This window comes from Patella vulgata, chromosome 2 (genome assembly GCF_932274485.2).
Source record: "Patella vulgata chromosome 2, xgPatVulg1.2, whole genome shotgun sequence".
Taxonomy (NCBI): domain Eukaryota; kingdom Metazoa; phylum Mollusca; class Gastropoda; family Patellidae; genus Patella; species Patella vulgata.
The window spans coordinates 28,788,117-28,894,201 of NC_065880.2; the positions used below are offsets into that span (position 1 = coordinate 28,788,117).

The 106,085-nt window shown below is 36.6% G+C and overlaps 4 protein-coding genes across 5 annotated transcripts; 3 read left to right on the forward strand and 1 right to left on the reverse strand.

Annotated features, from left to right (window-relative positions):
• Window positions 1-8,575: 8,575 nt before the first annotated feature.
• Window positions 8,576-16,588, forward strand: LOC130010896 (adhesion G protein-coupled receptor E1-like). The gene is made up of 4 exons (XM_056099066.1): window positions 8,576-8,642; window positions 9,418-9,528; window positions 13,686-13,787; window positions 16,452-16,588. The coding sequence occupies exons 1-4, from the start codon at window positions 8,576-8,578 to the stop codon at window positions 16,586-16,588; spliced, it is 417 nt and encodes a 138-aa protein (XP_055955041.1).
• A 3,759-nt stretch (window positions 16,589-20,347) lies between these two features.
• Window positions 20,348-44,335, forward strand: LOC126812016 (polycystic kidney disease protein 1-like 2). 2 transcript variants are annotated; one of them, XM_050538165.2, is made up of 24 exons: window positions 20,348-22,304; window positions 22,725-22,900; window positions 25,302-25,472; window positions 25,922-26,190; window positions 26,782-26,940; window positions 27,095-27,259; window positions 27,558-27,683; window positions 28,216-28,318; window positions 29,184-29,347; window positions 30,187-30,429; window positions 30,788-31,283; window positions 31,744-31,764; window positions 32,828-32,988; window positions 33,259-33,492; window positions 33,901-34,074; window positions 35,234-35,394; window positions 36,030-36,972; window positions 37,641-37,767; window positions 39,318-39,547; window positions 39,899-40,076; window positions 40,678-41,361; window positions 41,776-42,109; window positions 42,599-42,825; window positions 43,886-44,335. In XM_050538165.2, exons 1-24 carry the CDS (start codon window positions 20,893-20,895, stop codon window positions 44,233-44,235), a joined length of 7,308 nt encoding a protein of 2,435 aa, XP_050394122.2. In that variant the 5' UTR covers window positions 20,348-20,892; the 3' UTR covers window positions 44,236-44,335. The 2 variants fall into 2 exon arrangements, with proteins under 2 accessions (XP_050394122.2, XP_050394123.2); XM_050538166.2 differs by lacking the exon at window positions 31,744-31,764.
• A 674-nt stretch (window positions 44,336-45,009) lies between these two features.
• On the reverse strand, window positions 45,010-68,571 carry LOC126809611 (uncharacterized). The gene is made up of 23 exons (XM_056099067.1): window positions 68,442-68,571; window positions 67,031-67,639; window positions 61,718-64,011; window positions 61,193-61,228; window positions 60,837-60,968; window positions 60,074-60,164; window positions 59,409-59,902; window positions 58,459-58,621; window positions 58,138-58,235; window positions 57,743-57,887; window positions 56,849-57,196; window positions 56,184-56,302; window positions 55,224-55,454; window positions 54,866-55,036; window positions 54,334-54,494; window positions 52,986-53,677; window positions 52,449-52,588; window positions 51,944-52,079; window positions 50,675-50,913; window positions 49,901-50,078; window positions 48,580-49,010; window positions 47,174-47,432; window positions 45,010-46,870 (listed from the first exon to the last, which is right to left on the reverse strand). Exons 1-23 carry the CDS (start codon window positions 68,491-68,493, stop codon window positions 46,350-46,352), a joined length of 7,740 nt encoding a protein of 2,579 aa, XP_055955042.1. The 5' UTR covers window positions 68,494-68,571; the 3' UTR covers window positions 45,010-46,349.
• Window positions 68,572-74,112: 5,541 nt separating this feature from the next.
• Window positions 74,113-96,371, forward strand: LOC126811430 (bone morphogenetic protein 2). Its single transcript, XM_050537032.2, has 5 exons — window positions 74,113-75,479; window positions 90,532-90,674; window positions 91,769-91,928; window positions 92,904-93,068; window positions 93,585-96,371. The coding sequence occupies exons 1-5, from the start codon at window positions 75,167-75,169 to the stop codon at window positions 94,133-94,135; spliced, it is 1,332 nt and encodes a 443-aa protein (XP_050392989.2). The 5' UTR covers window positions 74,113-75,166; the 3' UTR covers window positions 94,136-96,371.
• The last annotated feature ends 9,714 nt before the right edge of the window (window positions 96,372-106,085 follow it).

The following is a 106,085-nucleotide window of genomic DNA, read 5'->3' on the forward strand; positions in this document are numbered from 1 at the left end:
TTTTCACTTCAGCATCCTTAGTAAATGATAAGGTCAACATTTCAAGTGTGGCAGCCGAGACACAAACTTCAACAATTTTTAAAGATGAAGTCACTAGTCTTATAAGTGCCCAGACAGAGTCTTCCAATTTGGCAAATGGAAACACCGCGGTAAGCTTTACTACGGACCACAGATCAAATACACAAACGAAACAGATAGAGAATGACTTTGAAACGTCTGCAGTTTCCGCTAGAACATATATAACTACTTCCTTGGTTGCTAATGAGCTTTATACTACAAAAATGCAAACCGTTCCTTTCGAGGGCGACGCCATGACAGACATCTATTTTACACCCAACAGCGTCATGGGTATCGGTAGTTCTTTAGATTCAACAACTGTCCAAGCAACAATATCAAGTACAATGAGTTCAGCACCGATTAACAACGTGTTTGAAACGTCGGGTTTGTTACCAGGAGCATCAAATGATAATGTAGGCGAGTCTTCTGATGCTACCGAAATGCCAACTCCAAGCAGCAACATCCAATTTGGATCATCAACAGATACGAAGAGTTCAACTTTTATAGAAAACGACATTGAATCTACCAGTGTGAAAGACGAGATTAGTACCCCCTATATTCCAATGGAAGCAACGGAACATGAAAGCGAGGCGAGCTCTAGCGTTAGCCCGGGTGGAACTTCTCTGGATTATGATTTAACCAGCATTGATGTAGAAATATCTAGAAGATACGAGACATCAATGGCTACTGCATCATCCAGTATTATCAGTTTTATAGAAAATTCCGTATCTCTCTCAATTAAATCTGTCAGTTGGAAGGCAGAGAGTTTAGTACACATTGTTAGTGACACGTTATCCTTAAGTTCATTTGGACTAAAGGAGGAGATATCATCGACATTGGATAGTACAAGTCAGAGTATCTTGGAGGCTTCCTCTTACCTTTTAACATCTTCAAAGACCACACCCGATTTATCTACTTGGGAGTTATCAAGTTCTGTAGATGGAGGATTCAGTTCCGTTGGACACAAAGAGGTGAATACCATCTTCATCACCCAATAACCCGACTCCTCTTTACCCGACCACAATATCCTGATAACACTACACTTGGAAAAATATGTAATTCATCACCACAAGGGTTGCTCTTCACTCAACGCTAGGAAATATATGCACTCTGCTCTTGTTCAGTCCACGTTAATTTATTAAATATTGCTTGAAATGAATTAAACATTATCTGAAAAATAGTTAAATAAATAAACACAGAAGATTTTTGGTATGTAACTAAATGTAGTCTAAAGCTAGATTTCACGAATTCAAATCAAATGCTTCACTTTGCAATTAATACTTGAAATGCGTAATGTGTATTTTTATTAAAGTATATCTTGTTACGTTTTTTTTCAGGTTGCATCTGATTCCGATGCTTTTCTTAGTTCCAGTGAAACGATCAGCATTCTTATGGTTACATCCGATCATACAGCTGGTGGTTCATCCTTTTCCACCTTTAGTTACAACGGCCTGCAACCGACTTCACCCTTAGAAACGGAGATACCATCCAGTGCAGCAGAAGATGAAATAGGATATACGTCAAGTTTTGGTATACAAAGCCCTGCGTATGCATCTACAGGGGTAAGTACGACACCAATTCTAAATTAAGACAGAAATGAATCATCGAAAATATAACCGAAAACTAGTCTTAACGATGGTGTATTTTTTATACGTCCAGATTTTCATGTGGACGTATATTGTCGTCGCCCCTGTCCGCCCGGATGTCCACAATTTCTTTGTGGACACTCTACAGGTCACAATTTTTATCCTATTTTGACGAAACTTGAAATATAGGTCTATCTCCAAAGGATCCCGGATCCTTCCAATATTTTCATGTATCGGACCATAACTTCATGGATTATGGCCCCTGATTGTACGAAAAATGACGTTTTTAGCTTGTAGACACTCTAGAGGTCTCAGTGTTTATCCGATTCTAAAAATCGGTTAAATATTTCATAGTTACGCTCTGATGATGGTTGAGTCTGAATGTCGTAAAAATCGGACCAAAAGTGCCCGACAAAATGGTCACTGCTTAAAGGCAAATAGTGTAAAAGTATGTAATACCAAGGTTGTGGACCCTCTAGAGGTCACAATTTTTAACCGATTTTGATGAAAATAAAATTTATGTTTATATCCCAAAGATCTCGGTTTCTTTCGATATTCGCGCATATCAGACATAACTTCTTGGATTATGGCCCCTGAAATGTACAAAAATCACATATTTAGCCTGTGGACCCACTAGAGATCACAATTTAAATATATCCCCGTTAGACCCTGATGATGGTTGAGGTCGAATTTCGGGAATGTCGGACCGAAACTGTCCGACAAAATGTCCGCTGCTTGAACGCAAATAGTGTAAAAGTATGTAAAAATCGCGGTTTATTTTTAGCTTGTTCTCTATCCAGCTCTTTTAAAATGTGGGAGTATCTTGCCTGGCAACCGCTGGTTTTATAATTTTTAATAACGTAACGTCGATATAGCAATTCCATTTGTGTACATCATCTGATATATTAGATTGTACGTGCGGTTTCTCCTCGTTTTTGTTTAGATTACCTCTTATAAAATTATAACACGTGAAATTTATGTTTTGCTGAGATACTCCTCTACAAATAGATTGATTAAGTTTGGGCGATCCGTGCATCTCATGATTATAACGTTACCATGGTGTCAGAGGCTGCTACCATTGTCAAGTCCAGGTCATGCCCTGCTAAAGTCTATACCAACTGATCCCGAGAACCCCATGTCTCTTTTTAACTATGTAATATCATCTGTCACTTAGTACCTTTGCTTAACCCGATCTGTATAGTCGTCGCCGTTGTAGAAGGACTTGTATTTCGATTAAAGTGGAATTCCACGCCAAATCACCACATGTATGAAAAAGAAATCCATATTGTGGGATCACTTGCCAGGTACCCATCAACAGACTACCCAACTTAGTTTATGCAAGTTTCAGATAAGAATTGGCCTAGCACCGACATTATATGGCTAGCTAGCTAGAATCGCCAGGTTTCACAGTAAGTTCTTGGATTGAGTCTCAGTTCCGTACGAGCCCCAGCTTCTTTCTTAGCTCTTATCTCAACCATGGGTTCCGTAGACTTCTTTCTTCTCTTTTCAGGCATCAGACGCTCCATCATCGACTCCAATAATAGTTGGATTAAGTTCATCAGCGGGTTTGTCGTTTTCTACAATTGAAACACCAGTCACTTCATGGTCGTCTCCAATAATTGCGGAATTTAGTTCTTCATCAGAGGGTATATCTTCGACAACCCGGGAAATAATGATGTCATCGTCTACTGCTGATATACCGGATGCTTCATCGCCGACTTCAATAATAAGTGGATTAAGTTCAACAGAGGGTATGATACCTTCGACAACCGATGAAATAATGTTGTCATCATCTACTGCTGATACACCAGATGCTTCATCGCCGACTTCAATAATAAGTGGATTAAGTTCAACAGAGGGTATGATACCTTCGACTACCGGGGAAATAGTGTTGTCATCATCTATCGCTGAAACAGCAGCCACTTCATCGTCGACCCCAATAATAGATGGATTAAGTTCATCAGGGGATTTGATATCGTCGACAACCGTAGGAACACCATTTTCATCATCTATCGCTGAATCAGTCGATGCTTCATCGTCGACTCAAATACTAGCTGGATTAAGTTCACCAGAGGGTATATCTTCGACAACCCTAGGTATAATGTTGTCATCTTATACCACTGAAACAGCTGACGCTTCATCGTCGATTCCAATTATAGCCGGATTAAGTTCATCAGAGGGTATATCTTCGACAACAAGGGAAATAATGTTACCGTCGTCTACCGCTGATATAGCCGACGCCTCATTGTCTACTGCAATAATAATTGGTTTAAGTTCATCAGAAGGCATGTTATCTTCGATTACCAGAGGAATACTGTTGTCATCTTCTATAACTGGAGTCCAAGACACGTCATGGGCGTCTCCAATAATTGCGGGATTTAGTTCATCAGAGGGTATGTCTTCGCCAACCGGGAAAATAATGTTGTCGTCTACTGCTGATATACCAATTACTTCATCGCCGACTTCAATAATAAGTGGATTAAGTTCAACAGATGGTAGGATACCTTCGACTACCGAGGAAATAATGTTGTCATCATCTATCGCTGAAACAGCAACCATTTCATCGTCGACCCCAATAATAGGTGGATTAAGTTCAACAGGGTTTTTGATATCGTCGACAACCGTAGGAAAAACATTTTCATCATCTATCGCTGAATCAGTTGATGCTTCATCGTCGACTCAAATACTAGCTGAATTAAGTTCACGAGAGGGTATATCTTCGACAACCGTAGGAATAATGTTGTCATCTTATGCCACTGAAACAGCGGAGGCTTCATCGTCGATTCCAATTATAGTCGAATTAAGTTCATCAGAGCGTATTTCTTCGACAACAAGGGAAATAATGTTATCATCGTCTACCGCTGCTATAGCCGGCGGTTCATCGTCTACTGTAATACTAGTTGGGTTAAGCTCATCAGAGGGTATGTTATCTTCGATTACCGGAGAAATACTGTTGTCAACTTCTATAACTGAAACATCCGACACTTCATGGTCGTCTCCAATTATTGCGGGATTTAGTTCATCAGAGGGTATGTCTTCGACAACCGGGGAAATAATGTTGTCATCGTCTACTGCTGATATACCAGATGCTTCATCGCCGACTTCAATAATAAGTGGATTAAGTTCAACAGAGGGTATGATACCTTCGACAACCGGTGAAATAATGTTGTCATCATCTACTGCTGATACACCAGATGCTTCATCGCCGACTTCAATAATAAGTGGATTAAGTTCAACAGAGGGTATGATACCTTCGACTACCGGTGAAATAATGTTGTCATCATCTATCGCTGAAATAGCAGCCACGTCATCGCCGACCTCAATAATAGGTGGATTAAGCTCATCAGAGGGTTTGATATCGTCGACAACCGTAGGAACAACATTTTCATCATCTATGGCTGAATCAGCCGATGCCACATCGTCGACTCAAATACTAGCTGGATTAAGTTCACCAGGGAGCATATCTTCGACATCCGGGGGAATAATGTTGTCATCTTATGCCGCTGAAACATCGTCGATTTCAATTCAAGGCGAATTAACTACATCAGAGCGTATATCTTCGACAACAAGGGAAATAATGTTGGCATCGTCTACCGCTGAAACAGCAGATATTACATCGTCGACTGCAGACATAATTGGATTAAGTTCACCAGAGGGTATGCAATTGTCAACAACCATAGGAATAATGTTGTCATCTTCAACAACATTTACTGATAATAGAGAGACATTATCTGAACTACCATCTCAAAGCACATGGGAGATGTCCTCGGTTGCTTTGTTAGATCAAAGCTCTGCATTGCGTGAGGGATATTCGTCTTTAATTCAATCGAGTAGTGGAGCCCTTGTCTTTGAAACGTCCACAGTAATAGCGAGTAAACTTATTTCGTCGGCTAATACGTTTGTAAGTTCATCTGCTATTCCACCTCAGCAGTTTTCATCTGCTGTAATAGAGCTCACCACAGTCCAGTCGCCAGGCACAACACCTGCCACGACTACTAGAAGTACAACTACTACAGCTACAACTACCACCAGTACCACTTTAGCCCCGACGCCTACTCCATCCAAAGAATCATATTCTGGAGCAGTCAAAATTCAGACGACTTGGGATCCGGCTTTGGAAGACAAATCAACACCCGAGTATCAAAGTATGGAACAACAAATCTTAGCATTCGTAAGTTAACAATTATTGATAATACGTTTCAAACATATATCTAATCTACTTTTGTCTTTGAACAAATGGCCTGTTGACTATCCCAAAATCCAAAACTAATGAATTGTCCTTCTTAGTTAATCTTTCTAGAACATGTGATTCTTTGATATTATATTTGAGCATTAACACAGCTAACACCTTTAGGTTTTACTGTTATATTTCGGCAATTGTCGATTCTTACACCGAGGTTACAAGTGTCTTGTACGCGACAGGATATTCTCTGAGGTCCCTTCTACGAGTACTTACAACTATTGTTCGACTTTTCTGTGTTTTTAGATGTGTTTCCAAGTGTTTCTAAAAAATAAATACGATAAAAATGAACAACTGTTATTTGCTTTTTTCAGCTAAGTGAAGTACTGGCGAACACTGGACTTACAATTGATGACATCGAAATTCACGGTTTCAGGTAATTGTTGTCTACTTTTTTCAAACACGGAATAATGCGTAAACTGTAATTGTCTAAGTAAAAAAAAAAACCAAATAATTGGGAATCAAAGGAAATAAATATACATTTTTTTTTGTCCTTTATGTTCAGACAAGGCAGTATTATAGTTGACTTCGGTGTTACTTTTGTGGATTTGCAAATTCCCGTCGAAAATATAGCTATAGAATTTAATGAAGGGTACAGTGAGATAACAGACCCCGATTATCAACTTGAAGAAGTATATACATGTGAGTATAAGCATATATATTAGATATAGAGTGGAAACTAAAAAAACATATGTTGTGAGCGACCTGTATCAGCTGTCTATATTGTAAACCAATATATTGTAAACCCGCCTTTGCTTAATATATACACACAAAACTGAATTTTGTCAGTTGGCTGATAAAACAATCATATATTGTTTTATAATTTTTTAGCGTTTACGGGCCATTTAAATGACTCGGTTATGCCTGTTCCTAAACCATCATCCCAACCTGCATCCGAGCCAACATCTGAACAAGCAGCTCATCCACCATCCCAGCCTGTAGCTCAACCAGATTCTCAGTCAGTAAACTCATTAACAAATGGTAAGTTTTTAAGCTTTGTCAAACTTATTACTTTTGCATATACATGTAGTTTATTTTTTATCTATCATAAAACACCCGAAACTACACGATCTACTTACTTTTCAGAACGTTCCAGTGTTACAATAAATGGTGTCATTAGTTCATTCGCTTTAGTCACGCCAAGTAACTACGCCAGTCCTGAATCAACGTCTGTCGCTTATGTTTCTTCGCCGTCATTTGCAGTATGGTCATCTGGCGTAGTCAGCAGCTCTCCCGACTTGAGTGTAGATGTATCAGATATTGTTGATACGACAAGCAGTCAAGGGGTACAAGATTCGCCAACCATTATTACGACGCATGCCGGAGATCTGACAGCCTATCCTGTATCGCATTCTCTGTTATCAACAGTGATTTCATCGAACAGTCTACCTCAGTTAAGCTCATATGATTCAAATTTACAACATTCTATTCAGCTTTCGTCTGATACCACAAGTGAGCTTACAGAAAGCAGTGTCATGACTACATCATATGCCATGGAATCAAATTCAACTGTAGTGACCTCTGCTGAGTATTTACCAGAAATTTCACAAACGACTCTTGGTGAATTATCCAACTTGTACGAAAATACGCATACAAATTCACTCACCGCATCTGTATCTAACACCGCAATAACTGCAACTTCTGCCACATTCGTGGCAGACCATACACACACTTTGATGTCCAGTTTCTCAGAGGGAGAGAGTATTGGACAATCTTTGCCGCCTGCTGATTCATCGGCATTACGAATTTACAGTCCATCGGCGACATTTTTGTTAGATTCCATGACTATGAACGAAACATCACTTGTAGCTGTTTCATCAAATGTCGTTGCCCTTATGTCACAGAGTACAGGTAAATGTTCCTGTTATTTCAAATATATTAAATATATCGTTTGCTTTAGCTTAATATCTGGATAAATGTGTTGATAATAATCTGTACACTAAGATAAACCCAATTTAGACCTAAATACTTGTTTATACTTCTGAAGGTACCGAAGTTCTTGGCATGGATAAAACAGAGTCAACGACCGTTATGTCGGGAAATTCCGAGATTGCACCATCGAGTATGTTTCAAGTGAACGAATCAGAAATATGTGGGCTGGGATGTAGTAGCTTTATTATTGAAAGCTCTCTGTTCCTGCAGACGACAGCTGAATACAGTTCACAGGTTTTCGAATCATCTAGCTCAGTGATTATGAGTAGTGTACTTGCCTTCAGTAAGTTTTTATTTTTATCCCGGGGTTTTACTATTTTCATAATGTTTATTACATCAATTGATTGATGCACCATTCTTTGATAACCGGGTTGCTATTTGTTGGTGTTTTAGGTATGTCAGCTAAGCATAGGTCAGTTAAATCCCAAGACAGTGTGTGAAAAAGTCGGATTGCGTAACTATGTTAATCCCGAAATGGCCTGGTAGTTTTTGCGTTTAACCTAAATATTTGGTTAACTTTTGTTTACGCTATTTTATCTGTGGATGACTGTAACAACAGCCGCACCCCATTCCTATCCTATCCTATCCCAAGACTGTACGAGAAAAATGCGGATCGCTTAACAATGGTCATCCGGTATTGACCCAGTAATGTTGATTTTCAACCTAAATATATTTGGTTAACCTTTATGATGGCGTTAACATTATTTCAGCTGTAGATGAATGTGATAGCAACCCGTGTCCTGTCCACTCTACATGTAGTATGAATGGAACATCATTTATTTGTATATGTAATGAAGGTTTTAAAGCCAACACATCGAGATGCTCAGGTAAGTGTGAATTTCTCCAAATGAATAATCGAAAATCATTCCTTCAAAACCACAACACCTTTGCTATGAGTGGACGGCTTGATAATGTTTAGGAATATAGTGTTGAGACAATACTGTCTTATTCTTACCGTTTATCGCTTTAATATATTCATCATTTTCACTAGATATTGATGAATGTGAAAGTAGTTCCTGTACAGTCAACAGTCACTGTAGTAATACATATGGTAGTTATCAATGTCCATGCAATACCGGTTACAGCAAAGATGGTCAAGTATGCACAGGTAATGTTTAGATTTTGTTTTCTATTATAAACAAACAGCCTACACCAATTACCAGAAATAAAATATGTGGTTTACTTTGGGGTCTTACCTGTTGGCACCAACCGATCTAATGCAGAGTGCAATGAGGGTAAACTATGCTACGGCCTACTCTTATTTCGCCGTCCAAATATTAGGGAATCTTTAGCATGTATGTGTTGTATATTCGGAACCTTCGGCTTTTGGTCAAGTCACAACGACGAGGCGCCTTTCCTTGCCAGCCCCCCCCCCCCCAACCACCACCACCACCAACAACAACAACAAGTGCTACACAACTGACAAGAGGAAACTAGACTGGAAAATCTCGAGGAACTTTTTCCGCTAACACCAGAATTGAACCCGGGACTGCCTGGTTAGTTACCCAACGCCACACTCACGAAGGCACCGTGGCCCTCCAAATAAAAAACACCAGCAATAGAATAATAATTTACGATATTATTTCATGCATAATTTTACAGATGTGGATGAATGTTTAAATGATCCCTGTCCATTACATTCTACCTGTAATAATACTGATGGTTCCTATACATGTACCTGTAATTCTGGTTTTGTTGCTGATGGACAAACCTGTAAAGGTAAGATAATTAGCTAAATTAGTTTATTTGTAACTACGGGTATTTCAAGTCAAAAATTTTAGCCGATTGCTCTGAGATAACTCAGACCATCGACCAAGTAGCTTTTTGCTTGTTAATTATCGATCCAGTGTCATGGTTTGGTAACTCTTTCTATAACACTTGACACATGTTGGACAAGTTAATGGGATTAGAAGATACTAGATACAGTTCTTTTCAGGAATAGTTTCCGAAATATTCATTTGTTATGTGATCATAGCAATTCTTTGGCAATTCTTCAATGTAATTATTATTCATATATTTACCATGAAAAATTTTGTTTAACAGATGTAGATGAATGTCCAAGTGAACCCTGTCCTGAATATGCAGCCTGTTCTAACTCCGCTGGTAGTTACTTCTGTTCCTGTACAGCTGGTTTTAAAGAAGTTAATGAGACGTGTGTTGGTAAGTTTTAGTTCTTATATTGTGGATGATAAAATGTAATAGTAGTTGGGTGTTCCAAAGCATTATTTCCTACATTTGTTCTAGTATCAATGGCGGTTGGATAACCTAAAGTGTTGCTCTACAGATAATTTACTGTTGTATTCGATTATTTAAGTTGCGAGGAGTAAGTAGTCTTCTTAACCCCCTTTCACATCGCCTGTGTGTAAGAAAGATATTAAAATCAAGAATTAACACAAAGTAGTCCCTTAATGTCCTAACTATTGTAAAGAATTTAAAACTAGACCGATATGTTGGACAAATAACACCTGAGAGGATTTCAGATACCGCACAAACTTTTTTTGTATCCTGATGCTTATCTGTTTCCTTTTGGGGGTCACGGTGGCTTAGTAGGTAAGACGCTGGCTCGCTAGCATGGAGGTCGGGTGATCGATCCCTGCATTGGCCGAGGAAGTTCACCCAGATTTTTCGGCGTGGTTCCCTTTTGTCAGTGATGCAGGACAGAGGGCCTGACATGTACAGCTGTCTGGTCATTCGGATGAGACGAAAAACCGAGGTCCCGTGTACACATTGGCGTGCACCTAAAAGATCCCTTGACAGATGGAATTCGATATAAGAGTAGTGCCGCTGTCCGGACAAAATTTCCCTCATAGCATACTGTATGGCGTATGCCCGTCTTCATTAGTCCAGTTCGGAGCAGAACATTAGGACGTTAAACCCCATTTCATTTTATTTCATTTTCAATATTAGCGCGTATTGGACCGTAATTGTCTAGATAGCTCCTCCGGATTGTACCCTCTAGATGTCACTCTTTTTTTCAAAACTTATCAAATATAATTATGAGTGATTCCGAATTTCCTGAAAATCCGACCGAAAATTCTCGTCAAATGGGCGATCCCCTTTACGCAAATTGTGAAATACCAACAAGGTAGTGGACCTTCTAGAGGTTACAATTTTCATCGATTTGGATGAAACTTAAAATGAGTGTCACTATGAATAAAGTTTGTGGACCTTCCTGAGACGATAATTTTTGTCCGATTCATAAGATGAAATTTAAACTATGTGTCAAGGATACAAAGTTCTTGAATCAGTTCGACTTCGGTACGCATCAGATCTTCCATTCTAAAGCTACAGCCAGTGCTTTTTTCGCAAAATGTGAAATATGTATGAAGTTTGTAGATCCTCCAGAGGGGCTACAACCCATTCATATAAAACGTAATAAATATGTCCAGGATCAATTAGAGTATGAGCCCTGTTGATTTTACCTCTTCCCCACCCATTGCTTCAAAATGTTGTCGTATCTTGCATGGAAACCGCTTGTTTTAACTGGCCATAAGCAGTGAATTATTTGGGTATGGAACGCACACAGAAAGAGTTGAGAAAAACTATATCCCGTTGTTTTTTAATTACCTAATCTACCATAGATACAACGGAAGTGAGATGGACTTGAAATAAAGATCGACTGTTTAGCTAACTAATCGCCTCTCTCGCAATTGGGGGCTCAGTATAGAGTATAGCAGGTTTTTATTTTTTTCTGAAAGTCTACATTCTAGAATTCTCATTTCTATGTTAAAATGAGGTTTTCCAGTTACGGACACTTGTCTAGTCGTTCGGATGGACGAAAAACCTAGGTCTCGTGTATACATTGGCATGCACGTAAAAGATCCCTTGGCAGATGGAATTCAATATAAGAGTAGGCCGTAGTGCCGCTGCCCGGTCAAAATTTCCCCCATACCACACTGTATAGCGTATGCCCGTCTTCATTAGCCCAGTTCGGAGCCCAGTTTTCTTTTGGCTACAATCCGTGGAAGGGCTCCATTTAGTCCGATTGTATTTAAGTCGGGACATTATCTACCGTTTATATTTTGGGTTTTTTTTCTCAAAGTTAAACATGCATTATGCAAGAGCAAAATCTGCTTATTACAAGTCTTTCTTTAGGCCTGAAATGTTATCTAAATTATCAATTAGACATTAATTAACTTATCCAGACCATAATAAACTCTCGATGTCAAGGCTAGCCTTCGATGTTGGCTGGATTAGATTCCTATATGCCGCTAACGGCTATTGATAATTAAATCAATAAAAGTGGATAATCGAGACTATGCTGTTTATATTAATGATTTTAGTAATGATGACCGAGACGATGCAAAAATTTCACCCGCTTCTTTCTCGGCTCATAGTGGATCAATTTGACTGAAATTTTCAGCAATTTACCTTTACACTATCTAGTTTTTAACTATTATAGCGAGAACTGCCATCTCGTTATCTTATCTCCCATAATGTATCTTTAAATAATCAATTTCATTAGGCCGTGGAAAAATGGATATTTTGGGGAAAATACTAATGACGACAGTTGAATGCATATTTATCTTTCAGATGTTAATGAATGCCTTGAAGATCAATGTCCAGCTCATTCCTGGTGTACTAATGTAATAGGAAGCTATCGTTGTAACTGTACTGAAGGTTTTGAAAAGATCAATGATTTATGTAATGGTAGGTACTGTGGTAACGAAAGATATAAATCAATTAACGAATCTGAACTTCCCCTTTTGAAATGTAGTATTACAAATATAATCATTTCTAAAATGGCCCACATCCGAAAGTTGTAAATATTATTGGATTGCCATCGTTTATTTGATGCATAAAGTTACGCGCCCTTAAATAGAGCTGTACGTTAGAATCATCGATCTACGCACTGTTTTTGAAACGGGAAAGACATCTAATCAGGTTACATTCAGACGATATTTCCCATTAAATTGTTTCATATTTCAAACATTAATTCCCATCTCATTGTTTCGTATTTCAGACATTAATTTTCAGTCCGTTGTTTCGTATTTCAGACATTAATTTTCAGCCCGTTGTTTTGTATTTCAGACATTAATTCTCATTCGAATGTTTCTTATTCCAGATGTCAATGAATGTGTTGATGATCCCTGTCCATATAGATCAACGTGTTTAAATACACAGGGTAGTTTTGCTTGCACGTGTGACACTGGCTTTCAGGATGATAATGGCGTCTGTATAGGTAAAATAAACATTAAATCAATTACCGATCAGTTAATCTTAAGTAAGGCGTACGTAGATACGAAGACCTGCTATATGCAATTCAAGTACATGACATGGGGTAGGGTCACGTGACTAAAACCTTTTGGGCTTCTAAGGCTACTCCGGGTACTCTGCTTTTCCCCACCTTCGATAGAATCTACGCAGAGTTACATAATTGAAATATACCATATGTGTTTCGAAATTACACCATTACTGTCACCAGTCTCTCATATTCAAAATTATTTTCATTTTGACCAAAGTGAATTTTGACTGTTATGACCACATCCCATTTAAGATTATAGAAAATATCATATATTTATCGAAGACTCTATTCACTAGTTGATATATTTACTCAAATGTTATATACAAACTAATATAGATATATGTCAAATTATCAAATCAAATACGACGAAAGCAAGTTGATTTAGCTCCAGTGATATATAATAAAAATATATATATATTGCAGATATGTTGCATATTATAGATATAATAAAGATATATATTGTATAAATGTCGTATATTGTACATGTGTTGTATATTGTCCATATGTTGTATATTATAGATATAATAAATTTATATATCATATATTATAGATATAATAAAGATATTATGTTGTATATATGTCGTATATTATAGATATAATAAAGATATAATTGTATATATTGTAGATATTGATGAGTGTATAGACTCACCATGTACAGTACATTCTGTGTGTATTAACAGTATAGGTAGTTATAGCTGTGCCTGTGATACTGGTTATTCTTCACATGGTGGGGTGTGTGTCGGTAAGTAGGCGGAAGTGCCAATGTACCAATCTTTTTACTTAGACCTTTTTTCAGTTTCTTGTGATAGTTGACCACCCATTTTTCATGACCACTAAAGCTTTGGTTGTTTCTGAGAATTCTCCCAAATATTCAGGGCTTGAAATACCTTTCCAATATTCAAGGTTGAATTAATCATCTCTCCAAAAAGGTATCGCCGATCTATCTCCGATGTATTTGTCCACAATATCGACATTTCTAAAAATTTTGGCAATTAATAGGTGGCCTTGTTTGGTATACAACTTCAAACGTGCTAATTGTTGAATAAATCTGGAATAGATATTTGGAGACGTAATTATTGAAGCTTTAGATAAATGTATAACGTAGGGCATGTCGAGCATGAATTATGTATGAGAAACCCAAACACTCGAAAAATCGAAAATTCAAGAGAGACATAAACCCACGGCTTTATGTCCCCTGTCCAGAAATCCCCCCAAAATAGCCATTTAAAAGTCACATTCAGTTAGCCCCATGTTTAACATGATAGTTGTTCGCCAGGTCATTATTCTAACACTGATAAATACGGGCTAATTGCATGTCCACAATGACAATATTTGCAGATTATAGTCAACAATAAAAGTATAATGATGTATATATTATATGATTTAGTAATTTTGTTTTCAGACAATGATGAATTGTATGATTTGGTAATATTGTCTATGGTATTTCAGATAACGATGAATGTCGATATGGAATATGTGTGATTTAGCAATAGTAGTGGTTTTTTTTTCAATTTCAGATAATGATGACTGCGGATGTAATATATAATACGACGTAGCAATTATGGTTATTTAATTTCAGATAGTTGTGAATATGGATCATGTATAAATATGATTTGATTTCCGATAATGATGAATGCAGGTGTAATATATATATTTGATTTAGTAATCTTGGGTGTTTATTTTAGATAATGAAGAATGTCGAGAAGTAAATGTATGATTTAGTAATGGTTATTATTTCAACAGATAATACTATTTGCAAACAAATAGGTGTATTCTTTAATATTGTAACGATAATGCTCTATACGCGAACTGAAAAGTTCTAAGTCTGAAAAGGATAGACCAGTTTGTTCAAACAAACTTTGCCACCAACAAGTACAATCACTGAATGAATCATAGACATAAGAACTACAACTGTGAACTTACTAATTGAAATCACCAGAAATGGACAAAACTGGCTATAGGGCACGCAGTCATCAAATACCTTCAGTTGACATGGTCTCCACTTTAGGCGATGATGCCCCTTCCGTTTCCACAATAAAGACGTGCGCTGGAGCATTTAAGCGTGGCAGAGAGAGCATTGGCGGTGACCCGTGTCCAGGAAGGAAATCAACAGCACCCATTCAAAATAACATTACCCGTGTGCATGACATTGTGATGGCTTATCGACGGTTGACCACATGACATATTCCCAGTGTTGTGGACATCTCTCATGAGAGGGTTAAGCACATTATCGCCAACGAATTGGCAAGACGGGTGCCAAATCTCTTGACTGCCTATTAGAAACGTGTCAGATTCCTGACGTTTCGTGAATCTTCGCCGTTTTGAAGTAGATCCTGATAATTGTTTGGCCAGATTTGTATGTTCAAGTAATTACGATATACAATGTTAAAAAAGATTAAAATATTTATCTTTAAGATAATGATGAATGTCAACAAGTGGATGTATGCTCTAGTAATGCTGATTGTATTAATATGGACGGTAGTTTTACATGCAAATGTAAACATGGTTTTTATAATACAACTAATGGATGTGAAGGTAATTATATCATTTATATACTGGACTCGTCTTTCACCCTTTGCTTCCATAATAGTGATATAGCAGATGTCTAGATAATTGTATAATATAAAGGAATTGAGTAAACACGTCAATGGAATGGAATATAATGATGTTTATTGTCTGATCAACATAATACTTCTATCAATATAAGCTAAACAAATGGTTTCTATTTATATGGTTATGTATTAAAAGCTAGATATTACTATTTGGTATGTGTGGTTTAAAGGACAATATTGGTGTATTTTATAAATATCCAAAGGATACTAATAATGTGGCATACACCCCCCGTTTATTTATTTCAATTCAAATTATGATGATATGTGTTGAAAATTATTTGTTAGGGCTAGATATTACTATTTTTATTTATAAGTGTCTACAGGTAACTAATAATGTGACATACACCTGGTTTTGTATTGTTGTTTTTAGATGTAGATGAATGTATTAATTCCGCCGGTAACTGCCCCAACAATACAAGCTGTATAAATAGTATTGGTAGTTATTCCTGTCCATGTCAGTCGGGTTTTAGTCAACTCTTGTCTGGATGTGAGGGTAAGATAATTTAAAATCTGTTATATGGAAAATATGGTGCTAATTAAGGAAGTTTCCGCTTGGTAGTGACGTGTTTAGCATGGAAAATTTGAAATACAATAATACAAAAGGGCCGATAAACAAAAAACTCTTTAGAGCAATCCTTTTTCAGATTTATGGGGCCAGGGCCCATAAAAGAGCAATCGACACGAATTACTAATGATATACACAAGGACGATATACAGTCTAATTGTGTCTCATTAATTGATTACTCGGCACAACAAATAATTATTTGATCTTTTTACAGATAATAATGAATGTCTAGATTCGCCGTGCCCTGAACATTCTGATTGTTTCAACAATCCGGGCAGCTTCAGTTGTAGTTGTCATTTAGGATTCTATAAGAAATCTCAGCTTGAATGTATAGGTAAGTTTGTCGTTTAAGCCCTTTAATTGCTGTAGACTTTTTAAAAGTGGATTTGAGTTTCGTAGCATAATTTAAACCAAATAGAAGAAATATATATACAGTTTTGAATAATATTATATAACCTTTAAGTTATAGATGGTAGCACAAATGAAATAACACATTTTCCATCGTGCTTCCACCCCTTTATCCACTGTGCAGGACAGGGGGGCTGGTAAGGGGCATCGACTAGTCGTTATGATGGTAAGAAAAAGTTCCCGTGCACGTATAATTTTAACACAGAGATCATTGCTACGAACAAAATAGAAAAGTCCGTGCATTACCATGTTTTTATTTAGTATAGAATGAATAAAAACATAGGGAATGTACGGGCTATTTCTACTTTTCTCATTTCTCTCAGTCTCGTATAACAATTTTGGGTCTTCGAGGGAATTATTAGTGAGCAGAAATTCGCCCGTGTATCTCTTATCGCTGGGTACTAAAGTCAGTTATATAGAAGGATAACTCGAGTTTTCCTTGGCAGTTGGGATTTGATGCAGAATAGGTGGAAATCCTATGCCAGTGCGAAATGCTTATTCTGACCTTTATTAGCCCCTTTGCAGAACAAAAAGTAAAACCCAATTCTATCCCCTTTCCAATCAAGATCAAGCCAATATAACAGATGGCTCACCCGGCCCATGGAGAACGTTTAACATGATCATCGTGTTTTTGACAATAATGATGTGATTATAGGCCTGCATGGGTTGATCATCCTATAGAATAACGGAAGTATTCACACTTCTAAACGGACTGTATTACTTCATGGCAATACATGTCATGAAGTGTTAATCATATCACTTGGGAAATCACTAGGTTGACTATGACGAATAAATCCGAAGTCAAACGTAGACTCCCGAGTTCAGATGTCAATCATCTAAGTAATGCTAGATGTCTAATGATTATTATAACCGAGTGTGAACATATTCATCTTCAGAAACACGTGTCTTCAATACATCACTGCGGATCGTAGAGTTGAACTCAGCACCATTGGTTTATACTGATGCCTATGAAAATCTGACGTCACCAGAAGCAACTACATTAGTTACCGCAGTAGAAAACACAGTAAGCCAACGTTTTAATTTATTTACCGTAACTCTCTGGCACAAATGTCTCTCAAGTTATGACCAGGGGTGTAATTCAAAGAGAAGAAGTGAGGAAACCCACTCTGAAATTGATACGCAGGTGGTGGAGTACCTACTAGCCTCATACTTGGGGTAGTCCAACATATATGCCGCCCCTAATCTAGACTCTTTGCTGCTAACCCTTGCTCCAATTGTTTTAAGTTTATGCTGAATGCCTGAAACCACGGAAAGTACTATATTCTGCCACAAGACACAAACCACAGCAACAGCGGTTACCGGCATTTGATCGTCCTTACCTACATAATTATCACAGTACGCCGTAGATTTCCCAATTGACATTAATTTTGATTCTCGTCTCTATAAACGACCCTGGAATGTCCAGTGATTTGAATAATGTTTCCACCACAGATGAAGTAACGTCTGGCAAACGTGACCATCTTGAGATGCGGATGTAACAATTTACCGCACATTTCAACGTAACTAACCTTTTAATTCTATTATCATTCCGCTTCCCAAAACCTTACACAAATCCTCATTTTGTTTGGTGTTATGGCAGGTGACACTTTGGATGCGAAATGAAACTGGTGGGGATTTCTATGGTATAGAGATCAAAGGTTGTTCACCAGGTAGTGTTATAACTGATGGTTATATTTATATGGATCCTGGTTATGTTGGTACTAGTCCAGAGTTAACATCGACTCTTGTGGATGGGGTAGCAGCTTATAATGATACCGGTGTTATCTTAGATGCTTCAGCTGTACTAGTTAATGGTAAGTTACTGTCTTTCATAGAGTTAGCGAGCAAATGTTTGTCGTACTTTTGTTTGTAAAGCAATGGTCCAGAGTCCCTGCTGGGAATTTCGTATTCTTTCTTTATTTGTCATGCACTTTTGTATACATTCAAATCTTCACTGGCGTGACGGCATGTCGGTTTAGATTATGTTTGTTGCTACGGTTCGGTTCAGGGCTTTAACTAGAACATCACTATGAAAATTTATGAATATAATGTTATCATTGTAAATCGTCCACGCACATTAACTGCATAGTTTAAGTTTCGTTTGTGTAAAATTAATAGTCCACGAAGCTTGGTATTAAAGAAGAGTTCTGCACATATTTTTATAATCAAACATTAATTTATTACTACAGATATTAATGAGTGCTCTATAAGTACCTGGAATGACTGTTCTACACATGCAACCTGCCAGAATAATCCTGGTGCCTATAACTGTACCTGTATTACTGGTTATTTAGATTACTCTACAGAACCTACTCGTCCTGGAAGAATTTGTTTAGGTAAATCATTCGGCAGGATATTTCCATACGGGAGCTGCGGTGGCTCAGTGAGCAAAAACTGTATCTAGTCGTTGGGATGGTGTGGAAACCCGAGGTCCTGTGGAACCTGAAATAAGAGTAGGCCGCAACGCCGCTGTCCGGGCACATATGCCCGTATTCATTAGCCAAGTCGGTCCAGAAAAGCAAGACGTTAAACCCCATTTTATTCTATTTCAATAATTCCACACTGATTAAAAAGATTTATATTCTACATTTATGGAATATTATTATTTACTAGATACTGTATCTCTTTTTAAATCGTGATTAAAAAAAGTCCATTTATTATTATCGAGTTTTTATGACTTTATCCATCAATAAATGTTATATTTATATTGTTTTTTGTTGTATATCTTGTTTTATATTTCTTTAAAAGTGATAATGCCACCTTAACTCTGGAAGGTGTTCTAACAAGTCTTTTTATCTTTTCTATTGACAGCTATTGATGAAAATAACCAAGATCCTATCAGTGGTGTGGAGGTCTTTGTCAAGGTTTTATATCACAAGGTTGACGGAACAGTTGATATTGAAGTCCGCACGAAGAGTGGATCTCACGTAACCTATTTTATAGATTATATGGACGGAACAACTGAGCTCCTTTCCGATCCAGAGATGCTGTCATTCCTCAACCCATTTCATTTTAAGCATAACTATACACAAGCTGGTGACTATACAATACATGTATCAGTATCCAATAACGAAAATAACCAGAATGATACAGCTGATGTTATCATTGAAGAAGAGATCAGGTCTTTGCATCTAAAGCACATCCTTCATCAAGGAGATGGTGTCCAAAGTCAGGTAACCTTCCTGATAGGTCCCGATGAACCTGGTCTTATATTGTCCAATTTGATCTGCTTGTTGGATTTTGACGATTCCCTTACACAAACTATAAGTGTGAATGGTATAAATAGTTCTTTTTCTGAACCAGTGGAACATTCGTATCCCCTGGGACGTTATAAAGCTACCGCAAATTGCTCGAATCATGTTGGACATATGGCTGTAACTGAGAATGTCATTGTTGAAGAACTGGTAAGCAGCCTGTCTATATCCGCGAGTCGTCCTTTCATGAGACCAGAAGAACAACTAACACTTACAATACAAAGTTTGAAAGGTTCTAATGTTACATACACAGTAGATCTAGGAGATAGTAGAAATTACACTTACCCCATGAAGAATATAGCCAAGGGAGTCACTCAGCTTGATGTCCCTATCCAATATTTTGATAGTGGCAAATATAACATTAGCGTGGTGGCTTTTAATCAACTCAGTCACCAGTTGACAAGCCTTGGCGATTCAATTGTGATACTTTACGAAGTACGAGATTTGACTATAACTGCTGCTACTCCAGTAGCCATACCTCCGGGACAGATTAGCATTCAGATAGATTATATTGGAGCCGCTAAAGCACCATACTTTGTAACTTGTCAGACGTATATACAAAATGAGCATGCCGCGGAGACTTATACCGAAGTTATCGATCAGACTCGTCCTCACATTATTTCACCAACATGGAATAAGAAATCTGATGTTGGACGCGTTAATATTTTAGTAAACTGTTTCAATCTGTTAGGTTTCCAGGTGTTAAGCAGTGAGATAGTCCTAGAGGCCGTCATTGAAGATGTGGCTGCTTACAGAGATTCAAAATATGTGGCTATTGGTGCGACGAGAACCTTTAATTTCTTTGTAAGTTTTGGCAGTCATGTGAATTATGTTTATGATTTTGGAGATGGTAGAAGTGTAACTGGAACCTTTTATAACGTTGTAACCCAAAATGAAACTCTTTCGGTTCTTCATGCATATAATACCCCAGGGACATACGATGTTAACTTTGTGGCCTTTAATCATGTTTCGGCTAGATCAAAATCAATTCAGATGGTTGCTTTAGAAGATGTTCATGGCCTGGACGTCAATACAACCTATAGGATGTCTGATATATCTGAGGCTTATAGTGTAGGACATGGTGACAATAAAAATATATTTCCATTGGAGAGAGAAGTTAGGTTTATGTCTGATTTAAGCTCAGGAAATGACGTAAAATACAACTGGGACTTTGGGGACGGAACTTTTGTGGAAACCACAGAAATTAGCCATGATCACCTATTCACTTCTCCTGGAGCCTACACGATTAAATTAAATGCCAGCAACGCTCTTTTCTTCGACTTGGTGATTTTTGAGCTGATAAGCCAACAAACTGTATTGGTTCACACCCTAACAAATAACGGACCGACGCAAACGTACATGGATGTTGCTTTTACTTTGACCCTCGGTAGACCGGGCACAGCATCATGCTACGTTTGGAATATGGGCGATGGCAATTTTCCAACGGTTTATGGAGGTCAAAATTGTGCCCAAAGGGAAGACTTGAGTCAGTCTTATTACGTTGAATGGGTTCCAGAGAAAGTCCTGATACACAAGTACATGTTTAGAGCGAACGAAACATTTACGGTGACGGTGACGGGTTTTAACGAGGTCTCTGAGGGCATTCTTGAGGATTTTGCTGTAATAACAGGGGTTGGTTGTAGCTACCCAAAGGTTCATATTATAGGAGGCGGACAGCAGATAGACAGACCCGTTGAACACACAAGATCGGACTGGATTTCCCTGGAGAGCAATGTTGATATCAGTTGTAAAGTCTCACAAGAAGCTGACTATAAATGGATTGTACAACGCCTGGAGCATGGGGCGTCGTTTCTTGACTTCATTTTAGTCCCTTATTCAGCTGAAGTTTTGTCAGCAGGACTGTTCAAAATTTTGTTTCCGCCAAGAGTCTTCATAGATGGACAATATAAGATTAGCTTAAATGTTTCCATGAGAGGAATCCCAGGGCTGTTTGCCATTCACTTTACATATCTGAAGATTCATCAAACTGATTTGATTGTAAAAATTCATGGTGGTAACGCAAGGGCGGTAGGTTTTGATACTAATTTTAGAGTCGATGCCCTAGAAGAGACTTATGATCCTGATGCTTTTGATCGAAACAATAAAAGCAGCTTTAGCTTTTCTTGGAGTTGTCGGAGAAGTAACGAATCGTTGCCAGCAGAGAGAATATATATTGAGATACCCGAAGAACTCGATGTTAACGATACTTTGACTGATGGTGGATGTTTTGGCACTGGTGTGGGGTGGTTAAATACTACAGAAGCAGTGTTAGAACTGGATTCAAGACTACTACAATTATACTCGGAAAACTATTTTGAAGTAGAAGCTACCAATAATGGACGGGTATCTCGTTTTTTGCAATCAGTTACCATTGTAGAAGGGGATCCACCAGAATTTATTTTGACGTAAGTTAAATTTTTAATGATATATTTTCACGGCATTCGCAATCCTAAATATATAGCCATTGAATTGGAAATATATACAAACCGTCGGGAAGATATATTTGTAACTTTGAGTTATTCAGGTGAAGCCCAGTTTCCAACCTACAGGGGTTTTCTTCCCACCCGAACGACGAGACGTTGTTCCTCTCTGGACTTTCTGTCCTACACCACTGACAAGAGGAAATTAAGCTCGAAAATCCCAGGGACTTTTTCCTTCAAAACCGGGAACAACCCCCAGACCCCCTGATTTGTAAGCCACGGCCTCTGTTCCAAAATTAAGACAATAGTAAGTAATTATATTTCTAAAGTTCCGGTGTCATTTTAGATATGAAAACGGGAAACGTAATCTTAGAAATATTTTTTTTCATATTTTAAAAACTCTAGATGTTTGGATAATTGCAAGTCTAAAATGAATCCATCGGGTGAATTTACCGTTACCAGCAGTTGTCCTGCATGTCACCCCCTCGATGTTATCAACCATAAATGGTCACTATTTGTACTCAAAAATGCGACGCAAGTATGGGAACCAGTTTCAAATATACTTGACATGTTACACACAGGTAAGCTAGTACGCTTAATGAGTAGTCATTTCTAATAACCTAAAACAACCGCCAATTGGACCCGGGGCCAATACGATAGTCCACGGGTATATGTAAATTTTATTGTCCATTCATATGAAGTTGTCTGCGATATCACCTCGGTGGAAGCGGACGCTAAATGAACCTATTTCACACACATTCATATGAACAGTATGCAGAACTTCTTTATTTTCTTCGTCTTTTATACCATCTACAATTCGAGAATGGAATCTACTAGATCTTTCTACTAGAAACTTACCAACTTTATCTTCTTTTAAATCTAAACTCGGCTACCTTGATCAAATTATACCTTCAACATACTACTCTGGCAGTAGGAAAAATCAAATTCACCATTCTCGCCTTCGACTCTCTTGCAGTGATTTAAACGGACATCGTTTTCTCAGGCATATTTCTGACAGCCCTACATGCGATTGTGGTCCCTTACGTTCAGATGCACAATCTGCGACAATATCAAAACTTCCAAAACTTTATCAAAATTCTCAAAATTTATTATTCGGAACTGAAGACAGAAACAATTCTGAAGAAATTTTTTCTGCAGTACATAACTTCCTCGACATCTCCCAAAGATTTTGGAAATTCCGTATCTAAATTTATGAAATGTTAACATTCTGATTGTGGTTTGTACATATCGTGTATACAGTGTATATAACATCTTATAATTTAATCGTTCCTCTACTTTACTTTACTTTACTTTTCATTATATATTTATGTTTGTACTTTTATGGAGAGGGGGTCTATAGGCTTCTGCCTCTTCTCCAATCCAGTTTCTGTGAATAAATATTGTTTAGAAAAAAAACCCCGGTATGCTTAACAGGAGAAGATTAAACTTACGTCACACTGCTTAAAGCTATACTTTTGACTAGCGACCCCCCACCCCACAGCTTTTACTATCAGAGGATTATGAGAAATGAAGCTACGTGATACGAAAAGCTAAAACACTATTATAATCCATGAAAACGCGTAGTTGCTTGAACCCGTTAGTACCTGAACCGTGCGTCACTCTTTCTATAAATCATCACTAATATTTATAGTGTGGGCATTTAAGTCGCCATGTAAAATTAAGCTCTATTTAAACATGTTCTATTTAAACAGAATTTGTCAACATTAACAGGCATATTTTCCTATAAATATTTAAAGATGATAAAAAACTGACTGTTTTTGCCATAAAAGTTCAAACATAGATAATGAAAAATAGATATATTGAAAATTTCATTCAAATTACTTTATTATGAATGTTTGAAGATGTAGCGTAGATTGTTATTTTCGTAGCAACGGTACTAGATAACCGAGTTAAGTCCGGATCATCCATTGTATCCTTATATTTTTTTACGTCAACATTATGCCGTCACCACTGCGTGTGTGTGGGTGTGTGTGTCTGTGGGTCGCCTACAGGGCGCAATTCTTAATGGATTGCCTTGTATACTTATTCCTTATACCCTAAGGATGATCCCTAACGTTTTTGGTGCATGTTCGACCCCCAGGGGCACAGCCACGCCCATTTTTATTAATTGTTTGTCATCTACAGGGTGCATTTCTTAACAAATCATCTTGAAACTTTGCATACGTATTCCTTATACCCCCAAGGACAGAGCCACGCCCATTTTCTCTTTGTGTATCTGTGTGTCGCCTACAGACCGCAATTCTTAATGGATCGTCTTGAAAACTGTTCATACTTATTCCTGATACCCTAAGCATGACCTCTATTATTTTTGGTGCATGCCCGACCCCCTGGAAGGCACTGTTCTTAACAGATCCTTTTGAAACGTTGCATACCTATTCCTTATGCATTAAGGATGGTCCCTATTGTTTTCACTGAATGCCCGACCCCCTGGGACAGAGCCACGCCTAATTTTGTGTGTCTATCGTCTACAGGCTGCAGTTCTGAATGGATCATCTAGGAACTTTGCATAAGTATTTCTTATACCGCAAAGAAAGCAACTATTTATTTAGGTGTATGCCTCGACCCTCTTGGGCGGTGTCACACCAACTTTTTTGTTAATATTTAGTCTGTAAATTAGACAAAACAAACTCCAGCGCCTAGCCTTCTTTGCCTCTTGTTGTACTGCAGTCATTACAGCCATTTCATATTTCATGCTCTTCATTTTAAAAAGTACCATATCAATCAAAGCAGGAATATGGACGTATATTGTACCGGTAGCAATGCTCTTGTTATTTCTCACGGGTGGTCTTATCCATTTAAAAATCGGCCATCCAATTGTCTAGAGAGTTGATTATATACTTGTCATGTGAACGAATGTTTAAATAATAGTTTATATAACATTTGAAACCAAAATAAAGACCTCTAATAAACAGCTTTAGCTTTTACATAATGCATCTTTAAATCGATGTAATTTTTGTACAGATGTCACTGGGGCTGGAATTTCATTCAAATCCCATCAATTGATTGGTGGGCTCACGTACAGATTACGTCTCGATGCCAAGGTTTATGGTTTTGTTGCCAGTTTTACAATGTATGAATTTAAAACCAATTTACCTCCATATGGCGGAACTTGTTCTATAAATCCTAAAATGGGTAAGTTCCTATATTTCGTATTTCGGTGTGGTTAAAATTATATGTTTTTCAACTTATGTATAAATTTAAAGCCAGTTTATCTCTATAAATTCTAAAATAGGTAACTTCCTTATTTAGTTCTTCAGTGTGGTTAAACTTAAATGTTACAGAACTCGGTTTTACTTACAATCTGACCAAATGTATCATTGTGTCGCCCTTTTTCGGCTTGCATCCTGTACACTCACGCCAAGATGCTAATATGTTTCTAGAATATTGTTCCCAACGCATCCGACGTCAGTCGTCCAGACAGCAGCTGAAACGCCGTTCTCCAAGGAAAATTGTCATCATAACATAATACATGGCATATGCCTCACCTTATAAAACCGACTGTTAAACCCCATATCATCCTATATCTGTGGTTTGTGTTGTGAGTTTATCTGTATTATCCAATACCGTTTTCTTAAATACAGGTTATGCTCTTCAAACTAAGTTTATAATAAGTTGTGAAGGCTGGTTAAATCCTGGTGAAGAAGAGACTGCTGGTGCAGGACTATTGTATAGATTCTGGTCATCTACAGCAGATGGTGGAGATGTACAATTATTATATTATGGGACCGATCCGTATACGCCAGAATCGCAGTTTCCATTAGGACCGGCAAAGGATAACTATATGTTTGATTTGTCTGTCCGTATTTCTAATCCTATTGGAGAATATGTGGAAAATAAACAACTTGTACAGGTAATCATATTACAGAGATTGCGGCAGGGGGACTTTTGTCCAGGAAAGAATTTAGTCAGGAGATTTATTCCAAACTGGGAAATAATATGATGTACTATGTGTATAAATTAAATGAAGTACACGTATTTAAGAAAATCTGCTGCTTCAGACTTAATCCTGCTTAGGACTATTCAATCATAAGGGTTTACCACTGTAAAAGTATAATGCGCTTGAAACAAAAAATGATTTCTTTACTGTCGTAGGGAATGGTGGATAGGGTATAAGGACCACCCTGGGCGACATAAACTATTACTCCACTGATCACTGCTATCCTTTATCAGGGAACTATCTACCGTTCATATTTTTGTTTTGGTTTTTTTTTTAAATGGTAAATAATCAGTTTACCAGGGAACATGCTGTGATATTGTCCAAACAATTTAAATGAGAATTACTGATTAAGTAAAACACTTTCTTATAATTTAAATTCTACTTACTTCCAATCCCAATATTTGAACGTACTAGTATTTAATTTTCACATTTCTAAAAGGATATTATTTTTATCACAATTTTATTTCATTTAAATTTACTTATGCATTTGATTATTTTTTTAAGGTGCTTGTTCCACCTACTAACAGAGATGTTGCTACTTATAAGAATATTACAACAGGTGAATCAAGTGAATTAACTAATCTGTTTTCATCTGGAAGAGAGCAAGAAGCTAAGCAGCTTATCGTGGCCGTAGCGTCCCTATTAAACGATCCTAGTGCTAAGGTAAACAGGCGGTGGCATTTCTATTATCTTATCCTTTGGTTGATCGGGTGTAGATACAGGTGAACTGAGAAGCATTTGAATAAATTACATGTAAGGATTCCATTATATGTTAACCTTAACCAACCGTACTCATATTTTACATGTTTTGTTAAAGCTTGGTGGCATACCATATGTGACAACTCAAGGGCCAACTTTTAGAACAACTGAATTCGGGGAGACTACCCCAGATGGGCAAACGACCATTTCTCCTTACCAAACAACAGAACTACCAGAAGAAATACGAAGAAAAATAGAAGAGAATCGAAAAAAGAGAGTTGAGGTACTTGCTGCCTTTTTGTTGTCATTTATCATAAACGTTTTTCCTTGTAACCTCCTTGTCGTAGACCACTGACAAGGGGAAACCAGAAGCTTTCTCCACCTACTTCGCGTTCGATCCCCTTGGATATCTGATTAGTTATCCAGTGTCATTGTCCCTGCGCCACTGCAAATTGAATGACACAGGAGAACCACATTTTAATGCACGAGTCTACTTTAGTTTTAACGTCTCGTGTTCCATTAAAATGTAAATTATTTTGAATAAGACAAGATATTATTTTATTATCCTAATTATGTTTCAGTTAAGAACAAACTTAGCTATAACCCTGTCCAGTACAGAATCTCTTACAATGGACTCTCTACAACAAACAGCGTTAGCATATAAAGTTATAACTCAGGAAACTGGTGAACTATCAGATGAATGTCAGGTATATACATGTGTATATTATATTGCGCTTTCAGCCACATCCATTTGATGTTCTGTTCTTCGGGAACATTCCCGTTTTTATTTCTTAAAGAAGTGGGCTTTTTTTTTTTAAAAAAAACCCCAAAAAACCCCCAAAAGTGCAAGTGCCTGATTGTGCTGTTCAAACTTGTTTAGTTCCCAAATTTTCACGATATTAAAATATCAAGACCTGGAACTAACTACAGAAAATGAAATTGGAGTGGCCTCATCTAATCTATGTCCAGAGGCGTATGCTAAGCTTGAGAATCCGACGGGTGCCAGGGGGTGGGGGTGCTTTAGGAAGCCAATTGTTATGAACACGTTATTTGCTAAATATATTGTGTATTTGTGTGAACAATCTTTTCGAAAAGTTAATGTGGAGGTGGTGGGGGGGGGGGCATGGCTAAATGAATAAATATAAAAATACATCATTCTCCAGTTGTCATTCCTTCTGAGGTGTCAGATAAATCAATATAATTAAGTGTAAGTATAGAAATTAGTTATTTTATTTTTAGGAAGTGACGGTGTCAGCTATGAACAACATGGCTGCAACATTTGAGTCAATAGTAAACGAGGAGAGAAGTGATTCGGCTGAACAAGAACTTATTGCAGCAGAAGGTAAAGTGTTGAATTTGTGCGTAAGTTGTTGGCGATCCCCATGTTAGCCGAGAACGTTACCCGGGCTTTTCAAGCGTGGTGTTCTCCATTGACAGTGATGCAGCACGGATGGCCTGATAGCGATAGTGTTTAGTCATTCGGATGGATGGAAAAAACATAATGGCATACACGAAAAATTACCCTAGATATAAGAGCGTAGTGCCGCTGTCAGGGCAAAATTTCCATCACAGCACCTTGCAGCAAAAGTAGTACGAAAACTCCATTTCATTTCATTCCCTGTAGTGTATTACCATGTATAAGTAGAACACCCGATTGTGTGGTATTATTAAGGAGAATTGGTTTGAGGAGGCGCTGAAATCGCACCGTCAAAATGCATTTTTACGAGACACAGCGCCTACCGTAGGATATTTTGGGATTAGTGCAACGTATACTCCCACCACCCCCAGGACTTGCTGTTCAATGCTAGTCATTTTATTTTTGTAGACCTAAGTAGAATTACGGATGTTTGATTTCAAATATCCACGTCAAAAATTGGAAAGATTTGGTTAGGACGTGGATGGTTGGCACACAGCTAAGATCGACACTGCGAGACACACCCGATTACCTACATAATAAAAAACATATAGGCTAATAAAGACCAACATGCATCATGCGTGATATAATGGAAATGCTTCCGGTCAGCGGCGTTTCCGCTTGCACTTTCTTAAATTTTTACTTCCAAGGATTCTTTTACTTTCACGCTAACGATTACGGGGTTGAAGTTCTTTTTTCCGTAACCATCCGTTTCCATAATCAAGTAAAAGCTGTTTCGGGAATATTTAACTCTAATTTTGTGATTACCTATTTACTAATTTGATATTTCCAGATATAGTAGCCAGTCTAGCTAATGTTATACTATCAGTGACAAATGTAGTAAATGGGGCGACGACTGGGGATTATAGTAGTAATAGTAACACCGGTACAACACAGTCTACTAATTATGGTACAACTACAGATTCTGGCAGATCTACCACTAAAGCTCAGGAGATTGTAGGTTTCGTTAATCACATTCACTTTGAATATAGGGCCATTGTGTTAATTTCCATTAATCTACAGTCCAACAGTAACGGGCGGGGGGGGGGGGGGACTTGGCGGGTGGATGCGAAATTTTAATAGAATATTTTACAGAAATTTACTATCGACGAAGATTTTGCATTTTTGCATTTGGCCTCTATAGAGTGTGGATATTTGAAATCAAACATCCGTAACTATACATGCTTTGGAAGACGATTGGACTTGTAGTAGGGGTGGGGTGGGGATTGTTCGTACGTACCTAACAAATATATGCTCGACTTTTGTTAAGTATAGTTAAAGAGCGTATGGCTCTATTTTTTGGAACCTTGAAATAGACAAAAATGGTTCTAAAAGCAAATATTAATGTGATATGAATTTTTGTAATGTGATTTAAATTCAATTTTTGAACAAAATACTGTAATTTCTAATCAATTATGTTCGGTGAAATACGTGAAAAGTTTAAATTGAACTGCAGTCGTTTACACCAGCTTAATGCATTCTACACGTTTTTTAAATCATTATTTTTGTCGTTTGTGAGTAAGTCTTTACTAATTACTTCTACATTGTGTTGTAGAATATGTATGAATATGTACTAATTACAAAATTATAGGGCACACGACTCGTGTACTCATTATAAAATGTTAATTGTGTCATAAACATTGGATATCGAGATCCCATAGTTTCACGGCAAGATAAAAACATCAATATTGATTGAAATTGATCAATGTTGAATTCTGAATCGTGTTTTTAATTTCGAATATTATAGAAAATATTGAGTTAGAGGCTTAGCACCAAAAAAACATTTATTCCTGCAGGCTAGACAGATAACTCGACAAGCTCTAGAACTAGCTGAGAACGTGGTTAAAACGGTGTTAAGAAAACGAGCCCCAGGAGGACCACCTCTGATACTGAAGAATCAAATGTTTACTATAGTAGCAGATAGACGTGAAGCAGCGGCATTAAATAATACAGTTATATCAGCTGATGGAGGTTCTTTCAGACTACCAGCAGTTGATGTACTACTAGATAACACCTCCAGTGCTTTCATAGATACAAAGGTAACCCTGCAACATTTAATGTTTAATTAAATTAGTCTTAGGCGTAAAAGCACACTGATTCAGCATCAATAAACATGCTCCATATTTCCTCCAGATATAATGTTTAGCTAATTAAACAAATGATCAGAAACTGCAAATGATTGACTGGATTTACACAGCACAAAACATACGTTCTGTCTCACTTGCCAGAAGGTCCTGGTTTCGTTTGGGCCTAGTCGTTCAGGAGGGACCAAAAACCGAACTCGACTCGTGTACTCATTGTGGTGTGCACGCAAAAGAACCCTTGGGGTAGAAAATTATTTTATTTTCAAATTTCGACACCGGTCGGTTAACTAAAATACCCGATTCTTTGTTTCAGTTCATTACTTCTATGTTAAATCCATTTGTATGGGACGTCAGCGCCGACAACATTAACTCCCCTGTGTTAACAATGAATCTATATGACGCTGACGGGGACGAAATTCCTGTTGCTAACCTTACTACAGCTATAGCTATTGATATCGATGTCAGTGGTAACGATTATAAAGGTGCCGAGATCTTCCCAGTCCTGTCTAAAGACGAGACTATGTATTACCATACACTGCTACTGAACGAATCCACCAATAAGGCGCTACAGGTTATACTGCGCCCACATGCTTCTAATGTTACGCTACAAGTTTATGTACGCAAGAATTACTACCCTACAGAATATGAGTATGATTTGGTTGAGTCTCTACCTAAAGACATCGACCTGGAATCCGATCCCGATATAGATGAGGATTTACTGGAGGAGATGCGATATACTATCTTCTTACCCTGGGAAGAACCAACAGAAAATGACACCCAAGTTACCTACATTGGTGTCAAAGACTTTTGTAAGCATAAAGATTTATTACAAATATTTGGGGGTTTTCATGGTGCCATGCTAATTTGATTGAAACCAGGGGTTTTGTAATCTATATTCTTTCGGTTTATATTCCGTATTTATCACCGGACACAGTTTTACTTAGTTTTTAAATAGTTTCGTACTGTTGGCGAACATCTATACATACGGTAGGTCTTTATTATTCTGGTCAAGGAGCCATAGTGGCTTAGTGAGTATGATGCTAGCTCGCTATCCAGGAGCTCCCGATTTCCATCCTCATGTTGCTTCAGAAAGTTGTTCGGGATTTCCCAGTATGGTTTCCTCTTGTCAGGGCCCGGCAAGCTAGGCTAATTAGACCTGGGATATATTTACAGATAATCGGCCTAGTATAGTTGATAACTTCAGTGGTTATATATTTACAGTTAATCAGTCTAGTACAGTTGATGACCATAGTTATTATATATTTACAGCTAACCAGTCAAGTGTAATTGGTGACTATAGTTATTATTATAATATACTTACAGCTAATCAGTCTAGTGTAGTTTACGACTGTAGTTAATAGATATTTACAGGCAATCAGTCTAGTGTAGTGGATGACTGCGGTTATTATAATATATTTACAGCCAATCAGTCTAGTGTAGTTGATGACTAGTTATTATTATATATTTACAGCTAATCAGTCTAATGTAGTTGGTGACTATAGGGATTATATATTTACGGCCAATCAGTCTAATGTAGTTGATGACTACAGTTGCTATTATATATTTACCGCTAATCAGTCTAGTATAGTTTATAGTGACGATATATGTACAGCTAATCAGTCTAATGTAGTTATTTTTATATATTTACATCAGTCCAGCGTAGTTGATGACTGTAGTTATTATTATATATTTACAGCTTATCAATCTAGTGTAGTTGATAACTGTAGTGATTATTATATATTACTGTAATTATTATTATATATTTACAGCCTAGTGTAGTTGATGACTGTAAATATTTACAGCCGATCAGTCTATTGTAGTGGATGACTATAGTTATTATTATATATTACTGTAGTTGATAATCAGTCTAGTGTAGTTGATAACTGCATTACAGTCAATCAGTCTAGTATAGTTGGTGAATAGTTATTATTATATATTATCAGTCTAGTGTATTTGAGGACTGTAGTGATGATATATTTACAGTCTATTGTAGTTGATGGATACAGTTATTATTATATATTTACAACCACCAATTTAATGTTGATGACTAGTTATATAGCCAAATAGTCTAGGGTAGTTGATGATTACAGTAATTAATATATATATATAAGTCAATCAGTCTAGTATAGTTGATGATAGTGATTATATATTTACACTAATGTGTCTAGTTTCGTTGATGACTACTTTTATTATATATATATATTTACAGCTAATCAGTCAAGTGTAGTTGATAACTTCGGTTATTATATATTTACAGCTAATCAGTTTAATATATTTGATGACTACAGTTATTATATATTTACAGCTAATTAGACAAGTATAGTTGATAACTTCGGTTATTATATATTTACAGCTAATCAGTCTAGTATAGTTGATGACTACAGTGACTATTATGATTATAATGGCGAAGAGGAAGATGTTATTATAATGTCCAACTACACTTTTAAAATAGTTACATCAGATTGTAGATACTGGAGTAAAGAAAACGAAGAATGGCTGACAGACGGATGTCAAGTAAGCTAATAACATTTGGGGTTCATTATTGTTAGTGCTTAAAGGGAAAATTCAGACCCATGTGGCAAATACTATGTCATGTATGCTTTCATTATAGTTTAGGTCAAATATTAAGTGAAGTGGCGTGTTTTCGATTACCAGCTTACACATGACAAGGTAAATGATCGCCTGTCGAGCCTCATGGGTATTCCCTTGGCAATAAATTCCATTTCTGTCTATCTATCGCTATAATTAATTATAGGTTCAAGTATGATATATGTTTTTTTTCAGGTAAGCCCTCTATCAAACGTCAATTTTACACGATGTATGTGCACTCATTTAACATCATTTGGATCTGGTATCTTTGTCCCACCCAATCAGATCAGTTTTAACACTGTCTTCAATAACCTCGGTGCCAAGCTAGCAGACAATAACGCAGTTCTGATAACACTGTGTGTAATTATATTCCTGTACTTTGTGGGAACTATCTGGGCACGACGTAAAGATCGACAAGATGTTGAGAAGGTAGGTGTCTTGTCTATCAGAATATCTCACAGGAATGTATGTTTATTGGATAATTCAATTTACATATTTAAAAAATAGATATGCCACGCTAAATTAGAAAGCATGTCCGCAGCATCACTTGCACCATCAGAATGAGCAATTTCTCCAGTGGAAGCAGTGGAAACACGACCAATAGTTAATAGCCACAGACAAAGTGTCTGCGCTATTTTCAGATAATGGGCGCCATGTGCTAATATTTGGTAGCAAATACCGTATGTATCCGTGTCGAGTTACAAATGTGCTAATATTTGGTAGCACTGATGACATTATAACGCATTCTTTAATTAAGAACATCGTTTGAACGCAAATACCATATGTAGCCGTGTCGTGTTACAAATGAAAAATTAAAATCGAAACATTTTGTTACAGTGGGGAGTGGCGCCGCTAGCTGATAATATCATAGGAGATAAATACTTCTATCAGATTACTGTACATACTGGAATGAGGGGCTCGGCTGGTACGAGGTCAAAGGTCAGTTTTGTTCTATCTGGAGATGATGGAGATACTGGTGTCCGGCAACTTATTGATGAAAAGGCTAAAAAGGTGAGTGGATGCCATCATATTTACAAAACAGGAGTTTTGTGTAAAGGCTTTCTAATGTGAAACAAGTAAATTTTCAGTGCCACAAGGTAGCATCAATGGTCTGATCTACTTTACCTGCTATATCCCAGTGCACTAGCATCGTGCATCCGACACGATCAAAAATTAGTTTGTTACGTCAATGATCGCAACTTTTAACGCCGGGGGTCCTGATGCAAAATCTCGTATTGCGTGTTAAATCCCTGGTAATGGATTTGCACGAAAATGTAAACCTTAAACATCATATTATCCAGAAAACTCGTTCTGCTGCGATGTTCAACTTACGTAAATTAAGACCGATTTTTTCGCGAGAATTATCTCTTCAAATTGACAGCTCTTTAGTTTTCAACAATATGGATTATGGAACTAATCTGCGTTGTGATCTTCCAGCAGCAACACCCCATAAATTCATAATTTTACTGTAAAATGAATACTTGGTGTTAGTTACGTATGACCATAGCTCTACTGTTGCTCTGAAAGAACTTCATATATTACCAATTGAAGTCCGATGCCGATTCAAGCTAATAGTACTGGTGTATAAGTGTCTCCACAACCTTGCCCCTGCCTATCTTTCTGAATTATTACTGTTACAAACTTTATCATACACTATATGATCGTCACCACAAAACATGTTATCAATACCCAAAACTAAATATAAAACATTTGCAGATAGATCTTTCAGTGTGTTAGGACCGCGACTCTGGAATACCCTTCCAGAAAGTGAAAAACAATGTTAGACTTATTATAACGGAATTTAAAAAGAAACCCAAAACATATTTTGTAATGTGTAATTTAGAGGCAGCTAAAGGAATGGATTTTACCGTTTCAACTCGACCAAACAATTCTTCGGATATTTTGAGACCAACATGGTTGTAGTTTTCATGGACACGTGTACAATGCTGGAGGGGGGGGGGTAATTTTTGAATACCGTATAGCAACAATTTAATCCTCATGTTTTCATGGCAGTATAGCAACAAGTTAATCTATATGTTTCCATGACAGTACAATAACAATTAAATTTTGCATGTTTTCATGACAAATTCAATGGAATTTTATAGGTTTCCGTGACAGTAAAAATTGAATGTTTACAGATTTTCATGGCAGTAACAATTGAATTTTACAGGTTTTCAATCGAGCAAGTGTTAATCAGTATATAATGGGAACATCGGAATGTTTAGGGCCACTATCATATTTACGAGTATGGCACGACAACTCAGGTAAAAATAAACATCAAGGATGGTATTTAAGTAAAATAATCGTTACAGATCTACAGACAAATCAAAGGTAATAAAATATTATTGAAACATAATTTAGCGTTTCCAAGGAATATCTCATAAACCGTTCAAATTGTGTTGACATATAAATCTATTGTGGTAATTGTGCCCTTTGTACAGTAACTAATTCCATTTACAGATACGTCATTTGTCCCTAGCTTTAAAAGAATTGTGTTCAACTGATTGAGATGGGAGGAACTGGCAAGCCAAAACGCCCAGTCGTTCAGATGGAACGGAACATCGAGGTGCTGGGACGCAGTGCCACAGTCAGTACAAACTGTCCCTCATAGCACTCTGCATGTCGTACGCTCGATTTCATTAGCCCTACCATTGGGTCAAGTGGCGTGGTTTCGATCCTTCATGTACGTGGCAAGGAGTAGGGTCGCTTGTCCAACCTCGTGGGTTTTCTCGGGATCCCCCGGTTTCCTCCCACTGCTTAAAGACCTCTATACGCAAGCGATTTATTGAGATGAAATAGAACCATATTATGTAAGCCCCGAAATGACCTCGTTTGTATCGAGTGAACATTAATAAACCCCAGAAACGGGCTTGAAATATCCCGATGTATTTTTAAGTGCATCGATATTTCGTATTTATCCATTTACTTTGTACTGGTGTAAGAATTATATCGATTAATCATTTCAGTTATTTCTTCCTATGCAATCGCTGGTTGGCTGTTGAAGAAGATGACGGTATGATTGACAGGATACTCCCAGTGGCGGGAAATAGTGACGTCACTAATTTTAATCACTTGTTTTTTTCCGAGACGAAGAAAAACTTCACTGATTCTCATCTATGGATTTCAATATTTGCCAGACCATCAAGAAGTCATTTCACACGAGTTCAGAGAGTAGCTTGTATTTTGTCTTTGGTTTTTACAACCATGATGGCGGACGCCATGTTTTACAAAGTGGACGAAAATATGGACAATAAATTATCATTCAAACTAGGACCGTTTGTGTTTTCGGCTCATGAGTTCTACATTAGTTTTATTTGTAGTTTTGTCGTCCTTCCCGCTAATATAATCATTGATCAATTGTTTCGTCGAAGTCGACCACGACACAAGAAAATAGATAACGCATTCATAAAACCCAGTCAAAAATCCTCAAACTTACCGAAAGTTATTCCACCATTGAATGAGGATAAAGATAAGCAAAAAAGTGAAGAACAGGTAGCCGAAATACGAGAATTGGACGACATCCTGAACTCAGAAGAACTTAGACCCACAACATCTGCAAGTATGGACGATTTCTGGGAACCCCGAGATGTTCAGAATAGACGAGGTCCTAGTCCAGTGTATCCAAGATGTGAAAGCAGAAGTAACTCGCGAGCTGAAACAAGGTGCGAAAGCAGAAGTGAGGATAATTCAGAGAAGAAGTCAAAAAGGAAAAAGAAACAAAAGCAGAAAAAGATGTTACCATTTTGGGGAGCTTATATTGCGTGGATACTCGTCTTTTTAACTTCTGGTGTTTCTGCGTTCATTACTTTTACGTACAGCATGGAATGGGGTAAAACTAAATCCATTGGTTGGTTGTCGTCTATGTTACTGTCAATAGGAGAGTCTGTGACATTAATTCAACCAATGAAGGTAAATATAAAAATACTTTACTAAAATAAGTGACTTAAATTGAAAAACAGATTGACGTGTGTTAAGGATGCGGGGCGTACATTATACTCTGCCTATACCCAAAATATCCCAAGGACGGCGCTAGCTCACTTATTTTTTAAGTCCACATTCATATGTATTCCTTATTGCCTAAGGATGGCAACTATTGATTTTGGTACATGCCTGACCCCCAGGGTCCGAGCCACGTTCATTTTTTTGTGTTTTTAGCATCTGAAGGCCACAATTCTGAATGAATTTTCTTGGAACTTGGTATGCTTATTCCGTATTGATTTTGGTGCATGATACGCCCCACTGCGGCGGTGCCACACCCATTTTTTGTTAATATTTTGTCTATAAATAATCTACAGGTTGCAATTATTAACACACTTGCATCATAGGGTTGTACCTATTTATATTGGTCCATGTCAAACACCCAGGGGCAAAGCCACGCCCAATTTTTGTGTTTTTGTCTATAAGCTGGAATTCTGAATGAATTATCTTGGAACTTTGCATATTTATTCCTTATACCGTAAAACAGCAATTATTTATTTTGGTGCATGCCCCTACCCCCAGGAATGTACACGTATATTGCAGCGGTGCCGATGCTCTTGTTAAATTTACTCATGTAAATTGTTCCCTTCCTTGTGTAGATATTGGTTCTTGCTGCTATCGTTGCCTGGTTGTTTAAGAAACCGGAATTAGATGATGTAATAGATGATAAAGATTTTATCAAACCACTTACAGATGAAGAAATTACAGAAAAGGCACCAACAGCGGGTAAATCTCTTCTCATAGCTTACACTTTAACCAAATTTGAAATGCTTCAATATTTTCTGTTTTAACTATATATTTGGGTTGCTGTGATACTTTCAACTCAATTATTAGCTTGTTATTAATTGTTAATGTTATTATTATTTATTATTGTTATGAGTTATTATGTTATTGCGTTATGTTATTATTTGTCGTTGTTATTATTTGTTAATGTTATTATTGGTTAATGTTATTATTTGTCAGTGTTATAAATGTCAATGTTCTGGTTTGTTATATTATTCGTTAATGTTATTACTTGTGTTATTAAAGTAGCTAAGTCTCTAACTCAATATCATCTAAAATCCTCGACATTGAAAACACGAATTATTTGTCAATTTAAATCAACGTTGATGTTGTGATCTTACCGGGAAAAGATGGGCTTCTGATATCCAATATTTAAGACAAAATAAACATTTTACCATTGGTACACGAATCATGTACCATAATATGATTCAGGCCTATTCTAACAAGGGACTCGAAGAAGGAGGCTAGACATTCAAAAAGTCATCTAAAAACGGTGACGGCATATTCATATCGGGAGAGTATGCGCAATAAATACAATGTAGACTAGAAATTTTCACCCTGCACGTTTCAAGTCAGTAGCTTGAAGCGTATATATGGTATTAGTGTCAGTGGCTTGTGGCACGAAGTAACAGTATATTGTCGCATACATAATATATTATGTCAACGCTTGGGCGACATAATATATTGTGTTGACGCTAGGGCAGGGTTAGGGTTAGGGTTAGGGTTAGGCTCGAGCTGTTCCTATCTGAAAGCTGAAAGAAAGTTTACACACGTATCCCAGAAATGGTTTATATAATTTTAATTTCACACGTGACGGTTGATTATAGGCCTACTATTTTCTAATATTAACAATATAATCTTTTACAATTGTTATCGGTGCCATCTTGTTTTTTGTTCATGCCTAGTCACCTCCATCCTAGTTCCAAGCGTTGACATAATATATTATATCGCCCAAGCGTTGACATAATATATTATGTATGCGACAATATACTGTTACTTCGTGCCACAGGCCACTGACACTAATACCATATATACGCTTCAAGCTACTGACTTGAAACGTATCGCCTGAAATTTTTATTCGATTGAGACTTCTGACATATTTCGCCGAACGTAACTGATTTGAAATTAGAGTAAAAATGGAAACGATTGAATGTAAATCAGTTTAGATATATTCCCATTGCATTATTCTATGCGTTACGACCCATTTGTGTCAATTTCTAGGTCCAAAATATTAGCGATTTAGCTTCTTTAAATAATGTTATTATTTATTATGTTATTATTAGTCAATGTTATTATTTGTTAATGTAATTATTTATTAATGTAATTATTTGTTAATATTATTTTAGTTAATGTCATTATTAGTTAATGTCATTATTAGTTAATATTATTATTTGTAATGTTATTATTTGTTAATGCTATTATTAGTTAATGTCATTATCTATAATGCTACGACCATAAGCAAACAAGTCGTGGATGACGTTTTCTTATTTTAGTTACCAGGCCGAGACTTCCAGCACCAATGTTAAATAGTGAGAGTCTGGTGCTAGCTAGAGAGAGACGTCTTAAAGAAATTAGAATGTTTGGTGTGATAAGAGAGATAGTATTCTACGTGTTTTATCTAATATTATTGGTCATGGTGTCTGTCCATAACAGAGACGTCAGGTCATATCAAGCTAAAGAAAGCGTTCTCTGGCAGATAAATTCTCGTGGAACAATATTTAAGGTGATTATGTTTAATTTCTTGTACACCAAATATTGATATCTGAATTTTATCAAATAACATAAATCATTGCCCTTTGAATAGTTTTGGCACTATTATTGCTGCGTTATTATATTAATCTATTTAACATAAGTTCAACTCAACCTCACCCATCCTACAAAGGATTAAAGTTCTACTTTTCAAACAAGTGGGTTTGCGCCAATAAATACAGCAGAAACTGGCATATGATATCAAATATTAGTCCGGAATGACTAGCAGTTATAAATGGGCGTCAATCGCTTAAAGGGCCAATCTCGATGATATCTTGGAAAATAAAACTGCTTAATAATTATATTCCTTATGTTTTACAATTAGGCAAGAACCATGACAGATTTTTGGAAATGGACACGAGCAGAACTAATACCAACTCTGTATATATCGAATACATTTAATGGTGACCCAATTACATTTTCTGGCGATAAGAGGATGATATCCAATATGGCTGCCTATAGGGTAGGACCTGTACGATTACGCCAACATAGAATTGAAAAACGTATGTATTTTATGTACAGTATTAATTTCAAAGACCTAACATTCCAGAATTAAAGTTAAATATAGTGTACACTATCAAAAGTACTTTTATCGATAGGAATTTTGGTCAGAACATTATCCCAATGGACAAATTCTAACCTCATTTAAGGCCATTACATTGGTTTCTATGAATAACAAATATATATGTCAATTATCTAGCGTGTTTTCTTTGTACAAGCTAAGCTATTCCTGATAAAGGTTTTATTAATATTGCCTTTTATGTTTATGTGACTTTAGTTTCCTCGGGCTGCAATCTTTGTATGTTATATGTGACTACTCCAACGGGAGCGTCTGTGGTCCAGTGAGTAAGACACTGGTTCGCTAACCAGAAGGTCACGGGTTCGCTCCAAGTGTGTTGGCTGGGAAAGTTCTTTGAGATTTTCTGGAGTGGTGTCCCTATGTCAGTCGTTCGGATGGTACGAAATAAGAGTAGACAGTAGTGTCGCTGTCTGGGCACAATTTCCCCCACAGCACATTGTATGCGTATGCCAGTCTTCATTAGCCCAGTCTGTGCTGAAAAGTAGAACGTTAAACCCATTTCATTTGAACAATTTTTATTTCAGGTAAATGTAAGCTACCATTTCAACTACGGAAAAGTAGAATCTTATGCAACGGGGAATGGGGCTGGTCCACACAAGATCTGAAAGCTTACAGAGAAGGTTGGAAAGCTGTAGGGGTCAACGAATCGGTAGATGGTTTAGTAAATTATCCCTGGAAATACCGGACGGACTCAGAAACAAAAGGAGCTCCTCATGCTGGAAAGATAGGTGTTTATCCCAGTGGTGGGTATATAGCAGACTTAATCGGGGACGCTAGGAGAGTTCATAAAATTGTAGACGGTTTAGAAAAAGACAATTGGTTGGATAAATATACCAGATCTGTTTTTGTTGAGTTTACTCTTTATAATCCAAACGTCAATCTCTTCACTATGGCAACTGTAGCGTTAGAGGTGCCACCTACCGGAACATTTGTTGGTGAGATTGTTGTGAAGACTTTTAGACTGTTCTCCTATCTGGGAGGTTATGGCGTCGTGGTTGCTGTTTGTGATGCACTGGCATTGGTTTTTATTTTATATTTTGCTGTTCGTCTGCTTAAACGAATCAGGAAAGAAAGGAGGAGCTTTTTTAAGGAGTTTTGGAATGGTATTGAATTTATAAATTTGTTGATGTCTATAACGTGTGTCGTGATGTATGTTGGTCGCCATCTTTTAACAACCAAGGCATCAGATACAGTCAAGAGATTAAGAGGTAAACGATTTTTATGAACATAAAACAGATGCGTTGCCATTTCGTCAACATTAAAGTATTCACGATGTTTAATGACATATTTCTAACTAAATTAGGATTGAAATGCCATCAATGACCAAAATTAGTTTGTGATATTCTTTTTTAATTGTTTCACAATTACACCAATTGAATTACTTGGACAACACAGAAGTCTCATTTAGCCGACGATGGGATATATTTAACACTATTTACTAATATTAATAGACGTCAAATGATTATATGATATATTTGTAAATGCTTATATGGGGTTCGGGGTAATTTGTCTTCTTTGGCATTTAAACAAGAATTCTGTATCTATATATGCGGGATGGGGGAGGGTATTTTTATGGAGTAAACTCAGTGCACTCTAATATATTTTATTTCTTCGTCTTTCAGATGCGTTTTACAATTTTCAACGTATGGCATTATGGGATGAATTGTTCAGTATCTTGGTAGCTTTTGTCATTTTTGCTTCTGTGATAAAATTACTACACATCTTCCGATTTAACCGCCGTATGTCCATGTTGGGCCTGACTATAATGGCGGCCGCTAAAGAACTGTCAGCCTTCTCATTTTGTTTTGCCATCTGGATCATAGCTTTCATGGCCTTCAGCTACTTGACCTTTGGTCCCAACATAGAGTCTTACAGATCAGTTTTAACAACATTTGAAAGCTTGCTGTCGTTTGCTTTAGGAAACTATGAATATGAAGCTTTGTCTTCTGTAAACAGGTTAGTAATCTGTATCCTTTACAACAATATTGGTCATATCGGGAGCCACGACGGTTCATTGAGTACTGCGCTGGTGTTTATGCAAGTTCTATGTTGGATTTTAACTTCACAAATAAACAAAAACTGTTGTTAGGTGTTTTAGAATACGCCGGCATACCACACCTCGTATACGACACCGCCATATTTTTGGAAACATTGTTGAGAGGTGTATTCATTTATAAAATGGTATAACGTCCTACCTCTCCGAATCAACCGATCTAATGGTTTTTTTATTAAAGTAATTATCGGTTATGTAAAAATTCTCTCGGTGGTCCTGCACACTGACCCTTGTTTTATGTAATTGGGGAATACATGAATACAAACATTATTGTACCAGTATGTTGCTTTATCATAAACCCTTCGATTTTGACTCATTTATTCGATAAATACAAGGACGACACACAAAACAATGAGGTTCTACACATCTACTGCTATATATTTATATTTCAGGATATTGGGGCCAATGTTTTTCTTTTCCTACGTTCTCTTCATCGTCTTCATTCTACTCAACATGTTTGTGACGATCATGAACGATTCATTCGCTGTAGTGAGATCTAAACTATCAGAACAGGCGAATCAATATGAATTGGTCTCGTTTATAACTACAAGATTTAAAACTTGGTTAATAATGGATGTTGCTAGGTTCTTTAAAAACGTCAGAAAGAAGTATTCATCAGGTAGGCCAGGTATTATTTATATCGTTAAAATGTAGCAATTAGGATTAATGTAAAACAAACTATTCCTTTTAAATATCATAAAGTCTGTCATTGAGTCAACTGGCGTGGTTTCGATTCCCCGGTTGTACGTGACACTGCTAAAGACCACTACGCGCAAGCGAGAGAGAGAGAGAAATGGGGTTTAACGTCCACTCGACACAAACTAGGTCATTTCGGGACTAACATATGGTTTAATTTTATTTCAATAATTCGCTTGCGCGTAGGGGTCTTTAGCAGTGGGAGGAAACCGGAGAACCCGGAGAAAACCCACGAGGTACGCGCAAGCGAATTATGGATATTAAAATTGAACCATATGTTAGTTAAGAAATGACCTCCAATACGATTTTTTTTTCTCCAAAATCTGTTTCACAGAGAATTACGAGTCTTCTAATATCTCTGTAAAAGATGACTGCCGTCACAGCACGTGGCGTCAATCATTGGCTGAATGGCGCGTGCATTGTTTACATAAGACGTTTTAATACCTATAAATAATTTTTACCTATAAATACGTCTTTATTTATTTTTCTAATACATCAATAAAAATGTTTTAGAATGTAATTTGTCGGTGGAAAAAGTTAATATTTGAGACTCATTAAGTCGCGTTGATGTCATCCTCATCAGTGATTGTAGCGGCTAGCGAATATTCACTGCTGATCAGTGTGTAGCAATGCTACAATGTGTTACTTCCGGTTTGGTTTGCAATATTCTATGTTTCATTTAATTTCTTGGGGAAAGTAGATAATTTAGTCTAGGATTTGGACACGGCAAACTAATCATGACTTTAATAAGGATTATGGTTTGTTTGTTATGACTATTTTACTAATAGTCTGTACTTCCATAACAATTTTGATATGTTGTCTCAATATAAATTGTGGCCTAGAATATTGACTGTATGGCGTACTTCCAGAAAGAATTTTTTATTCGGACAACCAGTCGGAGATTTAACCTTTATATGCTAAATCAACAATTTTAACTGGCTAGTTGTGTTATCTTGTTTCCGCTATTCTTTTTTCTTATCCAGGTTCTTATGCAACAGACGATGACGTACAAGATTCCAACGCATCTGACACTTTACGTAACCTCGATTTCAATATCAGAAATAGAAATATCGTGACACCATGGAATACTGGTGTTAACTATCCAGGACCAGATATCAAATTTGTGAATGGCTTTACTGATGCTCAAGAAGACGATATTGTCAACTTTTATTTCCCGGACTTTTCTCGATTACTTCCCCTGTTTTCAGAAGATCCAGGCATTAGGCTTCAGTCAAAAGAAGATGGTATGCGTGCAGCTAAAGACGCCTTGAAGGTGAATCCTAAGGCAGATGCCATAGCGAGAGCTAAGGGTGCTTTGAAAATAGACAATTAAACGCTGTTTCTATAAGAAATGTGTATGATGAGAAATCTGTTATTGTTATGGATAAATATTTATCAATGTTTAATATTATTTAATAAAATGATAAAATTTGCATCCAGATATTTCTAGAAATAAACAGTTGACAACTCTCACATGTGAGGGACGAAGCATAAAATTTAGTTGTTTATAATTGTAAAGTTTCGTGTTTATTACTTGCATCATATAGGCTAAACGCGATGCAGTGTAAGGCTTCGCCGTTTGAAGCGAGTGGGATGGGGTTTAACGACTCGTCAATAAATACCTCGTTCACTGTGGACTGTGAGACTAACATATATTTTAGTTTCATTTCCATGGATATGCGTGAAATGCGATGCAGGGAATGCGTGGACATCGACACTACCCCCAATGTTTAACGTTCACTCGACATTTCGGGACTAGCATAGCGTGTGCCAAGAGGTTTTTTAAGCTGAGGAAGGAAGTTCTGGGAGGGGGGCAGAGAAAACCCACCTGTGGGCTCTAAACCATGGCACATGACCTAATGACAGACCTTATGATCTCAGGTGCATGCTTTATATCATTAGATCACCCAGTCCCCCAAAATAAAACAACTCTCCTTAGTTAACATTCAATAGTCCTTTTCTCTGTTTGACAATTGCCGTGTCGGGTCGCTAACGTCCCATAGCTCAGGTTTAACACTTGCCATGTCGGGTCTCCATAGCTTCCCATAGCTTTGGATCTAATGTCATCTAAATCAGGCCCTGGATACGTACTCGTAATAAGAAGAAATTTATTGGCAGAATATTTATTACTTAACCACTCATTAGATAATATAAGTTATTATAACATAAATTCAACAGTCAGATAAAATACAGGTCCGGCTAAATTTCTCGGTTTTAAATATGTTTGACATTATCACAGTACAATCTAAATATTTTGAGTTTCGCAAAATATTTGAATATTGAAAACAAATTAACAAACTTGACAACAATATATTAAAAACGGGAAAAAAATATCCATATTATTACATGTAAATGAGACACTCGGGTAATTAAGTTAAAAATCTACAAAAAATATTGGACGGCGTAGAAAGGGCAAAGACAAACAAAATCTTGCTTGCATAAGCTTGTTTTAACTACTAGATCCGTGGCATACACATATTTTTAAAGGCCAACAGCGATCATTTGAATAGTTATAGTCCTTAGCCCTGTGTTTCTCCAGCTCCTAGAAATACTATTACCGAATTGGACGAGGGATTTTTTTATGTTTATAGTTCTGTATTTCTCGAGCTATAGAAATACTCTTGACGAATTGGACGTCATTTCTGGAATTTTACACAAATCAAAGACATTCGACGGATTTTTGAAATTCGAAGCGGACCCTTAAAGTTCAGATAGTAAATGTACTTCCATATATGTAATGAACAAAGTATCAAAGTCTTACCAATATAGTCCGGTCTTTTCAGTGCGTTTCTTCCTAGAGCTGTCTCACCACACACACATTCAGTAATGTACAACAATTCAATATATTTAAGTGAATTTGGCTTTACGTGGTAAAACACGTTTGTCATTAACAATTAGAAAAGTGCTGGGGTTATTACTATAGATTTAAATATATAGCCTGCAATATAAACATTTATTCTCCAGGGACTTTGCTATGTTCTATGTTTATTCTTATTTAAATGATAAAAACTTAAACTATACATATTATGTTATTGTGAATGTTCTTACAATATAAAGAGGATAATATTGGTTACAAAGACCTATACACATACACGTTCAATAATGTAATTTAACTCAAACAAAATTATTGCTTATTTCAGTGGCATTTAGTGACTAACTGCAAATACACAGGACACAATTCTATGGAATACAATTACTGTTTGTTACTCCTTAATAAAGACAAAAGAATCCTCAGTGAAAAACAGTAATTACACGTTTATTGCATAAAATTGTGCCTTGTTTACAATTATTCTATACAAAGTTCTGCATATACAAGTAAATTAGTTCTTGATATAACGAAATTGGTCTCTTCTTTTTTCCCACTTGATTTCCAAATTGATTGCTCGCAAATTATCACACTGTTCGACTCTGTTCTTAAAGAGCAATCACAATTTAAATACATAGCAACTAAGTCAATCCCAGCAGGGCCTTGAAGCGCTTCCACACGAAATCAACAATTTCGTACTCATTCGATCGGAGTGTAACATCCTCTTTAACTCTGGTGAACGCATCGCCAATGATGGTGAGGAAGATGCTCATCATCCCAATATATATTACACCAATAAACATGAAGAAAAAGATAGGACCGATGATTCTTTGCGCATCCGCCATTCCTTCGAAATCAAAACTACCCAAGGCAAAAGCAAACATGGACTCCGCGGCGCCAATTAAAGAATTATACGAAACCATGGCTTGACCAAACAGCAAATACGCAGTGAACGTAAAAGTAAAGAAATATATAAGAAAAGCGATGGAGAAAACTTTAAGATCTTTTGTGGCGAGTTTGATTGTGTCTCCCAACATACTCATTCTCTGGTTAAATTGTAGAAGTTTCAGGAATTGTATAGTGGCTAGAAACACGACAACACTCATCATATAACCATACGTTTCATCATATAGAGCGACGGACTGGAAATTAACAAAACCATCTGAAATAGAGTTAAAATAATAACCTCAGAATAAACCAGCCGCACAATTCCAAGTTGTAGACATGAAAACAATAGTAATGACCGTTTGGTGTGTCTGCCTTTCAAAGTGAAAGTAGGACTTCTAAAACCGTGTAATGTCACCACCCTTTCGAGGAAAACACTAGTTTTTGTTTAACAGTTTACATCTAAGTATGTTTGGTGTGCATTGTGTAACTATAGCTAAGCCATTATACGTAACTACTATACATATAGGCATTTTAGTCTAAATAGTCTGTATCTAAAATTCAAATTGTGTATACTTACCAGATTCACGGTCATGTAGAGCATTGATAGCTAGATTGGTTAAAATATGTTTAAAGGCGTACATGGCAATAACTGTTACAGCGAAAACCAACAGGATAAACTCAAGCAGATTCCAGAATCTTTTAAAATATTTCATTTTCTCTTTCTTTAGTTTTTTGATACATTGAATAAAGAAGTAGAATGTAAAACAAGCATAGATGACTTCAAATAGAACTATAACCACTCCCCACGCTCCGATATAACTTAACAAACGGAACACCTGAAAACAAGAAAGTACGAATCTATTATTTAAACATGCATTATGCAAGAATTAAATCTGCCTATTGCAGGTCTTTCTTTAGGCCTGAAATGTTTTCTAAAGTATTAATTAGACATTAATTAACTGATCCAGGCCTTAATCAACTCTCGATGGCATCAGATTTCTCCAATATTAAATAGATTAGAATGGTTCAGCGATACTTTGATTTAATCAAATATGGAGGACCGAGACTTAGCTTCGATCAACCAGTACGGTGGTTGAAATTTTTGCACACGCCTGTCAAACCTTCAAAGGCTAATATCTTCGCTTGCAATAGAGTAATTTGAATGAAATTTCAAATTATTCATTTTACATCATCTACTTTCGAACTATTATAGCAATAATGGCTAGTTCTTTATCTAAATCTTACATAATGTATGGTGTTTGAAATCACGTTAACTCAATGCAACAGTCATTTTGAGACCAACCTACGGAAATCTCGGCTTATAACCCATCTTTTCAACAAGGCTTATTCTAATCAGTAGTAAATGAATTTGTTCAAACGTATAAAGCGCAATAGAAACTGCCATAAAGTATTTTTAGAAACCGCCATAAAGAATTATTATTACTATTTCATATCTGTAAGTAGCCCTTTGTTGTGCACGAAACAATTTACTCTGAAACATTTGACACCACTAATGTTTGGCAGGTAAACATAACTAACACAGTGCATGGTATTAATAGCACGGGTAATAATGGCTCGGCTAAAATGATTAGGGTTGCAATGACACAGGTTAAAAAGGTAAGGGTTGTAATGCCTCAGTAAAAAGGGTTTGGCACATAGGTAAGAATGGTTATGGTTGCAATAGCTCAGGAAAAAGGGTTAGGGTTGCAATGGCTCAGTAAACACAGATCAGAGGTGCAATGGCTCAGTAATAATAGGTTAGGATTGCAATGGCTCAGTAAAAACAGATTAGGGTTGCAATGGCTCAGTAAACACAGGTTATGGTTGCAATGGCCCAGTAAAAACATGTTAAGGTTGCAATGGCACAGATGAATGGGGTTAGGGTTAGCATGGCAGTAAGGCACAGGTACAAAGGGTTAGGATTGCAATGACGCGGGTAAAAATGTTTTGGTTGTAAAGTAACAGTAATTATAAAACGCTAACCTTGAATTCTGTTCTTGTAGTGACGCCACCAACTGCCATAAATTCAGCGACCATCACCACAGACGCGAAGAGGTTGGAATTCGGATTGTATAATGTGAATTCCAAAAATACCGCTCTCGTTTTTGTATCTAACCAGTCGTTGTGTTTTATATCTTCAATAACCTTACGTGTACGACATAGTTGGCGTTTGGTAAGAGCTACGTAACCACCACCTTTGTAACTGGCAATGGTAGCCACATATGGAGCATTTTTTAGTTGTAACGAATTCTGATACACCCATGGATTCTTTTCGTCCTCCAGTAAACTAACATTTATACCAACGGGCTTCATCCATTTGGTAAAGTAATCTTTTGTATCATCGTCAACCCAACCATACGGACTACGACAGTGGTTGATATAACCCTTAAAAATGCCCCGGATTTCACAAGAATCTGAAATGGAAAAATGAAGTGTATTTCTGAACGTAAATTTAATTGATGTTCACGGAAACAAACTAGATAGAACATATACCAGTGGCAGCTGTGCGGGTGGGGTGGGGTGCGATATTATGGCCTCGAGTGGTCTAACCCATGACCAGGAACACGATCGCCTTCCTAACCTCGTGGTTGTCTGCGTGACCATCGCAAACAGCTTAAATGCAGAAACGCTTTTTATTACAGATGGGCTGGTACAAAACTAAAGTAAAATGTGTTCTGGCATGCATAACAAATGGGACTAGCTGTATTATATTTCTGGTTAGAGGGTCAATCTCGATTATATCTTGGAGAATAGAACTGCTTAATTTTGTGTTACCGTAGGGCCGAGTAACTAACTCAATATACGTGATACGTTTTCAAACAACTTAAACCCGTCAGTCTTCATCTTAAAATGGAGACCGGTGTCCCACGTTGTATTATACGGTGTCTGATAAAACCAGACTTTTATTTTATAAAAATCAAGTGTAGGTGAAATTTACCCTAGTTTATCAAGCACAGCACGTAGGTCATGCGCTGTATAGACCTCTAAAAGAACGAAAAAATTGATCCGAAATCTTAAAACGGTTACGTGTCCGGATAAGCGGTTTTGACGTTCACGTCCAAACGACTCAATATTTTGAGCTGTACTTTTGAGACAAGGTAAATACATCATTCCTCTATATTTTGGCACTCATATTTCATACGTACACTGACTTTTATTTCTGAGACTCTGTTAAAATCGGGATGGTCCCTTTAAATTATAATCATCTATGAAGTCTGCGAGACCACCACCATTTTTTTTTCAATTTTAGTCTTAACTTCAGTTTTCTAGCTTTAAGTAAATATAAATCAAAAGTCAAACATACCTTCTTTGATCCGCAACTGTCTTAATCTGGTCACACCCACTCGTCTGGTTTCTAAATCTGATATACAATTTCTATCCTGCCAGTTAATAATATTAGTATTATTAAAGTACTGGGTTGCATAGTAATTAGGCATAAACTGTGACTCTAACCAAGACCAATAATTCTGAACAGTCGATATCTGAAATAAATCAAGCCAGAAAGTTTGTCAAAGGTATATTTATTTAAATTAAAACTTTGTTACGTTCATTGCTCTGATTTTTAGCTTTATTGAAAGGCTCCTGGATTGTCTAGGATTTCAAAATGACGAGCCTTCTAAATTTTTCCAAAATTCCAGCCATATACAGAAATAATTGTTTGAAAACAGCGCGATTTTGTGGGTTGTCATTGTGAATATTCCATTAATATGAACTTTCATCACATTTGAATGACAATGGTTTCATATTGCTCATTTGGGGGGGGGGGGGGGGTTGTGTTGCCCCGAGTTAGTTAAAGGATAGATGAAAAAGCCCGTCAACGCTTACTCTCGCAAAAAATGGATTTGTTTAGATTTTAGTATCTATGTTACGATACTTGTCGCAATAAGGGTATGCCCCGATGCTTTATCGCAGTAAGGGCAAATATGGCATGATGCTTTATCGCAATAAGAGTAAAATGCCACGAACACGATGCTTTATGGCAATGAGGGTAAACATGGCGCGAAGCTTTATCGCATTAGGGGTAAAAATCACACAACGCTTTATGACAATACTGGTTAAAATGGAACAAGAATATTACCTTGTCGAAGCCTGTCGCAAATCTGTTTTTAAGATTATCAGCTAAGTAGAATCCTTCCGAATCTCTTTGTTGATATGATAAAAAGAAAATGATGAGAACAAAGAAAGCATATACAACTATATCTTTAACGACAGCTTCCATCTTTATTTCATTAAGCCGCAGTTGTCTGGTTTCTTCTAGTTCTGACAGATCAGGTGGTCTGTAATCACTGTTAGCTAACTTCCTCTGCATCAACAAAGCTACAAAGAAAACAATTAGACACATCAACATTCTGTGACAGTACAACCAAAAACTAAGACAAATTTGTTTCCATGGAAACACAAAAATGTTTAAATCCGAAAAATGGATTGCAAAATTACACAACTATTATAATAGCTCTGATGCGTGTAAAAAGTTCTATAAAGTTATCTTAAACAGTTCATGAGATATTCCCCGAAAAGAACACATGTACCGACAGACGGACATGGGGCTCATTCCAATATCCCTCTCCCCTTAACTTAATTCAGCGCGGGGTAACAATTAGACAAATACATTTCAAAGCTTTGAAAATAAATAGATACTATCACATAGCATAGATTTTTACAAAATATTAATAACATCCAAATCTATATAAAGCAATAAATACTCGTATTAGAAGTTCCAAATGCGCTTGCAAAATTATGCATTTTTGTTCCCTTTCATCCATAGTGCTGTATATGAACAGATGAGTTTTCAATCTGGTTTTGAATATGTAGACTTCGGTTCCTTTATATGAAGGGGTAGTCAATTCCATAAATGTTTATTCAATTATATAAAAACACTTAAAACATTTGAATCTTAAAAAAAAACAATTTGTGCATTTTATATAGAGATATTTGAAAATTATGTTTAATGGTCTTTCTTAATCTTTACTTCCCTTTGCATAAAACTGCCTCCAGCACATTGCGCGAAGAATAAAAAAAAGGTGTCTATGAGACATGTCGTACGTTTAGAATTAAATCATGATTTAATTGCCTCTCTAGGCGGAAGTTAATGTCTCCGAATCAAAGCTTAATCTACACTTAAATGTACTGTAATTGACTATTCATATTTAATTAAGAAAACAAAACAGATGAAAAAGAGGTCCATCAAAGATTTACAACCCTTATAGGTCGCGTTGGTTTCATAATAACGTCGGCAGAGGGTGCCGAACCATTCTTTTTAGAGATTCAACTTTGAAAATATTGATTCAAAATGCCTCAAACGCGGCTGTTTGTTGTTTGAGATAAAGCGGTCAAGAGTGACACATACCATGAACGTCGACATCTTTCTTCTTTACAGTTTCTTCATCAGGATGAATTATTGTATCAAAATCTTCGCCTACATCTTCTTCATCTAAATCGGGTTTCTTCAAGATGCACGCCAAGAACGCAACTATCAATAATACCTAAAACAGATTTAAAATACAAATCAGATATAAGAAGTCTGAATGAATGAAAGAAATTGGGTTTAACCGGGTCAATGAAGACGCCCATACTCCATACAGTGGGCTACGAGGGAAGTTTTGCCCGAGCAGCTATTGAAGTCCGACTTAAGGGGTTCTTATACGTGGATCATTGACAAGGGGGACCGAGATGGAAAATCCAAGGAACTTTCGTCGCCGAACCCGGGTCCTTCGGGTTAGCAAGCCAACGCGTCGCCTACTGAGCCGCCAAGAGCATCAAATTTGTGATATGAGTTGTATTTAAGTTGTCGTGAACTGAGCCCTTAAACGTATATATTTTGGTATCTGAGAAACATTGAAAGGAAATATTACCTTGATTGGTTGGATGATGATGACTGACTGGAAGAATGACATCAAGAAAGTTATTAACCAATCGGTGGACTTTTCATTTCCCCATTCCATACTGTATAGGATGGTGAAAAAAGCAGAACCCGCAACGCTAAAAAAGCACACTGAAATACAAAAATAAAGGTTATATTTGTATTTAAAACAATATGCATATTCAGTGTGCTTCGTCATACCGTTTTAATCAAACCATTATTTCGTTTCGTGTTTAATGGTTTTGATTTACCACACTACGGTTTAAACGTCTGACGTCGTTAGTTATGCACTAAACGTCAATAAGGGTATAAATAGACCAGTGAACTATGCCTGAGTGTGATTGGAACAAATACGCCTTCATTGGACGTTTACCGTATATTAGTAAGAACACAAAACAATTATAAAACTTTTCAGAATAAACTAAAATGCAGAATATAAAAAGAGACGAAACCTATTTTTTAAATCATAATTCAATATAAATGCTAGTTTATTAATGATCACATTGTTATATATTATAATTTTACTTACAAACCCATCCGATGTACAAACACCAATGTGGTAAGGTAAAGGGTTCCTTCTTCCGTTTCTTTTTTCTCTCGGTAGGTGTCGCTGATCTCAACGTTGCTGTGTCTGTCTCGTATTTCGATTTCTGATGGAAGCTGAGAATATTGTTGAGACTATCTTTAAGTTTGGCCAGTCTTGATCTTTTGGCTTGTGCTCCCCAAACAGCAGATTGATTGTTGATGTTCTTCCACTTAAATTTGTTGCGTTTAACTTGCTGGTGATTTTGCATAATGGTGTTCTTTTTTGGTCGACATCTCCGGAAAAAGGTAACCAAGATAAAACTGACCGGGAAAACTATTAAGGTGCTGACCACACTGATATAGACTTGTTGTAAGGTAAACTGGAACGGTCCTAATGTCAACGCTGTGACGTGTTGAACATTATCTTCAGCCTTAAAGAACATGCAGTTGGTGATCATAGTTAGAAATAATAAAGCCATACAGCAAGATATACGCTGGACTCGAGTAAAATTACTTCGAGTTGGACGAGAAAATACGGAAACCCATAGATGCTCATTAGCCAGCTTCTTACGTGCTGAAGACGAGAAGAGTTGTTTGAAGGCGATCAGATCATTGATTCCTGCAACTGGTATAATCCTGTCTACCATGCCATCGTCTTCTTCTACAGCCAACCAGCGATCACACAGGAAGAAAAATCTAGAAGTATGATAAAACATTTATTACATTTCCTATTGCGGGATAATGAAACCTATTTAAATTCCGTTTTATCAGTCAAATTATTACATGATCGCACTGATTAGACAAATGGTCTGATGTGGTCTCTAAACTTGGATAAAAAAAGTATGTAATTGGTTCATAATAATTATATATGTTTAGTGTTATGCCATATAAACAGTGCCGCATTTAGATGAAGAGAAGCCCCAGGATATTTCACTTATGATGCCCCTCCCAATCCTCTACCCTCACGACTAGAGGATGATGAAAGTCGAGGATTATGACGGATGTTTAAGATTACAATATGTTGGACAGACTTATGACAGTGTCAAAAATATTATACACCTTGGTAGCCCCTCCTCTCCCCCCCCACCCCAGATTTTAAAGCCTATAGGTAAATCCTGCAATGCGATATAAGAAACCACCCAAACGTTCCACTAAGGAAATGGTACGGACAATCAAACTGGGACAAATGCCAACACATACGATGATACTTGAGATAATACCCACCACAAAAAAACAGCACAAATGGTTTCAAAAAGAATAACACAACTACTGTGTGAACGCTCTAAATCAAAGAAAATTGGTATCAGGCTTTCTATAAAAAGATGGAATACCATGCATTGTGTGCAACTTACTTTTCTCCTGTTTGTAAATCTGTTAGTTGAACCTGATCTAAGTACCATGATCTTGATTTACCAATACCAGTATTATCATGCCATATTCTCAGGAATGTTGGAGCACCAAGTGGACCCTCAACACTAAGTACATAGTTGAAAATTGTTCCTCGTGGTAAGCGCTGTAAACATAAAAGGTATCCATAATAAATTGTAGGTATTTCTCAAAATATTTCAATGGCCTCGTCTTGTTTATCTCCATTGGTCAATTTATTTCCTTGCCATGGCACTCTACCAACTTGGCTTCTAAATATTTAGCCCGGGCAGCAATTCCAACTGCCAATGCTTCTTTTACGTGCATGCCAAGGTGTACACGGGATCTGGTTTTTGGGGCCTTCCGAACGACTAGATGCTGTCCCTTTCCTTCCTGCAACCTTTCTAACAATACCAAACACATGTATATCAATACAGATATTGATATAACACAATTCATCTCTTGGGTTATTCTATTTTGAAACCAACAAATTAACAAGTGACCAATAGAAAGATTTACCTTTCTCTTCTCATCCCACAATCGTCTAACCCCAGTATCAGCATCATCACCAGACAAAATGAAACTGACTTTAGATTCTGTACCCGCGTTCTTCCTCATGCCTGTCTGTACGGCTATTTGGTAGTGGTAGTTATCTGTTGGTAGATTATCAGCTAAGGGCATGGCTCCCCACTAAACACAAACAATACATACACAAATTAAAGGATCTGTCCTGTACAAAAAAGGTCTTACCACGCCAGCTCAAATAGTTTTGATTTTGTGTTCTTAATTAAATGTTAAATGGGGGAACATTGCCGTGGATTAAGCCGTGAGAAATTGAGGCATCGTTGCTTTTTTTTTAAAAAAGCATAGTACCTACCTTCAGAAGATCCTTCTTGTCCATATGTCTTGCCCATATCAGCGAGATCAGATATAGACAAAGTATTGTAATAACAGTTGAAAATACAGCAGCGTTTTCACTAAGGTTGTTGAACTTGGCCCATACATTGGTAAAATCAATGGTATTCACTGGTACAACAAAATCAGATCCGAATGATGTCAAGTGGTTACAGAAACATTGTGTTTTATATTTTGTTGTTTGCGGACCAACCTGAAATAACGAAATATAACTTTCATGGTAATTTCAGAAGTATTAAACAAACATATTACTAGAAACAGGGGAGACACGGTGGCTCAGTGGGCATGGCGATTGCTCAAAAAACGAGAGGGGCCCGGGTTCGATCCCAGTGTTGGCTGAGAAAGTGTGGTTGGTGCCAAACAAAGGGCCTGGCATAAAAAACAGTTCTAGTTTTTCGGATGGTAAGAAAATCCGAGGCCCCGTGTAAACATTGGTGTGCACGTAAAAGGTACTTGATAGTTAAAATTCGATGAATAGCAGGCGGAAACGAGACTGTTCGGCTTCATTATCCCGAATAGTGCAGAAAGGTAACACTACACCTAGCACAGTTTGTGAGCTTTGGAACCATATCCCCATTGAGCTGTTTGAAGCTCCAGAGTGTTCCGTAAATATTATTTAAGTTTAATTTCCGGATTCGTATAGATCATCTGTTAATTTAGTAACCATTTAACAAGGACTGTACTTCACTAAAAATCTTTTGTTTACACACAAATAAAATATAATGAATAAAGAATAATTAATAAATATCTGTATCATACATAAACACTTGCTTTATGAAATCCGATATAAATGTGCTAATATGTACATGTATTATACGAAGACTATGTTTATCCTGCCTAAATGATGGTGATGATGATGATGATGATGATGATAATGATGGTGATGATATAAAAATGACAAAAGCTGTATGACGGTACTTACATTACATCCTTCAGACGACCATCTTTCGTTGTCTTCATCCCAGTATCGACATCCAGATATCAAGTTTAATAAACTGTATGTATGATTTGATAACTCACCAGTTAAAGATACGGTACCGCCTAAATAACATTTATAAAATGTGTCATATATTATTTATAACATGGTTATGGGTGAATATTGAGTTTTGATTGATCAATTAGACATTAGACAATACCACCTCTCTAGGTTCGAAACGAGAATGGTTACACTGCTATGTTGGCCACCACGTTAACCAGGTCGATACAACGTGAACATTTTACTGTTATATCAGTCTACCTATTGCGTTTATAAAAAATATTAAATGCAAAATCATATACATGTTATTATAATTCAGGTACGAACAATTATAGATACGTCGTGGTTGAAAAAATAAAAACATTTATCCAAGATGGTTAAATGGTTTTTACCGTCCATGTCTTTGGACTGCAGTACTTACAAGGGCATTCTTTAATGTCCATGTGCCTCATTACATATTACAGTGCTTTAATTATTGTAATGATCTATATTTACTGTATTACTGTTATTTTATATGTAGTGCTTCTTGTCAACCATGTTACTATGGTTTTCCACAGTCCTGTCGCCATAAAAGATTGATGTTTATTGAACTATAACTATGAGATACGTACGCTTCAGTTTGACACCAATCCAGTATGTACCATTCTCCGATGTCAATTCTGGTGGTATTGTGACAGTATAAAGAAGTTCCTCTACAGCTAAAGGATCCAATATCTCTCCAAGGTGTGATATATCTGTTTTGGGAACTGTGTCCATGAAATCATAATGTGTTTCATTCGGTCGAATGTCATAACTAACATAAACATAAAAAGACTCGGTGCTAGCTCCGGGTTTTAACACAACTTGCAGTGAAGCATTTCTATCTGTGAGGTTAACAGGATGGTAGTTGAAGGATATCTTGTCTTCACCCCATCTGGTCAATAAAACGAAGGTACCTGCCACATAGGCATCAGAATCACCTGCAAGAAGAAAATAAAATACTCCACAATATAAACTTTTCTGCATCAACAAAAACAGGCAGGGGATATTCAACGTTCCATCAATGGCATGCACTGGGTCTCGGGTTTTCGTACCATCCGAAAGACTAGAAGCCTTTTCTTGCCAGACAAAACTATCGCAATATACGTAAATTTCCAAAATAAACCAGAATTGGCATATAATGTTTTACAAAAAGTAAACGCATAAAAGAACTACTTATCAGGAAGACGGTTCAAACGCCAAATGTTCATTGTAGACACTAACATCCAGACAGTTACCGCCAGGCGATTGATCATCAAAGTTACTCAAATGTAGATGTATAAAACACCCATCTTAGTTATTGCAGATACAACCGTAACTCTCATCAGATGGTCGATCATTTCTATCATAGCTAAATCCACCGATAGTTCCGCGGATGTGTAAATATAGTACCGAAATACTAGCGGTCAAATCAACAAACAAATCAGAACAATAATACCGTCATCATGCAAATTAGAATATAAATATACGTATACATTAGCACTTACGATTCATCCACAGCTCAATTGGTTCATCCGTATCCTGCACGATAACCTTCTCCCCATTACATGAATAGCCTAAAGACAGAACACCTTTACCAACATTAGCTTTCTCCTTTGAAAATGTGTATGGATTGTCATTGTCTCCTAAAAACTAAAATAAAACAAACCTACCCTTAAATACTTTAAAGAACATGGGGATTTTTTTGTTTAAAAAAATAAACAGAAAAAGGGCAGTAAGTCTTCTGTTTAGTTCTTAAAAATGTAAAGACTGGAAAAGTTTAAACAAAATACATTACTGGATAATGGAGGAGTTACATTCCCAAAAATTGAGAAGTGGTGTTCAGTGCTCAGTAGATATTTAAGGTTTTAGATACATAGTATAAATTATCATTATAGCTTACCATCGTATTAACATTTTCACAATCAGCTGCGCCAGTTAAAATACCAAGAGGTAAATTAAAAGCACCGGTTGGCATCTCCATGGACTGACTTCCAGACTCTAAGATTAGAAAAGTGTTCTATTATAAACCTTTCAATACAGATAGACAAACAATAATTGATTTAGTCCTTAGCTTGAAACTGAAATTCAGATGCCCAAACTACTTGAAATACGGTGACCTCGACGGTGATATATGAACAAGTAAATGTATTCAAATACAAAATGCTTCTTATATACAGTAGTAATTTAAAATATTACAAAATTAATATATACAAAGACCCACCATTTGCTGTGCCATTTTTATTACTGTTAATTTTCTGAACCTTTAGTCCAAGTCGATTAGACTGGAAACTTCGTGTGGATGTATCTTCTTTAGGTGCTTTATCATTAACTGTTCCTGCTACAGTCATCAAGGCATCTGATCCAGCTTTGGAGACTTTTCCATCCTAAAAAAGACAGAGATGCACCCTATTAGATCCATTTTAGCATACCGTCCTAACCATTTTTTGTTAAAAAAAAATAAAATTTGGGAACAGTACACGTGGTAGACTAGTCGAATAACTACGGATTGGGTATGACACCATAACAGCCATCCTTCGATCGATGAACATTTGTCTAAGGAACATGCATCCAAAGTTTTTTTCGGGCCGTATAGACCGTTCGGGCGCTTATGTTTAAACTAGTTCAAAATCGCCAGGGATTTCAAGACAGGGCAGTGTTGCGTTCACCGGTACTATTTTGACTTGTCCTTTACGGTTAGAGTTAATTACGCATGTGCTTACTGTGCATACCCAAACCAAGCTGGGCCGACCCGTTCAGACGGCCAAGATAAGACAGCTTTTGAGAAAAGCCATCTCGAAGACAGGTAAAGAACTGATGTTTTGTCCCACCTTTGTAGTCAGACGCGCAAGTGGAACTGGTTTAACGATCGCAGGGGATTGTAAACCAGTTTAACTGAACGTGCTGTTAGCGTCACCCCCAAGAACAATAAGATGAGTAGTGCTTGGGGACCAAATTCTGGTCCAAATCTACATGTATAACAATGAATACTGTTTTCAGCATGACTAATGTAAGACTTAGAAAATAATACCATTGTTCCATTACATTTTCTAAATACCAATGAGTCTTGGTCCTGTGCGCTACTCAAACCTGACAATTGCATTAAGAATATGGTAAATGTTTGGAGGGGATTATAAATTTTGACAAAATAACTATATCTAATATGAAACAAACCGTTAGACGACGTTCTTCATCTCTTTGAGCCTTTGCTTCGAGAAGTGGCTTAACATAATACTGATAGAGATCTCCTGGGTGTTCAAGATAGGTCATGACAGCAAATATCTTATCTTGCAGAGTAAAATCGCCACTACACTGCATAGCATTAATATCATCAACATCTACACATGGACATTCTGATTGCACTGTTTGACTTCGCATGATTTTTCGGAATAATGCACAATCGTCACAGATGAAGTAAAGAAGTTCATCGTAGGTGTTTAATTCTGGTAGTTTGTCCAAAAGTCTACCCGCTACATCGCACGGTGCCATTGACAGTTCTTGAACGGTTTCCTCGGGTTGGTCATTGAAATAACTACTAGTGGTGAAATCTAGCGGTGACATGGTTGTATCAAAAGATGCTGGAGGTGCTTGGCCAGCAGATCGTCTTGATCGTTTCACAGTTTCCACGGGTACTGCTGGGAAAATATTATCAAATCCTCCAAGGCAAGCTGCAATATAAAAAGAGTAAGCATGCAATTTTTGACAGGTCGATAGAATTATAGAAAATTAGAAGATAATCATAAGTGTGAAACATGGTCTCAGATAAAGTGATTGATTTGTCATAATTGTTTGTTGGACTACAGTTTCCAAAAGTTATTTACATTAAAGGATAAAATTACCTCCCGCAAAATTAGAAGCATCGTCGACAGTGGCATCGCCCATATTAGCTGTACCATTAGCTAGATCTCCTAACCCTTGTGCAGCTTTGCTCTGTTGGAATCAAATGAAATGAAAAGCTATGGGTTATTCGTGTTTCATGGATAAAGTAACGTTTTAGATACCAACTGTGCGTTTCTGTTTGCTTATCTAGTCGGTCTGTGCACAAGCTCTCGTAGATATACAATACCGTTGAGTTTCCCTCGGATGTATCACCAGTAAATCATCCTTTAGGTTCAATGATTATACATATTTCATCTTAGAGATTAAAGACACCACAGGCAACCTATGTCCATTTTTTTCATTATTGACCAAAACCAAAGTAAGTGTAGGAAACTGAAAGGTTTAAATGTTCCCATCGTTATCTCCCGTTTAATGCAATAACGTATGCTTAAATAGCGCAAGCAAGCGAAATATTTTAATATTAGTCCCGAAATGAGTGGACTTTAAACGCTATTTCTGTCGTACTAAAATAGTAGTTGTGGGTGTTTTCTTGCTTACTTTATTCGAAATCAAACACCTAATAATAATTTGCTATTGGAGCGCAATGTTCGCCAGACGATGCCCACGAGCCAGCCATGGCACTGTTTTGTCTTAGTTTGTATATCCGACTTTGGTTGCCCCTTAAGAGCGATGATAATATATATTTTATTCCTGGATAAAAATTTAAAAATTCATTTTGTTACTAGATATACACATAAATTGACACGATGGTGAACTACATACCCTGGATTCTTCGTTAACGAGGGCTTTGTTACTTGTCATTGTACCAAATGTTTTAGCACATTTTGTGGCTTGATTGGAGTTATCTACCCTTTTAGCTACAGATCCCAGAGTTCCAACCACCGCTTCTGTGGACTAGAGGTAAATACAATAAAATGAAACCACAATAGTAAACATTCTACATTAGGGCGATAATACATGTACTACAGTAATTTTAATTAACTGTTTGGAATTGAAATAAGTTCATGTCAAATAATTATATTTCAAATCACTGAAAACTGAAAACAATCAAATGAGATTGACTGACAAAAGATAATTAATAGTTTGATGATAAGACAATAGAGAATCCCATGACTTACACTGGCCAACTTTTCTTGGTCATCCACGGATGTAGGCTGAAAAAGAATTGAATTCAGTAAAAGGTTTCGGGCAATAAATAAAGCAGAGTTGTCATTTAAAAGGAATATCGTTTTCATTGAGAAATCAAAAATATGTTGAAATATGATTATGTTTTATACAGATTCTGCTTCGGGGGTGGGGGGGGGGTAAACGTTTAATTCAATTTCCAACGGAACGGGAATCTTAAACAGACATCCAATGGCATACACGAGGTCATGGTTCTTCTGAACGACTAGATGATATTCCTTACCAGAAATCAGGCTGAAAAATCCTGAAATCCTTCCGCGGTGTTAACCAGGGTCGAATCCGGGACACCCTCGTTAGTGACTTAAGTCTGCTAGAGCATGAAGTAGATAACAACCATTGTAGTGGGTGCATTCATTTAGTTCCATCGCTCCAATCCGACGAAGCCCATAGATATATAAAACATATTCTACATATTATTTGTCATATGCATATATCATAGTTTAAGATAATTGTCTTACCGAGGCATTAAGAATTGAAGATGCAGCACCATCTAGCAATCTAATAGCTGTATCCGGGTCAGCATTTAAAGCTATATCTAACAGTGAACTCAAATCATCCAAACTAGCATTGCTCTTTCTCACCTCCACAATCTGCTTTGTTCCACTCACCAACCCCTCCCTCGACACAAACAGCATAAATCCAAACGAGAAAAAGTTACCAAGAAAGTGATTAGCCGCGAAGGTAACTTTTCCGTTGTAAACAGCTAAGTCTTCCATAAGACTTCCTGTATTGTTAAAACACGTTTCTATCTGATAGAAGTTAATGTCATTTTTAGTGGCAGTCCGATACATGGTCTTATTACCGATCTTAGAACCCAAAGTCTGCAATTCCTTTAAACTTTTGTCTTCGACACTAGCTAGCTTATATTCAGGCATGCAAAACATATGATACGATAATTTTCTACGCCAATCTGTTTGCAGATCAGGGTCACGTGAATTTGAAATATCAAATATGGCTGTCGCGTAAACCAGAAAACTCTGCACCTCACCACCTTCCATGACCGCGACAGGGTTCGACATAACAACTTGGAGGTAGAGAGTTTTTGAATAGCTGATAAGATCATGGTCGGTAGGTGCCACAGTCACTGTAATCTTATAAAGACCGTATGACAGAGCTAGAGCTGGAATTAATAAAGTATTGTTCTTCTCTTGAAACAAACAGATTTCATGAACTGTTTCCTCGCTTTGGGTTCCACCATCCAAAACCATCTTTGAGGCTTTCCACGAGAAGTTTGATGTTGCGTTAATTTTACAGCTCATTTCCTCGTCCACTGTAATCAATGTGTCTTCTGATCGCTTCACATTAAACGGACTCGTTAATGAGGAATTCATGTCTCTAAATGTCACCATGGTAATGGAACAAACAGGTGGATCGGTAGTCTCCGTGCTATCAACAACAACCGTGGGACATAATGTGGTCGTGGCAGTACCAAATACATTTTCTGCTGTGACGTTTACTGTATAATACCCTGGTGTGAAATAAGTATGCGTCATTGTAACAGTGTTATCCGATTCTAGCTGTGCAGTCGTATGGCTGTTACTGGTTGGGTTTGTAGAAGATTCTTGGAGAGTAAACGTGGTACCATCGCCAAAAGTCATATCATACGTTATGTCAGAACCAGTTGGACAGGTAATGGAAAAAGAAACATCGCTATTGGTAGATATTCTCTCCGCTTCAGTCGTGACATCTAGGAATGTTATATTTTCTCCAGCTTGTAGGATGATATTGCCAAACACGGAAGTAATGTTATTAAAAACGCGAACTTTCACATCATAGATCCCCCAGTTCGAATAAGTGTATGAATACTGGAATGTACTAAAGCCAGTATTATCAGTATTGTGGTGTTTTAAAATTACCGGCGCTGTTCCGTCATCAAAATCGATCTCTATATCCACATCAACCGGTCCCCGCTCTCCGCTGTTTACGTCCACGTTAAATACGACTGGTTGGGATAAAGACGTCACGTTACTGGCCGTAACACTAACAGATGTTATGGGTATCTCGACGGACAACGATTTTAACCAACTCCTTGAGGATATGTCGTTATTAACCGTTAACGTAACTGTAAAGAATCCGAGCTCCGTGAATGATTTTGTTGTGTTGATGTACCGGGTTGTCGGAGCGTCAAGTACATAATAAAATTCCTTCTCAGATTCCCCTAAACCATAATCTATTGTTGCTATGATATGATCTCCGGCTGGGATCTCAAAGGTGAATTCCACGTTCATGTTCCATTCGCCTCTTGTCGTGTTACATGTGATAGCAGGGTAAGGGAGGTGTTTCTCTGCTCGTAAAATGGTTGTGCTGAGTCGGACATCCCCAGCAGCTAATGTAAGAAGATTATCCGAACCTGGGATTAACCCAGATGCTAAAACCTTCACACCATCGGCGTTAAGCTCAAAGTTGGCTTGTGTTTGATTCAGTTCTACTGTCATAGCTGTCTTAAAGGCATCGATTCCGTCCACTTTGATGATGTAGTCCTTAGACTGATCCTGATATACGGATTTAACATTAAAGTCTCGAGCCAAAAACAATTTAGAGTCAGTTGTGTTACCATAAATATTTGTACAAATTGCGCTTACATTATACTGACCTGGATTGCGATATATTTTAACAGCAATGTTTTTATGGAATGGGCTCATTGTTGAAGGAAAAGGCTTGATTATACCATCACCTTCGTGGAGTTCGCATGTTCTGTTGTAATCGTCCGCGCTATAAATGTTGTAAAAAGCGTATTTCGCTTTTCGCTTGTGTCCAATTTCAGCACTGACAAACCTTGGTCCAACGCCTTCGTCAACGATCTCTACGACAATTTCAATTGATCCTATTATTTCCTCTCGGCCGATCTGAGTTTTAACAGTAACGTTATGATTGCCAGGAACATCCCAATGATAAAATATCGGTGGTCGCACTTCCAGCATATTCCCAGCATCAAAGATGAACTCGTAAGTAACATCAATTTCTTCTGTAAGATTAGAAAAGATTTTGACATCTTCGCCCGGCATTACATATGCTCTGCTGCTTAACTTTTCATACCAAATGTTCATCTTCACTTCATTTTGTGGCTTAGCATGAGACACCAGATACCCAATCCAAGCACTTGCCACACACTGGATGTTGGCGTCCAGGCTAGGTTCCACATCACTGCAGGAGCAATCCTTCAATTCTTTGAGTAAGGCTATCAGCTTCCCCTCGGTCTTACAATGTAAACGACAAGCATAGATTGGATATGGATCAGACGTAACATCTACGATAGGTTCAGTTGGTGTTATTGCCTCGCTGCAGCCTTGACGTATTGCTTCATCTACAGACAGAATATAAACATTTTATACATACACAAATTAAAATCAAGGTTTCGATTTTGATATAGAATGTATTTGCGTACTCTTTTAGAAGAATCATCGTGATTTTTCAAGTAGGTTCTCACTTGTCTTGGGTCACGAGTGGTACCAAACATCGAGGCCACTGTGTACACATGGGCGTTGTCGTAAAATAACATTGTGTACACGCTGGCGTGAACGTAAAATCCCATCATTAAATTGCACACATAACCATTGAAATGAACATGTTACTCTCAGAATATGGCCGCCGTATTGTACTTAATTTTCATCCGAGTAATTTCAGTTAAAGTCTAGGGTTATTATCGAGTAATAAACCCATTGTAAAGTAATACATGGATGAATATAGGGTGGTCTCAAGGTTCCCTCCTTGTACATTATCTATCTATATCATACCTTAAAGATACATTATTGGAGATTATATAAAGAGCTGACAGATCTCACTACAATAGTTAAATAATAGATAATGTAACGGGAATATTCTGAAAATTCGTTGTGACGAAAATAAAAAAAAAAGTCTCGATTATCCATTTTTGCGTTTAATCATCAGTGGAGTCACATCTAATAAAAAACGGAAGCATCAGATGACATCGGGGGTGATTATAGTATTCTCATCTTAATAAATGTCTAATTAATAGTTTATATCACATTTCAGGCCTAAAGAAAGACTTGCAATAGGCAGATTTACCTCTTGCATAATGTATGTTTACAGGCCCGTAGCTAGGCCAAAAATGTTGTGGAGGGGGGCAAAGGCTTCTGGGGGTGCCGATGTGGTTACTGAGGGCGTCGATGCTCTCTTCCCAAACATTTCAGGAAAAGATGGCTTGCACCTTGGGAGGGGATTTATGTAAATAATGGAAAATTGGCGTATTATGATATTTTGATGTGAACATTATAAAAATTTCAAGGAAGGAATACGTCTTTAGCGAAACTACAATAATTTATGAGAAAAACGAAAAGTTCGGAATCTTGTTAGAATGCGACTTGTTTGAATTGTGAAGATTATCACTCAGTTTTGGGACCCCAAATTGCCCGCCCCCCTCGCTAGCTACGGGCCTGGTTTAAGCGATAGTGTTTACTTGGAATTGAATAACCGAATCTACTTTATATACAAATTAAAACGTGCTATCTTAGATCAACCTACTACATGGGTGTTACATGGTTACCACCTTATGTCCTGTAAATGAAATGAACTAGGGTTTAACTTTCTAATTTCCCAATCGAGCTAAGGAATCGTGCACCATGTAGTGTCTTGTATGGGATATTTTGTCTGGACAGGGGCGCTGCGGTTTTCTCTTATTTCGAATTCCAATTGCCAAGAGTTCTTTTACATGCACGCAAAGGAGGGCGATGGACCACGAGTTTTCGTCCTACCCGAGCCATTAGGTGCTCTTCCTCATCCCACACCAAAGACAAGGTTAAGGCCTGAGGAACTTTGCCGCCCAATAACGAATGAGCCAGTATCTTACTGATTACGTCATCGTGGCTCCCTTATGTCTTGTAGGTAACTATTCGGGGGTCAGTAACCTTGCTCAATTGCTTATAATAAAGTAAGTACAAGTAGGTTAATTGGGGTCTTTTTATTTATACAATTAAAGACAATGTGATAAGTAGTAATCGGAACTTGAAGAAAGTTCAATAATAGATTTACTTTCTGGACATGAGATTGTCACGGATAGATCAAACACGTCAATCGGAGTGATGGTGGTCCAAGGCAATCGTGACTGTTCTAAATCTCATTTCTGTAGATTATGTATTATTCAACGACTAGATAATTAAATACCTACTGTGGATTTTGATATACACGCACGTCAAATGAGAGAATCATTAATCGATAATCGATTTATTGGAAACGGGGTTATCTTGACGTCAGTATAATACGCAGTAGTATAATATTGTCATACATTTTAATCATTATCTATATTAGAGGACTGATAATTTATTAAACGGACAACAGGACTGAAAGAAAGACCGAGGTTTATTTTAAAAGTTTAAATATTTTTTTCTTAAATTTCAAAAAACAAAACAAAAACAACAACATATTTTGGGTTCATGACTTATTGTCCCGTTATTTGAAGTGGATGTCCAAGATAAAGAATTTTGCACGATAATTGCTTGTCCAGGTGTTGGTCGAGGAAGTTCCTCCGAATTTTCGGCGTGATTTCCTCTTATCAGGGATGCACGGGTCGTGTCTATTCTCTCGATTGGGACGAAGAACCCGTTAACGTGACCGCTGTCCGGGCAAAGCTTCCCCTCATTAGCCCAGTTGGTGAAGACAAGTAGTTCGTTAAATCCCATTTTATTATATTTTTAAAAACATTCCAGTTCATTTGTCCTTTGATATAAAATTAACCAAATCGATATTTTTGAAGATTATCAGTCAATCGTACTATTTTAAATAAAGAAATATATCAGCTAAATCTGTTTTCTTACCCAATGTTTTGGTGAGCTCGTCAATCTTTGCTGCTGTATTGTGAATAGTTACATCTCGCACGTAAAAGCTTTCAGACGAATCGAATGGTTTTCCATATTCGTCCAAACCAACATATATATCACTGGATTCCTGGTAGTCCGACATCCCTAATTCTCTTACTTCCGGTGACGTCACAGATAACTGTTCAAAACCGTCTGTGAATAACTTCAGTCCTGGGGTCTCGGACCATGAAAACGCGACCTGAATCCAAACTCCCGGTTTTAAAAAGAAGCTGCCTTTCCACACACTAGTTCCCGAGTTTACTACCACTATATACTGGTAACCATATTCCTGCATTATATAAAATCCCTCGCCATTTTCAACATGGCCACCATTTGTAATGAGGATTCTGTTTTTTGTGCTAGCGGTGGCCGGCAACGCCTTTGTCCATAGGGCAACACTTAAGCCATTTTGACAGTCAGTTATATTTCCCAGGCACCAATGTGGGTAGGAACCGAGGTCAACATAACTTCCAGCTCTTGTTTCGTTTACAGAAAATAATGGTGTCACGTCTTCATAATATTGTAAACTTGTTGTTATAGGAATTTCACTTGAAGATACAAACAATCCTGTAATTAAATATATTTTGTACTAATTCTTGAATATGCACAAAGATAGGTAATACAATTAGTGACTGTGTCGAATAATATTTTGATTTAAATAAATAATAATTTTTCCAATTAGATGAGTCATTATTATATAAACTTTAACAACAAAATTTATCACTGTTAGTTACATATTTACTTTAAGCAAAACGTCCATTCTCGATCAGTTGCGCTTAACTTTAAGGCAAAAAGCATGACGTAAATAAATGTTTGGTGACTTTTGGGCGATAATCCCAATATAATTCCTCTTTATGGAGGAATAAATTATCTAAACAATTTTGTGTCCTATCTTTACTCCCAAATTATTTCGTCGTATAAATTTGGGCGAAAATCTTCATTTCAATTGATCTTTATGTTGAAAATAAATATTTCTAAACTATTTTGAATCTCGTTTTACTCCATATTAATCCCAGTCGGGTTATGGAAACATTTCTGATTCGTTGATATCATTTTTTTCTGACCATGCCCCTTGAGGTCCCACTAGTTAATAATTTCAAAACTCATCGAAAAAAGCCATTATGGTTCACAATTTTGGGGAAATATGGGTCTTCATTATTTTTCTCTATAAACTATAAAAAAATGTTGTCACCAAATCCTAAGGGGCCCGGGTCTGAAGCATTTGCCTCTGTTACCCTCGCCCTGATCTGTCACTGATTAATCCGCTTAGTTCTTATTATGTTAGCCATTTAATTTTTTTAAATTCCACATGACGTAATCGGTTGATCTGTAAGAATTAAATGCAAAACATATGTAAGAAAATTCTTACCTTTTCCGATTCCAAGACAAACCAAAAGCGTAAAAATGTTTGGATTTGCCATGAAGGCAAACTTACTCCTTGGAAAGCCTCAGTGGTTGGAATTCGGCAGACGTTTTCTTTGGGTTTAAATGACGTTACCTGCTCGCTTGCCAACAGGTATATTGAATATTTAAGGGACGGGTAACATTAATTTATCCAACACTCATTAATTATTCACAAGGTGTGACTTAGTGGGCAATTTAATTATAGCTAATAGAGTTATTTACTTCGAGATTTTAATCCCAGGGGGAATCTCCAAGAAGAGTTATCGTTCTTTCCAATTGTCAAAGATGAAAAGATGTCATTAATAATTCAAATCCAATTTTCTGGTCGAACGTCAAACCAGATTGACACGATATACTGATAGGGTTTGCGTGAAACTAATATTATACTTTCTTTATAAACATTGAAATATATTTATTTTTTTCTCTGTCTTAATGATTGATTGAGACCTTGGTAATATTATTTTCATATGAACCGGGTAGATATACGACGTTTAACGCACGTATAAAATCTCGCTATATAATAATGGGTGACGTTATATCTGATAATATAAGGTTCATTGAATTCACTTTGGTCTCACGTGTCTCTCTTTAGGGGTACGGTGTCGTGTGGTCTAACACGTGCATTTTGGGTCATAAGATTTGTTTTTGTTGAGTCATGTTGCGGTAAGGTTTCCATCCTGATTTCTTGGGTTTACCCGAGTTCGCCTATCTCTTCCCGTTGCTAAAGACCCCTACATGCAAGCAAATTATTGGATTAATATTACCATAACATTTGTAGTCCCAAAATGACATTAACCCCTGTATATCGAAACTTATTTAACATATAATATTTGGTAATTTATCATTAGTTTGCGATAATTTGTGGAGATTAAAGGGGAATAACTCTTTGTGTGCGTCTGAAAACCAAACATTCACGCTGAAGTTAGAACTCGCTATGATTGTAGATCATAATGTATACGAAACAATAAACAAATTCAAACAGATTCGTGCATAATTCGTGACTGGCCCGTGCAATGGCGACTGGTTTGTAAAGGGCATCTGCAGGAATTTGAGCCGCGGGACAAGGTCTGGGGGATTACCCATGAATTTGATAAAATCAGAATCTTTGAGACAATATTCTGCTCATTCAGGTGCATATATGTATCGGATAACAGTGGGGTGGGGCCAACACGATGGCAGTGCTTTGCACGATAGTTTTTTCGATGTTATTTCGACGAATGTACGAGAAAACAAATATGCTGTGCGCCAGCAAGGGAGGGTCCCGACCCTCTGCCCCCCCCCCCACACACACACACCCTGGACTCGCGCCTGGTTTGTCTAAGACATAATAATATATGAGTGTATAATGTTGGTGGCCACTGTTAATCTAGATCACCGAAAACTAGCACATGTCGCTTCTTTAAATTACTATATCATGTATGCAATCCCATCCAAATTAATATACTTGAAATAAAGGTCTTTTACATACACTGCTGACTTGTGAACATTCTTGTTGGCTTAACTTGTAAGTTATTGCCGGGTGACACTGTCATAACCGTCCTCCCGTATAGTACCTGTAAGTCGACAAAAAATTGGATGTTGTCCGAAAAATGTAAATGACGATCGTGGGCTTTAATTAATGATGATGCCATTTTTTAAAATAAAAAGAATTAATTTCTTTTATTTACCCTATTTGGTGGAGATATTTATTAAATAGAAAAGATGAATTTCTCCTATATATATGCCCTACCTTTCTTTAAATTTAAAGTTCTGTGCGTTACCCTGTGTGATATGATTTGTGAGTTACTTGGGTTAAACAGCAGATTACTATAATTAGCAGTACGATACTTGACGAACGCTCTGCTTGTTTTGACTGTAACGTGTTACAAAAGACGGGAATAGATATTGAAGGTAATTGGATTAAAACTAATTTAAAAGAGCAGAATGATTGCTGTGAAAACATGTCAGATATTTTCGGTATTTGGTGTAAATTATTTAGAATTATGTATTACCACCTTCTGCAGTAACATCTCTTAGCAGCTGTGCTAATTATTGTCCAATCTGCCAACTTTATTAATTTTGCAAATGATGCTATTAAATATGTATTTTGGATCTTGTCTTTAACTTGGTACTGCACTAATTCGCCAGTGGTGTTCGTTTCACTTTTATAGATGTACCATACACAACTATGTAATAATGTATTCAGAATAATTTATGTATATGTAAGTGTGTAGAGGTCAATAATAACAAACTGATCAGCAGTAAAAATTTACTTGGCCACCAATAGCTCTTGATATTAACTTTTTTTTCTTCTGCATCTTATAAATGATTAAGAACAAATAAGTGTATCTGGATAAAAAAAATATTTCCTATTTAGTATAAATGGGTACGTAAAATAGTAAGGGGGCGTAAAATGAGTAAAAAAAACGACGTTAAACATTCAATTCATGAGAATTCAACTGTTCAATTCAAAAGAATTCATCTGTTCAGTTCAAAAGAATTCATCTGTTCAATTCAAAAGAATTCATCTGTTCAATTCAAAAGAATTAAATAATTATTTCAATTAAATATTTAATTCAATTAAATATTTAATTTAATTAAATATCTAATGCAATAAACTATTCAATGTAATGCAATAAACTATTCAATGTTATGCAAGAAACTATTCAATGTAATGCAAGAAACTATTCAATGTAATGCAAGAAACTATTCAATGTAAAGCAAGAAACTATTCAATGTAATGCAAGAAACTATTCAACTATTTATTGCAATGCAATTAACTATTCAACTATTTATTGCAATGCAATTAACTATTCAACTATTCAACTATTCAATGCAGTGCAATGAACTATTTAATGCAATGAACTATTCAATGTAATGAACTATTTAATGCAATGAACTATTTAATTCAATTAACTATTTAATGCAATTAACTATTTAATACAATTAACTATTTAATGCAATTAACTATTTAATGCAATTAACTATTTAATGCAATTAATTATTTAATGCAATTAACTATTTAATGCAGTTAACTATTTAATGCAATTAACTATTTAATGCAATTAACTATTTAATGCAATTTAATGCAATTAACTATTTAATGCAATTAACTATTTAATGCAATTAACTATTTAATGCAATTAACTATTTAATGCAATTAACTATTTAATGCAATTAACTATTTAATGCAATTAAATTAACAATGCAATTAAATTAACAATGCAATTAAATTAACAATGCAATTAAATTAACAATGCAATTAACTATTTAATGCAATTAACTATTTAATGCAATTAACTATTTAATGCAATTAATTATTTAATGCATTTAACTATTTAATGCATTTAACTATTTAATGCAATTAACTATTTAATGCCATTAACTATTTGATGCCATTAACTATTTGATGCCATTAACTATTTAATGCAATTAACTATTTAATGCTATTAACTATTTAATGCAATTAACTATTTAATGCGAATATCTATTCAGTGCAATGAACTATTCAGTGCAATAAACTATTCAGTGCAATGTAATATTCAGTGCAATGAATTATTCAGTGTAATGAATTATTCAGTGCAATGAAATATTCAGTGCAGTATTCAGTGCAATTAACTATTCAGTTTTTTATTATTCAAATCACATGAACGAAGACACGATTTTCGATTTGAATAAATCAAAAGAAACGGGTACATAAATTATCGTTTTGAAAGAACAATAACAATATATGGATTTATTTGCGTTCCCATCTGTATGAAACTCGCATTATTTTCGTTTGAAAGTGATATTATTCAAACGTTTTTTAATGATGTATAAGCTAATCAATTGGTTTCATTCATAATAGCCTGTTATAATAACTGAGAAATCACTGTAAAACCTCCCGGGATTTCTATTTATTTCGGAAACCAATCATCAAAGAAACGAAGTCGTTAAACATCACACTTAAACCATTGATTAAACGTTTAAACTTAATTACTTAATCAAAGCAACACGGTGCTTCAATGTTTAACGAGTTTTTCACCTGTGCAATCGGTGTCAGTAATTCACACCATCAGATTCTGACATCAACGATGTCATTGATTAAAGCTAATCCCCACGATCCGTATTAAACCAAATCCGGGTTCGATTGAAATTTCTGGTCATATCTGAATTCAGCCATCGATTCCTCTCTTTATTAATATAATTTACTCGGTTGAAATTTCACGGGGAAAATATAAATCAAGAAATAGAGATTAGGATAATGCTTTATTAGATACGCCCTAAAGTTTACATCTGGGGCAGGGACCTTGGTGACTCCGTGGATGAAACGCTGCCTCGCTAACCAGGAGGTCTCGAGTTCGCTCCCGGTGTTGGCCGAAAAAGTTCCTCGGGTTTTTCCGGCGTGGTTTCCCCATGTCGTTAACACCCATTTCCCGAGGAACTCTCTCGACCAACATCGGCACCGCCTGGTTAGTGAGCCAGCGGCTTAACTCACTGATCCATCGCCTTAACTCACTGATCCCCCGTGTCTTGCGATAGTTAAAGACATAGATTAGACTGTCATCTTTAATACCTGTACAAAAGTAAGTTGCTGAATGAACCCCGAGATGGGATTTAATCTGCCACGACGAAGCAACTGCCAGTGTCTGACTATCAATAAACGGGAGAGTAGTGCCGAAATCGATTATGAACTACTTCATTTTTAGACTAGATTCATGCAGGGTCGTACGGGGAACACGGACCGTCGGACGAGGTCCGAGGGCCGTCGCCCTCGGTTTGAATAAAATGGACATACATTGTTTCCCAAAATAAATAAAATTCGTCTTCGTATCCACTGAAAAATATAATGGCCTAAATCCGAAGAGAAAAATGAAATATGAGTGTGAATCAAGACAGTTTCGTTTCTCGTCATGTTACGTATTATTCACCTCGATGAGTGCCCAAGAAAACAGGTTGGTCCGAGGTTCAAGAGCTACTCAGTCCGGTCCTGGATATATGATAATATTCAATTCATAATTAAACCACAGTAAGTTTATCCAACGCGATGACTAACCAAGAAAGAGCGACAAGTAGTTTATCAACAGAAAATACTTAAGCTACTCGAGATAAACCCCAAACAATTAAATTACTTCTAAATACTGAACAAATCATATTTTAAATAAGCACTAATAGAAGAATATTGTTTGTGAATAACTTCGCAGAGGCAACATTTTGCGACAGTATGAAATGCAATGTTTTTGTTCATCTAATCTTTTTTCTGAGTTAATTTATAACATATAAATTACGTTTTCACGGTTGAATTCCGCTCTTTAAATGATTCAATTTCTTCCCAAATTCCGGGGTTATTCAATTCTTTCTTTTTGTACAGCTTGGTAGGCGATCTTTATTCTAGTTATGCTTTCAGCTATATATTTAACTTACTACAACCCACAGTGCATGTTGGCTGATACGTATAAATATTACTGGCTTCAGTATGCATAGATAGATATTAATATATAACTGTGAATTATTTTCAGGTAATTGTTTTCGCAGGTGTGTTAAAACATTATTGTGTTACCGCGTTATTCTTTATATTTCACCAACGGTATAAAAAAAAAGGACAATTCTTAAGACTGAGATGGAATTTCTTTTCTGAAAATCATAATAAAAATTAAGAAGGAATAAATTCGAGCTTGCAAATGCTGAGTGGAGCTGCATTATAATTCTAAAATAGATTAGTAGTGTGTGGGAAATTTTACTTTGAATACATATATACGAAGAAGCCACTCAAAGTTTTGCTTGTTAGTAGATTGGTTGAACATGACGAGACACAAACAAGCAATTATTACTGGAGAAACCGTTAGAGCTTAGGATTTATTAAAGTGTTAGTTTAATATTAGAGACGAAGCGTGTTATCATCTGATTACAACAATCAAATCAGTACAACAATATACTTAAACTACAATAATGTAGGCCCGCGATTTTTGTTGGAGGAAAGTTAACTTTGTAGGCGGTGCGAGTTTGATGGATAAATGGCTTCTACATACGCTATAGTCCCAAGAAATCCTAGTCATTTAGAAAATACTCTGTCAAACAGACAACTTTACAAATTTGATAGTCAAGCTTATTCTTGAGAGAAAAAACAAAATGATTTGACAGGAACTGTGAATGTAGTGAAGAGGGGAACCCTATACCCTGTAAGTATATGTATATGTATTCACCGGGAGCTGATAAGGACCCTTCTGCTTGCAGCAGGGCGAAATCAAGGAGTTATACATCTATCGTTATTTACCGAGCATTGAGCCAACTTAGCCAAGAAACCATTCATTGACGAGTCCCACAGGTGTTCGCTTCTTTTATACGGCTCGGTCTGTATTGATAGAATGAAGCGCTAACCTCAAATAGCGGCTAATAAGCAGGAACAATGAAGTTATATTGAAGTATTAACACGTGGTCGCAGTTATCCAGGTGGCACATACTTAGAAAATAAACAGCCTTTAACATAGAGTGGTTCCCGTTAACTTTCCTACAGTTATTTGTTTGTGTATTGGACGCATTATGTTCTATCAAATAGCGAGGACAAGAAGATTAACGATAAACTATTATGTCTTCACAAACGGAGTAATACGGTGACCACTTTATTGTGGCGGAAACCTGCCATTCTCTCTAAGTGGATCTATCAACACCCCCTTTTTATTGCTGCTGTTTTGTTGTGTTTTATTATTTGTTGTTGGTTTTTTTTTCGACACCATGTTATGGTCATACAGACCCAGACTGAACGGCGCTAACCATTTTGTCACCATGAAATTGTATATTGTTTGCATCGTACAGGCCATGTTATTTCTCGGATGTATGTCTTTGGAGTCGGATGGGTCGGAACCAAACGATGCTTTGAACAGATTATCGCGATTGTTTGGAATATCAAAAATACCAGCTAAAGTGTTTCATCGGTCCCCACCACAGTATATGGTAGAGTTGTTTCAAGATGTGACGGATGCAGGAGGACTTGCAAAGAGACAAAATCCTTATAATGCAAATGTTGTAAGAAGTTTTCCAGATAAAGGTAAGCAATATGTTAATTTCTTGTGTCCCCTGGGTGTTAAAATCTTCACCAAAATTTAGTCATCTGTATATGCACATTACATCGTTAGTTACCAATATATATGCACATGATCATAGTTTTATGCACATAAACATCGTTAGTTATCAGTATATACACATAAACATCGTTAGTTATCTGTATATGTACCCACACAATGTAGACTGATAGAGACATACACATTGTTATTGATTAAAATATATATACTTATACGTGAAAAAACCCTAAATGCATTGCACTTTATTTATCAAAATATACCAATAAAATACCAACAAGTATACATACATACACACATACATAATATTTCATTCATTTATCAAAAATCGACACACGATACGTTATATTTTTTTTATTAAAATCCATAATAAACGTTTTTTTAAAAAACATTTCAACTAAAGACAGAAAACTTTAGAAACACCAAACATATATTCATTCAAACCCATAACAAACGGTGTTTGAAAATGTTTCAACTAAAGACTTAAAAATATCTGAACACCAAACATAAAAATGCTTCAACTAAAGACTTGAAACTAATATTAAGTTATTTAGAAGCCACGACAAATAATAAAATATATCTAAACACCAACATAAAAATCTACAAATTATGAATGTGATAAAGCTGATATAAATCCTTCTGAACATTTATCTATGGTGTAATCTCTAACCCCAACTAATAAAAGTGGTAATATAATTTCTCCAACGCAAAATAAAATTTTATGAATGAACTTGGGGTTTATAAAATAATCCATTTATCATTACGAAATTCACAAAAATGTACTGAGAAAATAATGTACACAAGAAAATCTAGATATTAACACATTTTCTTGTTCATAAGTGATACAGATTCTGCCTTGAGGATCTTTTTAAATGTTTGCTTTATATACGTGAATTATGGGTGAATTGACCAAATGTACCCGGACACTTTTTTTCTCAAATATCTAAACATACCAAGATTTTTAGTATGGTATTAAATAAAGTACAATGAACGGTTTAAAAGAAAATTAATTTTAGCAGATAAGGAAGTTATGTAGCATTCCTCTATATATACATGTACTCTTGCGTAAATTTGGAAAATTTGCCTACGAAATTTAATAACACTCATAACACAAAGTTTATTTGTTTTAATACTTATAAATAGCGAATGACGAAACGTTTTTATTAGTTTCCTAAAGTGAGAGAATGTATATTTAACATCCTCTGCACCGATTCATTATGTCATTACCTCTCATTTACAACTTTCCCAAAACGTATTTTTGTAAATGTCTGTTACTCTTACGTATGCATGGAATCTACGTACTCTGTTGGTGTGGGTTATATGTAGACATCAAACGACGCCAGTAAGTAATAGGGATATGTAAAATATGTTGTATTCATGTAATAAATGGTGATTTATGATGCAACATGTGTTAAAACAATAGTAAGTCATCCGTCTTGACAATTTCATTATGGATATGACACCTTAATGGTGCCTTTAAACGATGGTAAACGTTTATGAAACGCGGATCATCTTAACGTAGTAAGTAAAAACGTTGATCGATAAACGATATTACAGATCTACAGCATAGGCCTAATGCCACCACATCTATCAAATGATATCAAAATAATTCCCTGTAGTAATTACAATATAATATACCGTTGCCAATTCTATTTGTATGGTATGCACCAGACTGTAACGGCCGTGTATCTATTTATAAGTTTATCAGTTGATAGTGGTAACGTCTTACAATGTCGTTAAACGTCTCGTCAACTTACTAAAAACTATTACTGGTAATTTCGTTACTCTTCCAATGTCGATAAACGCCGTGCCAGCTTACTAAAAACTAATATCTGTTGATGGGGGTAACATCTTACAATGTTGGTAAACTTAATAAAAGCTATTATTGGTGACCTCTTTCAATGTCGTTACTCTTCCAATGTCGATAAACGCATTGTCAACTGACTACAAAATAACTAATATCGGTTGAATGGGATAACGTCTTTCAATGTCGTTAAACGTCTCGTCAACTTACTGAAAACTACTGTATTACATGGCAATGGTGGTAACGTTTTAAGCTTCTCGTCAACTTATTCAAAATTAAAATCGGTTGATGGGGATAACGTCTTATGGTGTCGTTAAGCTTCTCGTCAACTTGCTAAAAACTATTATCGGTTGATGGTAGCAATGTCGTTAAACGTTTTTGTCAACTTACTGAAAACTAGTATCGTCTTAAAATGTCCTTAAACGTCTCGTCAACTTACTGAAAACTATTATCGGCTGATGGTGGCAATCTCTTGCAATGTTGTTTAATGTCTCGTCAACTTACTAGAAAACATAGAATTTAATGCCCTGTTTTTATGTACCAACCGAGCTAATGGGGGCCAGTATATACATAACCTTTTAATTTATTAAAAGCATAAAATGGATACTGAAATGTTAATAGTCCAAATTTGATCATTTATTTTTCGCTTGATGATCAAGATGTCTAAAATACAAAATAGAATGTAGTTACCCTGACATTTATATAGGGAAGATGGACTAGGACAGTTAAAATGATGAAATGATGAATCATTCTCAGCAGTCCCAGTTTAAAGAAAACAAAAGATTTTCGTCACGTTTAATAGAAATAACGGAAACGTGTAATTTCTTCTACTTCATAAATATGGCGGATATTAAACATGTCGGTATGCTACTGATGTCGTGGGCAACCAGCGGAAGTGACGCGCCGTTAGTTAAGAATGTTAGAATTCCAGGTTGGGATGCATTACTTAATCCGGTTTTCTTTTGTGAGTAACGCATTTGAACTCCCACATCATGTATAGCAGGATTCCTAAACTTACCAACTTCCAGGTACATCAAAGATTAAGATAAATTAGGATTAAATACGTGGATTTGTGCGCGAATATTGGTGGTATGAGCAGGATGTTCAGCCTCTACCATGGCACTGGAGTTATTCTGTTAAGAAATGAAAGGACAGGCGATACGTAAAGGTTTTCACAACATATACACGTAGTTACATTTTTTTCCTTTTCAACGTGCAGCTGTCTCGATAATCAACTAGGTTTTTATGGGGGTTTATTTTTGGTATATACTCATCCTATTGAACCTGTTTGAACCTACAATAGAAGAAATACATTGAATCAGAATCAAGAATTCGACCTGAGAAAAATTTCTTTCTCACCCTAAACACCAAGTTTGTCCAAATGGGCAACAAATAAAAACATATTTTATGCTATGGTTATTAATCATATATTCAATATTTAGAAAGAGTTAGCCATGGTTGAATAGTTATAGAAGTATGTTGAAACTTAGGGATAGTTTCGTATTTTACTAGAGCTTAAACGACTTATCTTTACTTTTTATACTGTGTTTATAAACAGTTATAAAAAAAAATTCCCTCTTTTGAAAGCATCACGAGTATAGTAGGCGTTGAAACATCTGTGGTTTCTATATTGAATAAGTGTTTTATAAAATATATCTTTGCTCCACCTTCGGGTTTTTAACTCTTTGAAACGAACAAAACGGGTGGGGTGATTTTGTGTATCCACGCAATAGTTAAAAGACGCAAGTCTAAATAAAACTACAAAAGAGAAAAATAAATACATACCGATATAAGTAGCCTTCAGCAATGTTATCCCATCTTAGAATAACAGTTCGTCAGAAAGGTATTCATAGATGTGGAGTATTTAGCCACTTAAACACTTGGTTTTTCACCACCAGATGCATTGATGAACCGCTAATGATGTGTTGGTCTTATTTCCTATTCATCGGATGACAAAATAACATTTAAATGAACTACAACACAAACAAATATAATTGGTAATTCGTGTTCAATGGCTTATAAAGGAATAAATATTTGCCTAAATAGTAATGGTGTTTAAATTTATGTTATACAAGGATCATAATTATACCACCTTTTCGATATTAACCCATTTCATATGCTTTATGTTTACTTTGAGGTAATCAAGTCTGTGAATGTTGAAGCGTAAGTGTACATGTACAAATCTATTATATTATATTTCGCAATATATTTTGTAGAAGGGATTTGTCGTTTACATATGATGAAAAGGAGACTTGTAAAAGGAGTTAACCTTGTAGAACCCCTGTAGCAGGTGGTCTAATAAATGTCATTGGTTTAAACGTCTTACTTTTATGTACCACTCGAGCTAATAAAGTATGCTACGAGGAAATTATTTCCCAGGTCGCGGCGCTACGGCCTAATAACGTATGCTTTGAGGGCATTATTTCCCTCGCGGCCCATGACATAAAAATCATTACGAATGTTCTTCTCGACCCACGCCGGGGTTCGAACTCGAGACGTTATAGTTCCCTATTTCTCGACCAGCACAGCAACACACTGTAGTCGAGATGTCACTCGGCCACCACAGCCCCATGTATTATAGAATGTTTAATACGCATACAATAGTATGAAGTGATTTTCCGCATCATAACGTAATGTTATAAATGTAGTTCGTCATGTAAGAATAAGTGTTTTGACAAGAGGACACTGCACCAATTTATTCGAGAGACTGGTTATATAAAAAAACGTAAGTAGTAGGCAATGATCACACAAAGTGTATACATTTTTTCCCCAAACGAAAGACATCAAGAACTAGGTTATGGCATACTGGCATTCATAAAGTTGAAACAAAGTAGATTTCACATAAGTTTTAATTACTAGTTCAAGTGTAAAACACCTCCTTTTATTTTCAACTAGTTTACTTGTACGTAATCGGTGTTATTTAATACTACGACGTCCTAATATCCATAAATCCGACCTAGGTGTATGCTACATGTACATCTTTACTGAACAATAATTTTAAATGGATCAATCATCGACATAATTTCGGAAAAATAAAATCATCGGATGTTTTTTCCCAATCACCGTATAACTCGGTCTATGGCAGGTCTTTTTTCTGGCTTCAAATGTTATATAAATTATTAGTTAAACATTTATTAACATGACAAGCCGATTATCAACTCTCTGGGCAATCGTATGACTCCGATGTTAAGATTAGAATACCGCGACGATTTAAGAGTTTAACGATAAAATAGATAATCGAGGCTTAGTCTTGATTGTCTTGATATTCATAACTTCGGACAGAATAAAGTAATTTGACTGAAACTTTCAATATATTTATGTTTTATTTCCTATTTTTGAACTATTATAGCGAGAACGACCAGCCCTTTATCTAATTCTTACATAATACATCTTTAATTTTACTTCCATTATCACCAGTTGTTAATATCGATTTGAATATTTACCATTTGGGTATTAGAATTCCATTAGAGAGATTTGCTAGACGCCAGAATTATGTCATTAAGGATAACGTGTCTTATTTCTTACATTAAAGTTCTAATGTACCAACATCCACTACGGAGCTACATCTTTATTAAACAATACCTTAAAAGGACTATTTTTCAGAACCTCAAAATAGACGAAAATAGGTCTAAAAGCACATATTAGTGTAATATGAATGTGTATAAAGTGATTGTTTTATATTCAATTCAATTTATTGATATTTCTTTGTTCATTACAAAGTGCACCCGTATGCATAGACTACACGACGCCGTGAACTGATTTTAAACGGTTCATTGCATCTTAAATAATGAATATTTGGAGCCGAAATTTACACGGTAAGATAAATTAATTGAAATGGACCAATATTAAATTGTAATTCGTCTTTTTAATTTAGAATAACATTGAGTTAATGGTTTAGCTCCTTTAAATGGATATAATAATAATAATAATAATTTTATTTTAATCAGTGTCACCATCTTTACAAAAATACATTGCACAAATACATAGAAACAAAATTATTAAGATGCCAGCCGATAACGACTTATGAGACACTATACATATGCAAAACAATTAAAACATTCAACAGTATAGGTTAAAAAATGATAAATAGCAATAAAAGTGAGACACATACAATACAAATAACTACGTAAACGTTTAGGTTAAAAGAGCATTTTTCCTCTGTTCAAACATTCTATATATACAAGATGCAAAATGGATATACCATGTAATGTGTTGCCTTAATTTCACTTCAACACCATTCCACCATTATCAATTGACAGAAGGATTAATATCGTAATTACAATTTTTATCATTCAATTTGGGGATTAGAATTTCAATAAACAGGATACTTATCGAAATGTCGTACCTGTGTATAATAAACCAGTGATTGTTGTCCCTATAGCTATGTCAGTTTTATTATGTTTCCAACTGCTAAATGCTACTAAAGGATTATTTTATTCTATTTAAACAGATCCGCTAGACTTTTTTCACTAACGATATTTCCTACCTTACACTTCCGGCGTGGTTCCCCCTTGTCAGTGAAAGGACAGAGGGACTGACAAGGACAGCTGTCTAGTCCTTCGGATGATACGAAAAACCGAGGTCCAGTGTATACATTGGAATGCACGTAAAAGATCCCTTGGCAGTTGGAATTCGATATAAGAGTAGGCGATAGTGCCGCTGCCCGGGCAAAATTTCCCTCATAGCACACTGTATGGCGTATGCCCGTCTTCATTAGCCCAGCATAGGAGCAGAACAGTAGGACGTTAAACACCATTTCATTTCATTTATTGCCTACCTTACACGTAAACTAGACCAACAATATACTGAAAATGTTTATTCAATTTGAATGTATAATGTAGGCAGATTGATTATTTAACATATATTTAAGAAAAACAATATCGATGGTAGATGATTTACCCACTTGGGTTGAATCGGATTAAAAACAGGTTCATTAAAAGGTTTTACTGGTGGTGCTGGCTTTATGAGAATGTTTCAATACATTATATCTTTTTCAATGTTGAACGGAATCGAACCCTTTTGGACAGTTATTCCTTTTAGAGATTCATCTTTCACCAGTATGTGAGCTTGAAAGACATTCAAAATCACTCAAATGATGATCAGCGGCTTCAAGTCGAGTTCACATGGCTAACAAAGTTTTGCTTACCATTGTATTTTTAAAAAATGTATGACACTGACAACAGGTTCACCAACTTTGACAGTTCAGTTCTCGATAAGGTAGCCTCTATTACCTGGTGAAAACAATCTTCTGTTTACCTGTCAGTCAAACGGCTTGATTTTTATCTTTCTGATTAACCAGTCCCCACTTGAGTGATTTCCATTGCGTGCCTTGGCAGCGAACTGTTATCCATACTTTAATGTATCTACTCCTTGGCGACAAAACTGTCGACAATAGACCGACATAACCGTATGGTCTACATCGATAATAACAAATTTTATAAGGAGTTGCTGATCATGGACGATTTCTTGTTGAATGCTAATTCGAATTGATTTTTTTTTACTTTAAAGATACATTCTCACTAAAGTATTTATCGAGTGGTTATTTCCAATAAAAGTATGGCAAATTTGGTATATGGAAATTATAAACGCCCAATCTTACTAGAGAAATACTGGATTACCCGAAAACAGCTTGTACGCGGGAAAGTATCTTTACTTTAAAGCTTGCCTATTGCTTAGTTTGGATTTAGCTAAAGGCATATAAACAAATTAGCTATTAATCTAGAACAATTGGTTTAGTAACTTCCCATTTGAAATGAGATTGCAGCATCAACAATTTTCATCATACGAATATTTGAAAAGTTCCAATCGTCACGTTGTTTAAATTTAAAACTGGTTTGATTTCATACTGACATTGTTTAGAGGATATATTTAAAGATATTTATCTGCATTTTAACGTATATATGTATTCCTTATTTGATGCTCATCAATTTATCATTTTAGTATTTGGTACTCACCAATTTTCATTTTAGTAATTGACATTCACCAATTTTCATTTTAGTATTTGAGGCTCACCAATTTTCATTTAAGTATTTAACATTCATCAATTTTCATTTTAGTATTTGAGGTTCACCAAATTTCATTTTAGTATTTGATGCTCAGCAATTTTCTATTATTTATTTTTGTATTTGATGATCAGCAATTTCCATTTTGATATTTTGATGTTCATGTAATATCATTTTGATATTTGATGTTCATGTATTATTATTTTGATATTTGATGTCCATGTATTATTATTTTGATATTTTTTGCTCATTTAGTATCATTTTGTTATTTGGTGCCCTTGTTGTTGTAATATCATTTTAATATTTGATGCTCATCTAATATCAGTTTAGTATTTGATCCTCGTGTATTATTATGTTAGTATTCATGCTATTCCGTGTATTGTCAATTGGCTGAAAGTGTGTTTTGAATAGTCGCTAGTAGAAGACTCTTTTCTCTGGTATTGTCGTGTAGTTCTGGTAACTAACGTCAAATCTAAGGTATCGTTATCTTTAGTGACTAGTGTCCTATGAGAACGGGTATATTTTTTAGTTTTTAAAACTTCTCATTTGATTGAGAAAGCCCGATATATGCTACATTCCCCATTTGATTTATTTCAAAAATTCGCACAACAAAATTTAGTGTACCTTTTTATATTTCTAAATACATGTATACTATAGTATGTAAATTTAAAATGAAATTTTAGTCAGTAGCTGACATAAGGGGAATACTAGTATACACTCTAGTATCATATTATCATCGAGGGAGTCGGGTGTGAGGTAGGTCTTTAGCGGTTGATGAATAGTTCAGAGTTGAAGCTTGATTCATAAAAGGATACTTGATCTGTGTAGCGGAATGTCCTTCCATTCAGTCTCGCTGAATACGAGTGTTATTGATACGCTTGTTAACAATAATAACGAACAGCGTTTTAAAATATCAAACCAGTCATTTAGTAAAATCACACCATTTCTACATGGCTAACAAAATACATGATTCTTAAAGATAAACGAGCAGAAAGTTTCAATTAAATTGTGTGTATTGAGAAATCTGAATAGAGCGATAGTTTGAGCTGTACGGGCGTGTGAAGGGCTCAGATTGAAGGGGTCACGTAGCTTACTTGTTGCATTACGAATTACCCAAACAATCTTATAAAAGACCGTCTTAAGAAGGTTTGTACTTCATAAAACGATACAAAACCTGTTAGGCAGTTTATTTTCTCGTATACTTACGACTTTTGACCTGAGCAAACGTAGGAGGCATGAGAACGTAGAAGAGAAACGCATTTGTGTATCTTTTCCTCGTTTCTCTATACTCAACACGATAATAACCGAGGTAAAGACTGGCCTACCTTTCACAACTTGGTGTGATATTTACCTCGGCAACGTTTATTATACATCTTGATGGTCACTAGAAATTATTAGACGCCATTGAGTGCTTTAATGGTTTCATGACTTTCCGCTTCCCATTTTAAAAATTCTGTAACTGGAACCATCTCTTCCATGTATTTCTTTTGTATGATATTTACTTCGACATCGTTCATTGTACATCTTTTATAGACTTCTTTTCTGGTCACCAGAAATTATAAGACGTCATTGAGTGCTTTAACGGTTTCATGACTTGTCGCTTACCATGATAGAAATTCTGTAAGTGGGACCACCTCTTTCTTGTATTCTTTTTGCGTAATTACTGTGACGGTACCAGTCTAAAAATCCAATAGTCTTCGTGTGGCATTCAATGTTTCTTTTGGGAAAACTATTACCTTGCAGTCACGCAATGGACATATCAAGTCCTTGCAGATTACCGCCTCAGAATTCAAAGTCAATTAAAGAAATATCGACCAAAGCTAATGAAAAAGGCCAGTGATTCGTGATTCACAGGAATTCCTGTTTTGTCAATGTCGCCATTTTGTGGATTTTTTTGTATGTTTAAATTCCCCTGCTCCTATATTGCTAATGGTGTTAATCTATTTTTCCCAACATGTGATCTGAATCACCGTGTCGATCTACCGCATGGAATGGCGAAACAAACGTAATCTATTACCGTCTGCTTGTAGTCATCCATCTTGGTTAGAGTTCAGAACGATTGCGAAAAATCGGATCTGGTGAGGAGTTGTCTTGTCAGCGCCATGATTGATTGAAATGGATTGTAATTGTGGCTTATTGTTCAAAGATGTAATTGGCTGTTACCCAGGTATAATACCGTGGTCTTTTATAACACAAACACAACCCTGACGTTTCCCAATAAAGCTCAAATCATGGGTTATGCGTAAAAGCCATTGTTAAGAGAAGTCTTAATTGAATTTTATCCGACTTTTTCTTGTCATCGGGAAGATCCTGTATGGTTTCAACGATAAATTGGGGTATATCACATTTCTGTTTAATTTCAAGAATGCTGTCTGTTAAGATTGATTTTATTCATGTTGCCCAGCCTATTTTTGTTAAGAATATTTGAGATGTCTAAATGTTTAGTGTGTTGTAATCATGTACAGGATTGTATTCAGTGTAAATTTTTGTCACCATCCCTGTAGTACGGATAAAGTTACATCTTTTAACAATGTATTAATTGAATTGTCATTGAATTTCCGAAAGAACTTCCAAAGTTTGAAATGAAACGAAATGCGGTTTAACATCTTACTTTTCTGTATCAACCGGGCTAATGAAGAGAGGCGTTGCCAGGAGATCTTTTTCGTCTCATCCGAACGAACCTCTAGATATTTTTTCCTAATAAGGCAAACAAAAAGCGTTGGTGAAACAAAGGTTTCCAGGAAGGTTAAGCATACATTGTCTCGTTCACAAAACGTGGTTCCCCTTGTCAGTGATGCAGGACGGAGGGCCTGACAAGGACAGCTGTCTAGTCGTTCGGATGGGACGAAGTCCCGTGTTCACATTGGCGTGCACGTAAAAGACCCCTTGACAGTTGGAATTCGATATAAGAGTAAGCCGTAGTGCCGCTGTCCAGGCAAAATTTCCCTCATAGCACACTGTATGGCTTATGCCCGTCTGCATTAGCCCAGTTCGGAGCAATGGCCCGAGAAATCTCTCCCTGGCCATTGCTGGATTGGCTTCTGATACATGAGCTTTTGAGGGAGCGTGTCTATTCTTTCCGTTCAATCAACTCTATCCCAAGTGCACCAACTACAGCAATATGACAGCCCTTCGTTTAATTTGGGGTCTTCCCCAAAAGGTATTAAAAACGGTGAAAGTATTGTTTGTTTCCAAACAGTATTGTTTACATTGTATCCATGTTGATAGCCTCGTTTGTCACACAATTAGTTTTTCTGCAATATTCTGCTATGCACTGGTTAATGGGGCATAATAAAATCGTGAGTCATGACGTAACGTTATGTAAACATATTTGGTCCAATTTGGAACATAAATTTGCTTCCATTACAGCAGTGTTAAGTGGGATTAGCTCTAATCAAACGAAACACTGCGAAGAGTATATGTATAAACAAATGATTATAATCCTCCCTGATAGAATATAATATAAGATGATATATTTAACACACGTTCTATTTCTATGTTCCGTTCTTGTTGTAGCTGTCTAAAAGAAGGTGCAGTTCTTTAATTATTCTGAAGGCGTTAAAATAAGACGAATGAGGCACACAAGCACACGCTGCTACTAATTAATCATAATTAATCATATTTTACCGACATCTAGCTGTACACGTGCATCGCATAGTGACATATATATTACCTCAAACCTGGCTATCAAATAACCAAAGTTCTTTAACTTATCTTACTATTATTATGCTATACACTAGCTGAGGATATTGAGAGTTGTGGCTGCATAGTGAGAATGGCATTGGCTCACTAACTAGGAGGTCCCAGGTTCTATCATGGCGTTGGTCGAGGAAATACCTCGTGATTTTTAAGTTTAGTTTCTCCTTGTCAGTGATGCGGGATGTAGGGCGTAACAAGGAAAAGGCGTCTAGTTTTTCGGATGGCGTCTGAAAGTTGGAGAGAGAGAGAAATGGGGTTTAACGTCCACTCGACACAAACTAGGTCATTTCGGGACTAACATATGGTTTTTAATTTTGTTTCAATAATTCGCTTGCGCATAGGGGCTTTAGCAGTGGGAGGAAACCGGAGGACCCGGAGAAAACCCACGAGGTTGGACAGGCGACCCTACTCCTTGTCACGTACAACCGGGAATTCGAAACCACGCCAGTCGACTCAATGACAGACTTTATGATACAGTGCGCGCACGCTAACCATTCAGCCATCCACCCCCCACCCCCCCTGAAAGTTGGAATAGGAAGAGTAATAATTATTCCAATGTATAGAACAAATAATGTCACTAATATTATCAGTCGAGAAAATTTGGCACCCAAACATTATCACTTATTTATCCCACTGCAGGACAATATTTTAATTGTTCACATGAAGATAAACACAAGTAAACATAATTTCAAAATATAAACAATAATTATGAACATTTAGTCTTCGCCAAAGCCCCACATTTTTTGATATCCGTATAGAGAACTACTTCCTCGAATCTTGAGTTATCGACCAGGCGCACACCCACTCCCACCCCCACCCCCACAGGTAAAAAGAATCACCCCTTCTGGTCCACATGCTTGGTTGGTAATGATGTTATGATCTTGAAAGAAATAATCAAAATAATTATACTGTCGCTGCGCTCGGCGTCTTTCATATCGTTTGCCTTGCGACCGCTTTTTTTTAAAAAAAAAGAAAATAGCTGCCGTTTTGTATTACTGAAACCTAGAACTTATTTTCTGTATAGGAAGGCGGCATCTAGATGCCAATGGTGATTCCAGCTAATTGTTGAATGCCATATAAATGGTTTAAAACGGTTTATTTTTGTTTTACAAAGACGTCCAGTTACATTTTAATGTCGTGATATTATTTATCCTGTAATGTGACATGCATATTTGCGAGCTTTATATACACGTGGTATATTAACAATACACTTATTCATATCACATGTAAATACACATCAATGAGAGATTACATGTATTCGTTCGTCAACAGGTGCGCTATACAGGTACAAAAATCAGTGAAAATCATACATTCATATGTATATTTTTCAATTTCAAGGAAATAATTGGTCGGATTATGGCTTTTATTGCAATACATTTGTATTTTTTGTAAGAAGAAGGAAAATCAGTGTGTAAAATCTGGACAAAATAATAATATTCCACTTGCTTAACAAAATATAATTATACCATACAATAGAGCACCTTAGTTTATATGAGAAGGGCCCTTCCATTTATGAATAATATTCATGAATATTTGTTATATATTTTGCTAGTCATTCATTAATCCAATTTGATATTTGTGAATGAATTGATTGAACAAGTTTTAAAGTTATTCCATTGTTGTGTTCTAGAGATTTTGTATATGACTACCGGGGTAATTGGTTGGTTGGTATTGTCGGAAATGATGAGTACAACTTGGCTATGGTTTAAAGTCACTGATCATCCTTTGTGAGAACTATTAATCCCTTTGCCACTATACAATATTGCGAACGTTGAATCGCTGAAACGGTTTAGTTCCGTTCAGTATTTACAAAGATATGCTGAACCGAAAGTTTCCTATATTTCGGCATACTCTGCCGACCATATAAATAAACAAGCCAGTTGGGCCTATACGTATTGGGTGAAATCTTTTGATGGGCCTCTTTTTAATCTGATTGAATACAAACCGGAAGGTATCTACCGTTGATGTTACGTTTTTGTTTTCTTAATTGAGGTGAATGTAAAATAATCAATTTAAGTAGATTTTAGCGTCAACTGAGCTCTGAAAAGTATATATTGCAAAGGACGACCAGCGGCTTTAACAATATGAAAATACGTACCTAGAACGTTTAACATTAAGAATGGTATTCATTTTATTAAGCAAAAGAACAACAAAAGCTTATATTGTGCATGAAAAATAATATCCATAATTGAAAATGAACTCAGCAAATAATGCAAATGTCATTAATTTCAATATTTCGTCTATGAATCTTTATATTAACAAAAATACTGTAAACCGTATAGAATTGGTAAAGTTATTAAGATCATCAGGTATGGTCAATTAAACAGGTGTATATACCTAGTCACGGTCTATACATATATTTTATTTATCCTGTAATAGGAAGAGCGGCCACGTGTTACTAGACCGAAATTACCCCTTTCTTTATAATCTCTCTTTTTCGACTGGATGCGTTTATGAGTGAGATTTTACAACTTAATGTCTTTTTAATGGTTTGTCTTCAATTACACATCCATGGCGTTGGCTTAAATAAACTTTTATAAAGCATATCTCTTGAATACTTTGAATTACTGTGGTTGTATTTTGTCATCATATAATAATGTCTTTGAGGATCAGAACATTTAAAGTGAAACCCATAAGTTTAACAGCCAAAAACTCGTCTGTAATGTACCCTTTTCAATTTATTTTATAACCAGATTTCACCTCAATAAAAAGTTATTTCTCTCTTTATTGAGCCTAGTCAATAGTTCTTTTGTATATATTGTATATCAAAGTGTTTAATGTTTAAATACTTTTTTAAAAGAACTGGTACGTAAAATGATTCCAAAACCTAAAACCAAAAAACAACAAAAACAAATGTCAGAAACTAGTGTGGAGATGAGATATGAAATGCACCGAACATTCATTATAATCTATATCAGTAAAACATTTTAATTAAAAACTATCAAAAATATGAAAAACAAAAAGTCCTCTAATCATAAGTGCGGTCAAATCGCTCCACATCAGCACCACAAGATTTGTATATTCTTTGCCACATCAACACAAGATATGTGCAGCAGCAACACAAAGTCTGTGCATCAGCAACAAAAGAGCTTTATGTAATAGGCAAACACAAGATTTTTGCATAAACACCACAATATTTGTACAATGTAGAAGAACAACACATGATTTATACACTACAATCACTACATCAACATCTAATAATTTGTTCATCAGGAATACAAGGATTTTACATTGTTTTAGGTATTAAATAGGGGAGAATTTGTTATTTTCCCTGATAAATGTGATGTGGTGTCAGGTATTCTAGAAAGGACACAAACGCTCTGCCCCGTAACAAAACATTTTGAGTGACAGTGTATGCTACACTTGGATTTTCTTTTCGAAATGTAACCCCAAGTACCATGGTTCGAATTATTCTGCTTCATGTTATAAAGGCTTCGTCACGTTAATGGGTAAATCTAGTATACCAATGGGCGACATGATTTTAGAATATAATGTATTTATTTTTAATCATTTCAGATTCAATTCACCAGATGCATTTTCATTACAATGTGTCACATCTCGAACCAAGTGAAAAAATTTTACAAGCAGAATTTCGTGTGTTTAAAATGCGACCGAAACCTTCGAATTTTGGAGAAGTTATGCCACCACATGTTGTAGAGGTGAGTAAAGTAACCCGTTGAAAGCATCTTTTTTATGTATTTTTTTTATTTAAGATATGTTTGATTATTTTGACAAATTATGGTCTTTATTAGGTTACCGACAGTAGCGGATCTAGAAGCTGTGAATAGGTGGGTGAGGATGGGGGGGGGGGTCGGACGGTTCCAAATCTAGGGCTCCATCCACCATACAATGAATGTCAACGAAATACATAATAAAATGCATAAAATAACGTTGGGCAGTGGCGATCGCCGCAGGTATTGACCACCTAAAGGGGGGTTCGGGGAATTTTAGTTAATTTCCTGGCATTTGAGGTCATTGCTTGGATCAAATTCATAGCACTGCGTCCTGGGCGGTTCATAAAAACCTTGAATATTTCAGATAGCGACGCATCATATGTAATACACTGAGCTGTTAAGCCACGCCCCCCTCACCCCACCCCCATATTACCAGACTGGAAAACTGTTTGTTCAGAATGATTCGATCATCCTGGTGGCTCTATCTCCGGGTTAATTGGCTATCACTTGACACACAACCAGCGTTAGGCGGTCTGAAGACGGGATTTTACACCCCCCCCCCCCAAAAAAAAAGAAAGAAACACAAAGAAAAACAATGTTCCGACGACGATCTTCGCTGAAACCGTCGCCCCGACATACGTTTGTAACGACACTAGCAGATGCAGATGCGCCTAACGCAAGCATTTCCTGTGACATGGTGTACCTCACTCTGACTGGAATTCGAATTCTTGTTAACCAGTGGTGCTACCATCGCCCGTGTACTCTTCTCTTGTCGTCTTGTGGACAGTTTATTTGTGATCGGAAAAGTCGTTCATGACCGCTACTTGGCCAAACTAGCTGGAAACTACTTATTTCTTTAAATAAAATACGGTAACCCCGCCTACAGTTATAATTAGGTATCGGTAGGTAAGTGCACGGTAAACTTCATTTGGCATGAATACTCTGTAGTAGAAATATAAGGTTTAAAAAATAAAGACTGAGGAAATAATTGACAGAAACAGATATTCTCAAGAACGTTATACACTAATATAATACCTTTTGTACTCACATTTTAATTCTACTTTTCCCCCTCGTTGCAGATGTGTATTTATCAAGTATTAGATATTAAAAATATAAATGATAAAGCCGGGCTGCGTCTGTTAGATAAAAGATTAACAACAGCGCATGGTCATGGTTGGCAAGTCTTTCAAGTTACTAAAGCTGTTGATAGTTGGAGAAACAAGACAGAACCAAATTATGGTACGTATATATATATATATCTATATATCTATAGCACCTCTTCCCTGCACCCAACACAACACACGTCCACACCTTCCACGCGTCATATACAGTGCGTTTAGAGATAAAACGCTTTTGTGTACTTAATGACCACCCTTATTGCCCTGATCGCTCCAGATGCCAGAACAAATTATGACAACCAATTTACATTTCTAGACACATATGCATATACATTTCGAGCAATGTGTTTTATCATTATTAAAAACACGAACATCAAAATTTACAAAAAAAATGGATTAAAAATAATGTTTATTCTGTGCATCCAGAACCTAACTTTTATTCTGGTAAATCATTGGTATCACTTTTCTCAATTAATAAAGTGAAGCACCCTAATTCGGATGTGCCCTATTTTGGCGTGGATTTATTTTATTAGCGATATACAAACTCCCCAGGACCATGGATGCCCGGTGTTTTAACGCAGGACAACCAAAGAAAAACCTTTGGGATTTTTCAATCCAGATTTGCTCTTGTCATGGGCTAAATGTGTCTATCCTTTTGAATAGGGCAGAATCCAAAGTCTTGCATATAGATTGGTAGTTTGCGTAAAGGATCACTTAGCAGTAAGAATTCGAAGAAGCGTAGATGGCTTTCCCACGTAACCACAGAAATTCCGCTTATATCTTTTCCATCAGCTTTAGCGCCCAAATAATCGGTAATTCAGTAATCTCCGGTTGCATAATGACGAGTTATCTTCTCGTTAGCTTGAACAGAACTCTAGATTGTCAGAAATGAACTATTGTTTGTAAACTGTGGTGTAATCGGTATGGTTGAAGTGAAATTTTGTATAGCCAAATCATGTTCCATCGAAATTCACCCAATTGATGGAAAGAAACATTTGTCAAAGAATATCATAAATCGGACGGCAAAATGGCCAATTGCCAGACGTAGCACAAACTCTCAATTTATATATAACGTTTTCAAATTTGTTCTTTTTAGGATTTTTGGTGACTACAACTTCTCGGAAAGGTGAACATGTTAATGGTAGTTTTATTCGATTTGCCCAGAGGAATGAACACCATGACAGTAAACAACCTATATTAGTCATATTTACAGATGATGGGACGGTCAGACATCCAACTTACATATCTCCAGAAGATGATGGTACGAGTTTTAGTTAATCTTAATTTATCTTCATGTTGTCAGATTTAAAAAGTAGCCTATTGTCCACAAATGCCTGGAACATGGGCGTAAGTTATGGAGGGATGATTAGAGGGTAGTTCTGTGATGGCGTCTTGGATCTGTTCATAAGATCGCAAATAGGAAAATACCTTAAAGGGCAATGGTGTGATGACGTCTTGGATCTTTTTGTATATTTCTTTGTACATGTGACCTATTGTTTACATGGTTTAAACCAAACCGAGTTGCGCGTTGGGGATATTTACACAGTATCAGCCAGCATAAGCTACGCTCCTGTGGTTGTTTTTCCCACGTTTTTTTTGGATTCAATCATGAGTATTTCTAGCAGCAGTTCAGTTCAAATTTGTACAATTCATGTTATGATATTCGTAGGTCTTCTTGGATCTAATAATAAGTGTAGGCGGGGAGGGGGCAAAATATCACCAAAATAATTTCGAAAATATTGACATTTTTTTTACCTTCATAATGTTTGCACTACAGGTTATTTGGAAACAAAGGAAGGGGCTCTTCGAGTAGAGAAAAGGCGACCCAAGCATAGAAACAGCAAGTTCCTGGAAATGTTGAGACTCATGAATGAGGGCGGTAGAGCCAGTGCACATAACATGACACGGGGAACCAGGCGGCGCAGACGTAGAAGTGTTCTAAATTCAAAAAAGAAAAATGGTGGACGAAAGAAGCGAACGTATGATGTTTATAGTCGATCTCGGAGTAAAAGATCGTGTGCTAGACAGGATATGTATGTAGATTTTGATGAGATCGGTTGGTCAGGGTGGATTATTTCGCCGAAAGGGTACAATGCCAACCACTGCTCAGGTGAATGCCCATTTCCTTTAGGACAAAGTCAGAAACCCACAAACCATGCAACTGTTCAAAGTATTGTACATGCTTTACGTGTGGGGAAAGGTGTAGGAACACCGTGTTGCGTACCCAATAAACTGTATTCTATAAGTCTGCTATATTTTGACGATGATGAGAATGTTATATTGAAGCAGTATGACGATATGGTAGCAGCTACGTGTGGTTGTCACTGATGTAACTCGTCAAGCTACGACCGACAACATACTGATATTGGTGCAAGCGTACAGTGCTATCTTTAATTATATTTGTGAAGCCGAAACTGAATCTTGGGAAAGGAAAAGAAACTCTTTGAGGATATGGAATGGCTGCCCTTGTTATTAAATAATGATAATGTTAACATGACGTTTCTTTGTTTGACGAATAATAATTTCCGTGTGTTTATCAAATAATAACTTGGCATTGAGAATGTTCTGACAGATTATACTTACTGACAGACAGCAAGGGCGATAGATACGGGTGTTCTTTTTGGACAAGGTGGTTTCAAATGAGTTTTATCCCGGAACCCTACTCCGATTAGGCGAGGATTGGATCAGTTTAGTTGAGATTTGAATAACTACATATATTTAATATTTAGAACGGAAAAGCAGGTTTCCAGTTCTTGTGAATGGAGTGATACCTGTTTTATAAACCAAAGATAAAAACAATGTGATGTTAGATCCCTGAACTTAAGGAAACATTTTAATTGCAGAAGTCGGATGTATTTTCATGGGTAAAGCCAGTATGTGAAAAGCCTCGAGATTATAACAAAATAATTTGTAGATATAGGTAAATATCACACAGACCCTTTATCCTTGAAACTAATCTGCATAAGTTTTAATAAAGTTCAAATTTTAGAAGCCACGAAGATGTAAGGATGTGTTGTCCTGAATTGAATATCCCGACAGGGGGTATAACCACCATAGTTGTCGATGACAACGTTAGGGTGCAGTAGGTGGTCTTATTATTAAATACTGGTGAAGCATTATGAAAATAACATTTCAAATACTGTCAAGAGGAGGGTTGAAGTAATATCGTGTAGCTAAACGACCTCGTTAAATCCGATTGATATATAGGCGATTAAAGAACTGTAGTAATAAGACGAGGTTAGAGAAAATGGTTTGTGTTCTACATGATTTATATGTGTGTTCAGTCGGTTGTGCTGGAAGTGTATAATAAATGTGACGTTGAGGTAGTTTTAATGTAACTGTTATCATTCTTTAGTCTAAATGGAAACTACATGTTTCCAAACATAGCGCTTTATATCTACGTTCTACACACCAATATGTACTGATATCAATTTTATTTTCAAAAGAAAAGTATTAGCTCCGCCCAGAACCACTTATCAAAATTGTTGACATTTTAAAAAGGGTGATTTCGGTTAAGAGTGTAGGACACAATGTACGCATACCTATCTTAATGTACTCATAGCTACCGAACTAATCTAAATACTGATTCCGGTTAAGAGGGCACGGCACAATATACGTACATCACATGTAGCCCAATGGTAATGTTCTCGTAGATATCGAACTAATCTAAGTACTGATTTCGGAAGGCTATATACCGAGGGAATTACCCCTGAATAAAGTCTACGTTAAGATAAAGAATGGCTTGATTAAATCTTATTATTACATTATAAGGCGGGTTTAATAGAGTGGCTTCCAACATTGAAGTCTTTGTGTAAAATAAATAGTCACCCAACACCAAGATAAGCGTTAAACTGTGGCCCAGTGTATTATTTAGATATTGCAAAATACAACAATTAACCAATAAGAAAAATCTTCCAAATCCTCACTGGAAGAGGCACAACCATTTCAGATTACGTAAGTTGATATTGAAAGGGGCCACCCCAAATAGATTGTTTGGAATAAATATTGATTGATTAAGTACGTTATTGACGACCAAGAAGTGTACACCTCATATCTACCAACCCACAAAAATATGTCAATGCTAACAGACTCTATCTACAATGACGCTATTCTTTTTTTTCGTCTTACAATAAAATTACCCGTTGTCTAGATAATGCTGAACTCGGGCTAAAACAGCGACGCTATAGAATGTCGTTATGATCCTGAGTGTGTTCCTGGCTTCAATAACACAATTGGTGCAGAAAATCAAAACGTTAAACCCCGCGTCATTTCATTTCTAAAGCGTATTAAAATAGTGTTTTAGTTACTTTAGATTATGAATTGTTTCAATGGCATTTAGTAATTGAACTGGAAATACGCAGGTCGCAATTCTATGAAATACAATTAATCATAATAACGGCAAGAGAATTCTGGTTGATAAATTAATAGTAATTGTATTCCATAGAATTGTGACCTGTGTATTGGATTATGAAGTTGTTGATTTTGGCTTTAAGAAAATATAATTTTGTAAATAGTTTCATTTTGTCTATATATTGTAAACATATATTTAATTCATTGTAAATAATCACACTTGTTCATATTATATATAGATATATTATTAAAAGTGTTAGTAAAATCAGTGTATTTATTCCTGTGTTCCAAAGACCAAGAGGTCGGGCGTGTGTGGAGGAGTGCATTTAATTCTTTGATCAAAAGAAGGTGGAGGTGGGGATATTTTACTAAGTCAGAATGACTTGAAGGAAGCAGGTGAATCAGGAAAGGGCCGAGTGATGGTGGTGGGGGGGCATGGTTGTAGAGTAGACATTGGTGATCCTGCACGATAAAGAAGGCTGATTTCCTCGGTCAACTGCGTTAACTTTCCATGTTAAATATGAATGTTGTTTAATCTCTGTGATAAAATTGTGTTTGAACCCCGTGGTTGATTGAATCGGTACCAGAACAACTACAGGTGAGTATTTAAAAATTGTATCACGGTTCCGGACATTTGTACATGAGTCACGATTTTACACGTTTTCTTGGAAAATGGCTCATAATAATGAGACGTAAAATGACCGTTACTTTATTTAGCTTGAATATCCTGTATTAAGCACTGTGTTTAATTCTACGAAATCCAAGAAAGTATTGGGGAAAATTCCCACTCATAACAGATGTCAGCGATGGAATTGGCTCTTAGACCCACGGTTTATAAAATGAATTATCCGAATGAGGAAACAAACTATTAAGGGCCAACATTTCCGATTGCAAATCTACCCTTCAAACTGTCAATACCATTCATACAACAAGAGCATGGCTATCGCTGCAATATACGTCCACATTCCTGCTTTGATTCATATGGTACTTTTTAGAATGAACAGTATGAAATATGAAATGGCTGCAAAGAGGCAAAGAAGGCTAGGCGTTGGGTTTGTTTTGCCAAATTTACAGACTAAATATTAACAAAGAAGTGGGTGTTAAACCTCCCCCAGGTGTCGAGGCATGCACCAAAATAAATAGTTGTTGTCTTTGCGATATAAGGAATAAATATGCAAAGTTAAAAGATGATCCATTGAAATTGCAGTCGGTAGACGATAAACACAAACATTGGGCGTGGCTCTGTTCCTGGGGGTTGGATATGCAACAATATAAATAGGTACAACAATGTTATTTAAATGACTGATATGCTGAATAATTGCAACCTGTAGACTATTTACAGACAAAATATTAACAAAAAAGTGGGTGTGGTACAACCCTGGGGGGTTGGGACATGCACCAAAATAAATAGTTGCTATCCTTACGGCATACGGAAGAAATATGCCAAGTTCCAGATTGGATCGATTCAGAATCCCAGCGTGTAGACAAAAAAACCCCACAAAAACTGTGCGTGATTCTGCCCCTGGAGGTTGGACATGGACCAATATAAATAGGTACAACGCTATGATGGATCATACTGAATTGGATCAAAAAATGTAAATAATTGCAACCTGTACATTACTTACAAAAAGTGGACGTGGCAGTAAACGATAAACACAAAAATTGGGCGTGACTCTGTCGGGACACGCATCAAAATCAATAGTTGCCGTCCTCGGGCTATAAGAATATATATAACAAGTTCCAAGACGACCCATTAAAAATTGTGGCCTGTATGCAACACAAGAAAATGGGTGTGGCTCGGCCTCTGGGGGCTCGGGCATTCACTAAAACAATAGGGATCATCCTTAGGGTATAAGGAATAGATATACAAAATTTCAAAATAATCTGTTAAGAATTGCGACCAGTAGACGACACAAAGGCAGGGGGTCGGGTATGCACCAAAATAATAAGAGGTCCTCCTTATGGTATAAGGAATAAGTATAAACAGTTTTCAAGACGACCCATTAATAATTGCAGCATGTATGGGGCATACCGACACACAAAAAGAAAGTGGACGTGTCTGTCCCTGAGGGTTGGGCATGCACAAAAACATAAGGGCATAAGGAATAAGTATGTACAGTTTCAAAGGGATCTGTTAAGAATTGCGACCTGTAGACGACAAACAAATACACAAAAATTGGGTGTGGCTCTTCAATGGGGGTCGGGCATACACCAAAACCCCACCCAAACATACATACACACCCAAGGACGACGGCATAATACGTAGGGGACACACAGACGCACAAAAAGAAAATGGGCATGGCTATGTCCCTGGGGGTTGTGCATGCACAAAAACATAAGGGCATAAGGAATAAGTAAGCACAGTTTCAAAGGGATCTGTTAAGAATTGCAACCTGTAGACGACAAATACAAAAAAATGGGCGTGGCTCTTCCCTGGGGGTCGGGCATACACTAACCCCCCCCCCCCACACACACACACACACACACACACACATACATACACAGACACCGAAGGGCGACGGCATAATACATCCACATTATGAATGTGGACGTATAAAAATATACCTAAATAAGTGTCATTATGTAGTAGTATGAATCCTGCTTTAAAGCTTGGCAGATTTACTCCCCTTTGCAAATGGAGATCGCAGTCCGACTTATCTAATTCCTGGTTCAACATATCTTCTTATCGATGTATCAACTACCAATTATAATATTTTCGGGATTACCCGACCGGTGGAATAATTTATGATTGGGGGCGGGTCTACCATCCTTGTGCATTGCCCCTGGAGTTCCTGGTCGGAGATGCTAACGAAACTACTCAGCATTGAAGTTTTAATTTTTTTTTCTAAATCCCTTACCACGAAATAACAAGGTCGTGGACCACTAGATGTCACAATCTTTTTCCGATTTTATAACCCAAAGATCTCGGTTCCTGTCGATATTCCTGGATTATGGCCTCTGTACTAAAAATCAAATTTTGAGCTTCTGGACTCTCCAGAGGTCACAGTTTTCCTTTGATTGTAAAAACCGTTAAAATATCACCGTTACATCATAATTACGGCTGAGTTTAAATTTCGTGAAAATCAGACCGAAACTGTCCGACAAAATGGCCACTCCCATTTACGCATAGTGTAAAAGCACGTAATACCAAGGTATAAGTGGACCATCTACAGGTCAGAATTTTCATCCGATTTTGATGAAACTTAAACATACATTATGCAAGAGCTAAATCTGCCTATTGCAAGTCGTTCTTTAGGAATGAAATGTTACATAACCTATTAATTAGACATTTATTAACATGAACAGACCTTAATCCACTCTTGATGCCATATTATGTGTTCGATTTCCACTGGATTTGAATCCGATCTGCTGCTCAACGCTCATTGATGATTAAATGCAAAAATGGATAATCGAATTGTACCGATTTCAGTAATGATGATGGAGGCTAGGCCTTAAATTCAATCGCTAATATCTCGGTTCAAAGTGGAGCAATTTGACTGAAATTTTCAGCATATTCCTGTACATTATTTAGTTTGTAACTATTATAGTGAGAACTGTCAGCTCTTTATCTAATCTTCCATAATGCCCATTTAAAAATATGTTTATATCCCAAAGATCTGGATTCTTTTCAATCTTGGCTGGGGTCACGGTGGCTAAGTGGGTAAGACGCTGGCTCGCTAGCCTGGAGATCGGGTGTTTGATCCCTGCATTGGCCGAGAAAGTTCATCCAGATTTTCCTGCGTGGTTCCCCCTTGTCAGTGATGCAGGACGGAGGGCCTGACAAGGACAGCTGTCTAGTCGTTGGGATGGGACGAACAACCGAGGTCCCGTGTACACATTCGCGTGCACGTAAAAGATCCCTTGACAGTTGGAATTCGATATAAGAGTAGACCGTAGTGCCGCTGTCCGGGCAAAATTTCCCTCATAGCACACTGTATGGCGTATGCCCGTCTTCATTAGTCCAGTTCGGAGCAGAACATTAGGACCTTAAACCCCATTTCATTTCATTTTCAATCTTGGCGTGTAGTGGACCGTAATTGTCTGGATAGCTCCTGATTGTACCCTCTAGATGTCACACTTTTTTTCAAAACTGTTCAAATATATCACCGTTACACCATAATTATGAGTGAGTCCGAATTTCCTGAAAATCCGACCGACAATTCTCGTCAAATGGCCGATCCCCGTTACGCAAATTGTGTAAAAGCATGTAACCAACAAGGTTGTGGACCGTCAAGAGGTAACAATTTTCATCCGATTTAGATGAAACATAAAACGAGTGTCACTAGTTCTTGGATGAGTTGCGCAAAATATCCAATATAAATAAAGTTTGTGGACCTTCCTGAGACGATAATTTTTGTCCGATTCATAAGATGAAATTTAAACTATGTGTCAAGGATACAAAGTTTTTGGATGAGTTCGACTTCGGTACGTATCAGATCTTCCATTCTAAAGCTACAGCCAGTGCTTTTTTCGCAAAATGTGAAATATGTATGAAGTTTGTAGATCCTCCAGAGGAAGTGAGATGGACTTGAAATAAAGATCGACTGTTTAGCTAACTAATCGCCTCTATCGCAATTGGGGGATCAGTATAGAGTATAACAGGTTTTTATTTTTTCTGATAGTCTACATTCTAGAAGTCTCACTTCTATGTTAAAATGAGGCTTCGTCCAGTTACGTAATTGTATCTAACCGAATAGTTACTTGCGTGCAATAACCTTGGTTTGCCTCCACGTCGACCAATAAAGTAATACTGTTTTCATAACTGGAGTTTACTCTTCAGTAAATGATTTATTTCCCCCCTCACTGTTTGTAATATGGTGAACAAAGCTACGAGCTCACTGTGACATCCTTGTCAGTCCCGCCAGTTTTATCGGTGATGATAAGAAAATTGTCCATTGCTTCTACAAGGTTTCCTTCGATGTTATCGGATCATCCAGTTTCGCATTCACAGTCAGGGCCTTGGCCATGGTTTTTGAGACGCCTATCTTTAGATAAGTGATCTCTTTGCAATATATTGCATACTCTTCATAATTGGCAGTATTTTAGTGTGAATTAAGCGTGTACAACCCACGTCTCTTAGCTTTTACATTTAGGTCCACTGGATTCCTTGGGGGACTGCCGTTGGTATTTTTAACAATCCATTGCCAATTTTGTGTGTGTATCCATTCGGAAAAATTGAAATAGATTATCTTCAAGAAACGAAAACATCTTGTCGGTGTCGCGATTCGACTCGGATTCAGGTACAAGTAATAGACCACGACCTTGAAATATCATTCTACTACTTCTTCTTCTTATTATTATTATTACAAACATTTGTTATTGCCCCTCTTTCACATACACGTGTTCTGAGGTGCTTTACAATGGTACAGATATAAAAATTATAAAATCATAAAATTATCAATACTATACTAAGACAACACAAGATTCAATATAAATTGTTCATTTCAAAAGCTTGAAGACATAAATGGGTTTTAGTTTTTTCTTAAGAGCATTAACATTATTACAGGACCTGATATCATATGGTAACTTATTCCATAAAGCAGGTGCTTGAACACTAAAAGATCTTTGACCAAAATCAAAAGTTAATAGTTTTGAATATTTGGGCTTTAAAAGAAAATTATCATCTGTAGACCGTAAACATCCCCTGGTGTATACATATTTAAGAGATCCGATAAATAAACAGGTGCTAATTTGTTCAAACATTTAAAAATTTTAAAATCAATTCTATAAGAAATAGATAACCAGTGTAAATTTTTATTAAATTAGAGTAATATGATCATATTTTTTAATGCGTATGATAAGGCGTGCAGCTTTATTTTGGACTCGTTGAAGTTTATCTAAAAGTTTGGTATGTGCAATACAATTATTAAATAGACCTTAGTAGACAAGATTTCGTATATAGCTGAAAGCTTGTTACCCTATTGTGTTTTTTTATTATTTTAACTGAAAGCTTGTTACCCTGTTGCGTTTTTGATTTTAGCATTTGCACCTGGCGCACTTATTGCTTTGTCTTTAAATATACTTTTGCTCTTTTTCGTCCTCGCTTTATCTATCAAGTATCACCACACCAAAACATGAATCATAAAGAAACAGTATTACGTAATCGCATGTTGCACATTAGTCATACGGATGTTAATACCGTCCGATAGCATGAATGACAGTGATTTAGAAGAAAGTACTTTCAATAAACACATTAAATCAATGCAAAACCACAGATGCCTAATAAAACCACCCTTACCTAGTTCTCTCATTTAAGATGCTTGTACTTGGCCCGGGATGAGTAAATCCTATAATAATTATGACAAACCACAATATTAGTTCATATAAACAGACCTAGTTTCTTGTAATTATTCACACTTATTTTTTGTTCTGTGCAATTTGAATAGTGCATACTCATTATATTCTATATACATATTTTATATTCATATGTTTTTTTTGGTTTTTTTTCCTTTTGGTGCAATTTGTTGGGATAATTCTAGTGTTTGTTTATTTAGTTTACCGCGTTAGTATCACTAGCTGAATGAATATTCGAGTCTTCGTACCTCATTACACTGTCTGTGCCTCTCCCCGATTCATGGTTTTATCGTTTTAGTGTTATTGTTTCTGTTTTTATTGTACCTAAAACTATTTTTAAAAAAGGGAGAAAAAGAACTGCATTTATTTATACCGTAATAATAATCACATGATATATCTAGTAAACAAAAACCACTTGCAGTTGCACATACATGTAGGCTGTTAGGTAAAGAGCACGGACATCAAAGATATAGAAGCACCAAAGCACTCTTCAAGTACTATGATGTACGTGACTTACAGCATCATATTAATTCTAGTTTCTCTGCCAGGTTTCAAAACAAAAAACCAATTGATTCTAAAACAGGTAATGGTGACAAGCCCCTGGTCATGATTTGGTAATTAAAAACACAAAACGGGGATGTGTAGGCTAAAAGGATGTCGATCTTAAAATCAGAACCAAGCAATGTTATCCACTTTTTATTAATGACGGACATTGAAGATGGGCACCGTAGTATGGTATTGAAATCGAACTGAAATGGGTGTTTAACGTCCTTCACACATGTTCTACAGGGCACCGTGTTAGCTGTTATTCCTGCCATGTCACCAACAGTAACATGTCTCGTTCGTATATACTTAATACCAAATACGAGCACCCATTCTTGTAGGGTTAGTTCTTGCAGGGTAACTTCCAGATTCGTATGGATTGATTCAATAACTTGTATTAACAAATAGAATAATGTTGTATATTTTATGACCGACCTTTGCGGTGATGGTGCTTTGCCGGGGATTGGATTTCCGGTGCTTCTCATGGCCTATCAGCGCGGATCGTTCAGAAAAAAACAGATGGATTTCATCATAATACCGCGGCAAACACTGCAGACCGTGTCGCGCTGTGGGGGGGGGGGGGGGAGGGGTTTCGGGTTAAATGACATCTTTAATAGAACTAGAAGGCTTGATCTCGCTTTAACTCAGTACATCAAGGCCATCACGTAATACTCTTATATTTTTCGTCACTAATTTCGATAGAAAATATCATCGCGAATACCAAGTCTTGCGCTTTCAAACTGAAATGTCTACCGGTGATAACCAATTTAGTCCAAATCTTTCTAATATACTCTTCTGTTCTTCCATTACACTAGTTGGTTTGCTTTTCTTTGGTTTTCAGTGAGTTTTTCAACTAACAGAAAACTTTCAACGGCTGTAAACGTATATGATTGGACAACCCTATTCTTCACGTGTCTGCTGTAAAGGGAGATAATATACCTAGAAGATTCGGGATTTTCAGACTTAACATGCTTCACGAACATGGGTAAATGGTGGACGGAACGGCAGTACATAGAATGGAGCCTGTGGGCTCATTTGATTCACAACAGGGCGACTAAACCAGTCTTGGCATCGTGCAGTTCTTACAAAGTCCGATAGGAGTGGTGCAGCATGTTCGTTCGTGTCTGCCTAATGACACTTAGTTCGCCAATCTGGTTTTTCATCGCGGAGCAGCGACAATATCGGGAAAGCAAGCATGATTTGGTAATTAAAAACACAAAACGGGGATGTGTAGGCTAAAAGGATGTCGATCTTAAAATCAGAACCAAGCAATGTTATCCACTTTTTATTAATGACGGACATTGAAGATGGGCACCGTAGTGTGGTATTGAAATCGAACTGAAATGGGTGTTTAACGTCCTTCACACATGTTCTACAGGGCACCGTGTTAGCTGTTATTCCTGCCATGTCACCAGCAGTAACATGTCTCGTTCGTATATACTTAATACCAAATACGAGCACCCATTCTTGTAGGGTTAGATCTTGTAGGGTAACGTCCAGACTCGTATGGACTGATTCAATAACTTGTATTAACAAATAGAATAATGTTGTATATTTTATGACCGACCTTTGCAGTGATGGTGCTTTGCCGGGGATTGGATTTCCGGTGCTTCGCATGGCCTATCAGCGCGGATCGTTCAGAAAAAAACAGATGGATTTCATCATAATACCGACAGCAAACGCTGCAGACCATGTCGCGCTGTGGGGGTGGGGTGGGGTGAGAAAGGGGTTTCGGGTTAAATGACATCTTTAATAGAACTATAAGGCTTGATCTCGCTTTAACTCAGTACATCAATGCCTTCACGTAATACTCTTATATTTTTCGTTACTAATTTCGATTGGTCTAGGCCCCTGCCCTCTCAGATTCCTGGATAGAAAATATCATCGCGAATACCAAGTCTTGCGCTTTCAAACTGAAATGTCTACCTGTGATAACCAATTTAGTCCAAATCTTTCTAATATACTCTTCTGTTCTTCCAATACACTAGTTGGTTTGCTTTTCTTTGGTTTTCAGTGAGTTTTTCAACTAACAGAAAACTTTCAACGGCTGTAAACGTATATGATTGGACAACCCTATTCTTCACGTGTCTGCTGTAAAGGGAGATAATATACCTAGAAAATTCGGGATTTTCAGACTTAACATGCTTCACGAACATGGGTAAATGGTGGACGGAACGGCAGTACATAGAATGGAGCCTGTAGGCTCATTTGATTCACAACAGGGCGACTAAACCAGTCTTGGCATCGTGCAGTTCTTACAAAGTCCGATAGGAGTGGTGAAGCATGTTCGTTCGTGTCTGCCTAATGACACTTAGTTCGCCAATCTGGTTTTTCATCGCGGAGCAGCGACAATATCGGGAAAGCATGCATAAATAATTAGGTATACTGTGGCTCTGGTGGGAAGAAGTGAGGAGTTCCCAACAGATGCACGGTACGCTAGTGCGGTGTTGAAACGAAACCAACCGGAATTCTGCTATTAGAGTCTACAGAGCTCAATGCAGACTACTATCCTGTCAGTTTCTGGTGGTTCGGGGGATTGTGGCGTCTGGCTTTCCCAAAAAATTCCGCTGGACAGTTTTGCACTCAGAATTGGTACATTTCATGTCAAGTACCATGAAGCAAAGTAACTTGAAGAGAGAAAGAACGTGCTTAAGAGCAAACGGATGGAACTGGGGCCATCCAGAGAAGGCGACTGATCAATAACTTTATTAACAATACCATGCGCTTACGACTCGACGTTCCCATGTTTCTATCCACAGCAAGTGTCCCAAGGTTCGCAGCCTATCGCCGACAAAACGGGGCTCGGAAATATGGGACCGCAATTTTAGGAGAAAGGATGGCTCTGGGGGCCCAGCGTCGGAAGAACCAGAGAGATGCACAGAGAGAACCAGAGATATGCAATCTGCCATAATTATTAATTGGTAAATTCTGCATGACGCGGACCCAAAAGTGCCTGTTATTAAATATATAGCAGGGGGTCGGTGTTGACAGGTCAGCGTAAACGGCAGGTGTAACTAAGAAACTCTTACTGTATGACTATTTTTAATGTTTTCGTTCATCTTGGGTCACCGCGTTTAAAGTCCACATTAAA

What these genes read in the sequence shown, in the direction of transcription:
- LOC130010896 (XM_056099066.1), top strand. Translation starts at nt 8,576, where the DNA reads ATGAATGGAACATCATTTATTTGTATATGTAATGAAGGTTTTAAAGCC. An exon ending in TGTTGCTGATGGACAAACCT is followed by an intron (nt 9,529 to 13,685) that starts GTAAAGGTAAGA and finishes TATATATTGTAG; the next exon opens with ATATTGATGAGTGTATAGAC. An exon ending in TACTGGTTATTCTTCACATG is followed by an intron (nt 13,788 to 16,451) that starts GTGGGGTGTGTG and finishes ATCTTTTTACAG; the next exon opens with ATAATAATGAATGTCTAGAT.
- LOC126812016 (XM_050538165.2), top strand. Translation starts at nt 20,893, where the DNA reads ATGGTTGCTTTAGAAGATGTTCATGGCCTGGACGTCAATACAACCTAT. An exon ending in CCACTAAAGCTCAGGAGATT is followed by an intron (nt 29,348 to 30,186) that starts GTAGGTTTCGTT and finishes TTATTCCTGCAG; the next exon opens with GCTAGACAGATAACTCGACA. An exon ending in GATCTACAGACAAATCAAAG is followed by an intron (nt 35,395 to 36,029) that starts GTAATAAAATAT and finishes TAATCATTTCAG; the next exon opens with TTATTTCTTCCTATGCAATC.
- LOC126809611 (XM_056099067.1), bottom strand. Translation starts at nt 68,493, where the DNA reads ATGGCAAATCCAAACATTTTTACGCTTTTGGTTTGTCTTGGAATCGGA. An exon ending in TCGTTAACGAAGAATCCAGG is followed by an intron (nt 60,165 to 60,836) that starts GTATGTAGTTCA and finishes TGATTCCAACAG; the next exon opens with AGCAAAGCTGCACAAGGGTT. An exon ending in TTTGTACATCGGATGGGTTT is followed by an intron (nt 52,589 to 52,985) that starts GTAAGTAAAATT and finishes TTTGTATTTCAG; the next exon opens with TGTGCTTTTTTAGCGTTGCG.
- LOC126811430 (XM_050537032.2), top strand. Translation starts at nt 75,167, where the DNA reads ATGTTATGGTCATACAGACCCAGACTGAACGGCGCTAACCATTTTGTC. An exon ending in CAAGACAGAACCAAATTATG is followed by an intron (nt 91,929 to 92,903) that starts GTACGTATATAT and finishes TGTTCTTTTTAG; the next exon opens with GATTTTTGGTGACTACAACT. An exon ending in CATATCTCCAGAAGATGATG is followed by an intron (nt 93,069 to 93,584) that starts GTACGAGTTTTA and finishes TTTGCACTACAG; the next exon opens with GTTATTTGGAAACAAAGGAA.